At 30.9% G+C, this 143,923-nt stretch overlaps 3 protein-coding genes across 3 annotated transcripts in view; 1 reads left to right on the top strand and 2 right to left on the bottom strand.

The window, feature by feature from the left end:
* Nucleotides 1-43,994: 43,994 nt before the first annotated feature.
* On the bottom strand, nucleotides 43,995-86,396 carry LOC148307956 (corticotropin-releasing hormone-binding protein). Its single transcript, XM_088262546.1, has 7 exons — nucleotides 85,368-86,396; nucleotides 64,901-65,018; nucleotides 61,740-61,900; nucleotides 52,894-53,104; nucleotides 48,815-48,990; nucleotides 46,614-46,722; nucleotides 43,995-44,553 (listed from the first exon to the last, which is right to left on the bottom strand). The coding sequence occupies exons 1-7, from the start codon at nucleotides 85,440-85,442 to the stop codon at nucleotides 44,411-44,413; spliced, it is 993 nt and encodes a 330-aa protein (XP_088118672.1). The 5' UTR covers nucleotides 85,443-86,396; the 3' UTR covers nucleotides 43,995-44,410.
* A 7,145-nt stretch (nucleotides 86,397-93,541) lies between these two features.
* Nucleotides 93,542-102,235, bottom strand: LOC148307955 (uncharacterized). Its single transcript, XM_088262541.1, has 5 exons — nucleotides 102,077-102,235; nucleotides 98,485-98,672; nucleotides 97,782-97,915; nucleotides 94,779-94,954; nucleotides 93,542-94,003 (listed from the first exon to the last, which is right to left on the bottom strand). Exons 1-5 carry the CDS (start codon nucleotides 102,233-102,235, stop codon nucleotides 93,542-93,544), a joined length of 1,119 nt encoding a protein of 372 aa, XP_088118667.1.
* Nucleotides 102,236-121,040: 18,805 nt separating this feature from the next.
* The window catches only part of ndl (serine protease nudel), a 38,710-nt gene continuing 15,827 nt past the window's right edge, over nucleotides 121,041-143,923 (top strand). Inside the window, exons 1-15 of the mRNA XM_088262540.1 lie at nucleotides 121,041-121,089; nucleotides 121,288-122,601; nucleotides 123,543-123,636; nucleotides 123,727-123,960; nucleotides 124,721-124,968; nucleotides 127,690-127,850; nucleotides 132,261-132,388; nucleotides 135,051-135,668; nucleotides 136,401-136,699; nucleotides 139,187-139,302; nucleotides 140,966-141,125; nucleotides 141,202-141,450; nucleotides 142,909-143,428; nucleotides 143,510-143,679; nucleotides 143,761-143,874. Coding sequence (XP_088118666.1) covers nucleotides 121,041-121,089; nucleotides 121,288-122,601; nucleotides 123,543-123,636; nucleotides 123,727-123,960; nucleotides 124,721-124,968; nucleotides 127,690-127,850; nucleotides 132,261-132,388; nucleotides 135,051-135,668; nucleotides 136,401-136,699; nucleotides 139,187-139,302; nucleotides 140,966-141,125; nucleotides 141,202-141,450; nucleotides 142,909-143,428; nucleotides 143,510-143,679; nucleotides 143,761-143,874 — 4,474 coding nt within the window. The remainder of the gene's footprint in view (nucleotides 121,090-121,287; nucleotides 122,602-123,542; nucleotides 123,637-123,726; nucleotides 123,961-124,720; nucleotides 124,969-127,689; nucleotides 127,851-132,260; nucleotides 132,389-135,050; nucleotides 135,669-136,400; nucleotides 136,700-139,186; nucleotides 139,303-140,965; nucleotides 141,126-141,201; nucleotides 141,451-142,908; nucleotides 143,429-143,509; nucleotides 143,680-143,760; nucleotides 143,875-143,923) is intronic.

Raw genomic sequence — 143,923 nt, 5'->3', positions numbered from 1 at the left:
AAAGAAGCTTTTTATTAAGCAGAAACTCTTATATTAGTATGTGAGATCCGAATACATCTTAAGTCAGAGTTTCTCTGTTCGAATCCACTCTACCACAATTTGATACATATTTCGAATAATGAGCTTAGGCTCACAGAAATAGTGTGAAATTGAAATATTTGTGTCAATACTAAAAAAACTAATATTTCTTTAAAAAAAAAGTAAAAGTAAAAAGATGTCAAATGTAAAAATCGCTCCTAACCAATTTCGGGTGCGTCTATATACTATCAATTATTAAGACGCATCCAAAATGTTTGGATTGTAAGCCCGAAATTGAATAATTAATCGTCTCGTGATTTTCTCAACCCTGACAGCCGCGGGGGGTATGGGTGTCGCGGGCGGCGGTGGGGTCCGGGCGGCCCCCTCCCCGCCACACGGTCTGGAAGCGTGCAGCGCCGATCGATCATCCCGCGGGCTCCACAGTGCCTGGATATCAACAGGATGAACTTGATCCTCCTCGCCAAGACGACCTTCAGCGCGAGTGCATCTGCTCGGGGTGCCGGGTTCGGCTTCCGCCCCTGCCCTCGCGGGGATTCCCGACATTGGCACCCTGCCGGAAAAGGAAGCGACGGGAACATTGAAAACTTTCGACTTACCTATTATTACCATTCGACTTGTAATCGTATTTTGTGAGCTCGTACAAAGGTGTTTGGAGTTGGGTTTGGTCGTTTTAAATAAAAATTTCAATGCGAAAAAATAATGATTCGGACTAAATAAATAAATAAATATAAATAATAAATAATAATATAAATTAGAGTATATTCATATATATTTACAATATATATATATATATATATATATATATATATATATATATATATAGGTATATATATATGTATATAAGTATATATATATATAAATATATATATATATATATATATATATTATATATATATATATATATATATATATATATATATATATATATATATATATATATATATATATATATATATATATATATATATATATGTAAATAAATTGAATTAAAGTTGATGTTTTTTATTATATATCTTTATCAATCAAATTGGACTCACAATTTGATATTTTTAAAGTCATAATAAAAATGTCTGTCACCGTAATTTGATATATTTCTTGTGGGCTATTATGCAGTTTTTAAAGATAAAACAATGCAACATATATTGCTGATAACATTTCGCAACCTCGTGTTCAATTGGACTTCATAATCATATTGAAAATTGATACGTACATAAAATATATTTCAAAAAAATTACGAATCTCTCACATGAATTCTTTATGGAATGAACTCATGAGTAAAAATACACGTTTTATTTTGTTACAAAAAACGAAAGCTATTTAACAACTTTTTTTTAATCAACACCGGTTGACGAAGAAGAATATGTAAGTCTAGACATTTACAGGGCTTACGATGTGTCATTGGTTGATTAAAGTTGTCATTTTTTACCATGCCTAAGGGATTTCAGGGCATGGTATTTATTGGCTGATCACTGTGAAAGTATGATGAGATGCATGAATGTGGAAGAGGCGAAAAATGTTTGCAAAGACAGACTGGTGTGGCATTCTATTCTATTTTCTATTCTCTAGTTTTTGTTAAATAAAAACACTTTGGGGTAGTTTATTATGAATATATTGCTTCGTAAATACTTAAAATAATTACTCATAAACATCCAGACTTCCATTGAAATACTTACAACAATCTTATTTCGCAAGAATTTGTAAAAAAGGGTGTTTTTTTAATATCAAGGGAAAAATAATATTTACCTCATATTTATTTAAAATAAAAAGAAGCATACCCGTACCTTTCCACAATCCCATACTCCGTTTCCATTATTCTAGATCACTGCCTTTGAATTCATCTTATAAATCAAATAATATTTCTAAGTTGTTCTTAAGAGCTCGGTGATCTGAAAAGGTCAATGCTTTCACAGACATACATATTACAGGAAAATAAACATACGATCATGGAAAATGTGCATTGAATAAAATATGAAATCAAACATGGGTCAAGTTTTATGGAGGTGTTGTTCACCGAAAAAACATTAGTGATTTTATCAAAAGGTAGGTTACCTTTAGTCTTTATTTCAGTCTTGCTTACTCAATACCACTTATTCTAGTAATAGTGGTATTTACTCAGTAAAATTTAAAATGAAAATAGAGAGGTTGTACCAAACAGTGACAGCCGAATCAATCAATGTCACCTTTATTTTTCATATTATAGAAGACATTGAAAAAACATATAATAATAATAATAATAATAAAACCCTTACCGCACCCCAATGGTGCATAAGGCACTGCTTCATATAAACGCAGTGTTATCTCGATCGATTACACATGAAGGAAAGGTGATCAGCCCTCCACTTCAGGTACAAGTCCAGTAAAATATTGAATAAATATTAGAGTAAAAAAATCACTTTTATTTATTAAACCCCCCTGGGAATCGAGCCCAGGACCTCCAGAACGGTAGCCGAGCATGCTGACCATTACACTACGGAGGCGGACAAAAACTTTTTTTGCTTAATATTAACACTGACACGGGATTTTCACCGTACTGATGATATATCAATAAACTATTGTTTATATTAGTCCGCCTTTATAGAGTGATGGTTAGCACGCTTGGCTACTGTTTTGGAGGTCCCGGGCTCGATTCCTAGGGGGGTCAAATAAATATTAAGTGATTTTTTACTCTTATATTTATTCAATATTACCCTGGACTGGTACCTGAAGCGGATGGCTGATCACCTTTCTTTCATGTGTTTACGATCAAGGTAACACTGCGTTTATGTGATGCAGTGCCCTATGCACCACTGAGTGCGGATAATAGTTTTATCTATTATTGGTATCCTAACTTGAGACGAAATCTCTATTGTTCTTTATTTATTTAGTCATATTTCATCATACACGTAATTAAAATTTACAAATAACTGTTATGTGGCCTTACTGAGTTTTTCCTTATCACCATGAAAAGACTGAACGATTATTATGCTCGTCGTAGGTTCGGTGAATGGGCTGAAAACCCTATTCAGCTTGATTGATCCTCTTTTTCAATCCAAAATTTTGTTCAACGACGAGGCACACTTTTGCTTAAATGGCTACGTCAATAAGCAGAGTTGCCATATTTGGAGTGGAGAGAACCCAATAACCTTTGTTAAGACGCCCTTACATCTATGAAAAGTCACTGTTTGGTGTGCGTTATGGGTAGGTGGAAACGTTCGCCAATATTGTTTTAAAGACAATGCCGGCCAGAATGTTACGGTCAGTGAGGAGCGCTATAGAACCATAACTACTGACTTCTTCGTACCTCAGTTGAATGATGTTGATGTGACGGAGCTGTAGTTTCAACAAGATGGCGCAACATGCCACACGGCGGGTGCCACCGTCAATTTATTGGGGGAAATTTTAATTTGATTACCTGTTAAAAAACACCATTTACTTTGTATGATTAGGCAAACTGTTTTATTTTATTTAATATTATTTCAGAAGAGTATGGGATTAAACCATTATCCTTAGGATCGGCGGTTTGCGATATTACCGCAAAGTATCATTATCATTAGGTATTAAATATTAACCTTTTTACCTTGACATTTAAACGTTATTGATTCACAATAATACAAGCTTTCCGTAATTGTATATTGGTAATGTATTAAAGGTTATCAGTAAAATCTTGTAGGCGAACATTGATCAAACCTTATCTTTTTTAGAGTCCATTTAAAGCCAATTGTTTTATATTTTTATTTTTATATTTCTCCTAGTCACGTGGGGGTACACAAATTCAGTTTCGTATTGCGTATACCATGTATTTGCTGATATATTTGACATTTATATTTTACTTGATTTCTCATAAAAGATGCAGAAAAGTTTATAAGTCTGGCTGTTTACAGGGCTTACGACATGTCATAGGCTGGTTAAAATATTCACTGTATGCAATGAAACATTCGCCATTCTACAAATTGGATGGTATACTGTATTTTTTTAAGTTTTATAATTAAAATAATCATATTTGTCCTACATATACCGTCAGTGGAAAAACCTGCCCATATATTTTATTCTGAAAACTAACAAGTGTATTAGTCGTCAAGTTGGCAAATCTGCGTGGCGCGCTGTCATAAGGCGTTTGTGCACTACATGGAATTCCACAGAATTTTACCGTCCGGCACGTCAGTTAGCATATAAAACGAATGATTGGCTTGTGCTTTTGTACATCTTTCTTCGGATCGGTTTGCGAATACGTTGAATCGATCACGCTCAACTGTCGTAGTAGTTTTAATTTTATAAAACCGGACTACCGGACTGTAAAATTCCTTGTAGTGCACAAGCCGGTTTAGTCTGTGCGAGTGGTGTATACTGAAATTTTCAGACAGATTTTTTTTTACTTTCTTTCAATCATGAGTACTACATTGCATATACATATTTTTTTTAATATAAAATACAATATAACGTCCAACTTGTTTTTTAAAACGTCCAATTCGATTTGTAAGGCGTCCAATTAGTTGTGTAAAAGGTCCAATTCGAAGTGAAAAACCTGTACATAGTATATTGAGTAGTAGCGTAGCGTAGTATTGATTACGGTGGAGTTTTAATTAAAATGTATCCCTTACCGAATTTACTATGCAAAGGTAATGAGTATGGCCACCGAGTCTGTTTGGTAATCACAGCCAAAAAGCAATTATGTTCTGACTTACAAAACAAGTCGCGAATGATCTTAGGTCTTAATTACTAAATTAGTTCTACATCAAACTTAAGTTCATGAATAAAAGGTTTCAACTGAAGTTTGCGGTCATTCTGTGGGGGTGGCTACACTTCCTCCCTTCTCTCACCCTTTTGCTCCCTTGGTTCAGAAACGGCCAATCTTTTGATTGGAGGGTCGCGACCCTAGTATTTGTATGCCATAGTGTACAAACATCATTGCAGTGATGTTTTTTTGTGTTTCTGTATTTTTTACCAATAGTTTTACTTAGATAACAGGCAAGTGATTTTCGCCCATAGGTTCTAGATACTAGCATTTATTGTTTTTTTTGTGCATAACGTATATCTATATGTTTTTCTCGATGTTGTAGATATATGAATATTGAAGACATACGTGTATAGAAAATATATTTATATTATAGACATGCATACACATATCGAGAATTTATTATGTAACCAACTAACTCTATAAAACTTGCTTTTTATATTGTGTTTAAATTACATTATAATTCTTACATTAGATGGCAAAATGAAGCAAGCGAAACAATGAAATAAATGCATATTCCTACTTGCATAATTTCTTTGAAATATAAAAATAACTTACTTACCCTCACGGTGCTTCTCCGCAGGGGTAAGCAGAGGTAATCTATCACCACTCCAATCTGCCTTTGGAATCAATCTTCGTTTATTCCACATTCATCCATCTAGTCATATATACCCGCCAATTATTCCTTCACTTCACCTCTCCAGTTTCAAATATTTGACATACTTGACTGAGCCAAGTTCTCATCCTTACCTAACTCCTAAACATTGTAACTCATCAAAACCTAGCATATAGTTCTTTTGGTATTTTTTTATTACGTGCTACCTGCTTTAATTATCCGTAAACTCATTAAAATAGATTCATTCGAATCCTTATCCAGAACTCCAATGGTGCATAGGGCACTGCATCATATAAACGCGGTGTTATCTTGATTGTTAACACATGACGGAAAGGTGATCAGCCCTCCGCTTCAGGTACCAGTCCAGGGTAATATTGAATAATATTAGAGTGAAAAAATCACTTTTATTTGTTAGACCCCCCTCTGGGAATCGAACCCGGGGCCTCCAGAACGGTAGCCGAGCGCGCTGACCATTACACTACGGAGGCGGACAAAATACTTTATATTAAAGAGCTATTTATAAATGCAAAATGAAATCAGGTAGATTTGATATAGATACCATTATTCGGTCGTGATTATTTGATTTTATAAAAAAAAATATTTCATTATAATTTTGAAAACTCATATCGCTCACTCCTTTCAACAACGTCATATATCAAAAATCGTCAATTTTTAGTTGTACTTTTTTTAGGAATGCCCAGAAAACGTACTACATCCCAGTAAGAGCGGCATATTTTTTTTAACTAAATATTTACCCGCTACAGAGCAGAAAGTGTTGTTTTTGTTTTTCGAAGAAAAGGTTTTGTTTAATTATTTTTTTAAGTATACTTAATATTTTTCAAGTGGAAAAAAAAACCTTCAGGTTTTACTTAAAAAGATCTGTTGCACAGTAAAAAGTTCAAAAGGTGGCTTGATATTACTTTTTAATACATTTCATTATATTCTTAAACTTTCAAAACGATATCCTGAAAAATAGAGTTTTTTTTTATATATGACGTTGTAGAGGAGTGAGCGATATTGTAAAATGTGCCCTCTGTACGGGAAAACTCAGTGAAGGTATATTATTGTAATTTATAATTACATGTGGGATGAAAAAAAACTTAATAATATGTAAATGGTGACCTCATCATGTCCGCGGGCCTTACTTTGACCTGCCCTGCCCTTCTCCAATTATCGTGATAATTGGTGTCGTTTCGTATTCGTGAACAAATGCCTAATAAATTAAAAAGAAGTAAATGTTAATCTTATTCAAAGACTAACACTTTTATTCAAATAATTACAGTTCTTAGTTGACAATTTATTTCATATAATTTATTATAAGTACATATAACACCTTCTACCCTCATTTTTTTATCAAAATATTAATCTTTTATCCACTAAAAGTATTTTATAATGTTGGTAAAAAAACTTTTGTTTTTGAAGGCGAAATTTTTTTCTGAGAAGAAAGAAGTTACTTTCTTCGAAAAAAAGGAATTGAAATGAAATAATGTCCAGAAATTCAATCAATTGATTTAGGCAAATGTAGGTGGAAATTGAGCAGAGGAAGACCGAAGAAAATGTGACATAATTAAGTTTATCAAATACTTGAAATTGATCAGGCTAGGAGTCGTTATAATCGGCGAATATGTATGAGAGATGCATGAATGTAGAAGTGGCAAAGACTGTTTGCAAACAGTAATATAGTACTCGATTCTCTCTACCTATTTTGTATTAGTTTGATAGTAACTATTACTACTTGATAGTACTACTACAAAAAAACTATCAAACTAATACAAAATAGTTTTGTAGTTTTTATTCAAATTTTACTTTGTAAAATACCACATTTTCTTAAAATCTATCGTGACTCGTGTTTCGATGCATTCCCCATAATTTTCAAATGCTGTATAGTGGTATTTACCAAGTAAAACTTAAATATTAATTGACATTTTTTATATATATTTACTTCATTGATACAAACATTTTTTATACTTACATGTTTTTTATTATTATTTGCTTTTTTTTAATTAGTAGATTATATATATTACATATAATAGATACAATAACAATGTACAGTATAAAGGTTTTATATTAAAATAATTACACCTGGACTTAAATTAATTCACTTTCTACCTTGTCCCTTCCAACATTACAGCTAAGTGACTGGCAAATCAATTAATGTAAGTTTTCTTTTTATTTAAATTTTTTTACTGAACTTGGTCTTTTCCGTTTCTTTCAATTGGGACATATATGTATGTATATGTAATTCAAATTGATACCAAGATCGCAACTAAGCATTTATGTACGTTCGTTTCACGAATGCATCAGTTACACAGCTCTTGCATAAATGGATAATAAAGCCATATAATTTAACAATTGACGCCGCACAACGTGTCTTTTGTAGGCTTGTTAAGCGACCTTGGACTTCCCAGATGACATTGTATTGAAATATTGACGAGGCTTATTTCATACATTATACAATATGCAAAACACCATATCGATCGCATATGTTAAAAGACGCCAACCTATCTACATTGATGATATAAGTGCGTAACATATTATTTTTATTTTTTTTTTTTATTTTAGGTACATAGATACTTTTTTTTTTCATTTTATTTATTACAGCTTTTTAGACGTAACCTGTGTTGAGCCGAAATACTTACATGTTAATACAATAAAGATTTTTTTAATTACTAGATATTATACATTACATACAAGATACAATAACAATTTACAATAGAAAGAATAAAATAATAAACACTTCCGGTTGATATAAATCATTTGTTTGAAAAAAAAAAACTGTAAATCAAATACTACGGATCTAAACGGATCTACGAATCAAATAATTAAATAATCTTATAATAAGGGAGTTTTTTTAAATCTAATTTTACTTCTCATAATATCTATTATATCCTTGCCAGTGCCCTTTTTTATGACCTAAATATGATGTATGCCTACACATAGCCGTGCCTTTGTGGAATCTTTTTTGTATCTATATTTTTTGTACTTGTTATATTATGTTGTGAAATGCAAAAGACTTTAAAATAAAGAAAAACAATACCACAAAGCTTTATTTTTTAAAATTTTTATTTTATTTCTTTTATTTTACTTATTCACTTAACATCACGCTGCTTTCCCGCATTGGTAGGGAGAGAGGATAGAATGCAAAACCAATCTGTCCTTAAAAACAATCTTAGCCAAGTCACATTCAAGCATCTCCTCATACATATCCGCTATACTATTATTTTTTCTACGTTTTTACGTACCTACTATAGTAAAATGCGTATTTTTAATGCTAAGTAATACTTCCTCGCAATCAGGTGTTAAAATTAAAATATTTAAAAAAATTAACAACGTATAAAAACATCATAAATATATTTTTTCTTTATTTTAATATTTGTTTGATTATTCTACACTTCTGTAGTTTAGTTGTTACCGCATTTGGCGACCGTGCATGAGGTCCTGGTTTCGACTTCTAGGAGCATCAGAATAAATATAAGAGATTTTTCACCCTAAAATTTAATTAACGTTACCTTCGACTGGTGCCCGAGGTCCAGGGCTGGTTGCCTTGCTTTTATGTAATCATCAATCAATTTAACACTGCTTTAACTCGATCTAGTGCCCTATGTACCTTGGATGTGATAAGGGTAAGAAGGAATGTATTTATTTTTAAAAAATCTGAAAATTAAAATGAAATGAATAATGTTTTTTGAACACCCAGTACATAACTGTCATTCGCCTTGCGAGTGTCAGGGTCAATCGATCGCTTCTCCACTGTAAAAAGAAAATACACTACCCTCCTTTAAAATCAAATGTCTCTTAACATACCGAAGTGAGGAATTTCAAAGTTTATAATATACCATGTGATAGGTTTTTTTCTACTTGTATTGAATTTGTATCATAGGAGGACATATAAAAGTTTATAACTTAAAAAATACTATTTTTTACATTTAATCAATGATAAAGAAGAATATGGAAGACTGTGCATTTGGAGAAATGCAGAAATAATAAATATGAAAAATAACTATAATTTGGAGACACTCAAAATGTTGTAAATAAAAAAATACGTTAAATATATTTTTTTTTAATACGGAGATTTTTATCTGTTTTTTTTTTAAATTAAATAATCACTTGACAATTAAAAAAAAACCGTTGTAATATAATTTTTAAAAGCCATGTCTACAATTTCTTAACACCAGATACACAAAAAATATTAAAGAAATCATTGACATTTTTCAAAAGTAAATACAATTTAGAAGCTCGTGTGAATGTTGTTACATTATTTGAAGGTTAAATAAATATACCAGTAATTGTATGTTCGCCCTTGAGTATAAAATTTCAGGTATTTAACTGAATGTTTTTAGAGTCGAAGTAAATTGAAAACCTACTGAAAGATAATATAACGTTTCTTATCATTCCATTCGTCTGTAGTATCTTCTTTCTAGAAACGAATAAAATAAACGAATGAAAATAAAACATCGCGGGTTTTTTTGTATATAAAATTTGTTGACTTAACTAAGTAAAATGTGTTAACAGTAAAATAAAACAATATTTTTTGTCTATTCTACTCTCTAATATAAAACTTGTACATTTTAACAATCACGCAAATACCGTTTGGCATATTTTATAAAGAAAATATATTTTTTTAAATACTCGTATATGTATGTAGATATCTTGTACGACTAAGTTTGCGAAGAAAGTTTCAGAGTGTACGATAAATTATTAGCTTTAAAAATAAATAAAATTAGTACCATTTTGGCCTTACTTTGACTGGAAGAAGAAGGATTGACTGGTCAAACCTCGAAGCATCTGAGCTTTGGTCCAGTACTACAAAAACATTTTTTACGTAGGTATTAGGCTCTCATTATGAGATAAGAAAAATCAGCCGAAACTGAAGTAATCAAATACATATATACGGAGTTGCATACGTTCGCATTTATTGCATATTTATTTACCTTCTATTGGAACGTATTCTTCTCTCACATATTTAAATATCTTTCACTTCATTTCGTCAGGAGTATATTCGTCATGAGTTACAGCTAAACGCACCAACGAGTCCATTCGCCAGGAACTACGCTTGCTTAACTTTGGCAAATGCATGAACATGACGGATTCTCCAGTTCATTGGACACGTTGCGCTTGGCAATGAGGATAGTCTGGAACGACTGGTTATGATCGATAGCCTGAAGGAGAAGAGAGGAAGAAAAAGATCCCCATACGATGGACCGATCAAGTTAAGACAGCAGCAGGCACCTCGGTGGTTGGAGCGCTACGTGCAGCGCAGTCAAGGGATAACTGGAGAAGAGTGATTGTTTCGACAAGGGTCACAACCCTCAGTAATGAGGACTATGACCGAGAAAAAAAAGAATCTTCACTTCATGTTACTGTCAGTATACTGTAATTTCTTTTAAATGTTTATATTTTGTTTTTTAATTATTGTATTTTATATATTGTACACATCATCTAAATGTTAAACCTGCATTATAATAAATATAAATAAATAATAAATTAATAAAACCTCGGTATTTTATGGTATTATTTTTATTAGAAAAATAGCTTATTGTTATTACAAATAAAAGTAAATTTCCGTCAGTGTTCGTTTCTCAGTTCGTCTACCAAAAAAGTAAACCTTCATAAAAAGTAAATTACGTTTTCATTAGCTCATTTTTTTAAACTTTATAACGATCGTAACTTTTTGTTTTTTGCCTTGATTATTTTACCGAGATGATGAATTTTAATATTTGAATATAAATTATGGGTTTCCAGAAAGGTATGAATTATCCGCTATGTATTTTATTTTGTTTTCAAAGTTATTAAGTAACAGGTTTTCTCATTTAAGTCTCATTTTCATTATTTGGTTTTCGGTAAAAACTGACCTTCAATCTACATCCACCGCTAACTAGAACATTTTGGAATAAAACAAAATCTGTAATAAAATATTTCTACTAACGTATACTTTGAACGTTTTTCATTTGATTTTATCACAAACTGGATAAAGTTATATGACATTATGTACCTATATAAAAGTATTTTTTTAACTAAATTTTCAAGAAGAAAGGGATTGACTTCTCTTTCTGGGTAGAAATATTTAAAAAAAAAACACACAAAGGTTTTAATGTCAATTATTTACATTTCAGATGACGCTTTAAACTCGTTTATAAATAAGGGCTTGAATATTACTTCTGTATTTTATTTATTTATATTTCATCATTAAAAAAAATACAAATTAAAATAATGTGCCTTCGCTGAGTTTTCCCGTGTTGAGGGTACATTTTACAATACTTTATTTCGAATTTTAAATTAAAATTGATTTGTCATGAGTTGAAGTACGACATGGTCGAACGGTGCAATCTTTTTGAGATTTATTTACCATATTATCCAAAGCTTTTTTTATACATGATTTATTTTTTAACGACTTTATGGATACTGGAAGCAGGTTGTACATTTTTATTGAATAATAATCAAAATTCTTTGGATCAAAAGCAGTATGTAGTTGGTTTTGATTGATACGTTTTAGATCTTGTAGTTCTATGTACGTTCCCACAAAGGGTGAAAATTGTGATTTTTGAGCTTTGCTGGAAGGTGCTTTCTTGTGTAACGTAATGTGCGTCTCAAATGCACATTTTGATTCATATATACTTGTCTTATACAGTAACGACGTATAATTTCATCAGAATTTGGTACTTTGACACAGAATTTAAAAAAAGTTGCATTTCAATAGGAGACCATAGCAATTTCCACCATAGAAATGATTATTCGGAAACCAGTTATCGTGAAGTAAAGCTTTAAAATGGTATTACACAGAGTGAACAATGAATGATAAGGAGGGTGTTATATTACTAAGCCAAAAAGTTGAAAATGATTTTAATATACAAAATATATGTACGATATATTTTTTAATTATTATAGTTTGAATTTGCCGCTGACAACCCCTATCATTACAAAAGTCTCAGTTCCGTGAAATTCTTGGTATATATCGACGTGCCCTACGTAAAGTGCTCTTACTACATTTTCGTCAATTTTGAGATATTTGGTTTACGTACGTTATCAACTGACCGTAATCTACAAATGGAAACAAACAAAAAAATATTAAATAAATTACGCCTAGTTTTCAGGCGTATAAGACGCTATCTATATCGATTTTTTTAAATGAAATGAACTAAAACACTACTTAATTTTGACAAAACATAAAGTTTTTAAACGATTTATTATATTATTTTACCGTGTTTTGAATGTATAATACTAGTTTAGAATTTCAGATAAAACCAATACTTAATAAAAAAAAATACGTTGAAAAAATCTTCTAAGCTCTCTCCTGTAAAGTATCAGATTTGCAGATAGAGAACTTTACGTAGGGGCCGTCGATATGTACCGGGTCTGTCACCGTAGACATCATTAAGAGCTCAGCCACTCAAACCTCTGAACGGTACAAAATAAAAGTGAGCGGCCATTTTACGAACGTGCTGAAAACAAATGTCTGCCAAACATGCTTCAAATGGCGGGAAAATTTTAACGAATTGACTTTTCGCGCCATTATTTCGAGAGCAGTAAAAAAATTGGGTCTTTACATTTCGAGTGCATCCAAGTCCTTGTTCACAAATCTAGTTAAGCCGTTTTCAAATTATTCACATCTCAACATAGATAAGGAAGAATATAAAAGTCTGCTTACGAGCTGTCATATGCTGGTTTAAGTGGTCACATTATAAGCAATGTTAGTGCGGTTATCTATCATGGTTAGAATAGTGAATGTTGAATACACGTGTGCAAAGTTATCAATTAAACCAGCTTGTGTCAGGTCGTAAGCCCTGAAAATACCCAGACTTCCATATTCTTCTTCATCTGTATTGAGTTGTTATAAATGTTATTTGCGTTTTCAATTGATTTGTTGATTTGAGCGTATAATTCACATAACATTTTGAGTGTGTCCAAATACTTGTTCACAAAATCTGGATTATCTCCAATTACAGGAGTCATTTTCATATTATTTTTGACATCTCATCAAAGATGAAGAAGAATATGGAAGTCTGATAATAATAATGGGTAGAATTGGTGAATGTTACACGTGTGTAAAGTGATCACTTAAACCAGCCTATGACGGTCGTCAGCCCCGTAAATGCCCAGACTTCCATATTCTTCTTCATCTTTGATGAGATGTCAAAAATAATATAATTCACACATTACATAATTTTCGACTAGACAATGTGCTTGATTTACTAAACTGCTTTGATTATAATTTGAATAATATGTGTGAGAATTAAATTCATATGTAATTAGTGTTCACATTGATAACTACATTTTACTTCTGAACCAACTCTAGCTTCGTTTTGCCTTATTGAGTATTTAATTTACTTACTAACCAACCATCACGCCGCTTCTACAGGTGTAGGCAGAGAGAATAAAGCTCTACATCAATCTATCTCTGCAAAAATTCTTAGCCTCTTCCACATTATCGCATCTTTTCATACATACCCAGTGATTATTTAAGCTCCTGACCTGAACACATTCAAGTATTTAAAATATTTTATCTTGTCAAGTTCTTCACTCATGCGATAATAATTTACTAATAATTTACGTAACCAGTAAACGTTGAGTAAGCAGCTCATCGAAACGGTCGAATGTTTCAAGTACTTGAGAGTATACAAAACTGAAAATGGTTGTTTTCAAAAGGAACTGGTATTGCGATTAGGACTCACAGGATCTGCATTCAACAGTATGAAGGCTGTCTAGAGATCGGTGAAGACCAAATGCCTCCTCTACAATGCCTGCATTCCTCCTGTTCTCTTATATGGCTGTGAAACATGGCATCTTGCAAGGGCCCAGAGCAACCGTGTACTAAGCTTTGAGAATAGGTGTCTGCGATTTTTTTAGGTGTGTGGTGGTTTGACTTTGTGAGGAATGAAGAGATAATGCGTAGGACGCAGCAAATCTTGGTCACAACTGTCGTCAAGAAAAGGTGATCCAGTTGGCTTGGCCATGTACCCCGCATGCCTCCCGAGAGCCACCATCAAGCTTGCCTCTTTTAAAAGGCATCAGGTTCACGCCGCCCAGGCTGACACTTCGTCCACAGGGATATGGATCTGACTTGGGAGGATGCAAAACAGCTGACAGCCGACAGAGAAGCCTGAAAACAGTTTGTGGACTTCATATGCTCCACATAGGGAGCGGATATGGTTTAATATGGTTTTTGGTTTGATTGTTGCGCGGTATGATCGATGATCCTGAAATTATCCGGAACATTGGTCTGTATGTTCCCGATAGTTACCTAAGACAGCGTCGACATAGATTGTTTCACATTCCATACACAAGACCAACCTGCCGATGGTTATGCCTGTAGGAAGAGCTACCGCTATGTTGAATCATTGGATATTGATCTGTTCCATGTGTCTGAAGGAGTGGGATTCTTCTACACCTTAAGCAATAGTATTCTTGCTTATTTTCTATTTTTGTTAATGCATACGATTTTAATTTAAGTTTGTAATGTGTATATTATTTATAAATAAATTAATTAAAATTGAAATTGAAAATAATAATTTACAAAGTAAATTATCACAAAATATTTACAATTTGAATTTATGTATGTATTTAATCCGCCTTTAGTTAGTGGGTCACAGATTCCTAGCAATATTTGATGAGTATTTGAAAGTGTTTTCTGATCCAAACTGAATAAAATATTGTATTTCCTTATCAAACCGCTGGAAGGTCACTGTTGAATATTTCAGATTTCACTGAACACGTACTTTAATTCTGAATAAATTTGCTGTCCATCCTTCATTATTCAACAATATACCAAGCTCTGTCATACGAACAATAATTTCAATTTATCAGGCGGTACCGTACAAACAGAAAGTATGTCACAATTTGACATCTCTACACAAATGAAAAAGAATGTGCAACTCTTTATATTTACAGGACTTATGACCTGTGGTTGGCTAGTTAAATGATTACTTTACACACGTATAACATTCACCATTCTATCTATGAGTGACAACCACACTTCTCGTTTTTTTGGAACTCCTACATATGTCATCATAAGTTTCATGACGTTGTATGTGTGAGTTCACTAGAGCCATCTATGGTTGCTTTGAGAAATAATTTATTTAACAGAGACTAGTTATTTTTTTTTAGATATTTTTACGATTTTAACCATATTATTTTACATACTGAGAGGCGCCAGAAAACATGATTAAAATTTTTAACGTAACGTTTAATTTGATCAGATTCACAGCATGATTGACAAACACACTAATATTTTTTTTGGAACTGTAACATATATCTTATTTCAACACATATATCTCATGTCACTTTGTGTGTGAGTTTACTGGAGCTATCTATGGCTAGTTTGAAAAACTTTTATTTAGCGGAGACTATTTTTTTATTATTAGATGTATGCAAGATTCTAACCGGATTATTTTACATTTTGGGATACGCCTGAAAACATGATTTTACATTTTGTTATACAGCTTATAATTTGACTAGATTATTTTATTCACAATATTTTTGATCACTTAGCCTATGACAGGTTGTAAGCCCTGTAAATACGCAGACTTTTATACTCTTCTTTACATAAATAGGTTGAGATGTCAAAAAATTATTTGGTTGATTTATGTTTTATATGCTTCAGTTGGAATTTTCCTCATAGGAGTAATTTTTACATGTTGACATCTCAATATGAAAAAGAAGAATATTTATATTTACAATACGCAAAGTACCCAAAATTGAGTGAAACATGCCACAAACAACTGGTATTCTTTTGTAATGCTGTAAATTAAGACTTTTTATAGTGATTACTAATACTTAATCAATTTGCATTATTGATTTTTGGAGAATTTCCCCATATGATGCGTTATTGATAAACAAATAATTTAAAATTACATTGATAACTACATATATAAATTCTTTAAAATAGTTAATAATAATATATACATTTATGTTTTTATAAATCCTGATAATACTTAAGTCATGTATTGGAGTCAAATATCAATAACCTATTATAATATTACCAACAGTTGTATTTAGCTTTAAAACATTAATTCTCTCACGATTGCCACGTCAATAGATTCTTCCTTACCCAGAATTAACGTGTACGTAATTTAAGTGTACGTACCTACATGCCTCATTGACTATTGTTGTCTCCCGTAAATTATTACCGCACATATTCAAACTAATACTTAAGTACCTCAAATTGTATAGCTATATAAGGACCGTCAGTCCATTTAATCTTTACATTAGTTAAAAATGCCATAACTAGGTGAAACAATTGTCACAATATTTACGTTCATGTGTTTTTTTAACAGTAAAATACAACTTAGGAGACTGAAAAAATCAGTGATTGATATAACAATTAAAACATAAAACAAATGAAACTGTTCATATCTTAAATTTTCATTTTCCTTCCAACCAGTATTTTCCAGTTAAGCTAAGCTTTGGAGGTGTATTGCATGGAAACTTGGCTTTGAAACTCGGTCGCGAATTCGTTTGAACGTTTTGATATATGCATGTTTTCATAACTTCCTTCCAACTCTGTGCTTTCCGAAAAGCCTCGAAAATTTAGTTTTGAAACGATATATTATTTTAGAAAACTCTCTAACCAACTTCTTTCCTTCAATGAAAAATACTTTGTTTATTCTCTTTTCATTCTTCACATTCTACGAAATATAAACTGATAGACAGAATGTAAATACAACTTCCTTTTGTTTTATTTCACTCAATTTATAACAATGAGGGTATTTTTTTATTATTAATGAAAATATTTAAATTAAACCATAATAATTTATATTAATTTATAATTAAAATGAAACTTTGTTTTAAAATCACTATAAATATTTTATTATAACTTAATTACAATGTCTACCGGTTTCGAAGCTAAACGCTTCTTTATCAAGACTGGTATTAATCAATATTGATAAAGAAGCGGTTAGCTTCAAAACCGGTAGACATTAAAGTTATAATAAAATATTTATAGTGATTTGAAAACAAAGTTACATTTTAATTATATAATGGAAAATCACAAAGCTAGTGCCTCAAATATAATTTATATACTTTTTAATTTGTTTTGGATTTTTTGTTAAAAGTCTCATTATTTTGAGTGTGTCCAAATCTTTGTACATAAAATTGGATTTGTCTACGTAGGAGTTTTTAATATTGGCATCTCAACAAAGGCGAAATATTATATGGATATCAAATGGGTATTTATAGGGCTCATGAACTGTCGTACGCTGGATAATTATTCATTTTATACGTGTATTATATTTATTATTCTACCCATGATTGAAAAATTGTATTTGTTCTTTAATTGACATATTTATTGACATGTGAACTAAGGCACAAACAATAATTTCATGTATATATGTGTTTTAGTAATAATAATAATTTTGGATAATTTATGTAGCGCCATTTTTGTAAAATAGTACCTGAAGGGTGCTTATGTGTGTGTGTTATGTGTGTTGTATGTGAAAGTCCTGTGTTATATTTGAGAGAACACAGGACTTTCCTATACAAATATGCAGTAGAACGAGTCTTTAACCAACGGTTCCAGATTTTTCCATATATTTTTGTAACTTTATTATTTGTGTTCCAGTCTTCTTAACCTTTATCCCATGTCCCAAAAAGATAAATAGACATAACTCATCGAGAATATTATTTATATGACATGTATGTAATATGTTTAAAAAAATAAATAAATGATTTATATTTGGAAACAAAAAAACGATTTCTGTAATACGTATCAAAAAAATATTAAATCCTACTTAAAATACGTACACTAACCTAATTGTAATTTAAATAATAAAATACAACATATATTATTTTAAATTCATTTCATTAAAATTGGTCAAAAAAATCAAATTATGGTTTTCAATCCTTGCCTTGTTGTGTGTATAAAGTAGAAATTTGTCTAGCCTCCCACCAGTTTGATGATGTCAGTAACGACAAAACCCGATCACTGGTCAAGCAAAATAAAAAGTGGAAAAAACTTTATAGTTGTTTTTGTATTACTTTCTATGTTCTTCTTCAACTTTGCTGAGATTTTTTTCTATCATTTTGTCAATTACTTTTTATCATTCCTGTTCCATATTGCCCGCTTAACAGTTTCATCCTGTCAGCATCAATGCTTACTGCTAAAGGTACACGCACACAAACAGACATTGACTGACACGGGTTTAGTATAATCCTAATACTTGTTTGAGTGAAGTACCCATATCTTTATATTTATTTATTTATTCACACAAACTCCCAAAGGCCTATTAAAAATTCAAGTTACAAAAAAATGTAGAGTTGTTGTAAGTATAAGTTACAAAAAATATACAATTGTTTTAAGTATACAACATTTTGAGAGTGTCCAAATACTTGTTCACAAAACCTGGATTATCTCCAATTACAGGAGTTATTTTCATATTATTTTTTAACATTTCATCAAAGATGAAGAAGAATATGGAAGTCTGGGCATTTACGGGGCTGACGACCGTCATAGGCTGGTTTAAGTGATCACTTTACACACATGTAACATTCACCAATTCTACCCATTATTGACAACCACACTACTCAAATTCTTGGAAGTTCTATATATATGAACCAATTTAGAAACCTTGTTCTTGAATCACTAGAACTTCACTAGAGACATCTATTGGTGAGATGTAAAGAAACTTTTTACTAAGCAGAAACTCTTATATTAGTATGTGAGGTCTGAATTAAAATTATAATTATTGTGAGGTCAAATTATAAGCTTAATAATAAAAATGAAAATGGTATTTTCTGGCGTTTCTCATATGTGTGATTATAATCCAGGATTTGGACCTCACCAATAGATGTCTCTAGTGAAGTTCTAGTGATTCAAGAACAAGGTTTCTAAATTGGTTTATATTGGTTCATATATATAGAACTTCCAAGAATTTGAGTAGTGTGGTTGTCAATAATGGGTAGAATTGGTGAATGTTACATGTGTGTAAAGTGATCACTTAAACCAGCCTATGACGGTCGTCAGCCCCATAAATGCCCAGACTTCCATATTCTTCTTCATCTTAGATGAAATGTTAAAAAATAATATGTTTTAAGTATCAGTTACAAAAAAAATAGATTTGTTATAAGTATAAGTCAGAAAACAATATTCAGTTGTAATAAGTATAAGACAAGAACATTCCGATACATAAAATAACAAGAAAGTATGATCGTCATTACAAAAATTACATAGGCAGATAGGGAGTTAGAAAAAATGTATTTGGATCATAATTTTAAGCAAACGAAGTTTTTTCGAAGAGTTCTACAGTTTTTTTAACTGTCAAAATAGGGGAATATTAAAAAGGTGGTGAAAGTATTTACTAAGGGAAAATAGAAAATAAAATGTGCAATTATTTTTAGGAAAATAAATGTGATTCTTAGCTAAATGAGAAATATGTGTTTCTTAAATGTTTTTCGCAGTACCTGCACATTTCATAAACTTTATAAAATTAAATACCTGTGTTTATAAACACTTTTTTTTTGGTACGTTTTTTCTTACATGTTAAATCCTGATTTCATCATCAGGGTTTAACATGTACTTAGCGTATGTCAAACCCTGATATGACGACGTTTTTGTCGAAACCGGCTGGAGAAGAAATGTACCAATAAAAAAGTGGTTGAATACAAAGTTGTTTTATTTTTTGAAGATAATTGTGTGCTTTATATTGTTTTCTTTTCTATTTAACCAGACTGAGCCACATCAACGCGTGGCCGGATATAGCTTATCGAGAAATACACAGTGGAAGCTTGTTTTTCTCGCCTCTCATCCATCGCATATTCGCCAATCGATCGCCAAAAAAGACAAACAAAAGTACTTACCGGCTTACAACTTTTCTGTTACATTTAATTCTCTTGTGAGATTAGTCGTGTTACTATAGCAACCATCGGGAAAAAGATGACCATTTCGTGAACCTTTCTACACATTTATTTATACAATTTACCATACACAAACACAAATTATAATATCGCGCCCTCACTACGTTTTCCCATACTAAGAATACATTTACATATAATAAAACCCTTATCCGCACCCAAATAGTGCAAAGGGCACTGTGTCATATAAACGCAGTGTTATCTTGATAGTTTATACATGAAGGAAAGGTGATCAGCCCTCCGCTTCAGGTTTTTCACTGTAATATTTATTCAAAATTACCAGTCCATGGTAATTTTGAATAAATATTACAGTGAAAAAAATCACTAATATTTATTTTACCCCCCTTGGGAATCGAAACCGGGACCTCCAGAACGGTAGCCGAGCATGCTGACCATTACACTACGGAGGCGGACAAAAGAATACATTTTACAATACATATTTATAAAAAAACATTAAAGGATTGACAAGTAATTCAAGGTACAAATAACTTAAAAATCAATACCAAAAAAGTGTCATGATTATTTGAAATACAAAGTTTGAAAACTAATATGATGTACTATGACGACCAGATTTAAAAATCTAGAAGCATTATTTTTGTGAAAACGTGGTTTTTCATGCTGTTATTTCGTGGATTTTCTTAGTGAAATTTCGGTTTTTAAATCCAAATCAGGTATTTAATAAAGAAATAAGGGTAGCCGACTCGATCCCATGATGCTAATAAGGGGCTGGCGTCGTTTGGGACTTCATTACTCTGAAAGTAGTGAGATTGGGTAATTTTCCATCTCTTGAACGCCTGACCTGAAAACTAATTGTGATTATATTCGTTGTTAAAAAATATATACAAAATCTGTTGTAGGTAATAGTTAATTCTATTGAATCTCAAATAATAATATGTAATAATGATAATTTTGGATACAACATTTTGAGTGTGTCCAAATACTTGTTCACAAACCTGCATTATTTCCAATTATGGGAGTTATTTTTTGACATCTCAACATTAATGAGGAAGAATATGGAAGTCTCGGCATTTAATACCGAGATTTTTGAAACATTATTCTTGAATCACTAGAACTTCATTAGAGACATATATTGGTGAGATGAAAATAATAACACGTATGTAAAGTAATCGCTTAAACCAGCCTATGGAATTGATATTCAGCGACTTTTATATGCCACTACTAATTAGTAATAAATACTTCTTTTTCGTTTGTTGCAACCTTTGTGATGATTGATTTGCTTCTTTCACGGTCAGTCTCCACCTGTTCCTATCCTCCGCTCGTCTCTTCGGCTCGGCGTATCCGCTACATCGTATGTCGGAGATAATTTAATCCATGTATGTTAAGTGGGTCGTCCTCTGTAGTTTGTGCCTTCGCACATGCCTTCAGAAATCGTAAGAAGCAGGCCTGGGTGTCTTATATTATGGCCTATCCATTTGGCTCGCTATTACTTTATGGTTACTTTATTTAGTAAGCAACTAAACTCACCAGCCCTGCTTGATACCTTCTTGTTGCTTACATGTTCCGACCAATGATTCCTTAACATGCGCCTGTAGCACCATGTATGTCCGCCTCCGTGGTGTAATGGTTAGCGTGTTTAGCTACCGTGCTATACAGTGAGGTCCCGGGTTCGATTCCCAGGGGGGTTAAAAATAAATATGAATGATTTTACATTCTAGTATTTATTTAATATTACCCTGGACTGGTCCCTGAAGCGCAGGAGTGATCACCTTGCCTTCATGTAAATAACAATCAAGAAAAACTGCGTCAATATGATGCAGTGCCCTATGCACCATTGGGTGCGGATAAAGGTTAAAAGTAGAAGAAGTAGCACCATATCTCAAACGCTTCCAGGCGCCCCCATTCTGCCTGCCATAAAACGAAAACAAAACTTTTAAAAGCTGCTTCTAGATTATTATTTTTCAACAAAGCGATCAATCCTTATTTTTCAATAATCAATGAATTAAATATTTATTTGCGTTCTAGAAAACGTACAAATTTATGAATAATTTATAAGTAAGGTTCAGGTATAGTTCGGTTTCCCGTCAAATTTTCTAGTTGTTGTAAGTTTTTAAGCTACAAAAAATGCCGGCAATCTCTCGTCGCTGAAACTCTAGGGAAATTAATAGTTGAATCGCTTATGAAATATTTAAAATCGAATCTACAAGACGCCTTTGTTGGGAAACTTGAGGAAAATGTTATTGTATACACGTTTTCTTAAAGGAAATTATTTAGAATATCAAAATTAACATTTTATTACCTTAAATATGAATATTCAAAACTTCTTTCACTGCTTTCAATAAAGTTATTACAATTTTCAGCAATATTAATAAATCTCTCTGATTTATGGTTAATTTTACCAGCCGTTGACATAAAAAGACTTTTGTATAGTTATATTACAATTTTTTTGAGAAAAAATCTTTTAACTTTTCATTGTTTTTTCTTGTTGATTATGTAGTTTATTAAAGATGATCATTACTGTAGTCAATTCAATTCAAATTGTATTACATCAAAAAAAGATAATAAATATATATATATATATATATATATATATATATATATATATATATATATATATATATATATATATATATATATATATATATATATATATATATATATATATATATATATATATATATATATATATATATATATATATATATATATATATATATATATATATATATATATAACGTGGTAATATTTTTCTTTTGTAAATTGGGTATAAATAATATGTAAAGTGGGTGTATAATAATAAAATAAACAATGTGTTGCTTTGTAATTAAAGAAACGACAATAAAAGTTTATTCTTAATTAATCTTTATAATAATTTTTATATCTATCTATCTATCTATCTGATTCTGACAGTTAATAATATTATCGGAAGTCTTTTGTTTTATTCTGAGCGACGCATGCGGCATCTGGTGGTAGAACTGTTTTATGTAGGTACTTTTTGTAAGTACTTAATAAAATGTATAGGTAGGTACCTAGTTATTTTATTACATATATATGTATATATATATATATATATATATATATATATATATATATATATATATATATATATATATATATATATATATATATATATATATATATATATATATCGGATTATTTTTATACTTTATAACTCCCAAAACTAAGATTTTGTTTGTCGATGGTACGGCAGGGATAAAGAAGGATTATCTCATATGAAAAATAACTCCTATAATTAGTTAAAATCCAGATTTGTGAGCAAGTATTTGGACACAATCAAAATGCTCTAAAGAAGGATTATATAAAAAATACATATCCAGACCAAATTATAGCAACACACTATTTTTAATTTAATTGACAATGCTTATTTCAGCCTTGCATTTTTTCTTATTTCACCATTTGAATATCCATTAACATCTTCCCCTTCTTGTATTTTCAACTTTATTCACCCCATTTATTTGTTTCGCTGTTCTTTTCTCACTCAATTCGGCAATTAACACAAACTATCTCAATACACTGTTCTTGATCTATCGATTCTTTCGTTGTTGCATTGCATTTTTTCCGTATTTTATTTTATCATACTTATTTTTTCTGCACATTTATCTCAGAGATGTTTTCATTTTAAATTAAGTTTTACTTAAAAATGACTACTTTTGTGGTATTAACAAAGTAAAACTTTAATTCAAATGGATGGATTACACCAAAAATGGACTGCCGAATCAATTAATGAAAATATTGTATTCTGTCATCCTCTACCCTCCTATAAAAGTCTCATATTTTCTTTTTTCACTAAGCTTATTCAGATTTTTAAAAAGAAAAACTTCGTTGTGGTACGTTAAATAGAAAATCTCATAAAACAAAGAGGTTTAACCCCTTTTTCAAAGCATTATGTTTCATAAAGGTCAGCTCCCTTCAATTCCGTGTGATCTTTCATGATATTTCAAAAAGCATCATCCGCCATTTAATTTGAGTCTCACGGGTTGATTAGCAATTCTTATTCGAGCATAAAATATGACACCTTCATATTCGTAGGGGATGCTTGCTCCCCTAACTTGACCTAGGGGAGAAATATATTGTAAACGTGTTTATGCAATATTGACATAAAATTAGTAGTATCTCAAAAGAGATCGAGAAAGCTTTTGAGACGTAAATATGGAAGTCAGATCTTACAACCTCCCAACGGATGGTTTTAGTGATCATTCTCAAACATTCACCATTCTGTTCGTGATTAAGCATCCATAGTTTTCATTCCACAATTTTATTATAATCGGTGGATAAATTATACAATTTAGATAAGAATATAAAAGCGATATAAAAAAGGATAACAGGGCGATTTCATGTCATGGCGTTAGCTGTTTCAAATGATAACTTTATACACTGTGTAACATTTACTATTCTATACATTATTGTTAACCACATTACTCAAATTTTGGAAAGTTATATGCTGCGATTAAAAATATGAATCCCAATCATATTGTCGAATTTCGTATGTGATATTCCAATCTATAATCATTAGTTCATGTAAGTTCTCGGGTCCACCAAAAACGAATGTGATTATTTATTTTTTATAGTTGCGTGTTAAAATTGCTTTGATAGCGACGTGTGGCATTGTTTGCATGTTGGTGTAGTGATTGTCCTGACGAAAAGACGGGTACGTCTTGAAACCGGTAAACTAAAACCTTACTGAATAGTTGTATGCTAACATTTCTAACATTATTGTAAAAAAAAAGTTAAAAAAGTAAATATTAAATGAGAAAAAATCAATAATAAAATTAAACTCACTTCAAAGAGTTAAAACTTTATTAATTAATTGATTTGACAACCACTCTTAGGTAAAATCTTTTAATTTAAATTTTATCCGGAAATAACACAATTTCTTAAAACGTATAATGACACGTGTCTCGGTACATCCAGCATCATTATACAATGTTTGATAGTGATACAAAACATATCGAAATCATGTCATTTTTTTTTTTAAATTTGTAAAATTACGTTTGAACTTTAATATTTTTTTCCGGCATCAATATACTCACTCGTACGTTGTAATTGTTATCCAGATAAACATATTCACGTCAGTTGGTTTACTAAGGTTATATACGAAGCAGATCGCGTATTCAACATGTGGTAAATAAGTAAATAATGTGTACTTAATGTACCTACTACGCGTAGTAACTAAGCGAATTGGATTGTAGCGATGGTAGACCTTCGACCTTGACCCATATTTCGTACTTGGCCTGAAAGCTTAACAGGTAGACAAGCCCGTTTCACACGGTCGTAAGAAAATCATTATTTCTAAGATAGTTTTCCATTTCGGAAAATGAAAAAAAAATATGTGTACAAACAAACATTAGTGTTTTTTTACCAGTATGCATTTCAGTTTTGTCCGCCTCCGTAGTGTAATAGTCAGCATGCTCGGATACCATTCTGGTGGTCCTGGGTTCATTTCCTAGGGGGGTCAAATAAATATAAGAGATTTTTTCACTCTAATGTTTATTCAATTTTACCCTAGACTGGTACCCAATGCGGAAGACTGATCTCCTTTCCTTCAAGGTACCGATCAAGATAACACTGCATTTATATGATGCAGTGCCCTATGCACCATTGGGGTGCAGATAAGGGTTTTGAATGAAAAAATGAAATGTATTTCAGTTTAGTATTAACTAGATCATCAAATGAGATTTAGAGGTTGGCAGTCCAAATTTTAAGACTAAAGTGTACTATGTTTTATGGAATACGGATAATGTAAACAAGGAGCTCAAATTAAAAGACAAATTTGCAAATGTTCATGAAAAAGGGACTAACGGATAAATAGAAATTACTGTATGAGAGAAAAACGAGAATACCAAAATAAAGATACTTCAAGTTTCATATATTTATATGTTATTCGTAAAAGGTAAGGTGGAATTATACCCTTTTATCTTAAACGAATTAAATTATTTCCTCGTTTATTTCATCTTCTTCTTATTCTTCTTTGGATGAAGATGTAGTGAGGTGGGGAAAGCAACGAATGAGACACTGGTATGCTCATGTGAGGAGAATGGAACCATCCAGACTGCCCCACATTGCACTGCACGGCAAACCCCATGGTAGTTGACTTCCGAGCAGACCACCAAAGAGATGGATCGACAACTGGAAATCAACATCGCAGGAGACTAATCCCTTGTAAAAAGAGACCATAAGGCCTACAACCGTTTAACCTCGGCTCGTAACGCATGTCTGTATTGAAAACTATAGTGCATGTTGGTCTTCGGGTCGACCCATCGCATGTGTTAGACATTTTGCGTAGTTTTGAGTGTGTAAATGGTGCTATGGTGGTGAAAGGTAGTATTGTTTGCATGCTGTGTTAGTGATTGTCCTGACGAAGAGACGGGTACGTCTCGAAACCGGTAGACGTGAAAATCTCGGTGAGTGGTTATATACTAATTTTATTAATATTTTTGTAAAAAAGTAAATAAGTAAAAATGACTAACCACAAAGTAAATGCTTTAAATATATGTAAATAATATTGAGAATAAGAAGTATGTGTTTATATTTCAGTTTAATTTTCTCGTCTTTTCTTGTGTAACAGGCTTTAGTACAGAGCGATAATGTTTCCCTCTCTGTTTCGCGTGCGAATCAATACGGTAATAAAAAAGTTTCTTCAAGCCAACACAACACGCTTCTCCTTCACTGAGTTAACTCCGTAAACTTAAAGGCACCTGCTTCTCTTAAATGAAAACATTTTACAAACAGAGATCAATTTTCCAGTAGACTTATTCCTTTCGTTAAATTTTCTCAATCATTATTCCTGAAAAAAAAACTAATCATTTCATTAACTTTAAAAAAAAAATTAAATAAAAAATTATATTTATTGTTTCGGCATTAACTTTGTGGTAAGACATGTTACAATGATTAAAGAAAACACTTGTTTTATACCACTTGAGTTTTATTAAAGACTACATGTTTCAGTTAAACTTCCATCATTCAGGTCTGTATGGTAACTAAAATATAAAATTTTTCTATAAATAAGATATTTGTTCTGAAACATGTAGTCTTTAATAAACCTGAAGTGGTATAAAACAAGTGTTTTCTCTAATCATTGTAAAAAATATTTCAATAAATTTTCTTAAAAAACTCTATCGACATTTATAATACAATCTCTCGATAGTAAATTATCATATATCCAATTACATTGTAAATATTTTAGTTATGGGTGATTGAAATTCACAACAATAAAAAAAAACAATGTTACGAATCACAACATTTGTAGTGTGTCCAAATACTTGTTCACAAATCTGGATTATCTCCAATTATAGGAGTTATTTTTCATATTATTTATCCATATTATTATACGAAAAATAGCTCCTATAATTGGAAATAATCCAAATTTGTGAACAAGTATTTGGACACACTCATAATGTTGTAAATAAATGAACTGGTCAAATTATAAGCTATATATAGTTAACTAAATTATAATTTATATTTTATATTAAAATACACTAAATTATAATTGATATTTTCCGGCGTTTCTCATGTATATAATTATAATCCAGGATTCGGACCTCAAATACTAATATAAGAGTTTCTGTTTAGTAAAAAGCTTATTTATAATATATATATATATATATATATATATATATATATATATATATATATATATATATATATATATATATATATATATAAATTTATATTTATATATATATATATAAATATATATATATATATATATATATATATATATATATATATATATATATATATATATATATATATATATATATATATATATATATATATATATATATATATATATATATATATATATATATATACACATATATAGAACCTCTAAGAATTTGAGTAGTGTGGTTGTCAACAACGGGTTGAATTGATGAATATTACACGTGTGTAAAGTGATCACTCGAACCAGCCTATGACGGTCGTCAGACCCGTAAATGCCCACACTTCCATATTCTTATTCATCTTTGATAAGATGTCAAAAAATAATATGTGACGACTTATTCCAAATAAGACTTTACTTTATTCGGTTTTTAGATCCGATCATATAAAATTGATCATGCCAATCAGTGTAGATTTGAGTTTAGCATTGCATATTTTCAAATTTTAATATATTTTATGTAAAACTATTTCAATTAAGTAATATTAATAGAGGGAACTATTTTATTTATATTAATATATAAAGTAACTAGCGGACATTGGTAAAATATATTTTGTAGGTTATAGTTAAATTTTTTTCTACAAAATTTGCAAGAACTCATAAAGCCATACTATGAAATATGAAATAAATAATTGTATGTTTCCGAATGAATAGGTATTAATAGGTAAAAGGGATTCTTGCATATATACTACTACTGCTACTACTACCATCACGCCGTGTCTCTGCAGGGGTAGGCAGAGAGGATGGAACGTCACACACTTCTGTCCTGACATACACTCCTCGTCTCCTTCACATCCATACATCTAGTCATACGTGCTCTCCGATTACGCTGACTCTTGACACCGCCATATTTTAGATTCTGATTGATATATACATACACATATACAAGATCTAAAAATACAATAATTACAATAAAATAATAATATGTATGTTTAGTAATGGGCAGAATTGAGAACGTTTCACAACTATGTATGTATATATAAAGTGCTAGTGCAGATGTATCTAACTTAAAAAATTCAGATACCAGGTTGTAAGTCCTGAAATGCTCTGATCTTCTCTCAAATAAACGATAGATATTTCATTTCAACTTAATACACCTATAAAAAAAATATTCTTCTCATTGGTATGACTTATATACAAACGTTTTTATTATAGGCACTTTTTATGATAGAATAAAATATCGCAACTTTCATTTTATTTTCCAAACAACATTCGTTTTTTCACTGAAATATAAACGTTGCCTTGCGTATCATGCATGCTTTGTCTTTTAATTGAAACTCGATTTTATTTTCTCTAACTACCAAGAAATGACAGCGTTTCTCCCTCTAAACCAGTGATTCCCAAAGTGGTCTATATCGACCCCCAGGGATCTACGACGACTTGGAAGGGGTATATGTCAGCGAAAAAAAATTGGGGGTCCATGGAAAAGAAATGGAGGTCAACGATATCAGGTTTATTCCTAAGACTAAAAGTATTTATTTTTCGCTTATTTATTTAATTTAACAGAGAGTAATTTTAATTTTAATTAACCTAAGATGTGTGTATTTTTTTTAAATTTTCATTACACTTTATAAATTATCATACATGTTATAAATTTCAATCTTTCAATGTGCACTTCATACATCGAGAAGATACTGAATTAGCTGAAAAGCAATATCAGGTAAGGAGGGATCTACCAAAAATCGAAAAACATGGCAAGGGGTCTACGAGACAAAAAAAGTTTGGGAACCTCTGCTCTAAACTATCAACATGCTATAAAGAAAACTGTTTCGCTATCATTGACACGCATACAAAAAATAAATTATTTACGATGATTGATTTCATTAAATTGTAAAATGATAAACGTTCCTCGTTTTACATGAGTTAAAAAATATTAAGGTAATTTAAACTAATTAATAATTAATAAGGATTGTCGGAAACTTAACGTAACTTCACGTTATATACATATGTTGGTTTACGTATAAATTATAAGTAATCGAAATACGCAAATTTTAATAATTCAATGTTCATTTCGAAGGAATAAGATTACCTTTGAAAATAATTAGTAAATTCATACATCGCCACAAAAAACGCGCTTAGAGTGTCAGAAATGAAGACTCTGAGAAACATAACAGGCAAGAATCTTCGAGATAGATTGAGAAATGCCAAGATTAGGGAAATATGCGAGATCGAAGATGTCGTTAGGTGGGGAAGGCAACGAAGAAGACAATGGTATGCGCATGTGAGGAGAATGGAACCACCCAGACTCCCCCACATCGCACTGTACGGCCAACCCCATGGTAGACGACTCCCGGACAGACCACCAAAGAGATGGGCCGATAGCTGGGAATCGACGTCGCCCTAGGCTAATCCCTCTTAAAAACAGGCCGCAAGGCCTATAATAATAATAAGAAGAAGAAGATACATCGCTAAAGATATTTGCATATTTCATACAACCATCAATACATGGAATAATATGAAATATTCACATTGTTTTAAGAACAAGAAAAAAAAGAAGAAGAAGTGTCCATTTTTTTTTCATAAATTTTGGATTTAGTTCCACTAAACTGTTATTTATATCTTATTGTTGTTTCAATAAAGACGACTATGAATATGGAATTCTCGACATTTACAAGGCTTACGACCTAGGCTTAAATGTTCAACTTAAACCAGCCTAAGTCTATAAAAAGTCGTAAGTTCTAAAAATTCATAGATTTGTTTATTTCTTTTGTATATTAAAATCGTTTTTAACTTTGTAAATTGGTAATATAATATTATCTTTATCATTCACAGTTCATTTTGTAGTTTTTAAATATCATTCAAACTCTGCTTCATGATTACATTATATAAGTACATGCCAGTTTCCAGGGGCGTGCATTCCATATAAGCAGAAAAACAGTGCTTACCCGCGTGACATAAAAAAACGCAAACAGTACCGATCCTACATTACAAAGCAGTACCAGCTTACCTTACTACCTATCTCTACTACCAACCCTAGTAACTAGTACCTAGCGAACCTTACTATCTACCTCTACTCCCGACCCTTATTGATTATCTGTGCACGCCACTGCCAGTTTCGGAACAATTATTTCATCATCAGATCAACAGAGTGTAGTTGTTAGAGATTTAAAGGTAGAAAAATGAATGTTTCACTTGTATAGAGTGCCTTATACCAGCCCATGACAAGTCGTAAGCCCTGTAAATACCCGAACATCGAAATCCTTCGTCATCTTTGTTGAAATGTTAACATGTAAATCAAGAAGTTGGTCATTTTATTCATTGATTGCATTTACAATTGCATTTACTTTGTGGTAAGACATGTTGAAATTATTAATGAAAACACTTGGTTTTAATTATTAATAAATTAAAAACAAGTGATAATTATCAAAAATTGAATAATAATAATATTCGCTCATGTTTTTCTCATTTACTTTTTTTAAATATGCTTTTTATGCCTATTTATTATACCTGCATATTGTTTTAATATTTTGTCATATATTAGTTTTGATTATTTAAAAAAAAAACTTTTTTGTAACTTTATTATTTGTGTTCCAGTCTTGTTAACCTTAATCCCATGTCCCAAAATGAGAAATAGAAATTACTCATCGGGAATATTATATACATGACTTATGTATATAATGTGTTTAAAAAAATTGTGTCTTAGTTTACATTTAGACCTGAAGATGGAAGCTTAGCTTCCGAAACATGTTGTCATATATTAACTCAAGTGGTAAAAAGACAAATATTTTCAAGTTAGTCATATTAAATATTCGCAATTTTACAAATCATTTCTATTGCCACGTAATAAAACATCATTAATTCGCGTAATAATGCATCGGCGCTGTCAGAAAAGCTCTCAGAGATGAAAAGTTTATGGAAGAACATCTGGTATAGTTCTCACGAAATTTGATTAGCATTTCGAGTACACAGCAAAGATACTTTATCTTTCTTTTGTTGTGGAAATAAGTATAATAAAATACCCAACATCGTACACTGAAACTTTGGAAGACCTTGGAGTAACGTAGAATTTGCGATACCTACTAAGCATCATATTATTATCTACTTACTAGTCTCTGAAATAATAACGCATAAAATAGAATATATCTACATTTTGACATCATATTGGGACCAATATTTATTTACTTTGGTTACCGAAATCCTATATCGGCTTTCGGTACTCTTGCGAAAAATACCGTATCCTTCGGACGTACCATGATTTATAAAAATTTCAGAGAAATTTTGAACAGTATGTTAGGAATTCGTTCAGGGTTGTGCAAAACACAAATGGACACCCCAAAAAAAGTGTTTTGTGCGTTTCAAAAGAACATACGATTACTTAAAAATAATATTTTAAGAAACCCTCTTTGTGAAAGATATGTTTTTATTATAAGTGTATCTACTGATTGTTTTTATACGAAAGAAGATGGGATATTCAGAATTCCAGGGCTTATAACCTGGCATTTACTAGCTTTAGTACCTTGGCGAAGTTGGCTACGCTAGACTGTAAAACTTTTTTAAATTCTTCTGGGTGGTAGTGATGTATTTTTCGCATTTACCAATTCTATCCTTACTATCCAACATGTAGCATCCTTCATACATACAAGCCTGTTAGGCTTTGCAGGTAATTTCTAAAAAAAGGGATCGCTTTGTAAACTTGTGTTTTACTCACTATTCTGCCCACTAATGAACATTCATATATTATATCATTGATTTTATTAATTTTTAAAGAAGTTATAAAATTATTTTAGTATATTAGTTATTATTTTAATTGGTACAGAATTTTGACAGATAGCGCTGCCATAAGTGGGAACATATGACGAACATAGCCTTCTCCAATTCCTTTAATAAATACCCAAAAAAGTCCTCCTTCTTTGTTGAGATACTAATACTAATGGTAATAATAAAGCTCTTTAAAAGAGGGTTAAAATCAATTTTTAGTATAGGAGGATTTAAATATAGTATACAAAGATATTACGCCTAGAAATTTTAACACAGTGCTTAGTTATTTATTTATTTTGTATACAAAGTAGCATATTCACTTTCAAATAAAATTAAAATTCTAGCTTTCAGTTGCGAGTATATACACATCACAATTGTTCCAGGGTGAAAAATATATGGAGAGGCTTTGTTGTTTGTGACCATGAGAATAACTTCATGGTAAGGCTGGAGGCGCAAGGGGCTGTATTCTGACAGCTTTCGTTACTCAAATTTGTTTTATTTAATTTGAATATTTTTTTGAAATTCCCTCTAAAATTTGACTTGTTTTACTATAATCATATTATTAAGTGTTTTTTAATATGGAAATCCAACTCGCAATACTCATGTTTAAAGATGAAGTGTACATATATCCGTATTATTGATATTTTAACAGGGGAGAAGAAGTGTGTATATTGGATAACTAATATCGTTCACTCCTTTTAACAGCGTCATATATCAAAAATCGTCAATTTTCAGTCGTGCATGTTTTCGGAATGTCCAAAAATGTACTTTATACCAGCAAAAGCGGCATATTTTTAATTTGATATTTACCCGCTATATGGTATAAAGTGTTGTTTTAGCGTTTTGAAGAAAATGTGTTCTGTTAATTATTTTTTTAAAAATACTAAATATTTTTCAAACGGAGAAAAAACAAAAAACCTAAAAAGATATGTTGCACAGTAAAAAGTTCAAAAAGTGGCTTGATATTTATTTTTAATACATTATATTATATTTTTAAAAATTTGAAACGATCTCCTGAAAAATCTTTTTTTTTTATATTTGACGTTGTTGAAAGGAGTGAGCGATATGTAATAAATGAAAACAGGAAACCATAAGAAATAACTTAATTATTAACATATTCTCATAGTTGACGAAGAATATGGATGCACAGGCATTTACTGAGCTTACAACCTATCATTGGCTGGTTTAAGCGATCATTTATATACAGTGTAACACTCACCATTCACCGTACTCAAATTTCGAAAGTCGTATTTATGATAAATATTTTTAATTCGTCAAACAAAATCTTAAACGATATTAATAATTTCTTAGAGGAGCAAAGCAAGAGTTTGTTGACTAAAATTCGGATATATAATTTGATATAAAAATTTAAGGATTCTTTAATAAATAAAAATAAAAAAATGACCCCAAAACACGGGCTTGGCCAGGTAAATACACTAGTATAGTAATTAATAAATGATTCGTATTCTGTGTTATCCTAGAAGATAGATAAATAATTATAAAGAAACCAGAAAACAACGTTATCGGAATAAGACCATAAAAATGTCACGTGGCAAAGAGAGATGGGTGAAATGGAGGGCGTATCAAGGCTCTACGACGCAATGAAGTCATGCTCTATTTAAATACAGGGTTAGTAAAAACAAAAGTTCACTTTTTCTACAACAAAAAAATCGTCAAGATTAATTCCAAATATTAACACTAAAAAGCATCCAAATTCTGTTCACAAAATCTAGATTTAAAATTACTTACTATCTAAATAATTACCCACGCCGCCATCACGCCGCTTCGCCGCAGGGGAAGGCAGAGAGAATATAATGGCACATCACTATGTCTTTGAAAACAATCCTTACCTTTCAACATTGATATCGCCTTACATATCGCTCACTCCTTTCAACAACGTCATATATTAAAAAACTTGATTTTTCAGGAGATCGTTTTTAAAGCCACTTATTGAACTTTTTACTGTGCAACAGATGTTTTTAGGTAAACCCTGAATGTTTTTTCTCCATTTGAAAAATATTTTGTAAATTTAATTAAACAATACTTTTTCTTCAAAATGCAAAAACAACACTTTCTGTCCTGTAGCGCATAAATATTAATTTAAAATTATGCCGCTTTTGCTGGAATATAGTACATTTTCTGGGCATTCCGAAAATATGCACAACTAAAAATTGACGATTATTGATATATGACGTTGTTGAAATGAGTGAGCGATCTGCTATGTTTTGTATTTTATGGAGAAAAAATTTTCTAGGTAACCTGTAGTTGTGAATATATGTTACCCATATTCACACATGGTGAGAACGTGATAATATAATATGTACTTCATATCGCTCCAGAGGTCGCGTGTTTTTATCATTTTGATTTCTCAAATCACTAATGAGATTACTATCTTTGTCACATTTTCACGTAGGGAAGCTCAATAGTTAGAACTTTTCTTGTTATGCTTAAAAACGTTAAATTATGTATTCAAAATTAAAACAAAATGGTTAAGTTGGGTTAAATTTTTGAGGTAGCGCTTTGTGAATTTTTTAAAAACTAAATAACAATATTTAATCAACTAATTATATTTGCCATTATTTACGAATCTTTTATGATAATATTTTTATTAAATGTTTGTTTATGCTAGCTATGCATGGTCGTGCGTTTTTGTGGCTTTTAAGATCTGGTTAAATGGGAAGTAAATAAAATATAAAGAACAAAATTTTTATATGTTACATTTCATAATACATGTGAGGGAATGAAAATATTGAAAATCTTTGAGATGACAGTGCAATGGAGATCATTAAAAATACTGAAAATCTATACCTGTCAAGAAGCACGCTGTCCGTCATAAGAAATGTTTAGTATTGCGTATGTTGCTATTAGTTTTAACAGATGGTACCGCCATTGCTGTAAAAAATGATTTTACCCGTCGCTTTTATTGGAAAGACTAACGACGAACTTTGTGCCAAAATTTCAAACCAAGTTGCACATACACAAAATATTTTGTACTAATTTTTATGTTTCTGTGGTTAACTATGATTGGTTTGTGTTATGTATATATTTCAATATTTTGTTTTACATATGTTGCTGTTGTTAACTCTAATAAAAAATAATAAAAAATCGTTGTAAAACAAATGTAGATTTTAGATTTAATATAGGTATATATAGGTAACAAAAGAGGCGTTGGAAGACCTTAAAAAAGATGGTCTAACGACGCAGCAGTGTGGGGTAAAAACTGACTGCAAACAGCAACTGACCGAAAAAAATGGAAGGATATATAGAAGAGGCCCATGTCCATCAGTGGAGGATAGAAGGCAAAAGAAGAAGAAGAAGAAGAAGGAGAAGAGATGTACGTTTATTTATTTAGCAATTATAAAAAAAAAACAAACTTGAAAGCACAGAAATAAATATAGATGTAAACTAATATTTTGTAATTAATTGTTTTAGCAGATTTAAGTGGCTGTCTGCTTGCAGTCGGAATTCCAAATTTCGCAATCCAAATTGCATAAACTGTATTTAGTATCTAATGTTTTTGGTATTCAAAACATCCGCAAAATAATTATCGTAACATGTGTTTGCCAGCGTAACATGTGTTTGTAATATTATCATACCATGATAACGTTACCCATTTTCTCATCATTACAGGGGAGAAAAGGTAAACATTAGTTGGCACAACACGCTACAGGGGTTACAAAGGACGTGCAAATAAGGGGTTGAACAACCCTCAACCTCATTTTTCTAACCGAGCTTAACTATACACCGCCAGTTACGCTGCTTAATTTCTCGACCCTAATCCACGTCGAAAGCTCACTACGTGTAAACCTTGTACATTCTGGATTCTCGTTTAACTAAAAACCATCAAAGGAGCAAAATTCTTTGATCTGAATAATCTTTATGTTACATTTAACTATTTGTTTAACAAAATTGTCACATAAAATACGAAATGAGACCTTCAACTCGGTTATGGTCAAGGCTGTTCAGTTAAATAACAAACCTTTTCACGTACGTAATATATAAAACGTATATAAACGCGTCAAGGGGATGTATTCTGCAATACTCAACGTGTCTGTGAAAAAACGTATTGTGTAATCAAATATTTACATAATAAAATGTACTCGGTAAAACGGCGGAGGTTTTTTAATGGGTTTTCATTTTCACGGAAAATAAAAACGAATTTAATATATATTTTTTTCAAATATAATATTACGATGTTTGTAAAACGCTAGGATTTTTGTTGTTGTTGCTTTTGTGACTAAATGTGGCAAAAAATTCACTTATTAAACAATAAATTAATATAAAATATATATTCTTCTTTATATTTATGTCCGTATAATATTGATTTATTAGTAATTAACGGTACAAAAATACCGTTACTCAATATTAATAATTGCTGAAAACCGACAACAGTGATAATAAAAAGTAATAATAATGATTTTAACAATAATAATAATAAAATAATATATTTATATATATATATAAAATTATTTATCGTTAAATAATACTGGTCGACAGAAATTTTTGTTTATGTACTTTGCTTCGATAAAGTCGATATAACCACAAAAGATGTTCACTCATGTCAGATTTCATTTTTTTATGTTACATATTTTTTTTAAATAATGCATTATATTTCACAGCGAGGACTAATTGATAAAATTTGACGTTTTGTCTGTTAAAATAATTTGTGTTTGTTGAAAACTATGACGTTTTTTATCTTTTTGTAATATTTATCATCTCATATTCTTTTACGAATTAATGTATGTATCTATTTCATCTTAAACATAATTACAAATGAATAAAAAAAATAAAATAAAAATGCAATCTCATGTTTTTACTGAAGATGAATGACCAGACGCATTATAAAATGCTTTTATATTGCCAAACACATTCTAAAATGCATTTATATTCAAAACATATTCTAAAATGCTTGATTGTTATTGTAAATTTATAAATATTTTTTGCTTTCTCATGTTTCGACTTAAAATATGTACATGACCAAATATTTTAATATTTGTAATATTTAAAGTATGTATAAAGTACATACTTATATGTTACATGTAAAAAGGTTGTAAATGAATTAACTGGTCAAATTATGCTCTAAAATAAATGGAAAATCACGTTTCAAGCGTTTCTCAAGTATGTGAATATAACCCAGGATTCGGACGTCACATACAAATGGAAAGAGTCTTTCCTTGATAATACTGTGCATACTGTGCTACAAGTTTGATCAATATATCTAGAAGATTAAAAAGGAGAGAAGTGTGGTTGTCAATCATGGGTTGAATTGGTAAATGTTTTTTAATTACTTTATTTTTTTAAGGAATAACCCGCAAAGCGTCTAGTTTAGATGCTTGTCAGCAGGTAGGATATTAAGGATAGGGAAGGTCAATGTGAAAAATACATCACAAACATCCAGAACAATTGAAAATAAATCTTTCTTGAATTTATTTTGCAATTGGCGGGAATCGAACCCGCGACGCCAGTTTCGCAGTCGAGCGTCTACCCAACTACGCCACGGCGCCTGTCAAACACGAGTCACACGAGTAAGTGATCACTTACCCAAGCTTATGATGGTCGTAACCCCTGTTAATGCCCAGACCTCAATATTCTTCTTCATCTATGTTGAAATGCCAAAAATACTGTAAAAAAAAACATTCTAACATGCTTGAAATCCAGATAACCACCTCTATATCCCACACACTGCTTCATCTCGCAACGTGCTCTGCCGTACATCAGGTGTTCTTGGATTCTTCCACTCTATTCTCTCCCCCTTGCTCTCGAGCTCCCTGCTCCCACCCCTAACACCGCCAACCCCCCGCGACCCGGACGGCCTTCGTACCGTAATGAAGTTATAAACTTACGGCAAACGTCGCTACGAAGAACTGAGGCATGGAGTAGATGGTCACATAAACTCGAGTAGGGTGGCAACACCGAGCATGGCCAATTAAAAAGCCATCTACATGTGCATTAACCGTTTATTACATGAAATATGATTCTTGTTCGCCATGCTTCCCGATATTCACACATTGTGGTCGTACAATGCAATTATACAATATATCATGTCATATCTTTATATTTTTTATTTATTTATTTATTAATTTATTTTATTTTCATAATACATAGATACATTCAATATACATATTCATTTCATATATACATTTATTATACGTATTACGGCTCTTTAGGCATGGCCTGTGTTGAGCTGAATACTAACATGGTAATACAAATTTTTTTTTAATGATTAGATTATAAACATAACATACAGGAGATACAAAAATAATTTATAGTTTAAGGTTTTTCAATGTGATAATTACACCTGTACTTTAATTAATTCACTTTTTACCTTGTCCCTTCCAATGTTAAGCAACCATCGACGGACACTGTTCTTAAAGACCTAATTTATTTATTTATTTATTGATTAGGCATTTAACTTGTAGAACTCCATTTTAATTTTTGTTTTAATTTAAAATCAAACACTGATTTTTTGAGTCTACTAATTTGTATTTTATTAATAAAAACACATAAAAAATTAATATTGTGACAATTGTTTCACCTTGCTAGGGCATTCGTTTGATAATGCCCTAGCAAGGCGAAACAATTGTCACAATATTAATTATTTATGTGTTTTTGTTAGTAAAATTCAACTTAGTAGACTCAAAAAATCTGTGTTTTATTTAAAATTAAAACATAAAAAAATATTTCTTTGTTTATTTATTCAATATTACCTGAAGTGGAGGGCTGTTTAATTTTCCTTCGTGTGTTAACGATCAAGATAACGCTGCGTCTATATGATGTGGTGCCCTATGTACCATCGGGTACGGATGAGGGGTTATAGTAAAAGAAAGTTCATATCTTCTATTTCTCATTAATTGAAATTTTACATAATTACTTTACTTTGTCGGGTTGTGGTCCCGTGGTTAGTGTCGCGGACTCTTGAGTCAGAGTTTCTTATAATTACCACTTAATGAGTTTTATTTCATATGCTTTATTTTTCACCTGTAGGTGAAAACATCTTTTAGTTTTCGAAACTAGTCGTGTGTAATAAAATAAAACTGATTAAGTGTATTATACAAGTGTTTTTTTAAGTATTAGGAACTGTGTCATTCCTTTCTGTAGCTTAAAGTATTATTTTGGCATGTATAATGTTTATTATTTCTTAAAACGGTTGAATTAATTGAGCCCCCGGGATACAATTTTCTGCATATTACTCTCTAGCAGCGACGTATGTAAACACATCATGCGTATCCCTGTAGCACGGTACACATATCTCTCGGGAAATAAAGGAATTAATTGTATTTTTAAGCGATAGCATCAGTAACAAATGATAAAAGAGATGATTCATCTATAATGTTATCAACTTTGACTATACGAATTAAATGTATGAATTTTGTAACTGGCTTAATAGTAAAGTGACCCATTCCAAAAATTGCGTATGCAATATTATTATTTGGTATATATACTATATAATCAACGTTAAAATGATCGAAATCAATTTAACAAAAAAAATTGACAATGTCGTTCGAAGACATTAACATTAGATAAATAAAAAATACTGTTCTAAATATTTTTTTCCTTATTTCACCATTCTAACATGTATCGAACGTTGTTTTTTTCCGCACATTTATCTGAAAGACCGCATTTCCTCTGCATTCAGTCAACATACTTTCATTTTTCTTTTGCTGGAAGTTTTAATTGTATAATGTATGTATCATATCGCTCACTCCTTTCAACAACTTCATAAATCAAAAAAATTGATTTTTTAGGAGATCGTTTTTAAAGTTTAAAAATATAATAAAATGTATTAAATATAAATATCAAGCCACTTATTGAACTTTTTACTGTGCCACAGATATTTTTAGGTTAAACCTGAAAGTTTTTTCTCCATTTGAAAAATATTTAGTGTATTAAAAAAATAAACAATACCTTTTCTATAAAATGCAAAAACAACACTTTCTGCCCCATAGCAGGTAAACATTAAGTTTAAAATATGCCGCTTTTGCTGGGATAAAGGACATTTTCTGGGCATTCCGAAAACATGCACAACTAAAAATTCTCGATTTTTGATTGATGACGTTCTTGAAAGGAGTGAGCGATATGTGAACTTTTATAAGAATAAGTTAGTTAGTTAGTTTTATGGTCAGTTAGTTAGCTAGTTTTATAAGAATTACTGACATCTATGGATAACTGCCAAAACCTTTAAAATATCTATACCTAAAATTTGCTTACCTTACACTGAAATGTTGTACCATATTTTTTTTAATATAGGGTAAACATAAATGTAATTGACAAATGCTTCAATTTGACTCTAATTTAGAACTTTAAACGTTTAGTAAAATATTTTTTTTATTTTGCGAGTAAGCATTAAAAAAATCTTGGCCACCTGTTGGAAAATTTTAAAAAGAATAACATAGACGCAAACCTAAATTTTGAAAACTTTAAGACTTTTGACTTTTACGTACGATTCATAAGATGGCAGTAATAAAGTAAAATCGATATTAATTTTTTTTTATCGTTTTATAATATTTATAAAATTGTAAATTCATCTCACAGTTTTAATTAAAGTAGATAAATTAAATTAATTCAAACACCGTGAAAATTATGCGGAATGCATTGAAACACGTGTCACAGTAGATTTTAAGAAATAAGTAGTGGTATTAACTAAGTAAAGCATTAATTAAGAATGAATAGATTTTACCACAAAGTGACTACCGAATCATTTAATGAAATTATCCATTTTTAATTTAAGTTTGACTTTGTAAATACAACTATTTCTTAAAATATATCGTGACACAGTGTTTGAAAATGATACGTGCCCCAATAGAATTTAAAGATAGTGGAATTTACCAAGAAAAACTTAAATTGAAATTAATAATCTTTTATATCTCCCTCATTTCATTATAGATTACAGTAATATTGGAAAATGCCATAACAAGTCGAATTGATTATCAAAAAAAAATATTTTTACGTGTTTTTAACCATAAAGTACAATTTAGTATACTATAAATATCAATGTTTGATTTTAATATTCAATATATCACCATTAATATTGTCGGATGAGTTTTTACTTTTTTATAATAAATAATAAATCCCTTACCGCACCCCAATGGTGCATAGGGCACTGCTTCATATAAACGCAGTGTTATCTCGATCGATTACACATGAAGGAAAGGTGATCAGCCCTCCACTTCAGGTACCAGTCCAGTGTAATATTGAATAAATATTAGAGTGAAAAAATCACTTATATTTATTAAACCCCCCTGGGAATCGAACCCGGGACCTCCAGAACGGTAGCCGAGCATGCTGACCATTACACTACGGAGGCGGACAAAATATAGTATAATATTTATAAAATAATAATAAAATAAAACCCTTATCCGCACCCCAATGATGCATAGGGCACTGCGTCATATAAACGCAGTGTTATCTTGATCGTTTACACATGAAGGAAAGGTGATCAGCCCTCCGCTTCAGGTACCAATCCAGGGTAATAATATTGAATAAATATTACAGTGAAAAAATCACTTATATTTATTTTACCCCCCTGGGAATCGAACCCTGGACCTCCAGAACGGTAGCCGAGCATGCTGACCATTACACTACGGAGGCGGACAAAATATAGTATAATATTTATGGTAATTAAAAATACTGTTGAAAAAACTCCATTGATGAATGACATTGGACCTGTCGAAAAATATAAACAAGGGATTTATATTAGGGATCTTGAATAATTGAAATGCATTGATGCAAGTGTTTATTATAATTAATATTTATTCCACAATAATACAGTTCAAAAATAATTATATTACATTGACCACAAACTAATTATTTGGGAGAAGTAGTCCTGACAAGGAGACTCACGGAAGTTGTTTATTAGAAAAGGAAATGAAGCTCGTATCTCGAATATATTTGCAAAATAATATTTATCAATATCAGGTACTTTAAGCGGAATATAACTTATTAAATAATAATAATAAAAACATTAAATTCTATTTCTTACAATGACATGAAACTATACGAATTTTAATGCAATTCATAGCCAAACTGCTCTATTCAAAATCAAATTCATAATTAAATTTAGCTACAGGATCTCGATAGCAAAATATACAAGTGATTGGCAACCATTTTTCGTGTATTTTGAATATTTTATTTTCTTCTGTTAACAAAAACAGTTTTCAATTATTTTGAGTTTATTTTTTTATACTGACGTCTGTAATAAGATACTTATGTAATAAAACATTTTCGAAAATGCCTTTCAAATAATCTTACACTTTTCATTAAAAACAAAAATATAAACAAAAAACGAGAATGATTACAAAAAAAAACACATTTTCTTTTTAAAATATATGATTGGAATAATGTTTTTTTTTATATTTGAAAATACCGCGTATTTTCAATTGAAATTGAATTATTGATTAATTTTTTTATGCTTTGTCGGAAGATATTACTTCAGAGTAATAGATCAGCCCCAAAACATCCGCTATAGATTTTGAATATGTACAAATTTAAAACAATTTGACCAAAATTTAAAAAAAAAGTTCAATGTTCAGAGACCCGACCAATATTGATCTAAAGGGCAAGTCTAGCATACGCTAGCAACTGAAGAGTAGGACTTATCCCCTTGTTTTCACAAAATTACCTTTTTAGATCGCACTACATTAATCAAATACAGCGCCCTATGAAATATTTGAGGTGAAAAAGAATTATTAATGAAATTTACTGCAAACACATTATCAACTAATGTTTACATAGTAGGGTTTGAAAACCTTGGATATTGTTTTAAATGGTTTATCTGATTTTTATTTAGAATTAACCCGCAAAGCCTCAACTTAAAAGGTAGGAAAGTAAAGATAAGGAAGTTAAATATGAAAAATACATTCAAAAGACAGACTATGAAAAAATGAGTATTTCATTAATTTTGCAATTTACGGGGATCGAATCCGCCGCGCCAATTTTGCAGTCAACCGTCTACTCAACTATGCCACGGCGCATGTAATGAATTTTTAAATATATTTTTAATCATATATCTGGGAAAAAACAGATATATCACGCAGAAAAAAGTCTATTGGGAAATAAATTTAAAAAAAAAAATCAGCAAATACTTTAATTCATGATACCTAAAGTAATATCCGTATTTTGTCCGCCTCCGTAGTGTAATGGTCAGCACGCTCGGCTACCGTTCTGGAGGTCCCAGGTTCGATTCCCAAGGGGGGTAAAATAAATATAAGTGATTTTTTCACTGTCATATTTATTCAATATTACCCTGGACTGGTACCTGAAGCGGAGGGCTGATCACCTTTCCTTCATGTGTAAACGATCAAGATAACACTGCGTTTACATGACGCAGTGCCCTATGCACCATTGGGGTGCGGATAAGGGTTTTTATTTTATTATTATTAAAGTAATATTATATATAATATTTATATACTTTATTCAATGATAAATTGTTATAATAAATTGTGAAACAGTTGAAGTGAGTGTCTTTTATGTTTTTATTTTTAAATCAAACACAGATTTTTTATCAACTAAGTTTTAAAAATTAGTACATTAATTAAAATGGAGTTCTACAAATTAAACTCTAAATCAAAAAATAAATGAAGTGTTTGTAAATAATCAATGGTTCGAGGGTTGCCTATCACTTATTTAAAGTATTAAACTACGTATGGATTTACCATAAGATTCAATCGAATATAATTTTGTCCTCCTATTGTTGCATTACGCTTAATTACATAAATATACATATATTTCACTAGGATAAGATATATTTTAAGTTTTATACTGAAACCGCTAGGGGTTGTTGCATTTCCATTCTCATTTTTTGACTGCAAATAATCACGAATATGTTGAATTGACTACACATAATTTACTATAAGCTGATATATCGTGGCGTCTACATTCCGCACAAGAGGGTGGCGTCCATTACGTCTTCCATTCCGAGCTTCTTGACAGCGACGGTGACAGAGTTCTCGAATCGTCCACCGGACACTAGACGGACCGTTGTCACCTCGCAGAAGATCGATGCTGCAGACCTAGCTGAAAACGAAAATAAAGTCAATAATTTTCAATTGATAACACTCCAACACCGGAAAACACTCCCTGAGTCTTATTAATTATCTTATTTACTAACAACAACACTAACACTACAGTCCTCCTCAGGGGTAGGCAGAGAGAATAGAACGCTACGCCACTCTGACATTGCAAACAATTTTTGCATCTTCCACATTTACGTATCTCCTCATACATACCCGCCGATTATTCCACTCCTGACCTAACCGCTTTCAAATATTTGAAATACTTGGTAATACCAAGTTTTATTTGGTCTTCTTATGCTCCTACTTTAAACTACATTCACCTCATAAATTAGTTTTACCGTACATATTTCATTAATTTCCTTAATTTTATCGATAGTGCTCATTTCACCCTTGCATTTTTTCCTTATTTCAATATTCGAACATCTGTCCTACGTTCTTTTGCCGCACATGTGTCTGAAAGATCGTATTCTCACTGCATTCAGTCTACTTTCATTTTTCTTTTTCTGGACGAAGTATTTTTATGTGTTGCTACTTGGATTGATTTGTAAAATTTTACTTGCTTTTCCAAGTAAAAGTTCTAAGTCATGTTTATTGATATATGATAATATAAGTCAATTGTTAATTTTCAATTGTTTTCGTTTAAAAAAAATAAGGTGAAAAAAGACCACTTAAATCCATCTTGTTATGTGATTTGTTATTTCTAGATTATAAGTTATAATTCAGCCCTAACAATTTTTGTTTGTACGAGTACGCCAAAGATATATTTTCAAGAAAAAACCTTGCCTTCTCTTATACACCGCATCTGAGGACTAAAGTTTCTTTGGTGATGCCCACGTTCACTTATGAAATACGTGATAACTGAAAAATAAATTAGAAAACTGTCCAAAAGATTTTTTTGCAAAAAGAAAATAAAAAAGCCTTTTCACTGATCTAATGGCTTGATTTGTAATATATATTTCTTAAGACTCAAAACGAAGAGGTCATTTAAAATAAGTATGAATTGGCTTTATTTTTTAGGAATGGAAAAGATCGACAAGCATTACTTGTTCAGCATCGTATGTTTGTACCTACACATATGTACGTTTATTTGAATATAAGGCACTATTTACGTACAATTATATGGCTCGCCTAATGGGTACATTTCTGTGAAATTACATGACATTTGTGGAACTGTGATACCATGATACGTGAAGCGTATGACTGCTTCATGCAATCATCGATTAAGTTAACTCACCGTCATTACAATCCAGTACCATATACGTCATTTTCACAAACGCCATTCATACATTTTGAAGCATAATAATAATGAAATAAATCATAAATATGAGAAGCAGTTCCGTTATGATTTTTCTTTAATATCTAAAATAATAACTCTCTGTTAAAATCATAACATAATGAATACAATAAAATTAAAACATAAATTTACTAAAGAATACTTTATTTACCATGTAAGATTTTTTTTCTCAATTCTAGGACGAAGTTAGATGAAATATATTTAATAATTTATTGTTTCGAACACTAGATAACATGTTTTTACCCTACTGAAGATATATCAAAATAAATTTATTTTGTCTCATCTGACGCGAATCATCTATCGATTTTATTTAGAAAAATATGGCAGCTAAGAATCTTAAAGCTTTCAGATTGGCATTAAGCTGGCTCCAACTGTATTGCACACATTGATAGTACATCTCAAATTAAGACACCATGATTTATAATTAATAAAAATATAAATAAATTCCAGAACAAAATCGATGTTAAAAGCTTTTGCAAGATTGACGTCATCTTTTTATAAAAATGTTCATCTTTTCTCGAAAACATTACTTTACCAAGTGATTCGTTCGCTAGCAAGCTTTATTGGTAAAAATGTATTTTATTAAAATAAATAAAAGTGATGTTAATTCTACGACGGTTTTATTTCACAAAAATACGACCACACAAATTCGCCGATTATTTATTATTATGTTGTGCTGTCCTGCGCGCTGAGAATCTTGTATGCACGTAGCAAATGTTCACATGTACGTGTTACATATTCGTAACATACATAGAACCTTCACTTACCAGGTGTAGAGTCTAGACCACAAACGGAGTCCACCTTTTCCAAGTTGGCACTGTCAAAGCCTGCCGATCCTCCAATCTCCACGTAGTCTGGTAAACCGCGCTTCTGACACTGTAACGGAAGGGTGTTCAACAATTTATTTACCTATGTTTGTTCCACATGAAACGGTTTGGTATGATACAAAGTAAAACCACTTTTACGTTTGTCAATGTAAACACGACTAGTTTAGAAAACCACAGATTTTCTCATGGGCAGGTGGAAATACAAAGTATATAAGATAAACAAAAGTTTATTTTTAATTTATTATTAGATTAAAACCAACATTTTTAGCTTTTCCACTTTTTTTATTTGACCAGCGACTGGGTTTCGTCGTTACCGACATCATCAGACTGGACCAGTCTGATGATGTCGGTAACGACGAAACCCGGTCGCTGGTCAAATAAAAAAAAAGTGGAAAAGCTAAAAATATTGGTTTTAATCTAATAATAAATTAAAAATGCAATTCCATCATGAAGTGTCAGTGGATAATATAAATCTATTAAAAAGTTTATTTTGTATTTTTGCATGAAAAAGCATTCCAATCACAAGTTTTATACCCTGTAAATATATCTTTCAATACACCTTATAAATGCCCAGACATTTTTTAATTTATATATATATATATATATATATATATATATATATATATATATATATATATATATACGCATTCATTTGAGCATCTGTTAAACTAGTGAAAATATTTTTAAATTAACATAAAAATACAAGTTATCCTCCAATTGAAAATATTGTCTCATTAATTGATTTGGCAGTCACTTTGTGGTAAAATCTATCCATTTTTAATTAATGTTTTACTAAGTAAATACCTTAGTTACGGTGTTTGAAAATGATGCGGAATGCATCGAAACACGTGTCATAGTAGATTTTAAGAAATAGTGGTATTTACTAAGTAAAACATTAATTAAAAATGAAAATATTGTCATTTTATTCGTACTGAATGAAACGGTTCGCTTTGTAGATTTCCGACTCTGAAAATATCGTTTAGCTAATGTTTATTCTACAATGTAATGATAATGATACTGTGTATTTCGTGCCTACTTCCCTCAGACAACTGAATGACCAGCCTTCATTATTCAGGTAAAAGGCTAGACTCTAGGGGTAGGTAATATCTCTTTGTACGGGAGTTAATTTATTCCATTAGGCCTGAGTTGATTTTTACAGAATAAACAGTGCGAGTGAACGATGACTTGAAAGAAAGTAAAATGTGGAAAACTCTAAAAATACAAACGCGAAACTGATGTAAAGGTATGGAAATTTCCCATTACAATATATTTTGTCCGCCTCCGTAGTGTAATGGTCAGCACGCTCGGCTACCGTTCTGGAGGTCCCGGGTTCGATTTCCAGGGGGGGTGAAATAAATATAAGTGATTTTTTCAGTCTTAGATTTATTTAATAATACCCTGGACTGGTACCTGAAGCGGAGGGCTGATCACCTTTCCTTCATATGTAAACGATCAAGATAACACTGCGTTTTCATGAAGCAGTGCCCTATGCACCATATGAGATCTCAAATGTAACTTCTGTTAAAATTATTGTCTTAAAAATACCTTTTCTCTTTTATTGGTGTTTAATAAATCATGTATTGTATATAAGGCTTTTCTTATTTAATCAACCCTCATTAAACTTTAAGCAGCTGATGGAGATCTTTTTTTGAAAAATTCGTTCATGTGGGTAGGGAAAACCTGATAAGTGTAGTTTATGCGGTTTTTGTATATTTTATTATTTAATGTAATAATTGTTTCGGTATTATTTTTGTTGTACGAAAGGATTTTATTATCAATAAAAGACTCGAAGCTCAAGATGTTTCCATCTACAGATGAAAATATTAACTCTTAAATAGGTAGGTAAAAATAAATCCAAAACGAATGCAATACAGTTTATATTTAAACATGTAGAGGGCGGCAACTATAGTTTACAAAAGCGGTTTAAGCGGCAAAAAATAAGTAATTTATTTTCAATAATTTGACATTATCTTTTTGGTATCCCATGATGTTTTGAATATCAACATAAACCACATTTATAATATCACTTATAATGTTAACACGGCTAGTTTCGAAAACTACAGATGTTCTCATCAACGGGTGAAAATACAAATGGTTTTAAAAAATAAAAGTACTATTTTGTACATAAATACTTAACCAACCTTGTGAATGGTTCCAGTTTCAACTTCCCGGCTGTTCCTAGCGGAAGCGACGCCAACACTGAGAGCCACAACCTTCACAGATGCAGGGAACACAGTAGAAAGGGAACAGTTGGATGCTTTGCCGTAGTTGCGCAGGGTATAGATGTCTTCTACATCATAGAGAAGGACGTTGCAGGCTGTGGGGAAAAAAACAAGTAATTTGTGACAAATTCAAGTACAAAAAAATATTCACAATATTTGGAAACTTTCTATATCTATGTTTACAAATCTGGGTATGGCCAATTAGGGGATATTTTTATATTTATAACTCAACATTGATGAAGAGGAATATGGATGTCTGTGTTTTAACAGGGTCTGGTTTTCTTATCAGATTACAGGCCAAGATTAGTCAGATTTACATGGTCAAGAATATGGAAGTTTGGGTTTTTCATGAAAGTCAATTCTTCATTAAAATATCTCAACTTTACCATAGATGGTTCTGAGAATTCGCATGTGAAATAAGGTGTCAATTGAAGGATAAATACTAAATTTGAGGAGTATGATTGACAAGCATGGGTAGAATGGTGAATGTTATAAATGTATAAAGCGATGGCTAAAACCAGCCTAAGATAGGTCATAAGCCCTTTAAATATTCAGACCATATTCATATTATTGATTGATTCGGCAGTCACTTTATGGTAATATGTATCTGTTTTAAATTTGAGTTTCACTTGGTGAATACCACTATTTATTAAAATCAATTTTGACATGTGTTTTATGCATTCCGCACCAGATACGGTGTTCAAAAATTCATCAAACACAGTGGATTTTACATAAGAAAAAGTCATATTTACCAAGTAATACTTATAAAATTTTCAGTATGTTCAAATATTTTTTCACAAAATCTGGATTATCTTCATTTATAAGAGTTATTTTTCGGATATGTTTTTTTTATCTAGCTTTAGACATGAAAAAAAATTGAATTATCCATGTTCTTGTTCCTGTATGTTGAGATATCATTATTAAAAAGTATAAAAGTACATTATCTCATCTCCCAACTTTGAGAGTTGAAAGTAATTCTTCCGATTTCTTAATCCGGACATCCGTTCTTTCGCCACGTAATATCCACCCAACCATTTAAAAGTATCGTTTACTTTGTACCAGAAATACAAAACAGCAATATTTCAAATTGATAAATCTGTTGATATAAGATAAAACAAAAATAATACGGAATGAAACGTTTGGTCGTGAATTATTTAAATTTTGTTTACCAAACATTTTAGTGACGACATTTACATATATCTAAGCTTTAGAAGGTAAATCATCAAAATGAAAAAGAGCAAAGCTTTGTGTTTTTTTAAGTTGATTTATAGCATTTCATAATAGGATTTTCAATATTACTAACGTTATAACTCAAAGCAGTTTTCGGCTATTATCATTTTCACAATTCACTAGAATTTTTTTTGTATACACATTTAAAGAAAAGTCTACTTGATTCATTATGCGTTTTTCGACATTTCGAATTAATATCCCTAATCAGGTTTACAAAAATAATAATTTTTCGTGTTCTTCTATGAAATATATACTATTTATCAAGAGGATATGTCGAGTTCAGCCGTATTCTCATAGTTTGTGTAAGTTGTTTATTTTCTTCAAATTAGCCTACGAGTAAGTAGGTGGTAGGTACCACTAATTTCTATAAATTTAGTACTTTATTTCGTTTGTATGAATTTAGGTGTTTTTTCTTTATTTATAATCACACTAGTGTGTATTCCATTCGAAACTGGATTATAAATAATAATTTTTAAAAAATTATCGCACCAATATATATATATCAAACGGGTAGGTACTCCCATCTTAATAGCTCATTAGTAACAATTTTACAACTTACATATTAAATAAAAAATAATTTAATAAAAATACGTTTCATAATATAATACTTTGAATCTTTGAAAAACCAAAGAAACAACACTTTACGTCTTTTTTCATCCGGACCTGATGGTACATGAAGGCACCTGAGGACACTGCATCACATAAACGCTGTTTTTATCTTGATCGTTAACACATGAAAGAGTGAGATATTAGAGTGAAAAAATACTTAAACCACCCTGGGAACCTAACCCGGGACCTCCAGTACGGTAGCCGAGTGTGCTGACCATTACACACTCTTTAATCTAAAAAATATATATTTATTATACTTCACATGGTCCCTACAAATAAAAATATAATTGTATTTATTTTATTACGAGTATTATTTTGGTGATCTCTCATAACTTTGAGGTTTTTCCCTTTAAATCGTGGCATAGTAAGGGAGAATGAAAACTTTCTTTTGTCATCTTTTTATAAACGTTGGCTTTTAGGGTCATACATCTGGCACTTATTGCGAAACTTAACAGGGGTTGACACGCTGTACGTTATTACTAAAAGATATCGCTTGATATATTGAGACGGGTGCCAACCCTTTGTGTTAATAACGTAACACACTCTCTTTATTAATTTGTTTTGTTTGGCTACATAGATTAATTTTAGAATCTTTATTTTTTTACAAAATACATATTTAAATAATACAAAATTGTTAGTAAATATACATACAATACATTTCTAATATAACGTTTGTACCTCTCTAATAAAGTAGATACTTGTGTTTAGAGAGGGAGTTCGTATTACAATAAAAAAACAATATAAACATAGTAAAGTGTAAAGTAAGTATTTGAGCGAATAACATGAAATAAAAAATTAATAAATCTGTTTTTTTTTCTTCTCACACTGTGAATACGTTTCTCACATTAAAATATCTGTCGTGCGAACAATTTTATATTTAAATATTTAAAATTGATTAAAAGTGATACGCTTACTTTGCTTAAAATAATTCAGCTTAAAATATTAATTTAAGCGAAATTTCGGACAGAGTGGTTTGGTTTCCTATTCTCTCTGCCTACCCATGCGGGAGGGCGGCGTAATGGTCAGTTAGTTTTGATTGTTTTACCAGGTAGCAATATCCTGTGTAAGCTTACAAATTGAGGTTACTGACCATTTAAATTGTATGTTTTTTGATATCTTAACATAACGCTCACTCCTTTCAACAAAGTCATATTATTAATCAAAAAACTTGATTTTTCAGGAGACAATTTTCAATGTTAAAAAAATTAATAAAATGTATTAAATATAAATATCTAGCCAGTTCTTGAACTTTTTACTGTGAAACAGATCTTTTTAGGTAAAACCTGAAAGTTTTTTCTCCGTTTGAAAAATATTTCGTATATTTAGTAAAATAATTAAACAAAAGCATTTCTTCAAAATGCAAAAACAACACTTTTTACCCTGTAGCGGGTAAATATTAAGTAAAAAATATACCGCTTTTGCTGGGACATTACGTTTTCTGGGCATCCCGAATAAATGCACAATTGAAAATTTACGATTTTTGATATTTGACGTTGTTGAAAGGAGTGAGCGATGTGTAGATAAAGGAGAATGTGGAAGTCTCGGTATTTACAGAGCTTATGACCTATTGTAGGCTTGTTAAGTGATCACATTACACACGTGTAGCATTCACCAATTCTACAACAACCACATAACTCAATTTTTTTATCTCCTAGATGTATGGATCAGTCTCTCGACCTAGTACATGTGAGTTCAGTTATGATTGTTGTGAACTCAAATGTAGTGTGTCACGAGATTAGTCAAAATATCTAGGAATTCCAAAATTTGAGTAGTGTGGTTGCAATCATGAGTAGAATTGGTGAATGTTACACGTGTGTAAAGTGCTTACTTAACCAGTACATTACAGGTCGTAAACCATGTAAATGTTAAAACTTCCATATTCTTCTTCATCTGTTAAAATGTCATAATTGCAAAGCAGTTAGTCAATCAAGATAAGTACAATATTTAAGTTTTTGCAAATGTTTGTAAAGTGATAATTTAAAAACTTTAAAAACTAAAACATCTTTGTTTTAATTACTTTTTATTGGAACACTTTATCCAACCGGTTTCGACGAGAACATTGCCATCAACAGGGTTTATGTACTAAATTCTAAAACATGTTTTTGAATTTAGTACATAAACCCTGATGATAACAAAGTAGGCGATACATGTGTACTTACGTGCTGGGTTTTTGACATGGCGGACCGTTATGGAGAAGCCCTTCCCCTTGGCTGGTACGCGGTATTGGAGGAGAGCCACGTTCTGGTTGCTGATGAAGACCTGCTTCACTCGCCTCGTGCCGCAGAACTCGGCGAAGCGGTCGTCCATGGGGCGAGGATGATCCCCGGCGGGAGGGAAGTATTCCCCGTTCAACTCCCAGCCATCAATCCACTGAGGAAGAAAATATGCCAAAATTATTCAAACCGAGATATCATTTTAATATTTGATATTCATTAATTTATTTTATTTGCTTGCGAATTATACAGATTGTACATAAAAATAGTTATATTGGAAATAATAAAGCCAATTAAATAATACCAAATTTATGGTATAATTATGTACTGTTGAACATTAACCCTTTCCGGTCCATATTTTTTTTTAATTCCACAGGTCCACAAAAGATAAACAGCATTACAGGGTTAAACAATACATCCAAGTTTTTCATTAATAAAACTACACTTGTGTTTAAAAATTATTTTTGTTTTGAATGTGTACAGTCTTGTCTCTTATTATTACATTGTAGGTACAGTAAATACGAGTGAGAAAAAAATATGTTTGCTTGTATTTCAACACCAAACTGAAGAAGAAAAAAATGTCGAATGACATTCGACATAGGACTCACCGGAATAAAGTCGATGCCGAATGACATTCGACATAGGACCGGAAAGGGTTAAGAGATACAAAAAAAGAGACAAGAGGGTATTTGTCTATGTGTGTGTGTGTGTGTGTGTGTGTGTGTGTGTGTGTGTGTGTGTGTGTGTGTGTGTGTGTGTGCGTGCGTGTGCGTGTGCGTGTGCGCGTGTGTGTGTGTGTGTGCGAATGTTCTCATGTACCCGATTTTCACGAAATTTCAGGAACTCAAATAGGTTTAATTATTTAGTTATTTTTAGTTATTTACAAATTACAAATTGTAACCCTCACTAGATCAAAATGTTATTTTTCAAAAATTTTATTTTTAAAAATTTAATTTAATAAATTGTCCAATTTGATTTCTAAAACGTCCTATTGGAAGTGAAAAACTTGTTACAACAAGTATACTTATTAACAGAATGATTTTCATAACCATGGCGTTGAAATTGAATAAAACGTGCTAGAAATTTTCAGTCAAAGGGCTTAAAATTCAGTCCAGTGAAAAATTAATTATTCGTGTCATGTTGAACTTCATGTTTATCATAAAAGAGACGAATAATTTCTACAGCTAAATCACGTACGCTTCGAATTTATGGTGATAATAATTAAAACCTTAGATTTTTGCAAGTGAAAATAGATTCAATTATACAGTGACTAAATTGGGATGCGTATATTTTACATAAAAATGAAAAATTCACAACATATGTAGATTAAACTTTAATGGATAAAATGATGGCTCTAATGTTTTTTCTAGAGTTTTTTTGTACCAATTGAAAACATGACGCATCAAAGTTGAACGTAGGATGTTTTCGAAACAACAGCTCGTTAAAAATAACATTGATTTTAATTGCCAAAAAAATTGCAAAAAATTGTGTTCCAATTATATATACACATATATGGTTTTATGATACAGTTTGTCAAAACAATACACTTTTTCGTAGAAGATGTCTAGAGATATCGTCGTGTTATTTATTTATTTACTTTTTAAACGAAATAAATTGGTGCATTGGTGGGATTAATAAAAAAAACATTATCTTCCAACAAAACAAAATGACTAGTGAAACTGGTCATCGTTTGCAATTAAAGGACAGACGAATTAGGGTATCAACGAAAAAAATATACATTTTTTTATTACCTAACGTCCAAGTGACTGTGAAATCTAGCTACGGCTTATGCAACAAAATGACCCTACTCAGACTTCAACTTTTGAAGTTTTATAGCGTATGCCTTCTCGTGATTGGATTTACTCTTTATGTTTAAAGTTACTTTAATTTCATGTAATTCATGAGCGAAAATTCTAGGCAAAAACACTTGCTACAAATATACATATTATATTTTATTTGAACTATAAATTGATGAAAAAAAGAATGGCAAAGGAACAAGGATAAAAATGAAGGTGAGAGGGAAGAGGTTAAGGAAACCAAAGAAAAATGATGCCATAGATAGTTATGGTTCTAATGATAAAAGTTAGTTCATACTCTCTTAAGATATAATATTTTTGAAGTAATTCTTGTGTACATTCGAGGTAGTTTAAACAAGTACGAGTATGCAACCGTAGTGTCCAGATATTGCTGTTATTTTCCTTTTCTTACTTATAAAATACCTGAATCCGATAAGAGCATTTGGTTAGCATGCCAGAGGCAACGGGTTCGATTTCCAGGGGGTTTAAAATAAACATGGACGATTTTTCGCTCTTATGTTTATTTAATACCTAGGACTGATACCAGATATGCAAGACTTATCACATTGTTTTCGAATGTTTAACAATCAAGATACACTGCGTCAACGCGATTCAGTGCCCTATGCACCATTTGGTGTGGATAATGGTTGGGAGAAGAAGAAAAAAAGTCCACAAAAATATTTAAATTCTTTCCACCCTCAGAAAAATAAGAAATCAACGTAAATTTCACAATAACTCAACCGACGTCACAAGCTTATTTTCACACTTTACAAACGGAATTCTGATAAATAACCTGTAATATATATTGAATTTGTTGATTCAACTATTCCATCACGGGAAAATAACTGTCAACTTTTCTACGAAATAAATTATGATAAATTAAGATGCTTTTTAAATGAGGCATAAAATTTTCTAATTCAATAATTTTGACAACTTTTAGAGATTTTGCGAGCAAGATTCTTCGTGCCACGTAAACTTTATTACTGATAAATGAAATTTGCTGATTTAACCCCTACGAATTTCGTATAAAGCACGCCATCTTTAGGCCCAAACCCTGATGCTTTAAGTTACGATTTAGATAATAAATTGATTTTATATTGACATCTCGAGATAGATGACAAAGTATACAAAAATATCAGGGCATTTATAGAGCTGACAAACTGTCATAAACTGGTTTAAGTGATCATTTTATACAGGCGTAACATTCACCATTCTACGCATAATTAAGAACCAAAGTAGTGTTACTTAAATTTCGGAAGATGTAAATATCCTATAATTGTCACCTTTTTTGTATGTGAGTTCTCGGCACCATCTTTGGTTAAATTGGATAAGTTTTTATTTGTCAGAGACCTTCGCGAATATTATGTTAGATTCTTCCAAACGTATTTGTAAGGTAAAATAACTCCTACGTGATCAAGCATTTTAAATATTTGAGCGAGGTTAGGTCAGGAGTCGGAATAATCGGTGGGCATGTATGAGGAAATGCATGAATGTGGAAGAGGCGAGGATTTGAAAATAGAAGCAGAGAAAGACTGAAAAAATCTTGGGATGATTACGTATTTCAATTACTTGAAAGTGGTTAAGTCAGCAGGCGGATTGATGTATGATGGGATACATGAATGCGGAAAAGGCGACAATTTTTTGCTTAGACAGATAAATCTGGTGTTTTATTCGTCCTGCCTACCCATGTAGAGAAGCAGCGTGATGGTGAGTAGGTTATTTTTTTTAAAAATCGATACTATTTCATTGTAATGAAGCACCCTTTTTCTGAAATTTCTGAATTTTATAAACCCCCAATTTGAAAGCCATTACTTCAATTCAACACTTCAGTACATTACACCACTAATGGAGTGCTCGATCATTTTGTAACTTTTGAACTTAATTACTCTACGTTAATACATAACTTGGGCAAACGCTAATTTCAGAGTCCAAGGGAAACTTTTGTGTTTATAAAACTGTATATTTTCATCCAATTCAATCACACAACACACAAATTTCATTTAGACCGAAAAAAAATGGTAGATAAATGATTTTTTTTGTATCGATCTTTATTTTAAATTTGCTTCATGTTATAAAAGCTTTGTCACGAAAAAGCACCAGCAGTACGTGATAGAAGTGAAATTGCTAAATACAATAAATAATCAATTCGAGATCCAGAAAAAAATACAGAAATGAAAAATAATAAAGAACTTGCATTTAAAATATCCTGTTATTTCAATATTTATTCTATCATTGATTTTGGTTTCAATTAGTAGAACTGACATGAATGGTTTATGATACCTAAAATATGAGAAATTTGTCCGTGATTTGATATTTTAGAAATAACCAGATTTTGATATTGATTTACAAAATATTACTTACAAAATGGCCCAGTATCTCAGCTGTTCATATATAGTGCCTGATCTGTACATCTACAACTCGCGCATGTACGATACTATCTCATACTATCATTTTGTATCGTTGTGTATACGTCACTCTCTTTTACTCCACTTCCGTGGCGTCAGAAAGTATAGCTCTCTTTCTCATTCTTTATACGTTATATCCTCTTTTCTCTCACGTTACAAATGTTCCTAATAAACGTAATACGTCCTTGAAATTTAACTCTCGATTCTCGTTTAATTATTGACTATTGAATCGCCGGATAATGTGCTTCATTTCAAAGTTATATTACAGTATACATATATGAATCAGTTAAATAAGTCCATGTCTCAGTTCATTAATGTAGGCACAACTAATTTCATAATTTCAAGAATATCTGTAGTTCTCGAAACCAATCGTGTGTGCATTAATAATCTCAAAAGTGGTGATATAAATCATGTTACAATAGTCACCGTATTATTCCAAAAATGTAATACCAAATTGATAAATAATACAACTGTTTTAGTCAATTGTGGTTCCAAGGACTTCTATGAATCTGAGTTTCGGGTTGCAACCTCATTTGTCTAATGACCGCCTCTACATCAAATACAAGACACTTGAAGCAAGCTACTCACAAACGAACTGTCAGAGTGATGTATGCTTACCAAGTCGAAAGGTATACCGCAGGCTTAATAATACACTGACGTAATCCAAATATTGAGAAAATACACTAACGTGTATAGAGTAGTGTCTTGTTACGCCCTTTATATGTATATGTATATTTATATTCGTCCACCTCCGTAGTGTAATGGTCAGCGCGCTCCGCTACCGTTCTGGTGGTCCCGGGTTCAATTCCCAGGGGGGTCAAATAAATATAAGTGATTTTTTCACTGTAATATTTATTCAATATTACCCTGGACTGGTACCTGAAGCGGACGGCTGATCACCTTTCCTTCATCTGTTAACGATCAAGATAACACTGCGTTTATACGACACAGTGCCCTATGCACCATTGGGGTGCGGACAGGGGGTTTATTATTATATTTGTATTATATTTGGAATACATAAGTATATGTTTCATTAAATTTGATGTTTAAAAGTCTATAGTTGACAGTACCAAGTCTATTTCATACATATCGCATCTAGCATTTTTATCGTGGGTCCGTTAGGGTCGCATAGCGATCAAACGCACTTTAAACACATTTATGATAAGTATATGGTATCTTTGTTCACCTCCGTAGTGCAGTGGTCAGCGCGTTTGGCTACCGTGCTGGAGGTCCCGGGTTCGATTCCCAGGAGGGTCAAAATAAATATGGCCGATTTTCACTCTCATATTTATTTAATATCACCCTGGACTGGTACAAGAAGCGCAGGGCTGATCACCTTGCCTTCATGCAATTTACGATCAAGATAACACTGCGTCACTACGATGCAGTGCCCTATGCACCATTGGGTGCGGATAAGGGTAAGAGATATGGTAATGAAGAAAATTATATATAACAATATTTCAAGTTTGGAGACAAACTCCCACAGTGAAAATATTCAATAAATACAGCTTATGACAGTCAAATAACTATAATATGTATGTAATAAAACAATCATCATATATTCACGAAGAGAAGCTCGAATAAGTCGAGATGGGAAGAACGTTTGCAAAGACAGAGTGGCTTGGCATTTTATCTACGCTGTTAACAAAAAAAAGTTCAGAAAGTTTTCTCAAATGATGAATGAGAATTGAAGTATTAAAAATTGTTTCATATATTGATTCGGCAGTCACTTCGCGGTAATATCGATTTTAAATTCTTTTACTTTGTATATACCTCTATATCTTAAAATTTATTTCGACGTGTTTTGATGCATTCCGTATTATTCGGTGTTTGAAAATGATGCAAAATGCATCAAAACACGATTTAAAGCAATCAATGGTGGTATTTACCATGTAGAACTTAGAAATAAAATTTGAAATTATCTTATTTCTACTATAAAAGGAAATTTCCACACTAAATAAAGAAGATGATTAACAATTGTAGACTTAGTTTAACCAAATAACGTACTAACTCCACAGCTGTCACCTGGTTTGAACGAGAATGAGGTTGACACTCCATTAAAAATCCCTCTCAACTATTTACCCGCAAGATCTCAACTGTAATGTCAACTCTGTTCTCGAGTTAACCATTAACTACCGATGCTGTTTTTATTCAAATGCCAGCAACGAATGTGAATGGGGTCTTATAGAACTTAAGTTAACGTGAGGGTAATGTAAATAGGTTTTCTTTTTTTTTCAGATAAAGATAATTAAATTTATTTCAAATGTCACAACTGACTGTGTATGGGGTATTATAGACTTTAAGTTAACGTGAAAGTTTTATTTAAAAAAAATAAAAATAAAATGAGATAAAGATAATTAAATTTTTATACGATTCACAATTGATAAAAATGGCGTAACGTGTGATTAAAATTTTATTTGATGTTCATTTTAAAATGAATGGTAAATATCCATTTATGACATAAGAGTATAATAAAGAATAAAACAATAGATCACCAGAAAATGGATTTATTGGATTAATTTATAAATTTTGTGTTGCATCAATTACAAACTAGAAATTTATTCTACTTACCTGATTAGAAAGCGCATTTTATTAAAAAAAATTAAACACAAAACCTCAAAATTAAAAGTTAAATCCCAAATTTGCTAACATAAGGGCATCTCAGACCAACTAAATATTTTAACTTGGCCTAACTTACTAAATTAACACGCATGACATGAAAAACTCATCCATAGCATAAGAAAAAACATAACTCCATTATATATTGTTTCGATATATTTACAATTATTTAATAAAATCTTATCACAAAGAACAAATAATATAATTTCATTTATTGATTCGGCAGTCACTTTGTGGTAAAATCATCCATTTTTAATTGATGTTTTACTTAGTAAATACCACTTTTTACGGTGTTTAAAAATGATGTGGAACGCATCGAAACATATGTCACAGTAGATTTTAAGAAATAGTGGTATTTACGTAGTAAAACATTAATTAAAAACAAATAATATAACTACAACCTAATGAATTCCTCTCCTCTCCTTTTCTATCCACCATAATCTATTTTATTCCATACTTTCACCCTTTAACTCTCACTCTTATACACACACACACTTACACACACTCGCACTCTCACACACACATCGTCCTAATTTAAAAATACATTTTCTCCCTTACTATACAATAAAGTATTTTAATATGTGAAATTTATTTAATTGGCTTTTGTTATTGTTAGATCTGACTATTTTTATAATTCTTTCATGTTTATGCTGTATAATTCTCAAATCAATAAAAATAAATTATTTCAAGATCTCGTAAAGAGAAAAATGGGTTAACTCGGTTTTGTTGAATAGCTCGAAACCTGAGTGGCCCCTTCGTCAACTTCGCGCGTCGGTGGTTAAAGGTTAAGTACGAAGCTCAAGTACAAGCAAATATTATGTCGGTACTGTAAGTGCGTATTCCAATCATTTTGCTGTCACCCAAGATCCGAGATTCATTTATAAACGTTTATTGTAGCAATGATGAGTTCGGGTATAAGGAGATGACGGTGATTGTTAACGTAAATTGGGGTTAATTGAGTGACGGATTATATTGAAAATATAAATTATTCAATTTGACGGAAATCAAAGTTTATCTGAGTTCAAGATTTTGTACTTCAGTCAAAGAAAAAAAGAAAAAACTGGAATTTTATCTTTCGTTTTTATGAAAATAAATATTTATCTCTCAGTAATAGGAAAAATGCCTCTTTTTTAAAGTCAATATAATTAATAAATGGTACCTATAGCGAAGCGTTGGTAGGTGCAAAATAAAACAACAATTTTTTTTTTCATAGTGACTGCAAATATTTATATTTAAAAAAATTGTCATCGCACATTTCCTGTTATTTTCAATTACTCACTTCCATTAAGTGTGTTACAGTAAAGAGTGGAGCTTCAAAATGTTATTCAATCTACAAAAGATGGTAATTAAATAATGGGAAAAGAGTTTCGTTTTTTTTATAATTTACACCCCAGTCTTCATTTTTTTAAAGCTCATACTTTTATCGGAGCACCTTCATTAAAAAAAATTAAATAAAGCTTGTAAAATTTATAATTAATTATTTTTCTGACTCATATCCATATCCGATGGTGCACGATGTAACATTGGATGGATGGAGTGCTATCATAATTGTAAAACATTACATTATGAGAGAAGTCATAATCAAGTATAACGGGATCCCAACATAGCCTTAGCATCTTTTATACAAAGAAATTATTGAAATTTTGGTATTTACTGCGCCTAAAATCTTGCGTTGCCTGACTTAAGTGATCACTTTATGCACTTATATCGCTCACTATTCTCTTCCCTCAAGAGAAGAATCATATCGCCTAAATTGTTAAATGTTGTATTTATGCATTATTTTAACAACCGTGTATGTGTCTAGGTCCGAAACTGCCATCTGTTGAGAACTTAACCAAACAGATTTCCCCAACATTGCTGAGAACCCTTTCTATTTTTTTTTTCATCTTCTAGGAGAAGCCTGAATTATTGCTTTAATTCATTTGGTTCTTATTTGACCAGTTGAGTATTTTCGTATTTTTTTGGTACTTACCGCAACTAGTCCTTCAGCCTCGCAAGGAATATCGAGGAACGTGATTATCATCTCAACCCTCTTATTCGGGTCCGTGATCATGTAGATCCCGCAAACCGTTGGCTCATCAGTTACAGACTTGTAGAAGAAGTGTCCCTCATCTGACGTCACCAGCATGCAGTCTGAAACAAAGGTGCATCATTAAGTATATTTAAAATACAAAATAAAACGCAAGTATAAGACCAGTTTTTGTTTATTAATAAAAACACGACTAGTTTCGAGAACTATAAAATATAATATTATCTACTCGTATTTTAAATATAACTATTAGCTTCATTTTTTATAATACATAGAGACATTCAAATACACATATTCATTTCATATATACATACATTTATTATACGTATTAAGGCTCTTTAGGCATGGCCTGTGTTGAGCCGAAAACTAACATGTTAATACAACATAATAATTATTAAGCGATATATATGTCTAATTTTAAACTTTAAATGAACAGATAATTTTGTGTATTCAAAATATAACTGTTAGTTAAGTACTGTTTTTACATGTCTTAAATTATTAAATTATATATAAAACATTTAAAAATCTAACTATCTATCACGCCGATTATCCGCAGTGGTAGGCAGATAAAATAAAACGCCACACCGATCTGACTTGGCAAACAATATTCGTTTATTTCACGTTCATGCATCTCCTCATACATACCCGCCGATTATTCCGACTACTTTCCAGTATATAAAAGAAATTTATTTTATTTTTTAATATTTCATATATGTTTTTTTGTATTCTTTATAATGCTGTGATTTTAAATGATATTTTTATTAGTCTAAAATAAATAAAAGATATGAATGTCAATACTTTTCATTTAAATAAAAAGTAAAATATATTTTTGTGTATTCAAAATTGTACTCTAAGTTAAAATTATATTTATGTAAGTCATAAATTATTTATGATACAAATCGCTCACTCCTTTCAACAACGTCATATATAAAAAATCGTTAATTTTCAGTTGTGTATATTTTCGGAATGTCCAGAAAATGCGCTATGGCGCCGATAAAATATGCCGCTTTTGCTGGAATATATTCCAGCAAAAGCGGCATATTTTAAACTTAATATTTACCCCCTACAGGGCAGAAAGTGTTGTTTTTGCATTTGAAGAAAATGTATAGTTCAATTATTTTTTTTAAATATACTAAATATTTTTCTAACGGAGAAAAAACCTTCAGGTTTTACCTAAAAAGATCTGTTGCACAGTAAAAAGTTCAATAAGTGGCTTGATATTTATTATAAATACATTGTGTAATATTTTTCAACTTTAAAAACGATCTCCTGAAAAATCAAGTTTCTTGATATATGACGTTGTTGAAAAGAGCGAGTTAAATGTCTTTATCCAATGGTGTGGAAATAAATAGTATTAATGTATGATTTATTTTGATCGCATTAAATGTCATAAAAGTCCCACACGTGAGTGGTTTAAAATGAGTGTTTAATGGCTTTTGATTACATTTCATACTATTTTATTACCTCTCGTTAAATAAATGGACCCATTAAATAAAGTGTCGAATCAGGGTATTCCAATTCAAATTGTATTTTCATTAAAATGAATACCCACCCCTCCGAGTACAACTGGTTAAATATTAATTCTGCTGGCTACCAAAGTTCCGTTCGCGGAAACGATATCTAGGCTACGAAATGCAAAGCTGAAAAGCATCCAAGGGGAGGAAAAACAATAAGGCATGATATTATTTTCTTAGGGCAACCCTTAAAAATAATGAAATGAAAATGTAACCTTCCTACGATTCGTATTATGCTTCAACAATCGTCTCAAATCCACGATTCAATAATCTCAAGAAAATTCCTTTTAGATTTCTATTTTCATATTCTCCCTGACAAAATGTCAGACGATACGGAGTATTTAAGTGCTTTTGAGATGGATATTGACGTTTTTGTTCATATCTTGATTGTATAATACGGTTTGTCGGTTATTGACACTCTTATATAGCTCTGAATACAAGTGGATCATGTTTAAATCAATTGGTAACTTATCAAATGATTCAATTATTTTTTGACAAGAAGCTTTATTGAAATAATCGCATATTTTTTTACTGGAATTACTTTCTTGAATTAAATTCAGTATTTAAGATCGAATTCATTATTTTAAAGTGTATAATGTCGTCTCTCTTAGGGCATAAAAGATATTAATTAATCATTTTAAAACAGAAGCGTGATTGACTTTTCGAGTATCATAGATTCACAAACATATTTGACTCGACGTCCATTTTTCAACGTACATATTTTACATCGCCCAATTTTTGAAAACTGTATGTCTATTACGGATAAAGCTAAATATTAAGTTAATCTATAGGTACGTACATTTTTTTGTTTACACCAATATATTGAAACAAAATGTGAATTATATAATTGAAAGTACGATGTTTGGGGAAAAAAATCATTTCAATTAAATTTTTAAAGATATATAGTTTATAAAGTCGAGATGAAGAGATCAATATGAAGATATTACTTAAGGGCGCTTGTCCACTGCCCGGAATTTTACCGTCCGGCAGTCCAGTTTTGAAAAATAAAAGCGACTACGACAGTTTAGCATGATCGAATTTACACGCAACGTGTTCACGCACCGATCAAGAGCTCTGATCCGAAGAAAGATGGACAAAAGCACAAGCCAATCCAAGACAAACACTGCAATATATCGTTCCGAACATTTTTTATTTGTTGCCGACGGATGTTAGAGGTCAAAATAAAAGATGGAACAAAGGCAAAATAAAGGAATGGGTAAATGATCAAGAGTTAACTTTATGAACATTGTAAAAAAGATTATATTGTTAATTTTTCTCCTTTTTTGTGTGTATATATTAGGTTAAAATGGTTAAAAAACAATAAAAAAAATAATAATAAATAAATAAATAAAAAAAAAAAAAAAAAAAAAAAAAAAAAAAGAAAATGATCCTTTTTAAAAGCTAACTTACGTGCCGGATGGTAAAATTCCGTGTAATTCCTTGTAGCGGACAAACACCCTATGTATACGAAACGATTTATGAATAAGAACACAATTAAATATAAGATAATCCATTAATATGTGTTTGGTGCAAAAAAGAGTGTTGTGAAAATCTCCACATTTGTGTGTGGTGAAAATAGGGTTATGTTACCTTTAGCGGAGTCGATAACGTGATGTTCAGCAGCGTCGCTTGCCCTTCTCGCTCTGAATATGGCGTTATTGCCATATGTGTAGGCCCCTATTAGCCTCGATCCCGTTGGCGAAGTGTTCTGCAACAAAACATATCATCAATACCCCAGAGTAAATGTGCATACTAAATATGTAAATGTCCAGGCCTCGATATTCTTACTTCTTAATTTAACGTATCCTAACTTGAGATGGAAGATCTACGTTTCATACGAAAGAAGATGGAAGTCTGAGTAGGTATTAGGCCTGGCCGTTTTACTTTTTTCTATTTCTTAATGGGATCAAAAGGTGCCAAATGGTTCTTAAATAACATGTGTGAAATATCAATTTATTATGATAACTCTCTCTGTCTCCGGATTGATGTCGAAAATTCATTTTTTCGTGATTTTCGAGGTCAATTACAGTTTGGATTCCAACCAATATATATTTATATATATTTGTTTTAAATACAAACGTCATGATTTCAGACCAGTATTACAAGCATTGTCGAAAAAAATTGAAAAAAGATATGTTGTAATGGTTTGGGCATGTGGAACAAATAAGTGAAGAAGAACAATAAAACAAATTTATGAGGCAAATGTAATTTTAAATAGAAGTAGAAGAACACCGAGGGAAAAAAATTACATGATCAGCTATTTCAAATACTTAAATGTCGTCAGATCAGGGGTCGGAATATCGGCGTGTATGTATGAGGACATGCATGAATGTGGGAGAGGCGAAGATTGTTCCCAAAGGCAGATGTTAGTTTGTGATGGCGTTCTTTTCTCTTGGTCTACCCTTCGGGAAGTTAGTTATTTATGTTATCTTAAAATTAGGTACTTGTGATACATACATCAAATCATTCATGTTTTATTTTATGATATTTGACGTACTTTTAGGGAATTTATATTTATGTTCCCAAATTTCGTCACATACGGTAATCCAGTTTGGATAAAAATATCGGAAAAGTCGTACCATTTATGTATGTCGCCCCACACGTTCGAAACGAAGCGAAATAATCATCAAGCCATTGTGCGATACTCCCCTCATCACACGGAACTCGATTTAGTATTCTACCCTACTTCCATATTGGCCAGACTTCATTTCCAACTTCTAATCAACCCCGCGGGGTTTCCCGCATTACGAGACACACAAATATCCACAAAACAAAAAATAATGTTAGCAAAACTAAGGCACCACGTAATGCTTGATATCCGAATTCGTTTTGACGTTTGCCGAAAAAATATTCAAATGGAAACTTTTTTCAAAGAGCGCCAGTCTTTGGGCGAAATGAATATTCACCCTAATTCTCTCATTCCCGATGATTTTCAGATTAATCCGACCAATCTCACTTACCGAAATAACCACTGAGTATCTATTTACCATGTAGTAATGACTTGTGTGAATTTCTCCGATATTAATGTGCCTTTTCAACGTTTGCACATGGGGATATGAAAAATGAGTGTTTTTCATATGTCGTTCTATTAGAGGCAAAAATATGTTTTCTTTATAAAAATGGGCAAGAGCACATCTTACGATATTATTGGAACCTGATTCGATTTTTTTCTGCATTGATATCTCAACGTAAATGAAGAAAAATATGAATGTCTGGGTATTTACGGGGTTTACGACGCTTAGGAGATACATGAATGTGGAAGAGGTGAAGACTGTTTGCGAAGACAGATTCGTATGGCGTTTAATTCTCTCTGCTTACCCAAACAGGGAATCAGCGAGACGGTAAGTAAGTTGAATCAGTTATATCATAATATTTTGGTTGGTTGGAAGATATTGCTTTTTGGTAATAAGCCTACCAATGTACGTATTTATTTTCTTTACATGAAGTTTAAATAAATAAATAAAATATATTTTATCTTTCTTTTGTTTGGTATTCATAATTTTAACGAAATAAGTATGTAATAGGCTGTTTATTTAAACTATTTTTTATTATATTGGTTTCATTTCTTGGATAAAAAATTAAACTTTTATTTTTTTACGTGTGTGAATAAAATAACTGGTCGAAATAAGAATGAAATATAGAAAATCATGTTTTTATGCGTCTCCTAGTAGGTTTAAGATGGATAGTCTCTAATTTTTAATAAAATACACAATTCATGAACCATAGATGGCGCTGAAAGCACGTATGTGAAAGGATGTGTCAATTGCAGACCAAATACAACATTCAAAATTTGAGTTCTATGGTTGTCAATCATGGGTAGAATGGTGAATGTTACACGTTGTAAATGATCAATTAAACCAGCCTGTGACAAGTTGTAATCTCTATTAGTACTCAGACTTCCATACTCTTCTTTATCATAAGATCTTCTTTTTAAATATGAAATACGATTGTTTAAAAATAACTAATTTTACACACAAAAACATTCATGAAATTTCATCAGGAATGATTTATTACCAAACTTATCTGCAACAAGACTTATTCAATTAAAAATATCCAGCGTATTTTTAGACAATGAGAGTGACAAGATAATTAGATTTTCCCCTTTATGTGGAAATGGATCGTTCTTTAATTCTTAAAAAATAAAACAACTTTGTTTTAACCACTTTTGGTTGGTACACTTTATCCAACCAGTTTCGACAAGAACCTTGTCATCATCAGGGTTTATGTACTAAATTCTAAAACATTGAAATACTCATTATAAAAACTCCTAAATTTATGTTATGAGTCATGTGTCATATTTTTATATGGTGTACGGAGTGCGTGGAAGTTTTTGGTAAGGGAAGGGTAATTAACTACGAGTATTTCAATGTTTTAGAATTTTGTACATCAACCCTGGTGATGACAAGGTTCTTGTCGAAACCGGTTGGATAAAGTGTACAAGTAAAAAGTGATAGGAATATAGTTGTTTTATTTTTTTAATTGTGCCACAAAGTATCTGGAAAAAACATTCAAGAAACGTTTTTTAATAATTCAGTAAAAATATAGGAACAAGTATCAATGTATATCAATGTACATATTTTGTATTTAAATTTGAGTCTGCATGAATTCTCCTTGTGAAACATTGTGTCAATGTCTCGGTGATGATATTGGTATTATACTTGTACCGGCACCATTTCATAAGAAAACAAAAAAAAGGAAGTTTAAAATTTCGTAAAAAAAACTGTCTAAAATTGTTTACTCTAAACTACTATAATGGGTAGAATTGGTGAATGTTACACGTGTGTAAAGTGATCACTCAAACCAGCCTATGACGGTCGTAAGCCCCGTAAATGCCCAGACTTCCATATTCTTCTTCATCTTTGATGAAATATCAAAAAATAATATGAAAATAACTCCTGTAATTGGAGATAATCCAGATTTTGTGAACAAGTATTTGGACACACTCAAAATGTTACTATAAAGAGCATTTTTTATTTGTAAGCATTTTCGCAATATTAACATAATTATTAATTGATATAATACTAAAAAATAGTTGAAAAATAGAAGTAAATATAATATGATTTTTTTTATAAATTGATGATAAGGAGGGTTGAAATGAGATATATCGCATCATTGGAATGCACCTTATTTCGTTGCATGTCTTTTAAAAAACCATATAGCTTTTAAAAAAGTATTTTGTGCCAAAAAAAGTATTTTGTGTAAAAAAGTGCCATCGGCATAGGAGACTCAGTAAGGGGAAAATTATTGTAATTTGTAATTATGTGTATGATATATGATGAAATAATAATAAATAAATATATTTAAAGCTGTTTATACCTTAAAGTGAAATCCATTATCATACGTAACTTTTTCCCTCAGCATGTCAACAGTTTAAACACTGATGCATTGAAAATAATGAAATGTAAATATTGACAAGACCCATCTATGTATAATCAACTAATTGCCTGCCTTCGTTTTGTAGTGGTTGACACATTTTGCTATCATGCTGGAGATCCCGTTTTCAATTCCCAGGTGGGTCAAAATAAATATGACTTTTTATTTTGATGCTCACACTACTTTCTCATTTCAAACAATCTTCGCCTCTTCTGTATTCATGCATCTCATCAAACTTATCCACCATTATTCCGACTCCTGACCTGATCACTTTTAATTACCCAATTGAAAAACTTTATCAAGCCAAGTGTTTTTTGATCTTCCTGCTTCTATAACCAACTACTTTCGCCTCATAAATTGGTTTTGAAAGCTGTCCACCATGTTCAGATCTGGTACAGAAGAATCTAGGCTTCCTGACAGATCTGCTCTTGCAAAACAATTTTTTTTTAAACTATGTTGCGAAATTTATTGAAATGTGAAACAACACAAAGTTGCATCTCGATTTAACCGTGAATTTACAATTTAAAGCTTTCAATATACCTGTCACTACCAATCTAAATAAATACAAGTTTGTAAATCCATCAAGAAATTTTCATCATGAATAAGTTTTACTTTTCTTCCTTCACTCATTCAATTCACATACCCAAACCATCTCAATACATCTTTCTTAATTTTATCGATAATGCTTATCTCAGCCATGCATTATTTCCTCATTCGACCATTCAAACAATTATCATACATCGTTTTGACGCACATTCGTCTGAGGGGTAGTATAAAATAATTCTCGTTATGAAAAAAGTCTAATTTGTAATTTTACACTATCCTTATCATTCATCGTTCACTTTGTGTAATACCACTTTAATTAATACTAATTCGTGACTACCGGTTTCGAAATAATCCTTCCATAATCAAGTCATTTAAATTGAACTATTACGGTCTGACATATATGTAAAAATTATATTTGAAAGAGAGAAAGAAGACAAATGAATCACAGTGGGAATATTTTTAAAAGTTGTCTCGAAGTTAAATTTAGTTGGTTATTTATTATGGGTAAGTCTTTATTGCTTTCTTTATTTATTATGTTTCTTTTTAAATGTCAATTTGTAATTTATGTTTTTTTTTTTAAATGTTCAAGTACTATCTGCCCACTGATTGCAAACGGCTATATATGGTATCAAACGTTTTGATCAATATCACTAGTCCGTCTTTGGTCGGTTGGAAGATATTGCTTTTTAGCAATAAGCCCGCCAATGTACTTTTTTTTATTTTCTGTACATGAAGTTTAAATAAATAAATAAATAAATAAATATTATTTTTGGCAGTCACAAATTCGTGTATATTGAAGTGGTATTACACAAAGTGAACGATGAATGATAAGGAGAGTGTTATATTACCATACCACAGAGTCAACAATGCTTTCAATATGAAAAAACTATTTTAAGTAACAACATTAAACTATTTATCTTGTTAATTTCATCTAAATCCATATGATATTTCTATTATAGTCCAACTTTCAGCATAACATAACTTAACATAATGTTCTGAGTCATGTGCCCAAAATACAAAATCACTAATTACAGCCCCCAGCTGTTTTAAATCTATATAGCACAAAAGTTTGCAGATGGCTCTGAAAGGGATTTTATCAAACCCAAATCGATTATCCAAATTTTAATAACACCAATTAGAGCCAAATTACATCCCCGAAATTCTAATTTTGTTTTCTATAGATTATTTGGTCGGTTCGGACGGTAATACAAAATAATCCCTTTATATTTTAGTATATTAATAATGTAACTAACGTTAATAAATTAAGTAAACTAATTTTTATATTATTTATTGATTCGGTTTTAACTTTGTGGAATGATATGTTTGTTCAAAAAAATAAACACATATATAATTATCGAATTGATTATTGATCCTGTTGGGGACGACAAAAATGCATTTGATTTAAAAAAAAATTATTTAGTGTATAAATAGTACTATATTAATAATGTATAGTATTGTTTGCACGCTGGTTTAGATATTGTCCCGACGAAGAGACGGGTACGTCTTGTAACCGGTAGTTTAAAATCTTTTCATTAATCGAATCAGCAGCCACTTTATGGTATTATCTTTCCATTTTGAATTTCAGTTTCACTTGATCAATACCACTATTTATAAATATCTGTTGTTATACGTGTTTTGATGCGTTTTGCATAATTTTGAAAATAATTAAAAATGATGCAAAATGTATCAGAAACACGTGTCACAATGGATTTAGAAATAGTGGTATTTACCAAGTAAAATTTAAAATGAAAATAGACTCAATAAATTTAATTAAAATCTCATTTAGTAGGTACATACTTACATTACTAATATTTTGTAAAAATGACACACCACAAAGTTTGTGCTACCAATTTAGAAATATTTACAAATAATTACCGTGTGGTAAAATCTATCCAGTTCAATTTTAGTTTTACTCAGTAAATACCACTTTTTCGTAAAATAATGCAGAATGCATCCTAACACGTGTCACAATTTTTTTTCAATACTGGTATTTACTATGTAAAAAAATAATTACTGGTTAAGAGTGATAAATGTTATTTTCCTATTAAAGTAAATTAAAAATTTATTTAGTAAGCGCTGCTTCATTAAGTTTCTGTTTGCATCATTGTATTCGTAGTTCAATTAGAGTACTTAGAATTGCAAGTGAGATTATTTATCAGTCTTGTGAAAATACACGACAAATGGGAAATTTGAAATTTGTTCATGCTTTGCTGCAGAAATATCCGTTAGAAAATAATATCCGTGGGAAGATAGTAGGGTGAACTTTATATATTTCTGGAAGAAAGCTCTTAATAAATAAATTTTATGCCGTCATAACCCATTTTATTGCGGCTATCAGTTACGAACATTTCTTATAACTTACCTTTGATACCAAGTAAATAAGATATTTTATACCTGGTAAACACGATATTTGTTATTTGTTTATTTATAATTGTAATTTACTTAATATATATAAGAAACTTGATTATTTCCAATTTTTTATCCATTTTCTTTAAATTTTGTTGGAAAAAATAAACATCGTATAAAATCTAATTTGTAAAACACTTGTAACATATAGTAATCGTACACGAGAAAATGACCAACTACCAAAACGTAAAATGCTCAGGAGGGCCATTTAAGTCAGTTTTACTTGGCAACAAAATAAACATCAATGCAGTTAGTCATTTTTACCAGGTCAATATATTATACTTACAAGTTTAAAATCCTTTGGGACGTTTTTCAGGGCATATTAAGCTAGTAGGGTATCAAATAATCAATGATCACTGTTTGGTAAAAAAAATGCACTTGGTCACTTTCTCTTGTATGACTACGATATAATGAGTTTGGAGTTTTTCAATTAATACACGACTAGTTTTGAGAACGACCGATTTGTATTATTTTTGTATTGTAAGTATTTTTAAATTATTTTTCTCACATGTGCTACAAATTAAAACATACAATAATGAGCCTTTTTTTAATTTTCCCTGGTCAAGTGCACATTTAACAATACTTATTTATAAAACTAAATGTGGATGTTAAAATTATATGACAAAATAGGATATAATTAACAAATACGTTAGTACCGTAAAACTCATTGATTTTTCTGGAAACTTTTGTTTTTCTTTATTTTTACTAAAATTCAACATATTATTTTTTACTTTATGTTAACTCCATACAGCAAAATATTTTTTCTCAAATATTTTGTTTATTTCACACTTTTTATTTTATTTGGAAAAGCGTAGCTGTAATCAGATATTGTAGTGACATTTTACGTACCTTTAAGGGTGTGTAAACATAATTATTAGTTTTTAACGGTGTTTTTGTACTCGTATGTTCTTTTATGGTGGTCTAATGCAAACATAAAAATAACAACACACATAAACTTAACACTGAAGTATATTTTATTAACTTGTTGATATCGTAGAGTGAATGATAAAAAAAGCTTTTTATGAAGAATATACACATTATATTAAAATAAATACAAACCTTTTTAATATTATTGCTACTCTTTTATCCGAGGTTTTTTTAATGTATATGTACTAGTTATATAAAACCACACATTACTGTGGTTCAGTCTGGTTGAATGAAAAAGAAAAATAAAATTAATCACGCTCTTTCGTGTTTCATTTTACAATGGCTGTGAAGCAGTGAAAATATAAAAATCTGTCAAACAACAATGCAATCGAAATCATTGAAAAGGCTAAGTAACAGCAAATGTCAAGAATTACACTGTTGACCATGTTCATAAGCAATGTTTCGTTAAGTGTGTTTCGTTCTTACTATCGCGTATAAAAACAGTTTAAAAAAATACGAGACACAGATTTTATATACAACATTTTCGTATTGACATAAATGCAACGTTGAGTCGAAATTTCAAAACAATCGTTCAATAAATGTAAAATACTTAATTATCGTATATTAAAACTTTATTTATTTAGATTTTTGTATTTCTTTTAAGAAATGTATTTTCGATGAAGCTTCATCGAGTTATATCTATGAAAAATAAACATTCATAATATATTTTTTTAAACTGTCAAAGGAATATTGAACTGTCAAGTATTTTTTTTTTAATTTAAAAGTCAATAATATCTAACCATTCCGCAAAAAAGACTTCAAATATTTATTTTTAAGCACAATTTGTTTGAAAAATGAAAATAACACATTATTTAAATTACATACCAAAACGTCTTTACTATCGCTTACATTCATCCTATAAAAGGACTACAAAGTTTCATATTAGAGAATTTCATTTCCTGTGAAACGAACGGGAAAATCTTTCATCAAGGATGTATTTATTTCCTGAATATGGTTTTTGAAGTAGGAAGTTAATTTTATACGCTGCCTTTTAATAAACGTTCTTCATTCGCCAAGAGCTTTAATATATGAGTTTATATATGTACCCATACTTGAAACGTTTAAACCGCAATGAATAGCGTATTACTGCTCATTAAATTCCTACTTTGATAAGTGATATATTCAATTACATTTTTTAATAAACGTTACAAAACATGTCTCATACTTCATATTAATGAAATTTGTAAAAAAATATTTTAAAAAAATTAACTTTCAATTAATAATTTAAATTTCTACCTGTATATTTTTGAAGCAAAGTCTTCTATGGTCTGTTTTAAACTTTAATTGGTTATAATTTGTTCAAAGAGTTAGAAAAGCACTTTCCAGCTTTCTCAAATCCCTCGAAGCTTTCCCTGGTACCTATTTGAAGTTTATTAAATTTATTTATCAACTTGATTTAAGAACTTTACGATATTTTATGTTTCATTTTAATATTTTAGTGCATATTGTAACTTCAGACAGAGCTTTCACAATTATTTTGTGTTTTTCAAGCAATGCGATATTTGCTATTTATTTTTTTCAGAAAATACTTTTTTTTATACATAAAAACCAAATCAATTTAAATATAAAAAAAATGCAACCGCTAAATATTATGTTTTTTTTTTATTTCAATTACATTAAATTATTCATTCAATCAAATTTCAAACTATGGATGGGTTTTTTGTGAGTGATAACTGATTCCAAATTAATCAAGATATCAATATTTAAAAATGTAATAAAAATTACCATTATCTTCCATTATACAGACAGAAATTTTTAGTCAATTTTTTTCTTCAAAAAAAGGTTTGAACATAATATTCATTAATTTTATTACTTATGAAATGTTTTTGCGAGATAGGTTGAATGAAAAAAGCTTTGTTAAGATTCATAAATATATGTATATTTAGTTGAAAATTCAGTGTGTTATTATTAGAGGTACATTTGTATTGAGTGATAGTAATTGACTTGCCATAAGACCAGGGACTATGAAGTTGGAACACAGAACAATACTTGTCTAGATAATCTTGAGCCGATATATTGTGTATCCTGTACCTATCAAGGTTCACGTTACCCAAGTATAGATCCAATTTTGGGTCGATCCTTTGTTCTCCTGAACTATGGACTTCTAATCTTACCTTTCTGCTTCTCTCCCATCTCTTCCACTCCTCATGTCTCACGTCTCAGAATCTACGTACCTAGTTTAAAAGTATCCACTGTCGGTGCACACAAATAAGCTTTTGTCTATTAAAGGTCTTTTCAAACTGTCAGCTTAGTTCTCTCGCTAGCTTTTACTTTGCAGATTACTGAGCTGAATGTGGAACAGATTCCCACTCCTTTCATCTAGAATACTTGCTGCAATTTAACTATCTTTCTACCATATTCTCATAATTTATAAATTAAGGATTTTCATACATAAATAATCACCTCTTTTTTGTATTTTTTTACAAATACAAAGGATTTACTAATCTTTTTTTTATTCATCCTTTGGTACCTTTTTAATTAATAAAGGCTGGCTTTTTTTCTGGAATATTTGGAAAAATCTAATACGAGTGCAGCTCTGTGAAATTACATGAATATTTGAATGTAAAAAGCAGCAGCAGGGCCAGTTTTTAATTTTTTTTAAGTTAACACGACTAGTTCGAAAATTACAGATGGTTCGTTGCAAGTGAAAATACAACTCACATGCAATACATTATTTAGTTACATATAATGTTAGTTTATCATTTTACCTGATGATGCAGATTTTGAATCTTATTTTTTTTACGACAAATATTTAAAAAAGCTATTTAAATGATCTTACAGACTAGCCCATAGTAAAAAAACAATTAAATCTTTATTTAAAATGTAGCTTTGTTTTAAAATCACTATAATATATAATATAGTGATTTTAAAACAAAGTTTTAATTTGTGAAATTATAAAATGGAAAATCACATAGTTAATGCTTCAAATATAAATTAGAATTAAGTAACTAAGTCCGCTTTCAAAAATATTACCATTCTTATTCCTTTATTTTTTTCCTCTCTCAGTCAAAGAATGATAATTATAGTAAAAATATTTTTTTTTGTATTATACAAATAGGAGACCGTAGAAATTTCACATAAGTCTACATTTGACTTCATGATTGAATAGATTTTCTAAACCGGTAGTCATGAAGTAGTATTATTAAATGGTATTACACAAAGTGACCGATGAATGATACGAAGAGTGTTATTTTACCACAACACAAAGTTTACAATGCTTTTTAAATACAAAATACTTTTGATAATATTTATGACGAAGGTAAGTCGATGTGACGTATTTGAGCATTTACCTAGGTCTTTACAATTTTATATTTTATCTCATGAAAGCTGACATACGTTTCACGTGACAAGCGAAATTGAGCTAGTATTTAAAAGAGACAGGTTTGTGGTATTCTACTACATTCCTACTTCTATAATAATATTTTTCTGTTATCTCTGATTTTTCGTCTTACTCATGTCACATTGTAAATACTCATATGTTTAAATAAATAACTGTAGATTTCATTGAAAAATGTGTTAGTATGTACAGTCTGTTCACAGTTATTTTACATCTAGTTTTTTTTTTATTATTTATTTAGCAACTTTAAAATAAATAAAAAAACTAGAGGTAAAAAAACTGTGAACGTTTTTTAAAATTATTTATTTGGTAGTATAAATAATTAAAAAAAACTAGAGGTAAAATGTCTGTGAACAGACTGTACATGTACATACCCAGGGGCGTGCCTTCCATATAGGTAGAAAAGCAGTGTGTATCCTAACTTACCCGCGTGATAAAGAAAAACGCAACCAGTACCTACCCTACCTTACTAGGTAGTACCAAGCTTACCCAACTACCTACCTCAACTGCCAACTATTAAGTGGTATCAGCTTACCTTAGCACCTACCTCTACTGGCTACCCTGATTAATTATCTGTGCACGCCACTGCATACAACGTATATATGTAATGTTTTAAGATAATACTCTAATAACATGATGGAAAGGTATCAGACATACACTTTAGGTACCAGTCCAAGGTAACTTAATAATATATTTTTTTAAACTATATATTTTCATTCATCGGATACTGGATAATTCACCCTATGGATGATATGTCAATATAGGAGATGTCTCAACTTGAGATAAAACGATTATATTTTTTTTGTTGCTGAAAGAAGATTCAAGTCTGAACGTCTCGAGGCTTAAAAAAAGTGTGTTGAGATGGTTTGGACATGTGAACGAATGAGAGAGGAAAAAATGGTTAAACAAATTGATCAGGCAAAAGTTGTTGGAAATAGGAACGAAGGAAGACCGAGGAAAACTAGGCATGATCAGGTATGTCAAATCCTTGAAAGCGATAATGTGGAATTACATGAATGTAGAAGAGGCGAAGAATGTTTGCAAAGACAGATAAGTGTGGCATTCTCTCTACGTACCCCTGCGGGAAATGGCGTTATAGTTATTTAGTTACATTTCATTTTTTTATCTTTTTTTTGCGCATTCACTTATCTAAGATCTTTTTGTTCTTATCTCTACTTCTGTTGAACAATTTTATTATTAAATTAAGTACCTACTACAACTGATTCAGTTCTGTCACGCACAAGATATACCATATTTATATTTATATAGTGTGTGTGTGTGTTTGTGTGTGTGTGTGTGTGTGTGTTTGTGTGTGTGTGTGTGTGTGTGTGTGTGTGTGTGTGTGTGTGTGTGTGTTTGTGTGTGTGTGTGTGTGTGTGTGTGTGTGTGTGTGTGTGTGTGTGTGTGTGTGTGTGTGTGTGTGTGTGTGTGTGTGTGTGTGTGTGTGTGTGTGTGTGTGTGTGTGTGTGTGTGTGTGTGTGTGTGAAAGGGTATTATTTTTTTACGTCACAATAATGGGATGATAAGATATTGTAAAAAATCTTTATTTACAACATTTTTTCATCTCACTAATAGATGTCTCTAGTGTAACACTACTAATGTTTCAAAATTCGTTCATATATATAGAACTACCAAGAATTTGAGAAGTGTGGTTGTCGGTAATGGGTAGAATTGCTGAATTTTACACGTGTGTAAAGTGATCACTTAAACCAGCCTATGACGGTCGTCAGCCCCGTAAATGCCCAGACTTCCATATTCTTCTTCATCAAAGATGAGATGTCAAAAAATAATATGAAAAATCATTATGTTTAAAAATATTTATACGTATTAATTTAAATTCTGATAAAATATTGATTAAAAATATACTTTTCCGAAATACATCACCATTATTGTCTTTATTTCTGTTGAACAATTTCCCACCCCTTAACCCCCCCCCCCTCTAGTTATAACCCCCCCCCACCCACATCTAAATTTACAATTTTTTTTTTGCTCGTTAGTTTTTGTAATCACCTGTTGAAGAAAACATCTGTAGTTTTAGAAACTTCTCGTGTGTAACGAAATAAAACTCAATAAGTGATATTATACTAGTGTTACTAGCTAATAATCAAATATATTAATGGTTTTAAATAGATTCCAACTTTAGGACATACGTTACTCCAAAAAGGAAAAAATTAAAAATAAAGTTACCCTTTGAGGAAACCAAAGCATTATTTAAATAAAAAATACAACGATTTAATTAACTACCGCTTTGTTCACTATCTAACGTACATTATAATAAAAATTACTGAAAACTTACTTCGAAATGAAATTTGTGATACAAAAACGTTTCGTGTAACTTTACGCCCCAATTAAACTTCATGTTTGCTATACAAATGCACAAAGAAAGCCTTAAAAATCTCAAAGGGTTAACTCTTTACCCTCTCTGATTAACTTTACGACGAAACAACATTGTTTGTTCAGTTTAAATTATAAATCGCTTTTAAAGCTCAAGTTTTACCGTCACGTAGCTCCACGTGCAGTCTTTAATTTCCACACCAGGCGAGAAATCACTATAATTATGATTATCATATTTCACGCGAATATCAACTCATCCGGATACGGATGTGCGTGTTTTCTTGTCATTAGATTAGCGGAATGTGCGGAAATTAATCAAGCACTTGTGCGCATAGTTGATTGCGATGGTTACAAAATGAAATTATGGGGTGAATTTGGAGACAGCGATGGTGAGGTAACTTTTTAATCGACCCAAATATAGTGATGGAAATGGAACACTAACGTCAGAAAAATACTTTTAAAGAAGCAGTACAACAAATATTACTATAGTGTTTAGTCTATAGTACAGTAGAGTCTCGATTTTCTGACCTAAAACGGCCGCGGCAAGGTCGGATAACACGGAAAATGATAAAATCAACATTGAAATTTTTGATGATTTTATTTGCACATCGAAAACTTTTTAAATATAACGAACTAAAATATCAAAATGCACTTACGGCACGGTAATAAAACATGAGGATTGTCGCTTGGCGCGCGAATATAATGCGTGCAGTTGGGTAAAAGAAATGAGAATTGCCCCGGTAGGTCGGATAACTCGAAAGATCTGAAAACCGAAGGTCGGATAACCAAGACTCTACTGTACTTCAGCTCAATTCAGAGCAGTGGTTCCCAAAGTGGTCCTTATGGACTCAGGGATCCCTGGGATATTTCTGAGTATCCGTGCAAGGTTTAGTATATAATAATAAATAGTTTTGACATATTTTTATTAAAAAAGAATTTATAATAAATAACAATGAATAAGTTATTAGCTAATTTTTTAACGAATTTCATCAACGATAATAATGCCATATTCTTTATTATTCATATTATTTTAAATCTGGAGTAAGACGCCGAACAGGCAGTAAATACTTCATGAACAAATTTTTTTATTCATATTTTACTTTAACGACACCATTTACCTACCATTCAAGACATAAAGTTTAGTTTGTATTTTAAGTAATATGCATTTATGTAGTTTTTCACCCAGTGTTCGTAGGCAAGATTTGAATCCTTGATTCATGCATCCTGTTTCGTAGTCTTTCCAAAATCTGATATTTTTTCTACCCCATCGTATGACATCATCGGTCTCACTGGTTCGCTTAGTATCTTTGTTTCGAATTCTGTCTCTGAGCTTCCTAATTGTGATGGCTCATGTCTCCACCGCATGCGTCATGATTGGTCTTATTCATATCTTGTATATTATATAGCGCCGTTTTCGTTAAAATCACCTCAAGGGTTTTTGGTATTTTGGCAGTTTAAATCCCTACTAACAGTAGGGCTGTATATTGAGATTAGATCTAAACTCAGCAGTATTTTAGATAGATCCACGCCAACGGACTTGAGAAAACGTTTCGGCCGCGATGGTTTACGAAGTGATCATTTAACCATCCAATGATATGACGTAAGCCCTGTAAATACCCATACTTCGATAATCTTCTAAAAAACAAAACTGTTAAAATAACTCCTAAACTAAGTGGACAGGACACTGCAGACTGAGGAAACACATGACAAAAATCTCACTTCATAACACTCCAGTATTCAGATTTTGTATGGAGGATGACGAAACGCCAATCCACATTCTTTACAATTGTGATGCACTTGCTCACAAACGAAGTCACATCCTTGGAGGACCTCTACTGGACTCCGAGAAGGTGAAACTCCTACCACCAAGACAGGTCGTGAGTTAAATGACCCATGTAGGTCTTGGCAGTGAGCTGACCCTTGAACCCAAAAAAAATTGGAGAAACACAAAATTCAACACACTCATAATTTTGTGAGTATATTATACCTATCTGCTCAGATATGCATTTTTTAAAGCTTAAAAAACTCCAAAATTATTTTAATCTATATACTTACTTATATACATATATTTATTTCTAATAGTGAAGTTTTTACTTGAAAAATAAGTGAGTGGATAGATTTTTGATCCACTGCAAGAAAATAAAATAAGCATTTAAATTTCAATCAAAGGAACTCTCAGAAAATTCTCAAGTTGGATTAATTAAGGCATTTAATTAAGTGTTGAAATGGGCATTTACTAGACAAAGTTTCGTGAGGAGTTACTGGGAGTATAAATACGTCTGTCAAGATAACTATCGTACCAGACATTCAATTCATGAATCTAAAAGGGGGTTACCTAAACTCTATTGAAGCAATTTATCGATCGCAGAATGAACGTTTCTTAAGAAATCTGATGAATGAAAAGAAAACACAATATTCATAGTAATATTACATTCTTGAACATCTGATAAAATAAATATTGGAGTAAATATCTTCAATTAGAAAAATAATAATAACCCGCAAAGCTTCTACTTTTAGAGGCTTGTCTGCAGGTTAGGATAGTAAAGATAGGAAATGTAAGTATAAAAATGCATTACAAATACTTAGACCAATTAAAAATAAACCTATCTTGGATTTACTTTGCGATTGGCGGGAATCGAATCCGGGACGCTAATTTTGCAGTCTAACGTCTACCCATCGACGCCACGGCGCCTGCATGCATAAAACTTCTGTTTTTTTTTGTTAAGAAAAAACCCTTAAGCCCTGTTATATAAGAGGCTTGTATATACATAGGTAAGACAGTAAGGATAAAGTCGAAAGTGCTCAGTGGTCATTTAAAAAAATGTTTGATACGATGTATTTCATTTTTAATTTTTAATTTCACTTAGTAAATACTAATTTTTGTATAGTGAAGTATTTATTTATCAAGTAAATACCGCCATTTAAGAAAAATTATATTTTTTAAGTAAATTTAAATTCAAAGTAGACAAGTGACTGCCGAATCAAATAATGAAATCATCACATTTCTATTTGCTCCATTTTGTCTTAATATGTTACAGAATTCCTTTGTATAAAATTTATCGGTTAATCATTTAATTCATTTCAATAATATTTTTTCATTTTGTAAAGGATTATAAGAATAAAGTCCTCGCTTAAGGATAAAAGCTTTGAACGAGGTATCAATGCAGAATGTTATAGAAGATGAAAGAACAAAGGCTGTCCACAATAGAAAGTACTTTCGTAAAATGTAAAACTTTTGTTTGTTGACAATGACAAATTTTTAATCCTTTGATGCCTCACTTGGTCAACAGAGAAGTTTTAAAATATTTGTGAGATGCAAGTTCTCGCGCTGACAATTTTAATTATTATATTGTACTTTTATATTTTGATTAATTAAGGATAATTTCTGGTAGAGTTCATAAATCTGGCATATATGATCTTTTAAATACATGCATTTATATATGGGTACCAGCTACCTCACAAGATTCATGTATGATGTTAATCAGTTTGCTAGTTTTATTATCAAACTGGTTCCCTCACTCATTCTCATCCTCACCCATCACTCACTCCTTTCAAGAAAGTCATAAATCAAAAATCGTCTATTTTCAGTTATGCATGTTTTTGGAATGCCCAGAAAATGTGCTATATTCCAGCAAAAGAGGCATATTTTAAACTTAATATTTACCAGAAACAAGGCAGACAAATGTTGTTTTTGCATTTTGAAGAAAAGGTATTGTTTAATTATTTTTTTGAATATACTAAATATTAAAAAAAAAATCCTGCAAGCTTTACCTTAAAATATCTCTTACACAGTAAAAAGTTCAATAAGTGGCTAGATAATTATTTTTAATGCATTGTATTGTTTTTTTTTAAACTTTAAAAACGATGTCCTGAAAAATCAAGTTTTTCGATAAATGACGTCGTTGAAAGGAGTAAGGTATGTTGAGATATTACGCATTCAACCAGATAGCATACTATCAAATAACTGTAGCTTTTGAAAAATTATTATAATTCACAATTTTATTACATTTTTTGTAGTACCATATGGCGCCACAAGTTGTCGTTCAAACACAGTTTCATAACATAAAAGTTTGGAAAACCCTATTTTTTCCCCTTTGCTCTTTACAAAAAAATTCTCCATATGTATTTCATAAATCATACTAATATATAGTATATAGAAGTGCAGTAAAAAGTATGAGATTGTGTAATAAATCGTAACAAATCCAGAGTAAAAGTTTATTTTTTCTGAAAACAATATCGTTTTCCAATTGGAGTTATGAGTAAAAGCTAGGGTTATCGGTTAGTTTTAGCTAGAAAACCTTTTCTTCGCCAGCATTCGCCGTAATAATATCCGTTCGCTTTCAACTCAATTTGCAGATTAACTACATTATAGCTCCATTTATTTAGAGAGCTTTCAGCTTATACGGCTATGGAAAAATCGGAAAGACCATAACTGGTGTTTGTGCTTTGTTAACATTACTAGTCACTTTTTCCTATTTGAAAAATAAACTAAATATATTTTTTTAAAAATCATGAGTCAATGCAAGGTTTTTTTTTAATGAAATACACCGTCATCTTAAAAGCATTAAATATTAAAATTAAAATGTAACTTTGTTTTTAAATCACCATAAATATTTTACTATAACTATGGTATATTATAATGTCCACAGGTTTCGAAGCCAACCGCTGATTCGAGTGATGTTGAGTGATTGGAAACATTAAATGGAAGATAACTAAGTTAGTGGTTCAAATATAAATTACATGCATATAATATTGTGTTTATAACTTTGTTTGGCGATTTTTAAATGGTTTAATGGTTCAAATACGAGTACTCAATCTTCTAATTTATATTTTTTAACACTCATGTGAAAAAGGCATTTTTTTAAAACCTTTCAGCTTTAAAATGATATGCGTACATCCTTAACCATTTAATTCATGGTAAATACCCTTAACATAATGTTTTTTTGTATATATATATATTGCTTTTTTAATGTGTTATTTTACTTTTTTTCTATAGGATATTTCTAAATGTATACATATGTATTTCTTTTCATGTGAGATTGCACGATGCCGATCTTTAAAATTTTAAAATATTTCCATTTGTTCTTTAATATTTTGGATTCATTTAGTTAATTTTTTTTAATCATCACCACTTTAATTGGTTAAATATTACCACTGTGTCGATTGTGAGTATCAATTCAATCAACGAAGAAATTTTACTGAATTTAAAAAAAAAATGTAATAATTAAAAGCAATTTTTTTTAAGAAAAGCACATTTTTTTGAAGAAAAATAAAAGGGTAGATGAGCGTTTAAATTTTCAAATAAATATGACATCAAACGTTTACTAAGTATTCCTCAAATTAAAAATAGATCTTACTTTGAAAAAATATTAATAATTAAAATAAAAAATTTATATTGCAAAAGTTTAATTTTTTTTAATGAAAACATAATTTTGTTAAATTCGAGAGCGAAAAAAAATATTTTTTGTCTCAAATGTCATAATTTGGAATGGAAAATATTTGGTGCTTGACTCTTCAAATAAATCAGGGGGCATATCAAATAAATCATGATATGCCCCCTAATAACGACACTTATCATCCCCCGAGACATATTAATAATATTCAGTGGCCCAATTTATTTTATATCGCATCTTTATGTCCTTATCCATACCCAACGGTCCTTTAAGGGGCATTGCAAAGGTATTAAAGATAAGACCGTATTAATTAATCGTCAATTACTACATAAAGGCAAGGCAATCAGCCCTGTGCTCCTGATTCATGGATCTACATTAAAATATAATTAATAAGATTCCAAAGCATCCAAAGTCATGGTTTTTGAAAGAGATTGTCCTGGTTCTAACCATAATGTATGGAAATGAAGCACGAAATTGGCAAAATAAGGATCAAAGTAGACTGAATGCAGTCGGAATGAGATCTCACAGACAAATATGTAGCATTACGATGTATCTATATGATAGATTTTTAATGGTGATGTATGTTAAAAACAGAAGTCTGAGGATAAGCATTTACGATCAAATTTAAAAAAGCGTGTTTAAATGGTTTAGGCATGTGAATCGAATGAGTGGTTGTTTAGTTAGTTCAGAAGGAGTTTATCAGTAAGAAGTTCAGGGCGGCCCGGCGGACATTACAAATATTTCAACGGCATTTTTACAAAAAATATGTCGAAGGTAATTGTTTAAATGTATAAAGTATAAAAATATTGAATTCTAGTATACCTACGATGACCTTTAACCGATGATTTTTAAGGGAAGCCTTCCGGTGATATTTAAAACTCAATAAGATGTTTGTAATAAATTAAAGATATCAATTACAAACATGAAAAAATTCTGTTCATACTTAGAATTGTCGTAAACTTTTATTCAATCAAATTGACTTTTAATATTCGATGAAGATTTTTATGTTTAATTTAATATAAAATAAATCGAAAACAGTTAAACAATATTCGAGATATGATTTTATATAAACAAAATTTAAAAAAATAAATAAAAAACATTTTTACATAATAATATGATAAATTAATAAAGGCAAAATAATTGAGTGATTCAATTTTTATTTGAAATTGATTTAATACTTTTCAGCTTGAAACAAATAAATAAATATTTTTATCTTAAAAAAATACTGAATACAATTCATTGAAGGAGATATTTAAAATATGTCATAATATAATTTTTTTAATGTGATATTTACCAAGTGAAAATTAAATTAAAATCCGAAGGGAGGCAATTTTTTGACCATTTGACATAAAAATATTACGTTTATTATTTTGAATCCGACGTTTTAGCTTATTTAAATCGAATGGTATTTTTCCTTTATCTGCTGTAAAAACATTTTATCAAATATTTAATTCAATTTGAAAATAACTAGTTGAAAACCATTTTTTCGAGATTCCCCGTGGTAAGCATTTTACAACTTCTGTTGAATGTATGTACATATTATTGTTTAAACAAGGGATATAACTTTCATCTTGGTACGGTAACATTTATCTACAGAAAGACAAAACCAGTTTTATAGTATCATATAGATAAAAAGATACGATTTATCTGTGTCTGCGAACACAGACCATCGTCAGTTTTATCTAATTGAGAAATCGGAAACAAAATTAATTTCAAAGTTAACAAGCTATTGTAAACTTACCTGATAAGCAGTCTGGCCTGTTGTAAAGTAAAAAGCGATGTTGAGGTTGAGGATAAACGCGACGGAAGCACGCATTTTGACACGAAACTTTTTGATTTTTTAAGTTAATATTTTCAGCACGGATTTCACGCGACGAAAAGCTTGCTAGCACTTACGTGCTTACTTACAACGACATTTTGTCATTTTTAATCGAAGTAAATTGTGTGTTTTGGAATGTTTGTATTGAACCTTGTATTGGAGCTTTTATGTTCGCGGCAAAAAGCTTATTGCGATCGGGGCGTCGCGACGTCAGCTCTTATAGCGTCGGCTCTACCAGGGCGCAACTCGTACGCGTTTCATCACCCTAACAACCTTTATATAGTCGTACAACCCTCATACACTTCTCGGCTGTAGAGTATTTCCGTCAGCGAGCGAATAGTAATAAAAACCACAGGTATTATGCAACTTATATCCTTCGAGAATAGTTCTTACTGCTCCATCCAATTTTATTTTCTTTCTTTTGATAATATGATAATACGATACATTAAAAGTATATTTGTCGTTTTAATAGTCACTTTGTATTATAAACCACTTTTAACTTAAAGTAAATTGCGTATTTTTCTGATTTTATAAACTTCCATGAAGATTCCGTCATTGGACTTTAAGGAATTTAAGTTTTTATTCATTATATTATTGTACATATTTAGACTTGATTTACGCATTTTTATAATATTGTATTTAATTTCGTCCTGCATCGTTTTTAATATGTTATACGTACTAGTTTATTAAATAACCACTTAATCACTTCACTTCACAATGAAAATAATGATACTTCCTCACATTTTTGATAAAGGTTGTGATAAAATGTTCAGTATTAGTATCGTCCCAATTAGTACGAATTTAAATTGCCTGCTCTTTTTTTGTATTTGTGTATTTTAAAATACTTTCTTTATTTTCAAGAAATCGATAGGAATAATTGCATCGCATTACCGAGCACAAAAAGGCACGGACGCTTTAAATAATGATGTCTTTCTCATTCCACATAGAAACAAAGACTTATGCGAAGAGATCTCTTTTATATGAACACAGTCATGTTTTCCGTGTTACGTGTGCACTAACACCAGTTCGCAGGCACACATATCGGGAGTACAAATTTACTTTGGCGTTATAAAGGCATTAGCGAGTAAATAGGTATCGCCGTGTCTTTTCTTGATACCAACACGCTACAGCAACGCATATGTGTTGTTGTAATTTCTGCAGATCGGTATTAGGCAACTCTTTTATGATAATTAATTTTATATTATTTCTTGACATCTCAACATAGATAAAAAAGAATATAGAATTCTGAGCCTTTACGGGGCTTACTACCGTCATAGGCTGGTTTGAGTGATCATTTTACAGACGTGTAACATTCACCAATTCTACCCATGATTGACAACCCCACTACTAAAATTCTTAGAACTTCCATATATATGATCCAATTTCGTAACATAGTACTTGAATCACTAGAATATCACTAGACATCTGTTGGTGAGATGAATAAGCTTTTTTTATTGAGCAGAAACTCTTTCATTTCATTTGTGAAAAAGTATTGGGATACACTCAACATGTTGTAAATCATTACAAACATATACAACAAATATAAGTATATTTATATACATACTCATATATCCAGTTGACATCTACTTATCCAAACGAAATACAGTGCCGGCATTAGCATATAGGCGAACACACGATCTATTTTGTAATCTATTTTGTAAATTAAAAGTATTGTTTTAAATTTAAAAAGTTTTGATTGAAGTAAAACCTCAGCAGAATAAAGATAATTCATTACTTCATCACTTTATAAAACAAAATAATTGAAACAATGAAAGTACTTAAGATAAACTTAAAACATCAACACGAAATTAAATCGACAGTAAATTTTGTGACTAAGACGAAAGTATCTGTACAAATAAATAAAAAATACTTTGAAACCGTATAAAATGGGTATAACAATGACAACATTATTTAAAATCCGTTTAAAACTTCATTAATATACCTGAGAATATTATTATAAAAATTAAATTAAATTACAAATTATTTTTAATGGATATTAACGAAGCCTTTCAAAGGTCAATGATAAGTACTCCCACGTGTTAACAATGACAGTATAAAAGACAATGTATACATCTATTTAAGTACTTACCAGATCATATTCTGGCAACACCAATAAAAGTGCAAGAAACCTCCTACAGATGTCTCCGTATAAAAAAAATATATTCTGCCACTCTTTCCGGTCCAACACTCAATACTATGTCAACATTTCCTCATCATTTGAATTGATTTCCACAACTATATAATAACAAATTCAAAAATAAATAAATGACAATATTTTTATTAATATTTATCCTTCTGATCTTAAGGTACGATTCCCTATCTCTAGCATAGTATTTTTTCAAAAAGACACCACATTTAACATTTTTAAATAACAACGTTTTGAAAGTCTTTTGAAAAGTGACTTTTGTTTTATTTTAGTTGTTATATTCTCATAACAATCTTTAATTTTTCTCCGCACATGTTTTTGTATTTTTTTTTAATAACACATCATTTTCTTGAATGTTACTCGCAGATTTTTTGTAGCACATTTTATAAACTTTATAAAATAAAACAACTTTGTTTTTACCATTTTTATTGGTACACTTTTTTAACTTTAACCTAACCATGAGTATTTCAATGTTTTAGAATTAGTACATAAACCCTGATGATGACAAGGTTCTTGTCGAAAGCGGTTGGAAAAAGTGTACCAATAAAAGTGGTTAAAACAAAGTTATTTTATTTTATAATTTTAATAACATATCATTTTAACAATCTTTTTACAACTTAATTTTGTGATTGTAAAGTAACGATCTCTTCAATTACGTTTCAGAAACTAGGATATTACTATCTTCGTTTGAGCCCTGGCGTTAATTTGCCTTTATCGTAAATTAGATGAAGCCCAGGTGATCAGTCCAATGCTTCGGATAATTGGATCTTAGAATGGGATAACATAAGTGAACGAACTCATAGTGGAGTAAATTAATGCTATAAGAGCAAAGAAATTATAATGATCTTGTAACCCCTGTAAATACCTAGACTTCCATATTCTTCTTAATTTTTGTAGAGACATTAAAATGTATCTTAGGGTTCTTTCATCACAAAAGCTATTAGGGAAAATTTTCATTGATAAGGATGAAAAAAAAGATGCTTACACATATTTCAATAATGATCAAAAATTCCAATACAATTATACGGTGACATCTCAACACAGATGAAGAAAAATATTGAAGACAGGGTATTGGACACATCCGAAATGCGTTGAATATAAACATCCCCTAGACTAACGAAGTTAAAATGTGGGCGATAGTATAACGCCTACACGAGAAAAAAAATGTTCAATGGAGCTAAACTAAACGTTCATTAGTGGCTATTGATAAAATATCTGTTTTTCTCTGTGTAAGCGCTTCGAGCTTTAGTCAATATTGAAGTAGGAAATGTAAATGAAATTGTTCGCGAAACTCCCACAAGCAGTAGGCAGTTCTTGCAAATTCTGGGCATTTGTTAAGTACATAGTTTTAATTTAGCGCGCAGCGAATGCATTGTTTGAAGATTATGTAGGTACACATTAAGTCACGTGTGAATATTTACTTGTGTAATTTTTTCAAGTTACTAGATATGTTCCATTCTAGGACAGCGGCATACAGTCTGGAACCTTTATCTGTGATATTAAGCCTTGGTACATATTTCGCATCAAGTACAAATGGTTTTTGCAGGACAAGCTTGTAAAACTTCAGAGAGATTTTTATTTTTTAATCAAAGTATAACTTTGTTTTAAAATCACTATAAATAACTTATTATAACTTAATTACAATGTCCTCCGATTTCCAAACTAGCCACTTATTTCCGCTTTGAAATCGGTAGACATTAAAATTGAGTTATAATAAAATAGTTATACTGATTTTAAAACAAAGTAATATTTTAATTTTAAAAATAGTGAACCACAAAGTTATTGCTTCAATTTTTGCTTAAAGTTTTCGTAAAAGACAACATAAAAAAACAACTTTTTTTCTCAAATTAAAAATATAACACTCTTCCAATCATTCATCGTTCACTTTGCGTAATACCACTTTTAAAAAAAGTAGTATTATACGTTTTTAAAGTAAAATATTTAGTTCAATAATTATTTTTAACATACGTACATAGTCTTCAACATCGACATCAGATTTATCAAAAGTATGACGACAATTTTTTGATTATTTTAATCGGTAAAAAAAATACCTTTTGCTAAATATTTCTTTCGTACTTTCTACGCCAACGGAAAATATAAATCTTTGTTTTTGGAGATTATCTTGAAAAATAATAAACTATTTTTTTCAGATTACAGTAAATGTTTATTAATGAAAGTAAAAATACTTTCATTTAATGTTTTACATTTTATGAGTGATAAATCCGTCTTTGCAGGTTAAAAATAGCCTGATTAATTATTCATGCAGACGAGGAATAATTATTTATACCGAAAGTCTCGAGTTGAAGTGTACGTGATCTGTCATTAAGCTGAGCTTACGTATTAAAGCTTAAGCATTCAGTACCTCGTTTTCTTCAACGATACTTAAAAATAAAAGTGGCGCTTATTCTTCTCTTAGTAAACAATACGAGTACTTGTAATTGGAATACGCTACAAAAAATCCAAGTTTGTCCCGGTTACGCGTTGTTGTGGCTCAGTTTTGTTAAATGTAAATGAAAGAAAAGAGAGGACTTATTTATATTATGTTTGATTTCACAATACTTGTTGGTACCTTAGAAAAATTTAAGACGCTATGAAAAACACAATTTCTGCCAAGAGCAATATTATAGCGTGTTTTGTTGTTTTCTCCAATAGATGGCGTTGTCATTGCATTAAGAAAACTAAAAAAAACTATTTTTGCCTGTCACTATTAAAAACATTGTCCGCCTCCGTAGTGTAATGGTCAGCACGCTCGGCTACCGTTCTGGAGGTCCCGTGTTCGATTCCCAAGGGGGGTAAAATAAATATAAGTGATTTTTTCACTGATACATATATTCAATACTACCCTGGGCTGGTACCTGAAGCGGAGGGCTGATCACCTTTCCTTCATGTGTAAACGATCAAGATAACACTGCGTTTATATAACGCAGTGCCCTATGCACCATTGGGGTGCGGATAAGGGTTTTACTTACTTTTAAAAACAACTCACAGAAATATGGACATTTTAAGGAAAATAATAAATATGTTAATATTTTCACTTTTATAATATAATATTTACAGAGATAAATTTAAATACGCGCGGTTTCATTTACTGCGTTGTGTAAAAAATTCTAAGTAGTTGTCGAATGACTAGGAGATTTTAAATTTTTAAAGAATCAACAATAATATTTTTATTTATACAGATTAAAAAATACATTTTTAACGTTCCCTATGATTGTTTAGTGGATATTATCATAAACTTTACCAACACGTACGAATTTTTTAGCAAAAATTTCATTGAATTAATTTTTGTGTGACGATATTTTAGAACCTTAAACTTCTACGATTCTTAAATTTTTTGAGTTGAATCATCATTCTTTTATAACGAAAGAACATATTTAGATATCTATGATTTCCAGGGAACATGACCGGATATTTGGATTGCATATATAACATTTTATAACATTTTATATCCCCATCGTCACCGCGTTTTCCCGAAGCGTTAAACTGATCGACTCAATTTGGTACCTTATGCACCAATTTGTTGCAGTTTTGGACAGAAATGTAACCTCTTATTGCTTTTTATCTGATATAGTTTTTATTAATATATTAACTTCTTACATTAGAGATATTTTATTTGTAAATAATCGTGAATTAAAAAGAGTTTTGTAATTGAGATGATTTTAAGATGTGGATATTGTTTTCCTATAAATTTTGTTTGAGAAAGCGAACTAATTTAAGTTTTACGAGTATCAAACCATGCATGGAGTTCACATCCTTTGTACTTTTCGAATAAATTAATGTGTAATGAAGATTCCATTAGACTTAAAATACCCCCTCGCCGTACATTGCGCTTATCACAGGGGAAATAAACCCTTATCTTATCGTGGGAAGTACTCAGATAGCTCTTTATAGCTTTTAACATACAGTTTCTATCAAAATGCTTATTCTTAATTAAAAATTATTTCATTAAAATTTTCTTATGAAATTAGTCAAAAAGCATAATAAAATACCACGTACATACACAAACGTATATTCATTTACAACATTTTTGATGTGTCCAGAGGCGTGCATTCTATATAGGCAGAAAGCAGTGCTTACCTTGGATTACTCGCTTTCCATAAAGACACACGTCCAGTGCCCACTACGCCTAATCCTTACCCAACCCTGGGTTTCTCCAATTAGGAGTTATATTTTCATTGTGACATCTCAACATGATGAAGAAGAATAAAGATTTCTGGGTGTTTACAGGGCTTACGACCTGTTGCAGGCTGGCTTAAGTGATCACGTGCAACATTTACGATTCTACTTATGATTGACAACCACACTACATGAGTTTTTGTAACTCATATATATATATATATATATATATATATATATATATATATATATATATATATATATATATATATATATATATATATATATATATATATATATATATATATATATATATATATATATATATATATATATATATATATATATATATATATATATATATATATATATATATATATATATATATATATATATATATATATATATATATATATATATATATATATATATATATATATATATATATATATATATATATATATATATGATATAATTCATACGTCTCTTCATGTGCGAGTTTGTGGGAGTATCTATGGTTTATTTAAATAAACCTTTTATTTAACAGAGACTTAAAATATATCAATGTAAATATGTATATTTATACATACATATATACACACACATAGAATGTTGAAGAGGTGCCACAGAGCTTAATCAGAATACTTAGTAGTCTACCATCTCTGCCTACCCAGCAGATAAGCTGCGTCATATTTAGTTACTTACTGAGAAAGGTTATTTTTTTCTCATGCAAAATACATATTTATAAAAATAAATAATGATCGAACCGATTTCGTTAAAAACTTTCGTTCGCTTTGCCAAATCAGCTCCTCAAACCATTTCATCTTCATCCACATCGTGTTTACATACTCGTAGTTAGAATCTGAGGGAAAACTTTCATACTTCCACATGTAGGATGTGGAATAAAGTTTGAGCATCATCAAATATGTAGGCAAATCTGAATACTGAGTAGACTCTCAAGGGATAAACAAAATGATGAATTATATTCACGGATTTTATTCATTTCCAATATTACAAATTTTCAAGTTTTCTTATATAAATCATATTAAACTATTTTCAATGTAAATATTTATAAATATTCATAAATAGTGACAACAAGACATGGTTTTTATTATAACTATGGATGCCCTAAAAATAAATAAGTGTTTATTTCAAATCAAATAAATCAACATATTATACAAAATCATACATTTAATAAATAAATAAATGTTTGAGTCAGATATGATATTAAAAAAAAAAACTAACAAACTCTTACACAATTTTAAGAAAACCGAGAGTATTTTTTTTTAATTTTCCATTTTCGTGTTATGGTAAAAGGCAATTGACCACTTAGGAAATTCTGTTTGAATTTATTTATGTTTTGTATTAAACCATATATTGTTTAATAATATTGTTAATTTATTAATATCTATATTTTTTTACCATTTCAGTTATATTTATTTTAACGGCTAGTTTTTGATTTCTTTTCATTTACAATTTCATCATGTCGTACCACAAAATAAATGCCGAAACAATAATATAAAAATATGTTTTTGTGAAAGCCGTATTAATTTTGAGAAAATCAGAATTAATAAATTGATGAATTAAAATAAACACCGTAGCCTGATAATGGCCTTACGAGGCAAAATAATTGTCATGAAACTTATTTTTATGTGTTTTATAAAATAAACATAAAATGCAACCTAGTAGACCCTAAAAATCAGTGTTTGATTTATTTAAATATTTTTTTTTAAATTTCATGTTAATACTTACGTAACCTTCACTTTTTCTTTTCTTATAAATATAAAGCTTAATAATAAATAAACATTATCAGTATCTAAAAACTAACGACATATTACGGATTGATAAAAGGTGACGAGCTTTTAAGTTGCACTTTATTGACCGGCAAATCTATCGTGTATTCCGTTAGAACCTCTTGTTGGGGAGGAACACCCCCAAAATGATCCCCCGGCGCTGACAGGGTTGGCATAAGTCCCGGATATAGCTGGGGCTGAGGATATGCATCACTCGGCGACACGCTGTATACGGGGTACACACTCTGAGGGTTGGCGACGTTGTAGACAGACCTCTTCATCTGCTTACCACTGTCAGATACCCAGGACTTCGAGTTGCCATCAAACCGGTATTTTATAAAGTCGCTGCTTGGTTTTTCTTCAAAAGGTGGAACCCATTCCTCTAATTTGAAAGTTACAGGCGGTTGGAGTGGGCGATCGTAGCCGCGTTTCTCGAATGTCGTGTCAAAAGATGTGGGCGGAAATGAATGGTACAAGCCGTAATTCACCGGACTAGTAGCGATCTAGAACAAAATATCTGTTCATCTTTATTATTACAAGGGCACGGACCTGTGAAAATATGGGCAAAATTGAAAAAAAAATTTTTCTCATGTAATTAAATTGAATGAAGGTTCAACCTGCAATTAAAAAAATATGAGCAATTTTTAAATTTTTTGAAAAAGTGCCCAAAATTTGTTAAGTTATTATGCTATGGTAAAAAACTCATTCATGTCCTTTAGAATGGGGATATTCCCATGAACTTAAAAAGAAAAGTATTTGAAACATGTATCCTCTCTGTATCTGAAAACTATTACTGTAACCACGAGGACCATACATAAATTAAAATTTACACAGCTATCTTCGGAGAGATAAATGCTAGGCATAAGTCTGAGAAATTAAAAAAAAACGAGGAAACTAGACGCCGAACAAAAGTTATTGATAATGTAGATCGTATTGCCAGACTAAAATTGCAATGGGCAAGTCATATTGCGAACAGAGAATGGACAAATGGACATCTAGAATTCTGCAATGGAGACCATGGGATATGAAAAAATTAATAACCCGTCCTTAGAAAATATAGGCCAATTACACTGTCCCCATAGTAAGTGCATTAAAAAAGGCCCAATCAAGAGAAGTCTAGAAAAATAGAAAAGGCCTACACCTAGCAGTGGAGAGATGACTGATAAAGAAGATAGTTATTAGCAATAAAACAAAAATTAATATTAAAAATTAGAGGGTGAAAATCATATAAACATAATTTATTTGAATGAAATATGACGATACCTAAATAAATCCTACCTTCTTCAGTCCTTGGATAGAAGATAGTATTAATGCGAGCTTTGCGAGGAGAAGAGCTTTTCCTCCGAGAACTGCTAGGAACTGGAACCCCATTGGAACCAGAATCATTCCCATCGACATAATGCCAAACATCATCATCTGTACCATCTGATGACGTCTCCGGTGACGGAACTCAGCTGTAAAAATATCAGTTAAGTATTATGACTTGTTAAAACCGAGTACTTAATTACAAAGTAAGGTAGATTAATAACTGAATTTCTTTATTTTTTAAGAGATCCACTAAATCAGTAATCAATGATTTTTTTAGAAAAAATCAGTAATCAATATTTTTTTTAGAAAAGGGTCGGATCGATATTTTATATTTTATAAGAGTCGGATGAAAAATAAGATCTTATTCTGAATACCCATGTTTTTGCTTTAGATCAACTACGTTATCAAATTCTGATTCATGGATATCATTTTTTTTTAAATCTGATACAGCTGCCGTGAATTCACAATGGTGCCCGTGTAGTAAACTTCTATGAAATTTATAAATCGTAGTCGCACAGGAGAAAGTGACCAACTAACAAAACGTAAAATGTTCAGGGGGGTTATTTAACCGTTTTTACACATTTGTCATTAAAGTAGTTAGTATCATTTTTTGACATCTCATCAAAGATGAAGAAGAATATAGAAGTCTGGGTATTTACGGGGCTTACGACCGTCATAGGCTGGTTTAAGTGATCACTTAAAACACGTGTAACATTCACCAATTCTTTAATTCTTCTTCATCTTTGATGAGATGTCAAAAAATGATATGAAAATAACTCCTGCAATTGGAGATAATCCAGATTTTGTCAACAAGTATTTGGACACACTCAAAATGTTGTAAAGTAGTTAGTCATTTTAACAAGTCAATATGTTATATGTACTTTAAAGTTTAAAATAGCCATGGAATTTTTTCCAGGTCAACATTAAGGTAGTAAGACGTCGAATAATCAAAAAACCCATTTTTGTAAAAAAAATACACTTGGTCATTTTATCCTGTATAAGGATGATATATTGTATAAATTATTTATACGCAAATATCAAGATTTTTTCAACTGCTGGATAAAAGTCTTTGCCTTGCCGGATTCAGTCTACGGGCTTTTTGTTCATGACCACTGGTTTTAATGATAAATGTTTTTCCATTTTTTGAATCAGCTATATCTACGCATCTATTATTTAAAGTTTACTTAGTAAATACCTATATTTATTACAATTAATCGTTATTAGTGTTTCGATACATAACACCGTTTGATAATCACGCTGAATACATAGACACATACAATAGATTTGAATAAATAATGGTATTTAACTTGTAAAATTCAATTGAAATATGTATGTTTGTCAAATAATGTTTTCGTTGTTTTAAAGGAATAACAATCAAAGCCTTTTTTTCAATTTAAAGGCTTATGTGCGGTTGGGACAGAAATGTACATCGAAACGCCCAAACCAATTAAAAATAATTGTTTCTTTTTATTTTGCAGTAACAACGCCTGTATAACTACGTGCAAAAATACTTTTTAGATAAAGAACTTCATCACTCAACAAGAGCAGTTCTTTCTTTTAGAATATTAAATTACTTATTTTATTTTTTTTTTAATATTGCATAACTAAAAACTTAGGGTTTTCTATAAATTCATAAATGTATCAAATTATATGCTATTTTTTGTGATAAAGAATGTACAAGAGTTTGACCAGTTATTAATTTATTTTTCTGAATCGTAAATATTTTTAAAAAAATGCGCCATATATTTTAATTAATCCTGTTTTCTATCGATTCGTTGGACGTAAAAAAGGATAAAAACAGTGTGTGGAAATAAAAACTTTCTCAAGAAGTTGAGACAGTTAATTAAAAGTTACGCTACTAAACATTGTTAGTAAGTGTTAAGAAAGTACATAACCAATAGTGTATATCTTTTTAACTAGATACGTAATAACTTTTCACATATTCTCAACAATGGGATAAAGAAAAACTTCAAAACTAAGGGAAAGTTTGAAAATACATTTCTATCTATCGTCATTTCTTTTGTCACGAATCTGAGGGTTCTTTTATAAAGTATTTCTAGAAGGTAGAGGACTCGTTTTTTTCTGTAGCGATAACTTTCTCAAACAATAATTTTTAACAGAAATATGTCTATTTTTAAGTAAAAACTTCTTTATATTTGAATAACACATTGAAAGATGAGACATAAGGTATGTTTGAAATCTTTTTTTGAAATGATTTTTGAGGAAGATATGCATTTGGTAAAGCTACATTTGATCGATAGTTACAAAAAATCAATGATTAATGATCAATGATCAATGTTTAAGATATTCTGTAATCAAAAGAGAATATTTCAAATCACTCAATATTTGCGAAAGTTGACATTGTAATTCATCGGTTTCTAGTATTTATTGACCCATTTTATTGTGACTCTGATATGAAAAAATAGAGTTTTGACGCCACAACTGTTCGAAGAAAGAGCAAAGAAAATCTCGGAAAAGTTTCCTCCCTTATGCCAAACTTTTCATTCTAGACTCATAGACGAACCGGTGAAATATTCCATTACATATCTTTCCTCATGGGAGAAGCCTTCTGAAAATACAATTGAGATAATAAATACAGTTGAGATATAACGAAGTAAAAAATGCTTGAAAGTCTGTGGAACAGACTAAAATCATCATAAATCTCATGACGATTTATGTGGAATTCACTGGAGCTTAATTTACTTAGTTGAGAGCTTAAGCATTACCTTTTATTCATACTGGAAGACGCCTGGAAACATGATTTTCAATTTTTATGCAACTTATAATTTGACCAGAATATTTTGGTATTTCAAAACCTAGTTCGCAAATCTGGATTCATCCACTAAGTGGATAGACCAAGATTTGTCAGCAAGGATTTGAACCCACCCAAAAATGCTGTGAATATTTTTAAATCATTTACATCTCCAGATTTCACAATATTTCACAAGTAATGCAAGGCTGCAATAAGTATACCTATTTCTTGCTTCTCATCAGAATGAAGAAGATCGACTTTGAGTACGTGTGTATTGAATACTCTAGCCATTCTCTCCAAAACTAAGTATCTCCAGTCTCCCTTCTCAATGTTATCATCAGTTATCTTCGTTTGAGTCATATTTCTAAAAAGAAAAAATGTAATTGTAGATTACAACTAAACCTGAAACCTTTTATAACCATCCACTTAAAACAATAGCCATTGAGATAGTACATTCTAATTTTATACTTACATTATATTTATATGATTTGTGTAAGGTTTTTATGACGTTTATATGTCTATAACATTTATGGAAATGCCTCAAAAGAAGCGTATGATTTAAAATGACGTCAAGATACCTAATTAAATTATCATTTATATTTAAGGTAAATTAAAGTACCCTTGTGGTACTATGCATTTTCCAAAAAATATTAAAATGTATTATAATTTTAAAAAATATATACTTCATTTTATTTTACAGTGGCAAAAAAAACGCACATGACTAGATCAGTCTAATGATGTCGATACCTGCAAAACCCGGTCTCTGCGCCAAAATATTCATGCACCAAAACAGTCTAGCGCCAAAACGGTCTTGCGCCAAAACGTCCTAGATTGGTATTATAGTATTTAAAGGAAGAAAAATTACTAAACTTATATTGTACAAATGTTATTCTCAATGTTTCTTACAAATTCCTTTGTTGTGATTCTGGAGAGATTGGCTGCCCTTGCTTGTTGACCTTTTCATATCTCACAAGTTGGAAACCTTGAACCAGAGGGATGACGTCAGAGCTAAGGGTCCGGTCCAGGGCCACCAATGTTTTCTTCTTCACACACTTCATCATCGTAGGAATGAATTCGTTCTTCACACTGGCGCCCAAGTCACTCTGCATTATCTATACAGACAAGTTAACTTAATAGAGGAAAACCGAGAAAATCTTAGCATTACCAATTATTTCAATTATTTTAATGTGATCAGGTCAGGATTCGGAATAATTGACGGGTGTGTATAAGGAGATGCGTGAATGTGGAAGCGGCGAAAATTGTTGGCAAAGACAGATTGGTGTGGCGCTGTATTCTCTCTGCCCACCCCTGCGGTGAAGTGGGGTAGTGATTAGGTAGCTAGTTAGTTTACAAATAAACAATCTATGTGTTTTCAGGAATAATAAAAAAACAGTATCAAAAATGTACGAACAGTTTTTAAAAAATTCTAGACTTATTGGCAAAACTCCATGTTTTAAACGAATAGCGTTTATGTATTTCATATAAACTGAATTGAACATTCTTTGTATTTTGTAATAGTCCGCATGCTGAGCTACCGTACAGGAGGTCCCAGGTTCGATTCCCAGGGGGGGTCAAATAAATATAAGTGATTTTTTCAGTATAATATTTATTCAATATTACCCTGGCCTGGTACCTGAAGCGGAGGGCTGATCACCTTGCCTTCATGGGTTAGGGATTAAGATAACACTGCGTTTATATGATGCAGTGCCCTATGCACCATTGGGTGCGGATAAGGGTTAGAAAAATAAAAATCGAGCATTGAAAACAAACATTCTTCATTAAATTTCATGTTTCGAAGTCTCTAATAAGCAGTGGCAAATCAGACTAAAAAATCCTTTCATTGACTGTGTTTACACTGGGAGCAGAGTGGCAGCGGTAGCGAACATGTAATATCAAACACTAATGCTTCTATGGATGTGTATATGGGGTAAGATTTCTTCTTATTGGTAATACATATGTAACGTTAAAAGAAAGCAAATGCAAAAATGCCCCCTTTGATATTGCGTTAGAGTTCGCTGTCGCTGCCATTTTTGCTCGTACTATAAACATGAAATCCCTGAAATCTTTCTCTCTGAAATTCCTTTTTTAATATGCGTATTTTCAGGATTAGATTTAAAACTGTTCTTGCTTCCATTTTAATTTTTAATTAAATCTATCGAATTCTAGACATATCACGTATTTTATAGCATATATCTGAAACAGGATTTTTTCATTTATATTTGAGTTAAGTGTCAGACAGTCTGAGCTATTTTTTTAAATCACTTTTTTTTAAATATCTCTGTACCATACTTCACACATTAAGAGTTTGGTAAAATTCATCTGAGGGATTGCATTTTGACTGCATTTAGTCTACTTTCGTTGTTAAATAATTTTTTTACCAACTTCATGGTTCACTTCCATATATTAGAGTTGGAACAAGAACTCCGTTTTGTACTGCCAGTTTATTTCTGTAATAGGTTTTTATTTGCTATTACCGGTTTTACTGCACCATTTATTCTGTTTCCAGCATTCACTCTCCTTTCTTTATCATTATCAATCTTTCCATCCCTATAAAACATACTTCCCAAATATACGAAATCATGTACCATACATTTTTATTTAAATTTACACTATGTATAAGTAAATACCACCATTTCTTTAAACCTTTTCATATTTTTGAATTTTTGCAAATAAATAATACATCTGAAGCAATAATTGAGCGTTCTTTGACATTACACCTAGTTTTAAAGGTTCACGACCGTTACTCTTCGTGAAAAAGGATGAATGGAAGTGTAACATATAAGAGTAAGATAATATGACATAAATCCTGAATGTATCTGATATCGCTGTGGGAAGATGATAAAACGCCGATAAGTCACGTTTCGCAGAAGATAATAATCAAAGATTGTGAGGAACTAGAAACTGGTCTTGATATGGTTCTGTAGAAAATCCCTGCCAACAAGTTTACTAATTACCCAGAAAAATTATATATTAATACAAATTATCACTGCTTTTTACTCCTAATAAACCGGGGTCTAAAGTTACATTTGTTCAAAATAATAACTCCGTAGATGCACTTAACTTTACTAGAAAGATCTTTGCAGATTGAAGAGTACTTAATGGCCCTTTTTTAATTACCTAACGTCCAAGTGACTCAAAAATCTAGCTACGGCTTATGCAACACCGCTTATTGTGACCCTACTTAGGATTCAAATGTTTCATAGCCTACTCGCGAGTGGATTTACTCATTCTTAAGTTACTATAATTTTTAATTTATATTAAATATACTTAAATATTATATATGTCACTGGTTAGCGTTACTGACCGCTCACTAATATCACTCAAATGGCAATGGGCAGGACATATTGCAAGACAGGACCCCACAAGATAAACCCTAAAATTTTAAGATTAAGAGAGACCTTCGGAGAACAAAAGAGGCGTCGGAAGACCCCAAAAGAGATGGTCTGATGACATAGTCGGTGTGGGTGGTAGAAACTGGCTGCAAGCAGTAACTGATCGAAAGAAACGGAAAGATATGGTAGAGGCCTATATCCAGTAGTGGAGGACAGAGGGCTCATGAAGAATAAGAAAGAAGGAGAAGAAGATACATTGCCATTTACAAAAGAAAACTGTACACAAGAAAAATTGAAAAGATTTTGTTTTCAGCTTTTTGATTTGGAATCATCTTAATGTTTTTTTGTTTTTTGTTAAAATCATATATTTGTAGTTTATATTAGCACTTTTCATCTAATTTTATTTCTGATATCTATTGTATTCTTGCCAATGCCCTTTTATTATAACCTTAAATAAAATGTAAACTCACCCAAAGGCATGGCCTTTGTGGGATGTTTTTATGTTGTTTTAATATTTTATATTTTTTTGTATTTGTATATTGTAAAATGCGTTAAAAAAAAGGAATGATTCGAAAAATACTTGATGTTAAAAAAAGCAATGATGAGGACAAATCGATTCGATCGATTCGAGTTCGAAAATCGATCGAACTGTTGAGAATCGAGTGAGTACCTACGCTTTTAAAGATATTTTCTTTAAATTTAAGTACTGTCAACAACGTTGAGATAGATACCGTGTCTTCATAGGAAATGAGTAATTCAAAATTAAAATATAATAGAAAAAACATTAACACCCTATAAAATTTCCTCCGATAAAGCGGAACTTATCTTACGTAGGGAGTTTACTGTTTATTTTAAGGTAAGGTAAGATTATTTTAAGATTAATTTAAGTAACGTCCTTATGATATACCTTTTTTGAGCAACAACAATGCAATCGAAAACATTAAAAATTCTAAGGTGTAGTTTTATTACTTTTAACAGAGGACTCTGTTATCGTCTTCAATAAAGCCCTTATTAAAAAATAGTTTGTATTTCTGTGTCACACATGTTTTTGTTTATATAGGGTTATAAAAAAAGCGTAAATTAAAATGCAACGATGTTAAAATTTCCAAGAAATTGGCAAATGACTATAGGAGATTTAATATTTTAAACAAACAAACGTTTTATTTTTAATAAATATTATATACCTTTTTTGAGCAATCTTTCCATAGAACTCGAACCACTTCAGCCCCGTCAAGCCACAAATCTGCCATGAAACTGTTGATGTGGTCTGAAATTGGAGCGGGCTGAGAAGTGCTCCGCTGAACATTTTCAGTTTCGGCATTTATCAGACCACAGACTGCCATGAAGACAATCGATGAAAGAGGAATCGTAATTTTCATTTCAAGCTTTTTAAAATACGTTTTGCTGAAATCACAATGATGATACTTAGAAAATATGTAAATGTGCAGTATTATTTGTAGATAAATAACCTTTAAGAGTTTACATAAACAGTTGACATAAATAATATTTTAAAAATTAAATTAACTCAGACATGTTTTAGTGTTGTACTGGCATATTATTTAGTAAAATAACAACTGTTTAGTTTTTCCATTTCAATTTTATTTGACCAGTGACCAGGTTTTGTCGTAACCGATATCATCAGACTGGTGGTAGGCTAGATAAAATTATATATTATATTTACAACAAGGCAGGGGTTAAAAACTTTGATTTTATATAATTTTTTAGGAAAATCTTATTCTAATTTTATTTTTTAAGAAAAATACTATGAAATCTAAAATAAAAACCTTCATGTATTTAAGGATCAAGATGACAAGACTTTGATATAATTCAGTGCCCTATGCACCAATAAGTGTGAATGGGGATGAGAAGAATATGTACGTTCTTATTTTTTAAGAAACATTTCGGATAAAATATTTTTCATGATTCTATATTTTTCTAGAAAAGTGATTAATGTTTACTGAGAAAACCCTGATTTACAATGAACAACAGATACTTTTTGAAACTTTTAAACTTCTCGAATAAACGAATTTATAATATATCAGTATTCTACCGGTTCAGATTTTTATTCAAAATCACAAATATAAAATGTTGGTATCAAACACAAAAGGCTTCAATGGGATAAGAATATTCTTAAAGATAAGTATCTTTGGGATTTTCTCTCATACGTATTTCGGCAAGAATAATCGAGGGTTGAAGAATGGGATTCGAATGATCCTTTAACAAATATATTTATCTATCTCTTTTCAGTGAATTTCCTCTCTAAACGCACGAACAATGCGACTAACATGTAAGTTAAGATTTGTCGAAAATATCTGCCTAAATTGAATGATCATTCCACATGCTTGATTTCCAAGTTGCGTAGAGAAAATATTTTTCTGATTTGATAGAAAGCTCCCATCATAATAAGCTTTTATTATATGATGTTCTTTCAAATTCGTGTACTTTTATGTCTGAATAAGCCCCTAGGGTAAATATAATTCCTTTGAAACTTGTTCAATGACAGAGATTTTCGACATAAATATTGAATATTTATTCAATTGAAATAACCAATTTTGTCGATTTTGTAGTATTATTAGAATGAAAACCTAGAACTGGCAGATATTATGACAAAACATTCAACCTCTTCCAAAATAAAATAAAAAAATATCCTTTTAAATCTGTTTATACCAAAAATATATTTCCAATATATTTTTTTGCGTGAATCAGAAATAGGAAAATCTTTAACAATTAATCTTTTTATGAAATTAATATGAAAATGAAATGCACTATTCTGAACCAAATATTTTGATTTTAATAAAAAGCACGCTTATTTATGTAAAATTTATTATACTTTTGTTTCTTAAAGTGCAGAACCTTGGCTTCGAATAATTAATGATCGATTTGATGCAGTGCCCTTTGAACCATTATATGCTGATAAGGCTCAGTGTTATTCAATGTTATTCTGTGTTATTCTGTGCTTATTCAAAATTAAATTAAATTAAAAATTAAAACACTTTTTTGGAGAAAAAACCTCGATACCATGGTAAGGCGTAAAAATAATAATAAATATATACCATAAATCACAATACAGTGATAAAATGATGGACTATCGTTTTCAGTCACCCTTTTCATGAAAATGTGGGCAAAAGGGTTGATTGTCCACCCACGTCCTTTAGAAAATATAAATTGCTATCAGTATCAATAGAGGCGTCGCTGATCGAATATTATGAACGATTTTACACACTGTTGCCCTCTTTTGATATTTATTTATTTTATAATTCAGTACTTTTAAGTATTTTGCGAATATTTTTCAGTGATCCGCATAAATGTTATTTTTTTAATTTACTGAAAACTGAAAAAAACGTATGTACGTCAACTGAACGATATTTGATAGATATTCAAACGATGAAATAGGGAAATAATGAAAAGCTAAGGTAAGTTTAATTTCAAAATGCTTGTGAAGTAATACAATTATTAAAAACCTGTGGAACAACAATGCAATCGAAAATATTAAAAATTCTAAGTGACGGCAGTGTCAAGGAGAATGCCGTCTACCATGAAAATATTGTGTAGGGTGTAGTTTTATTACTTTTAACAGAGGACGCTGCTATTGTCTTCAATAAAGCTCTTTAAAAAAAAAGTTTGTGTTTCTGTGTCAGAAGTGTTTTTATTTATATATGGTCAGAAAAAAAACGTTAATTAAAATGCAACGATGTTAAAATTTCCAAGAAATTGGCAAATGACTATAGGAGATTTAAGATTTTAAACAAACAAACGTTTTGTTTTTACTATAGATTTCCGAATAAGAAAAAAATGTTTCATTTAAGCAAGTATTCTCACGTTAAAATAAAAATATTCATGTTTTAAATATTGACAATATTTTCTTTGTGGATCATATTAATATATTATTTTGAGAAATAAAAGGATTTGTTTTTTAATCCACTCACATTTTTATTAACAACCAACTAGTTTCGGCAAAAACCTGTTGCCCTCTTCAGGATTTAATTTATGTTTTCAATTATAAATCATAAATTAAACCCTGAAGCGACAGGTTGTTGCCGAAACTAGTTGGTTGTTAGTAAAAATGTGAGTGGATTAAAAAACAAGGTCTTTTAATTTCTCAAAATAATACAAAAATATTCAATTTGATAATACAAAATTATTTTAAAATTTACATGTTTAGCTTTGGTTTAACTCTGTATAGTGACACTCAACTCTCAGGTTTATGAAACTCAAACTTTTGGAATAATTATGGGAACTTTTACTACGTGAGTTGACTCCAGAATGCAAAGTTCCGTAGGAAAATTATTGTCTGTAGCGGTAATTGAAAATTTTCCCCATCGAAGAACTCATATTTAGTAAAAAATATTTTTAGGTTTGGTTAATCTCTATACAGTAATACTCGGCTACAGAGTCCGTAAAAGGCAAACTTTTGCAATAATTATGAAAACTTTTACAACGTGTAGTGACTTCGTGAAGCGTTTTGAAGTTCCGTAGGAAAATTATTATCTGTAAAGCGTGAAGCGGTAAATGCAAATTTCCCCGTCCGACTCATAATCAAAACCGGAATATATATATATATATATATATATATATATATATATATATATATATATATATATATATATATATATATATATATATATATATATATATATATATTTATATATATAAATATATATATATATATATATATATATATATATATATATATATATATATATATATATATATATATATATATATATATATATATATATATATATATATATATATATATATATATATATATATATATATATATATATATATATATATATATATATATATATATATATATATATATATATATATATATATATATATATATATTTATATATATATATATATGTATATATATATATATATATATATATATATATATATATGTATATTTATATATATATATATATATATATATATATATATATATATATATATATATATATATATATATATATATATATATATGCAATAATTATGAAAACTTTTACAACGTGTAGTGACTTCGTGAAGCGTTTTGAAGTTCCGTAGGAAAATTATTATCTGTAAAGCGTGAAGCGGTAAATGCAAATTTCCCCGTCCGACTCATAATCAAAACCGGAATATATATATATATATATATATATATATATATATTATATATATAAATATATATATATATATATATATATATATATATATATATATATATATATATATATATATATATATATATATATATATATATATATATATATATATATATATATATATATATATATATATATATATATATATATATATATATATATATATATATATATATATATATATATATATATATATATATATATATATATTTATATATATATATATATGTATATATATATATATATATATATATATATATATATATATATGTATATTATATATATATATATATATATATATATATATATATATATATATATATATATATATATATATATATATATATATATATATATATATATATATATATATATATAAATGTATATATATATATATATATATATATATATATATATATATATATATATATATATATATATATATATATATATATATATATATATATATATATATATATATATATATATATATATATATATATATATATATATATATATATATATATATATATATATATATATATATATATATATGTATATATATGTATATATATATATATATATATATATATATATATATATATATATATATATATATATATATAAATATATATATATATATATATATATATATATATATATATATATATATATATATATTTATATATACTGTACAATATTTAATGATTTAATCTAATCATTTCATACCACAAAATCTAAGCCGAAACAAAAATTAACATATTATAAATCTTCCTATAACATTTTAAAAAATAAATTATCACTAGTCTAGTAATGTTGGTAATGTCGAAACCCGGTCCTGATCAAATATGATAAAATAGGAAAACTGATAAGTAGTTGTTTTATTACAAAAATGCAGTTCCACCAAGATATGTCAGTACAAAACTATCTGAGATAAAATTTTATTTATTTGTCTTTTTTTTAAATTTTGTATATTTTAAATAGACGACTAATAACGGAAGAAAAAAATTCTCAATGCTGTTAATATTTAAACCATGTACTTTGTAGTTTTTGTTTTAACTTATTTATTTTTTCACAAAAATGTACTTTGTTGATAAAATTACTAAATAAGACATTTTTGTAAAAAAATAAATAAGTAAAAATAAAATATATTTACCAGTAAAATTATCAATAAACGCACAGACACATTATAACGATACACATCAAAAAGTAAACTGATACATGAAATTTCTTGAAGGCTTTTATATATAAATGTTCTCGAAATTGTTCAAGCGTGCTGTGTCATACTAACCTAATGATCTAGAAATACTTTATAAAAATGCAATAAATTTCTGCAAAGGGCAAATGGGTTACCTTTTCTAACTTATGACTACGATTAGACCTAACGCATGCCAATTATTGATTATTGACGGATTCTACGCCCTAGGGATGGATACGACGCGATGTTTGGTTACGCTTAGTGATTTTTTGCATTTAATAAAATAGCTTCGGAATGTATGGTATGTAATTATCGATCTGAAACGCGAGTTGTCGCTTTCTTTACAAATGCATTTTAAAATATGTATATTTTAAATGTACTTCTAATATAAACATTTAATATGAAATCTCTTAATCTATTTTTGGATTGTAAAAAAAAATATACCGTTGCATTTTAATATGTACGTCCTTATATCTTTCTACAAATGCATATAAATAAAAATGTGAATATTCTTTTGTCCAAAATCTTTTATATTCTTTTTGATCAATTGGTGTGGCGTTTTAGTTTCACTGCCTACCCCTACGGAGAAGCAATGTGATAGTTGGTCGACGGTTATTAATCCGCATTTTGATAAACTGTTTCTTGTTTCAAAATATTTTATCAGAAGATATAATGAAAAATATATTTTTTTAGATGTAACGAAATGACACTATTTCACACGATATATCTCTCACTCCTTTCAAGAACGTCATAAATAAAAAATCGACAATTTTCAGTTGTGCATGTTTTCGGAATGCTCATAAAATGTACTATATCCCAGCAAAAGCGGCATATTTTTACTTAATATTTACCCGCTACAGCGCAAAAAGTGATGTTTTTGCATTTTGAAGAAAAGGTATTGTTTATTTATTTTTTTAAATAAACTAAATATTTTCAAATGGAGAAAAAACATTCAGGTTTTACCTTAAAAGGTATTTATTTTAACTTTAAAAATGCTCTTCTAAAAAATCAAGTTATTTGATTTTTGACGTTGTTGAAAGAAGTGAGCGATATGTACAGCTTACTTTGGAAAATATTCCTTGAATTTTCTTAGTTTTCGTGATTCGCGATAAACACTACACTGCAATATCCTTAAAGGTCTAAATAGACATGCTTTTATAATTATAATGCTTATTATAAATATAATGCTTATGCACAAAACAATGCTATTATTGGTTAATTTATACTTACATAGTAGTATGTGTGTCCATGCTTTGATAGAAAAAAATATGTTTAAAAATCGTCAGTCATTCGATTTTCGAGCAAACTACGTTTGGATTAACACGTTTGCTTGTGAGCATACTAGTATCGATGTTTGTAAACGAGCATGCTTATTTTAAGCAAACGTACAAAACTAGAGAACATGCTTGCCTTAAGCTTGCTCATAAGCATGTTTAATTAGTGGCATGTGTATCTGTACCTTAAGTAAGGTATTACCATGGAAAGTCCCGGTGAAATCAGATATAGTCAGAAACGAATGGGCGAACCAGTTGCCCGGAATATTTCATTACATAAAAACCTTTTAGCGAAACCCTTCCCTGTACTTGATATTATGTTGCGACTAACGGGGAACGAAAATGTCGCTTCAGAAAATGTCGTTACCAGAACGTAGCATAATTAATTCAATTAAAAATACATTTGCCCAAAATATGTACGTACATAAGATATTTTTCATTCTATTTATTTCTATTTCTGACTTCCATTCTCTCTACCTACGCCTGTGGGGAAGCAGCGTGAGAGTTTGTAAATCACATTTTATTTTTATGCTATTTTGAGTATTTACTTATCAAATATATTTTGATTGTTATTTTAACTTCTGTTTCACGATTGAATTATGACATGACTTTTATATGTGTATATATATACACAATGTATATAATATATCGTAGTCGTACAGGAGAAAGTGACCAAGTGCATTTGTTTACAAAAACGTGATCTAATTGATACCTTACTAGCTTAATATTGCCCTAAAAAAATCCCAAAGCGATTATAAACTTGGAAGTATAATATATTGACTTGTTAAAAATGACAAACTGCGTTGATGTTTTTTTTTCTTACCAAACAAAAGTGACTTAAATGGCCCTCCTGATTTTTTTAAATATTTTGTTAGTTGGTTGCTTTCTCCTGTACGACTACGATATATATAGTACTATACCTGATATAAAGTGTAGTTTTTTTTTCAATAATTTTATACATTTATGTTATTACTTTAAAAGCAACATATTTTTTTAAACGCAACTTAAATAAATAAAAAATAACCTTATTGTTTTTTAATACATATAATGACGTATTGTGTGATTAATGGTAAACATATATAATAAAAAATATGTAAACTGAATGGAAACCCTTTTTTCTAAATGACAATAATATTAGTACGTTAATTTTTGAGCCATATTTTTTGATACGGTACATTTTTATCGTTGAGTATTAATAACGTGGAATTTTACAAAGGTTTTTGTAAAGCCCACGCATTTTCTTTTCCCTCCTTGATCTAAAATTAGATTCGCATGAAGTGAAATCATTTGAACAATGTTTATTCTCATATACAAATATTACATTATGTGCTCATTTTTTTACGAAATTATTGTTTTCGGACCTACATACTTGTGAGAGGGTAGTTAAATTCGAATATTAAAAATTCCACCCTAAAATTGACAGTATTTTTGCACTGAATTTTTCCCTCAACAATTACATAAAAGTATAGTTCCTTTAAACATGATGAGCAAACCCACTTACAAGATATTAAACTTATAAAGTTGGAGCTCAAGTGGGAACATGAAAAGCACTTGCATAAGTAATAACTAGATTTCAGAGTCACTTGGAAGTTAGATAATTCTTTCTAAGAAGCACTTCTTCAAATTTTGACGAGATGAAATTACAACACATATATTTTGGTACCAAAAACGATATGTTTCAACTTATTTTTTTTTTACAAAAATGTTAATAATATTAGTATATAACCACTCACCGAGATTTTTATGTCTACCGGTTTCGATAATAACTAGATTTCAGAGTCACTTGGATGTTAGATAATTCTTTCTAAGAAGCACTTCTTCAAATTTTGACGAGATGAAATTACAATACATATATTTTTGTATCAAAAATGATATGTTTCTACTTATTTTTTTTACAAAAATGTTAATAATATAAGTATATAACCACTTACCGAGATTTCTATGTCTACCGGATTCGAGACGTACCCGTCTCTTCGTCAGGACAATCTCTATTACAGCATGCAAACAATACCACCCTTCACCACCATAGCACCATTTACACAAAATGTTTAACATGTGTTTAACATATGTTTCCCTTTATTTGCTGGGAATCTATCAAAAATAAAATAAAATATATTTTTATTTTCTATATAATAATGCACCCACGGCAACTGCTGCATGTTAAATTGACACTTTACATACAAATTAAATAAAAATACATTTTTATACGCTGTGTATTATAAGTTATTTTAACATATTTTGTTGCAAATAAATTTCAAAATATACACCTGTCGTGATAATGTTATGAGCCAAGGAGATGGCACGTAACAGAGTGACTTGAAGACTATATTATTTATATTTGAAGCACTAACTCTGTTATTTTCCATTTTATAGTTAAAATGTTTCAATTAAATAAAATGTAAATTATTAAAATGTTTTATTAAAATGTTGGCCATATGCTCCACCTATGGGGCGACCATGGAAAATAAAAAGAGGAAGAATGTTTTTCACGATTGGCGAACTAACAAAGTGCAATCGTTGTCACACAAAACAAAAGAGTTATCGTCATAATGATCATTAATTCAATGGCAATTGAATATCCATTATTTATAAATATATCTACATTTCATTTATTTGAAACGAATATAGTATATTTAGTAAACGTGGGACAGTATTTTTTTCGAAGTTCATTGCGTTGGTTTCGTAATTCGTTATTCGCCCGGGCAAAGTCCCATTTTGCATTAAAATAAAAGCGTTTGATGACAGAGCTAAATAAATTCAACATAGTCGGCATTTTTTTATTATTTCACAAAATGATGGATTGTGCGTGCCTTAAATTCCAATCAAACTCGACTAGGTTCAACGGTTAAAAAATACAAAACCTCGCGACACAAATTAATAAAAAATCAATGACGCATATACAAATACATATCGCTCACTCCTTTCAACAACGCCATAAATCAAAAAACTAGATTTTTCAGGGGATCTTTTTTAAAGTTTAAAAATATAATGAAATATATTAAAAATAAATATCAAGCCACTTTTAGAACTTTTTACTGTGCAACAGATCTTTTTAGGTAAAACCTAAATGTTTTTTCTTCATTTGAAAATTATTTAGTATATTTAAAAAAATATTTTCTTCAAAAAGCAAAAACAACACTATCTTTCCTGTAGCGGGTAAATATTAAGTTAAAAATATGCCGCTTTTGCTGGGATATAGTACAGTTGTTTTTGCATTTTTAAGAAAAGGTGTTTAATTATTTTTTTAAATATACTAAATATTTGAATGGTTAAAAAGGCCTTCAGGTTTTACCTTAAAAGATCTGTTGCATACTAAAATGTTCAATAAGTGGCTTTATATTTATTTTCAATATATTTGATTATATTCTTAAACTTAAAAAACGATCTCATGAAAAATCTATTTTTTTTTAATATATATAACGTTGTTGAAAGGAGTGAGCTACATATACAAAGCATATAGAGATGCATGAATGTAGAAGAGGCGAGGAACGTTTGGAAATTACAGAATGATGTTGTGTTATATCCTCTCTGATTACACCTTAGGAGAAGCGGCAAAATGGGTATTTTTTATGCATTATTTATTGCACAATATTAAATACACAATATTAAATAGACCAGTGATGAAATTCTATCCTCAATTTCTCACAGAAATACGACACCTGAAGTCTCTTCGTATTATGCATGTATATGTATTGTACTATGAAAATATTATCATCAACAATTTCAAGCGAATTTCGTTCGCCGCCTGGTGGCTAAGTTTCTCATAGAAAACGCGCAAAATAAGCATTTTCGGAAATCGTGCATTGCGAAATTCGTCAAAAATCAACTCGACTACGCCACGGGACTACACCAGTTGGCGTTTGTGGCTAGTGATGTGAAGTGCTCTTTGAAGAAGAAAATCAGGAACAATGTAAGTACAATTATTGAATACTTTCTATCATATTTGAGGGTTACTTTGACCGTCCAGGATTCAAATAATTGTTGAATTAACATCAATATTAAAATTTATATTTATATTTTGATTTTTTTTCTCCTCTCATCCCTCATTTAGACCGATTGGTCTGTTACGTCATCAATCTGTACCTTCTGCTAGTAAACTCCCATACGAGTACACCTGTCTCTTGGCTGTCCATTATTTTTTATGTTAGCTTATATTACAACTAATATAAACTATTATTTACACTTAATTTACATCATCATATATATATTTACAATGATTAAAGAAAACACTTGTTTTTTACCACTTGAGTTTTATTATAGACTACATGTTTCAGAAGTTAAACTTCCATCATTCAGGTCTGTATAATAACTAAAAAATTAAATAATAAAATTGTTCTACAAATAAGGAGAGGGGAAAGTAAGGGGAAGGGGTTAGTCAAGGGGCGGAGTTTGAAAACAAATGAAAATGGAAAGCAAAGGTGAAGAATTTTGAAACAATATATTATTTAATAAATTATTATTACAATTTAGGTTTTTTTGGATTTCTAAATTTTCAAGATAATTCATAATTTGGCCTTTATATGGAACAAGGTGTAATAATTTTAATTTATGAGAGTGAAATGAGTGATAAGTATCTATTATGCTTTGCTTTTGTTTATTCTTCAAACCCGTATGTGCACACAATAGTTGATAGGGCACTGCATCGCATTAACGCGATGTTATCTTCATCGTTACTTACATGGAGGCAAGGTGATTAGTCCTCCGCTTCGGGTACCAGTCCACGGTAATATAAAATAAATATTAGAGTAAAAAACACCAATATTTATTTTCACCCCTACTCCCCGGGAATCGAATTCAGGACCTCCAGCACGGTAGTTAATCACGCTTACCATTACACCACGGAGGCGGACAATTTTTTGTTTATATGTATGTACGGAATATTATTTTTGCAACTTTATGAATGTAATATGTTTTAAATATGTAAAAAAAATAGCATTGATGTAATAATTAGTTTAACGATACTTACTATTTTTTTGAATTGCGCAATATGATTAATTTAGCATAGATACACGATTCCTTGGCCACAGTTATATACTTTTAGGGTTATTGACTGCACGTGTACATAGTGTGTCGAAAGAAATAATGTAATATGCACTCAAAGGAAAATTGATTACAATATGATTTCCGAGAAATTCTTTGTCAAACTGTATGCACAAAATGAAAAAAATATATATTTGAAGCACTAACTTTGTGATTCTCCATTTTATAATTAAAATGTCTCTTTGTTTTAAAATATTTTTATCTGACATCTCATCAAAGATGAAGAGGAATATGGAAGTCTGGGCATTTACGGGGCTGACGACCGACATAGGCTCCCGTTAATGCCCAGACTTCGATATCCTTCTTCATCTTCGATGAGATGTCAAAAAATAATATGATAAATAACTCTTATAATAAGGAGATAATCCAGATTTGTGAACAAGTATTTGGACACACTCAAAATGTTGTTTTTAAATTACTATAAATATTTAATTGTAATTTAATTATTATGTCTACCGATTTACAAGCTAACCGCTTCTTTATTAAAACTTTAGTATTAATCAGTCTTTATAAAGAAGCGGTTAGATTCGAATTCAGTGGACAATATAATTAAGTTATAATAAAATATTTATAGTGATTTTAAAACAAAGTTACATTGTAATTATGAAAATAAACACATCGCGTTGATTAATACAAATTTATTAATAAGACCACTTTTTGAGATTATTATTGCATACACGACGAGTTTCGAGAATAATAGATGTTCTTATCAACAGGTGAAAATAGAAACATTGTATTTTGTGTTTGTGTTTTGATAGTTTGTATTTTTAATTGTAGTTTAAGTTAAGTATATTGTTTCATATTATGTGTCTAAACTGAGACAAGCATTTTTTACACGAAGGGATGATGCAGTAATGTAAGAAAATATTAAAAAGAGTTACTTAAGGTGGTATGGATACTTGGAGCAAATGGATAACTAGAGAATGACTAAGAAAATATATGTGACGAATATGAGTGGGAGAACAGAACGAGGATGACCGAAAAAGACTTGGCACGATCAGATCAATCAGAACCTAAAATCTGGTGGTGTCAAAAATATGCGTAATCGGAGGGCATGTATGATTAGATGTATGGATATGAAAGAAGCGAGGAGTGTATGTCAGGACAGAAGAGTGTGGCGTTCCATCCTCTATGCTTACCCCTGTAGGGAAACGGCGTGATGGTAGTAGGAGTAGTAGTAATAATAAGAGATAATGTAATAAGAGATAATGAAAGTCTGACATTCTAGAGCTTAACTACCTATCACTTGGATGGCTTAAGTGTTCACTTTACGCTGTTGTGTAATGGTCATTATTCCGACAATTATTGAATTTCCAGATTATATAAAAGGACAGAAAAATAAATTACAAAGGCGTGTTGAGATGGTTTGGGCATGTGAATAGAATGAGTGAAGAAAGGATAGTTAAACAAATGAGAAAAGAAAGAATAGTTATGAGGCGAATGTGACTGGTAATAGAAGCAGAGGAAGACTTGGCAATATAAAGTATTTCAAAAACTTGAATGTGGTCAGGTCAGGAGTCGAAATAATCGGCGTGTATGTATGAATCAGGAAGAGGCGAACATTATGTGCAAAGACAGATCGGCTGTCCAAACTTAAAACACAATAAGGGTAATTTTTTTGTTGTACGTTTTTTTTTGCATTTTTTGACTTAGAATCTACTTATTCCAAAAATGCAAAAAAATGTACTGCAAAAAAATGTTCCTCACTGTGTTTTGAGTTTGGACAGCCGAGATTGGTTTGGCTTTCTATTCTCTTTGCTTACCCCGCAGAGAAACGGTTTATTTATGTTAGGTTGAATGTTATATACGCAGTATTGTGCGATTCCTTTCATATAATGGTTGTAATTATGTATGAATGGGGAAGAGGCGAACATTGTGTGCAAAGACAGATTGGTTTGGCTTTCTTTTCTCTCTGCCTTGCCTTACTGCGCAGAGAAACGTCTTATTAATGTTAGGTTGAATGTTATATACACAGTGTTGTGTGATTCCTTTCATATTATGGTTGTAATGTTGATAGATGGTGCTACCATCAGTTGAAAACTAGTGAAGTATTTTGATTTATCATTCGTAGGGTGAAAAATCAAGTGTCGTATAGAATATTTTTTGAAAAATGATATATTGCTAAGGTGTTAGAAAATTCGCTTCTCGGTAAGGCCATATGATAAAGAATAACATATAACCCTGTCTCTGAAAAATTGACATACTTATTTTGAAAAATATTACTCCTTAGTAATCTTCCCCTCTCCGACCCCGAAATCTGTAACAGCAGTTTTCGTAGACTCGATAAATTGGGGTAGGTAGCAAAACATTCAATTTTATTCTGCACATCGTTTAATACATAAATTTATGTATTAATTTTAAATCAAACACAGATTTTTTGAGTCTACTAACTTAGTAGACTCAAAAAATCTGTGTTTCATTTAAAATTAATACATTAATTGAAATGGAGTTCTACAAATTAAACGCCAAATCAATAAATAATACATAAATTGTTGATCCAGCCCTTAATGAAAATTATTCAGTCCTGGGTTTAAAAAAGATCGAGTGAAAAATTCAGCTAGAAACATCAGTAGGTCCATAGTGAGATTTCAACATAAATTTTAGAAATTATAAAAGAAAAACTCTTACAATTTATATTTGAAGCACTAACTTTGTCATTTTCCATGTTTTAATTTAAATGTAACTTTGTTTTAAAATCACTTTAAATATTTTGTTATAACTTCATTATAATGTCTACCGGTTTCGAACCTACCGCTTCTTTATCAAGACAACAACATTTTATCATTAATTTATTCGGCCGTCACTTTGTGGTAAAATCTATCCATTTTTAATTAATGTGTTACTTAGTTACCACTATTTCTTCAAATCCACTGTGACACGCTTTGTGTTTGAAAATGATGCGGAATGAGTTTATAAAAGAAGAATGAAAGTAGACTGTATGCAGTCGAAATGCGATCCCTTAGACGAATGTGCGGCAAAACGATGTATCATAGATGTTTGAATGGTGAAATAGGGAAAGAATGTGAGGCTAAGTTAAACATTATCGATGAAAAATAAAAAAAAGTGTGTTGAGATTTGGTTTGGAGATGTAGTATGTATGAGTGAGGAAAGAACGGTAAAACAAATTTATGGGGTGAGTGAAGTTGGAAAAAGAAGCAGAGGAAGATCGAGGAACACTTGGCACGATCAAGTATGTCAAATACCTGAAAGCGACCGGGACAGGAGTCGAAATAATGGGTGAATATGTTTGACGAGATGCATGAATGTGGAAGAGGCGAAAATTTTTTGCAAAGACAGAGTGGTATGGCATGTTTTATTCTCTTTACCTACCCCTGCGGGGAAGAGGCTTGATGGTTAGTTAGTTTGTATGTTACAAAATAAATTTTGGGGTTTAAAATATTCAACGTAAAAATATGGCAGTTTATAATCGTTTGATTATTAATTGAAATACGAATCGCGTAACCCTTTTATATAGCCTTATTTGTTTTCTCTTATTAATTCAATTTTTGCTACCCACTTTCCGCGATACTCAACAGAAGTAGGTTTGTATAAACCTGGTATGACAACTCGTTGAAAATCTGAGATGAAACTCAAATTTCCGAGATTGGTATACTGAAATAATAATATGTTTATATTTATATATGTGAATCAGTGGCAAGTCGTGGTTGTTTTAATGGTTGTTTTTAACTCCTATCTGCACCTAATTATGCAAAAGGCTCTACGTCGGATCAACGCAGCGTCATATAGATCGTCAGTTAAATGAAGGCTGGATGATCAGTTTTGCGTTCCAGATTCACAATAAATCGAGCAAAAAAATCTTCTCCGTCTTATTCCTCATTACTGAGGGTTGAGACCCTAGTGGAACCAATGATTATCCAAGTTATCCAACCACTTAGATGCCTGCTGCTGCCTTAACTTGATCGGTCCATCGTGTGGGGATCTTCCTCTCCCTCTCTTACCCTCCGGGCTAACTATCACAACCAGTCGTTCTAGGCCAGAGGTGTCAAACTCAAAAGGCACCAAAGGCCGCATAAATGTCATTTTCATTTTTATCTAACTTATTATCTCAAAGACAGTCACATGAAATAAAGTAGATCCAACTAAATGATTTTGTAAAGAATATTATAATAATGTAATCCCGTACAAAAAAATATTCCAATGAAGAATCAAAATAAATGATAAATATAACCGCGGGGATCCGCGGGCCGCAAAAAAAATACTCGCGGGCCGCGAGTTTGACATGCCTGTTCTAGGCTATCTTCATTGCCATGCGCGACGTGTCCAAAGAACTGGAGAATCCGTCGTGTACAGACATTGGCCATAGTCAAGCCACCCAAGAGTAAAAGGATAGAAATCTGAAAATAATACTTTTTCGCTACACGCCACTGACGTACATAGACACAGAGGTAGAATTGTATGTTTGATAGTTGTACTGAAAACCTACGTCGACAGAATCTCATATTCAATATCAAAAGGAATACTTTCTTTGATGAGCGAGATTATTTTAATACGGAAATGTAAATTATGAAAGAGACGCGTGACGTAATCGTATTGCGGAACACGCCCTGCGATAATGTGATTTCTACAAAAACTGCCACATCCCACGACTGTGACTTGACTTGGATTGGTATTCATTTCGATACATCGGGACGTGTCGTTATTGAGAAAGGTGACTTTATTTTATGGCTGGAGCAATAAAAAAATCCTCTTGATATTCTAGTAAATAAATTTAAAGTATTAAAAAAAGAAAAACATATTTACATAGACTTATAATAATAACACAATTCCGTCATTGCAAACAATCTTCACCTCATCTGCATTCATGGATCCCTTCGTACATACCCGCCGATTATTCCAACTTGAAATATTCATTCGCCAAATACTTTTCAATAACTTTTTTCTTATTAAGAAAAACTTATTTTTCCAAACAAAAACGGCGTTTCAAGCGAAAATTGCAATCATGTAAAATTTTACCTAAGTTTAAAGAAAATAGGGTTGGTGGCCCGCCTCAATCATATCTTGATCTGTACGAATAATGAATTATAATTTATTTGACACTCTCCTTATCGTTCATCGTTCACTTTGTGTAATACCACTTTAAAAAACACTACTTCGTGACTAGGTACCGGTTTCAGAATAATCATTCCATCATTAGCTCAAATGAAGACTGATGATGGAATGATTGTTCCAAAACCGGTTCACGAAGTAGTATTTTTAAAAGTGGTATTATACAAAGTGAACGACGAACGATAAGGAGAGTATTATATTAAGTTAACAATGCTTTTAATATAAAAAATGTATTTATTTTCAGTTGAGAATGAGACCCCCAGATCCAGAGAACCCCTTGCAAAGCAGGAATGAGACCCCACGACGCTCAGGATGGAGTCAGTGATTTTTTTAATTTATTTATTTTATTTTGTAATTATATTAAATACTGAGTTCACCCTGCATACAACGCATCAATAAATAACACATTCTCCATGTTATCCATTGTTCACTTTGTGTAATACGATTTTTATGAACACTTATTCGTGACTACCGGTTTCGGAAAATCATACCAACGTCAGGTCATCAGAATAAAATTATTACGATTGGACATTTGTATAAAAATAAAATTTTGTATTTATTTTTTATTTTTATACAAATGCCAAATCGTAATTATTTTATTTTATTGACCTGATGATAGAATGATTTTCCGAAACCGGTTGTCACGAATAAGTGTTTATAAAAGTGATATTACACAAAGTGAACAATGGACGATGAAGAGAGTGTTTTACTACCAAAGCACAAAGTATCTATGGTTTTAATATACAAAATACATCAATAAATATATTATACTTATGTGTTTTCAAACGAAAGAAGATCTGAGCATCTCGGGGATTACGACCTGGCATCTGGCTGGCTTAAGTGATCCTTTTATGCACTTGTGAAACCTTCACCATTTGTCGCATTGTTGAACGTCCATATTGTATTATATCTCCTAAAAAATATGAATATTAAAAAAAAATCTAAATGAATCTCTATGTTTTCTTTGAGTGGTAGTTCAAGGGGATAAAAAATCGTTACATTGAGGAATTCGTTATATTGAGATCCTACTTTTTTATTTTTTTATAAAATGATCTTATTTCATAGATGTCTCTAGTTTAGTCTATCGAGTGCAAGAACTGTGTATTGAGTTTAATCAATACACATTACTTTAATAATTAATTTTAGTGGTGTGGTTGTCAATAATGGGTACAATTGGTGAATGTTACACGTGTATAAAGTGATAACTTAAACCAATCTATGATTGTCGTAAGCCCTGTAAATGCCTAGACTTCCATATTTTTTATCATCTTTGTTGCGATGTCAAAAAAATAATGCAATTCAATTTTAATTAACCGGTTTTAATTATTGTTTTAGGACTGCTAATAATGTGCGCACTTATGATTACCTTTCTGGTTATGGCAGCGTGTTATTGTAAGTTTAAAGTTGATTTTTTTTTTTTCATTTTAACTAACCATTTTTTTTACGTATTACAATCTTTTTTATTCTAGTGCGTTGGGAGGAACGAAACAATATGAAGCATAAAACTTTTAAAATCGATTCCGTGTTGATGAATGAAGATGTTAAAATAACTCGTCGTAAGAGAAGCCCATCCCCTATCCCAGAATTGACATATGAGTATAATCAAAAATGCAAAGTCAATTCGAATTCCGAGTACTGTATTTCAATATTGGAACATTTGAAAGTTCTCCACAACGAAGTGCGCAAAAGCGTAGACGATGTTTTTCGCAAAGTCAAAGAAGAACCGGATAAATATTTCACCAAAATTCGTACGGGTGATGACAAATTGAATCCTCAAAATGAATCAAACATAAGAAAATTTAACGATTCTTTTGAAAATGTCGTTAATCGTATGCACATTGATGTAAAATCAAACAGTAAAAATCTTTCTGATCCGTTATTAGAAGAGCTTTACCTAGAAAATCATGCAAACGAAGATTTATCCGTGACAACCAGCGCAATTAATAAGGATTTTCTTACTAAAGGTAATCTTTTAATAACTCAAGAGACCCAAGAATTTCTAGGTAACGATATGTCTGAAGGTAAAAACACCAGAGTCGTGATTGAAACTCAAACAGACCAGCAATCAAATCCTTCAAATAACTCTTCTGCGACAGCTCATGTACAAGAATCAATCCGAAAAATTCCGTTGGACAAAAATGAATCATTACATACAAATATGACAGCATCGCTTACTGTAGACCAAGCGCTTGATGATAGTTCGAAGGTAAAAATTAGACTTGCTTCTCCTGATCACGAAAACTCAAACTCAGTGAACGAGTCACCAGAATCAATTTCCGATAAAAAATCCAACGAAGAAATGTTACTTGAACTTCATAAAATGAATGGGCTACCTCTCAAACAATCCAATTTAACAATAATACGCTTCATACCCCATGAGCCGCTGGATAAATTTCCGGAGGAAAATTCTAATGTCACGATGATGATGAAATCCGTTATCTCGCCTGGACCTCACTATGAATTTCCGGGTGAGAGTGTGAATGCGACAATGATAATACATTCTCTCAACTCACTCGAACCTCTCAATGAGTTACCAGATGAAAGCTCAGACCTAGCTAGAATGAATTCGGATTTATCGCATAAACTAGTAAGCATATTTCCAAATGAGAGTTCAAATGTATCAATTATAAGGTTTATTTCGCATGAGCCTCTTTCTCAATTTCCAGAAGAAAATGAAAATGTTTCTTTAGAAATGAAGCCTGTTGTTTTGCAAGTACCTCTTCACGAGTTTCCGCAAAAAAATAACAGTCTTACAAATATTCCTCGTATAGTTTTATCATCTAAACCATCGGATACATTTCCAGAAGAGAAAAATGAAGTATCATCCCTCCCGTTGCCGACGTTCGACAAACCGAATAGCGATGTCACTGAATCGCCACTAATAATTAAAAGTGAGAATATTCAAAATTTTAGAGAAAGCTCTTCAACTGACGTACCTTTGTTGTTTATTACTGAAACAAATTCAAAACAGTTTGTGCATATTGATGATAGTTTCACGGGTACTCCAGATGTTGATGCCTCAAGCTCCACTTCTCAAAGTAATGGTGAAAAGCAAGCTCCAATATCCATTTCGAGAAATGTACATAATACATCTAATGAGCTAAACTCAGGAGAAAACAGCACTTTAATTGTCGAAAATAATGTATCAGTACCAAACAATACTTCGAATGTTCATAGTATCGATGACAGCCACAATTTTACCGGTGAAAATCTTGATCTTCATCAAAGAATGCCTTTAAAGCATAAAATAACTTTCGGTGACATATTATTGAATAGTAAACGTAAACCAGGCAACAGTCCTGTATTTAGCACAGTAAAACCACCCGAAAATATTGAATCCGTTACTTTACTTGGGGGTGATTTTATTTTACAAAAAGGAAATTTCACTAGTGATGGCATTGACCAAAAACGTAGTTTTAATGATAAAAACGACAATCAACTAGAACGAAATAGGATTTCTGACAATGCAAGTAACGAAAAAGGAACTTCTCAAATCAAATCTCCAGTTAATATCGAACGAGTTGCCTTACTAGACGGTGATATAATTCTACAACACGGGAACTTTACTAATGATGAAGATGACCAAAAACTTACTTTTAATGATAAAGACGATAATAATCGTGAAAACGCTAGGATATCTAAGAATGATGACGAAAAAAATGCTCAAATTAGTCATGATTCCATTCCTCTCCCAGTTATCAAAACAATCAATGACTCATCTCAGCTCGTTGACCAAAACGATAGCCATGGATTTAAGATCGCCAGCGGTCAAACTATTACGCCTAATCCAATAAATGCACTGAGTAGGAACAGTGGCGCATTTCCTTTCTCTAACAATGGAGATTTTCCTTCACCAAGTACTGAAGAAAGCACTGGAGCAATTACATCAGAAAAAATCAAATTCGGCCATCAAGTTGTAAATCAACCACGAATGCCAGTTTCGTTACCTTGGTGTTACTACCCGTACAAAATCCAACAAGGTGAGTTACCTTCCATTATATATAAGGCATTTCTTTTAATTATTGGACTAATTTATTTATTTTATTAAAATTAAACACTTGAATAAACCACTTTAATGGGTTTTATAAAAAATAACAATATGATTTAACGTTAATAAATAAAATGTTAAAAAAGAAAATAAAAAACAATTTGACTAAGAAATACTTATACTCAGCATGCAACAAAGAATCAAAAAATAAATGTTGGTAGAAAATCCTCTATACTGGATTAATAACTAAACAGGTTTCTAAACTATTACCCTCTCATATCCAACCTGCGTATTATACGAGTAACATCTTGGGTCAAATTCTTGGAAACTCAAAATCAAAAGTAAACGTATTAGATAGAAGCGGTATAATTGAAATTTCTTGCGGTGACTGCGATAAAAAATATACTGGCCAAACTGTGAGACGTCTAAGAATTAGAATAAGAGAACATCGCCGTGGACTAAGAAGTAATTATTTTTCGGATTTTGCAAATCATATCATCGAAAATAACCACTCATTTGACTCTCATACACTTAAATTATTACACTCTGTTACAAATAAAGGCCAAGTCATGAATAATTTAGAAAATTTAGAAATACATAAAAATTTTAATTCAAATAAAACATTAATTAATAATTTACTGTTTCAAAATACGTCACCATTATTATCAATATTTCCTTTTACAAAAAATCTTGTTCCTTAACCCCCCTCCCTTTATTTATTAACCGATATATACACCTAAATATACTTTTGTTCGTTAGTTTTAATTTGTACCAGAAGATGAAAACATCTCTCGTTTTCGAAACTAGTCGTAAATATAAATAAAACTCATTAAAGTGGTTTGTTCATGTGTTTAATTTTAATAAAATAATCATATCATTCCACAAAGTTAATGCCGAATCAATAAATACTTTTATTTTTATTTATTATTTAAGATTTCGGTGCCTATCCAGCGTTTGCGATGGTCCCTGGTCAGGCGTATCCAATAAACAATCGTTTCAACCCACAGCAGAACATACCTCACACTGGGTAATTTACAATTGATTCATGTTTATGTAATAAAAACAGTTTATTTTCTTCTTATTTTACTTCATGATATATACTTCATTATATTTTTAGAGCAAAAGCGTCTTTTATGGTTCCGCCCGGAGCTCAGATGCCGCCCCAAGTTCAGCCCTACATCTGCACATACATGTCCAATAACAACCCTTCCTCGCAAAATCCTTTCAGTTCCGGGGTCACTGATTTCCGCACGGTGCCGAGTACACAACTAGACGGGGTGAACTTAGAAGGGGAAGACGGAAGGGATGAAGACGATGACGAAACGTTATCAACTCAGTATAAAGATATGCCGTAAGTATTATTTACTACTTTTAACCAGTTCAATTCCGTGCTCGCCAGGCCGGACATACAAAATGAGCGCGCAAACGCGCTATCCTTTGAGCTTGTCGCAAGCCAATATCAAATCAAATAGAAATATTTATTTTTTAATTAGAATAAATAGAGACATTTATTAGGAAGATCAAGAAATGCAAAAAAATCGATTTACCGATCGTATCCAAGTTACAGTCCTTTTTCTATTTTTTTTCTAAGTATTTTTCTAAACTTTCACTGACAGTCAATATGTGTTTCTGATACAGGGTTATCGACTGTATTTTTTTTAAATGACTTCATATTTACGTGCAACATTATTATTTATTTTAACCCTTTTTTAATCATTGTTTACATAAATAAATAATGAATAAACATATTTTAAAAGTGAATGTATTTTCTGTATCAAGTTTTGACCCTGACATTTTGTGAATATTTAAACTGTGTTTTTCTGAGAAAACGGCAACTCAAACGCCACACGGTGTTTAAATTTGGTAAGTTTTAATAGTATCCTATACATCTGTAGGTATACAAAAATAAAACCTAAAAAAAGTTTGAAAGTTTGAAAAAATCACGGCCTGCTGCGTACGGCTATATTAATACCTTCCGGCATTAAAAGCGTGTCGATATGGATAACACTCCATCCGTATAAGACTGTACCAACATCACTGGGGTTGGTCTCTTTCATGAAGCGTAAATAATACAACTCTTTTTTTAAATGTAGTTTTTTTCTGTTTTCCAGTGAAATGGCAAGCAAAATATATGGAAATCACTCGCAAGCTTCATCCAGGAAAGTAGCTTGCCCGCTGGGCTTCAAGAGCTGCACTGACGGATTGTGTTACCCTGAGGCCAAGTGGTGCAACGGGATAGTGGACTGCCTGGACGCGTCCGACGAGACCCACTGCCCGTGCAGGGAGAGGATTGCCAAGAGCAGGCTCTGCGATGGCTTCTACGACTGTCCCTTGGGCGAAGACGAACTCGGCTGCTTTGGTTTGTAAAATATTTATACGTTATCATTTTTACCGCCTAATCAATCATACAAGATTCGACAGCATTGGTTAAGCAAGATTTCAATTCAATTCAATTTATGTATTTCAATTAATATATACATAACAAACTTTAATCAATTTAAATCGTATACATTAAAAATACATTAAAATAAAATATATGCAAGAACTATTGCTAAAGGTGTAGAAGAATCCCGCTTCGGAAAACTCTTTCAGACACATGGAACCGATCAATATCCAATGAGGTATTATTCAACATAGCGGTAGCTCTTCCTACAGGCATAACCATCGGCAGGTTGGTCTTGTGTATAGGGATGTGAAACAATCTATGTCGACGCTGTCTTAGGTAACTATCGGGAACATACAGACCAATGCTCCGGATAATTTCAGGATTATCGATCATACCGCGCAACAATCGATAAAAATGCGTAATCAAATACACATTCTTTCTAGTCTCTAAACTATTGTAGCCAAGCATACCCTGGAGAAACTCGGTCGGGTAGAGCCAAGGATAATAGCCGTACTTTCTCATGCAGGGGGATCTCATTAGTTACAACCCACTTTAGACCCCGCCAATCAACCAATAGAATCTTTTCTTATTATTTTTCTGCTTGGTATAGCCCTTGTGCCCTGTTTTTAATAGGGATGAAACTCCTGCGATTTCGATTCTCAGCTGTCGATCCAAATGTAATCGTGACCTTTTTTGAGAAATATTCTTAGTGCATGTCAGACCTCGGCCTTTAGTGCACGTTGTTCTTCAATCCTTAGTTGGTCCTCGGGTCGACCAAAAACGCATGTGATTAATATTTTGTGCAGTTGCAAGTGTGTGATTGGTGCTATGGTAGTGACGCATAGTATAGTTTTCAAGCTGGAGTAATGATATTAGCAATTAAAAAGCCTATAGGAGATCGTAAACCCTGTTAATACACACGTTGCCATATTTTTTTTACTGTCTTGAAATATCAATAAAAAATTACATGTTATTTATTAAACAGCATATACAATGCAAAACTACATTTTTAATCAAAATTTAATTTAACTATAATTTAAAATGTAAATGTACAATAAAATTCCATTTTTAAATTATTAAACCATGAATCTACTCTAACACCTCGTGGGCATACTGGCAAAAAACGTTAACTCGAAAATATGCAATTTTGACTTAATGATGCATATTATAAAGTTTTCGACGGTTTATAAACTGGCAAAATACACTGAGTAGTTTGAAATGTCACATTTATGTAGTTTTAAAGGTTATTTTAACTTTTAGTTTAATAGCGGGAATTTTATTTAGCCCAAAAGCTTTAAATAACAGGGATTATTCAAACAGGGATTTAAGAATCAACGTTTTTTGCCTGTATACATATGATGTATAGTGAATGGATAAACTTTCGTAACATATGTAAGGTTCCATGCATCAGTTTCCAAAGAGAAACTCCAGTAGAGATACGAATTTCCCAATATATGGTACGAATTTCCCACCCTAAGGGTTGAAATGTGAGATGTCGGCCAATGGTCCAATTAGGAACGAGCTCCAATCTAATTTGACTAGCCAACTGGACCATCCAATCAATCTTTAATTGGATTTTTAATTGAACTTCGCTTCGTACTTTATTTAATTTTAAGATCGTAGTCTAATATGATCATATCTAACAAGATTCTACGTCAATTCTCAATTATTTTATTTTAATTATTTAAAAAAAATAATTGAACACTTGTTTAATACCAATTATTGAGTTTTATTATTTTTTTTACATTAAATACATGTTTAATACATCTTAATGATTTTTATTTCATTACACACGACTAGTTTAAAAAAAACTGACAGATGTTTTCATCTACATCTGAAAAGTAAAACTATTTATTATTTTTGTAGTTTCGAAAACTACAGACGTTTTCATCGACAGGTGATTACAAAAACTCACGAGCAAATAAATTATTAAGGTAAATTTAGAGGCCGCCTCCGTAGTGTAATGGTCAGCACGCTCGGCCACCGTTCTGGAGGTCCCGGGTTCGATCCCCAAGGGGGGTAAAATAAATATAAGTGATTCTTTCACTGTCATATTTATTCAATATTATCCTGGACTGGTACCTGAAGCGGAGGGCTGATCACCTTTCCTTCATGTGTAAACGATCAAGATAACACTGCGTTTATATGACGCAGTGCCCTATGCACCATTGGTGTGCGGATAAGGGTTTATTATTAAATTTAGAGGTGAGAGGGGTAATAAATAGAGATGATCATTATCATGCTTTTCTAAAATACGTCACCATTGTGACGTATTTTAGAAAAGCATATTATTAATTAATGTTTTATCAAAAAAAAATTGTATATCTAATTTTTCTAAATAGTTCATGACTTGACCTCTGTATGTAATAATTTAAGTGTATGTGAGCAAATGAGTGGTCAGTTTCAATTTTGTGATTTGCGAACTCACAATTGCTAGCAAGTCCACGACAATGTTCTTTGATTCTAACTTCTAGATTTATCGCAGTTTGGCCAATATAACTCTTATAGCAGTCTCCACAAGAAATTTTATATACACCGCCTTTGTTCAATACATTCACTTTTGATTTTGAGTTGCCGACAATTTTAGTATTATTAAAAAAGTGTTTAATTTTTTAAATAATCAACTTGTCATTCCACAAAGTTAATAAATAATAATTTATAGCCAAATCAAAAAATGACATTTTTTTCTTTTAGATTGTAACCCACTTTCATTCAGCTGTAATTCCAACCAGGGACGCGATTCGACCAACGTCTGTTTTACCATCAAGCAACGCTGTGACGGTGTCGATGATTGTCCAAATAAGATCGATGAACACGAATGTACCATGTTACACAACAGTCTGGAACATCACGCAGTAAGTATTCCCGTATTACCACATCAATAACGTTTAAAAAAAATTATGAGTGTAGAAAGAATAGTAAAAAATGAGGCGAATGTGATAGATAATAGAAGCAGAAGAAAACCGGGGAAAACATGGCATTATCAAGAATTTTATACATTTGAAAGTGGTCAGGTCAAGATTGTGAGTAATCAGCGGGCATGTATGAGGAAACGCATGAATGTGCAAGAGGCGAAGATTTTCTGCGAAAACAGATTAGTGTGGCGTGCTCTTCTCTCTGCCTAAACCTGCGGGGAAGCGACGTGATGGTTAGTCAGTGACTTAATTACGTTTAATTTTGACCAAATCAAAACAAAAGCTAATTATTTATGTATAAATTTTAAATCAAACACAGATTTTTTGAGTCTACTAAGTTGTATTTTATTAACAAAAAACACATGAAAAATTATATTGTGACAATTGTTTCGCCTTGTTAAGGCATTATCAAACGAACATTCGTTTGATAATGCCCTAACAAGGCGAAACAATTGTCACTATATAATTTTTTATGTGTTTTTTGTTAATAAAATACAACTTAGTAGACTCAAAAAATCTGTGTTTGATTTAAAATTAATACATAAATTAAAATGGAGTTCTACAAATTAAACGCCAAGTCAATAAATAAGCTAATTATTTATTTTATCCACCCCCAAAGAGTAGTATTTAGCGCGTTTGATTATTGTGCTAGAGATCACGGGTTCGATTTCCAGGGGAGATCTAAATAAAGATTAATGATTTATTTTATGCTTTTCGCTAATGGCTCATGGCACATATTTTAAACTTACCAAAATAATTAAAAGACAATTATTCTTTTTAACTACCTACTTTTACTTTTGGTATAATTTTTCCAACCGTTCGTGTTCGACAAGCACCTTCTCTCCTTCACGGATGAATACGTTTTACGTAGGAAGTGGTTAATTAAGTGATATATGAAATGAGAAGGGTTATTATTTCTAGGAAAAGGGAAAGTATCTAACATAGAGCTTTTATCTTAATTAACTTGGTTATTAATAGCGTCAATATTGAATTTAAATATGATAATATCAAGCCATTCGTACAATTTTAAATGTATTCCACTCCTCACTTGAATGTATGCAAGAAAGCCCAGATATCTATCAAATATCGTGTTGCACACGCATATAAATACATATATATATATATATATATATATATATATATATATATATATATATATATATATATATATATATATATATATATATATATATATATATATATATATATATATATATATATATATATATATATATATATATATATATATATTTATATATATATACATATATAAATAAATATATGTATATATATATATATATATGTATATATATATATATATATATATATATATATACATATATACATATATATATATATATATATATATATATATATATATATATATATATATATATATATATATATAAATATATACATAATTTTTTTCAATATTTATATTAAATGACAATTTAAATCCTAACATAATTACAGAAATACCGCGTTACTTCTTAGTTTGATTGGTTAAATCTTAATCCAAAACCGTATTTGGGAATCAATATGGATAACTGATAACTTCGTTTAATCAATTTCACTTAGTATTTGAATTGGAAACCTTCAAAGTATTATTAATCTGCGAGTAAAATAAATTAGTCGAGCAATATGAAACCGTTGCGGAAATCGATTGGTTGGAAAAGTAGAGAAAGCTCTTTTGGGGGAAAATTGTGTTGGCGGTGATCTTTTGGCTGCTAGCTTTAAGTAAGTCTAAGCGTATTATGAAAAGCTTAACATGAGAATTCTTTAAGTGCCACTCAACCAAAATTTAAAACTTTTAGGAGAAACTCCAATTTAAAAATCTTACACCATTGGCTTCAATGGACTTAGTATTTTTTATAAATGTAATTTCAAAAGGAAATGGTAGATTTACAGCAGCTGTAATTTTTTTCAAATAATCTTTTATAATATGTATAATACACGAAATCACTAGGCATTCGTGAGTGGTAATATATAGGAAACAAACTGTTTATTGTAAATAAAGAGGTTTATACTCATTTTTTTCCTAAGAACAAAAAATCCATACAATATCAATATGAATAATAATGTTAGTTTGTTCAAAATCTAAAATATTATAAAATAAATATTTTCACCAATTGCTTTGAAATTTTAGGACAGTTTTTTGGCGGCAATGACGCAACCATCTTTTGTACGTAACAGATATATGCACATGTAATACTAAACATTTCTCATGACAGACAGCGCCACATATTAGGATTTGCGTTCACTTTTCTGTCTTTTTCATTTAAACTGACTAAGCCGTAGTAACCCATGGCCGGATAGCTAGTTTTTTTTTTCTAATAGGATCTTGAACGTATATATACTCCTCAAAATCTCTATCAAATCATTTCCTCACACAAATGTATGTAAGATCGTAGTTTTCTTTATTTCACGCAAAAATTGTAAGAAATACGAAAAACTATTAATCCTTTAAGTTAAAATCATCAAAAAAGATTGTTAAAAGTCTACCCAAATCGCTTGAAAAAATGCTTGAAAAGTGCTTGAAAACAAGATGTGAAGAAATGTGAAAGAAAAATTATAATTAAATAAATTTTACATTGAAATCACATAAAAAACAGATATTTTAATCGGTTAACGATATAAGTTATTATTATTTTTCTTATTCATACACAAATATAATTCCATAATCTTCATCTACCTTGAAATCTTGACAAAGATTTATACAAAATCTATATTTAAACTTCATAAAGTAATTCTTCTTATTCGTGATCTATTGGTGACAATCATTATACCACCACAAGAAAGGTATCCCCACATCTGTCAATGTAAACAGATTATGTAATTTCTTTTAGTACGATTTGCATCAATCACCCAAACGTCCTTTTTCACCCTTTTGTGGGATTTCGCATTAAACGTTCTAAAAATACACTAAGATGAACAGATCTCGATTCCCTCATATTTCATAAATATTTCTCCTATATTGTGACCCCTAAATGGTTCAGAATAACCTACAGATTTTTTGAAACGCGGTCAAGTACTGTTACGAGTATATTTCCGATTTACAAAGCATTCAGCAGTGAAATTCAATGTTTGCTAAAGTTTAATACATGTTGTATTACACTTGAAAATGATAAGGTTATTTTTGGGTAGACGCTGCTGTAATACCCAAGTTGGAATTCGAATTCAAGCAAAAAGCGAAAGATGAATATATTTTTCATTTATTTAATATACATAGTCACAAGAGTTTTTTTTAAACATTTAATTAATTTTCTAGACGTTTGTACCTTATAATTTAGATTCTTTAAATTAATTACACAGTTCTCCCCAATAAAGAGACTTAGCTCTTGCGTTGAGAGGGACTAACACGTATTATTTCGACGGCCCCTACGTAAAGTACTCTATCTGCAAATCTATTACTTTACAGGAGAGCGTATAAGATTTTTTCAACGTATTATTTTTTATTAAATAACGGTTTTATCTGAAATTCTAAACTAGTATTATTCATTCAAAAACATGATAAAATAATGTATTAAATCGTTTTAAAACTTTATGCTTTGTCAAAATTAAGTAGTTAGGAATTTAGGAGTTCAGTTCATTTCGAAAATTCGATGTAGATAGCGTCTTATACGCCTGAAAACTAGGCTTATTTTTTTTTGTTTGTTTATATTTGTAGATAACGGTCAGTTGATAACGTACACCAAATATCTTAGTCATACAGGAGAAAGTGACCAACTAACAAAGCGTAAAATGTTCAGGAGAGCCATTTAAGTCACTTTTGCACTTTTGGCAACAAAATAAACATCAATGCAGTTAGTCATTTTTACCAAGTCATTATACTATATTTCCAAGTTTAAAATCATTTGGGATGTTTTCAGGGCAATATTAAGCTAGTAAGATATCAAATAGTCAATGATCACGTTTTTGTAAAAGCATGCACTTGGTCACTTTCTCCTGTACGACTACGATTTCTCAAAATTGACAAAAATGTGGTTAGAGCACTTTACATAGGGCACGTCGATTTATTATTTATGTATGTGGGTGATATGATTTATTTTTCTTTGATGTGTTTTTGTATTCTTTTGAATGGGTTTAGTTTATACATTTAATGATACCAGTGATATTTTTTCATATAATTTTTCCCACCCTTTACTCCGTCTCTCCATATGAAAGCAACAACTTTGCAGGCAACTTTAAAAAAATGGTATTCATTTATATATGTGAACACCAAGAAGGCTTTTACAGTACGTCTAGCATAAGCTATTATACTCGACGTACTGTAAGGTCTATACTGTCGATATTCCTCGATAGTCATGTAACGTGATATTCTATTGACAACGTATTATTACATTTTTCCAGACGTATGCCATTTCACATTCAAGAGGCTATCTCCACAGGAATTACAAAGGGAAATGGTATCCCGTGTGTAATAATCCCTATAGATGGGCGGCCGACGCTTGCGCTATTGAAATTCATGAATTCGAAGAGTATGTTAAAAATATTTAAATGTTTTTACAAGATCTAAAAGTTCTCTTAAAATTTCTTGGTGAAATAACAATAAGTATTTAGTTTTTTAAGCATATATTTTATTTGGCCAGTGACCAGGTTTCGTCGTTACCGACATCATAAGACTGGTGGGAGCCTAGACAATTTTTTATACACATATTTTCTATGTTATATACACGACAAAGCAGGGGTTGAGCCCCATGATTTTATATGTGTCGGGTTGTGGTCCCGTGGTTAGTGTCACGGACTTTTGAGTCAGAGTTTCTCGGATAGAACCCACTTTACCACAATTCGATACCTTTTCTAATAATGAGCGGCTTAGGCTCAGAGAAATAGTATGAAATTGATATTTTTTTGTAAATAATAAAAACAAAAATATTCTCTTTTTAAAGATATAAATTTCTTAAATATATAATGTGAGGAGAATGGAACCATTCAGACTCCCCCACATCGCACTGTACGGCCAACGCCTCCCGACGGTAGACGACTCCCGGGCAGACCACCGAAGAGATGAGTCGATAGCTGGGAATCGACATCGCAGGATGCTAATTCCTCTTAAAAAACAGGCCACAAGGCTTACAACAAGAAGATGAAGAAGAAGAAGAACATATACAAATTCTCTTTTTTTTTTTAATACATAAATTTAAAAAAAAATAATATTCATTTGATTTTTTTTTTTTTTTTACAAAATACAATATGACGGCCAATAAGTTTTGTAAAACGTCCAATTTGATTTTTTAAACATCTTATTTGATTTGTAACGAGTCCAAATTGGTTTGTAAAACGTCCAATTTAATTATGCATCAAAATCTTACTAATATCGTAGTCATACAGGAGAAAATGACCAAGTGCATTTTGTACAAAAACGTGATCATTGACTATTTGATATCTTACTAGCTTAATGTTGCTCTGGAAAAAATCCCAAAGGATTTTTAACTTGAAAGTATAATATATTAACTTGTTAAAAATTACTAAATGCACTGATGTTTATTTTCTTGCTAAGCAAAAGTGACTTAAATGGCCCTCCTGAACATTTTACGTTTTGTTAGTTGGTCACTTTCTCCTGTACGACTACGATATGCTAATTAATATTTGCAGAGCACCCTTCATCCAACTTCGGCCAAAACCAAGTGATTTCAGGGGATACTTCATCCAACAATCTGATGCTAAGAGAATGACATTTTGGAAGGACTGTTTAAATGGATCTTCCGTCTATGTCACGTGCCCTAATCCCAAATGCGGAATCAGCTCTGAAATTGTCACTCAAACGCTAAAAAAGGTATGATTAATCAAATTAAAACACTCTAAGCCTTTTCTGCCAGCATCCCATATACATACGAATTACCATATCACCACAAATTATCATAGAGTCGAATGCCTAACTGGTAAGCTGAAATTAATAAAATACGTATAAAATATTTTTTTATTCATTTTTTTCATTCACTTTTTTAAAATTGACTCTGAAATCTAGCTACGGCTTATGCAACACCGCTCATCATAGCCGTACTACTACTATCATCTACTCCAAAAAAAATTACCTTAAGACGTGGGCCAGAATCATAACGTCATTCCTTTCCCAACAAAACACTTAACAGATATTTTTTTTCACTCGATTTAAGGAATTCGAATGCATTATTTTTTAATTATTCAAAGCATTCTTGTTGTGATCAGAGATCAAACTTAATGTTTGTTTTGTTTATATATAACTACTCACCAAAATTTTAGTTTAACGGTTTTGAGACATATCCGTCTCTTCGTCAGGACGATTACTACACTAGCACGCAAAGCAACACTTTTTACTACTATAACATAGAATATATGCACATACTCAACATATTCATCATATTCGTATTTAGTTATACCGAATACCTGCATTTTCTAAGGGTGTTTTCTACTAATAGTGCATACGATTAATATTTTGTGTAGGTGTAATAAGTATGTGAAAAGAGCTATGGTGGTGGTGGATATGATTACCCTGACGAAGAGACAGGTACGTCTCAAAACTGGTAACAAAACATTATCATGTCGTTCGTTAACAATAGGCATGTTTTATATTTATGATAAAATATCACTCTCTCTCAAGTTGTGATCAAATTTGTGACAATATATCAAAAAAGGCTCATATTTGAGGAACGGTAGCTCTTCTCATAAAAATATGTACTTATAGCGTTCTAATAGCTTTCTTTAAAACCTCTTTAGGCTTGACATTGAAATACAAAACTGTCTGTGTAATAAATACGTTGTGATTTAATTTTTTTTTCAGATGAATTATGATGCCGATATTTATGATAGACGAAGACGCCAAACCCTTTATGATTCTTTCGTTGATGTCGACCACTTTACGGATGATGTGAATCTCAACACTTATATAACCTTCGACCAATTAGACATGAACAGCGAGATATACAGTCCACCTTATGACCCAAATTACCTTGGGCAAAACTTAATTAGCAATTATAACAGTATGCCAAATGCTGAATACGAAATCATCCAGTATGAAGTACCAAATGACAACGTACGCAGCGATTATAATTACAATATTCCACCTAATGCTCAATCTAATTACGGTTCTGATTCACGGTACAATAATATACAATCAGAATCTCAGTATATACCATACAATTACGCACATATGTACCCTAGTTATGGTAACGTTCCTCCACAGCAACAAAACATCCCCATACCATACGAATATCCAAATATATACCAACATAGTGATATTTCAGACAATTTTGATCATCAGTCAGGTAATTTTCAACATGAAAACATCGTAGAAAGGTCAACGATCAAGTTTGGTTACGATGATTACGCTTACGATCTCCACAAGAATGAACCACCTTCCGCACTTGGAAATAATGGATGGAAAGAACAAGATCAAGTTGCGTTAGATACCTTGCATGAAAAAAATCAAAATTATTCTATGATTCCCACTTATATTGCATTCTACGATCGCCACGCTGAAGATAAATCTGCCGATTCTAAAAGATCTTCAGATCCAAAAGCGACACATTCGGCAGATGATAAATTGGACCAAAAACCTCGCAATTTCGAGACCATAACAGACACATCGCAATTCATGAAGAACCAAAATACAGAAAAGAAGACAGAGGATGAAGTATTTACACGCGTTGTCGGAGGGAAACTATGTGAACCAGCCGCTTGGCCATGGATGATAGGAGTCTACCGGAATGGAATTTTCACATGTGGAGGAGTTCTAATTAGTGATTCTTGGTCACTGTCGGCAGCTCATTGCTTTGACAAGTAAGTACAAACTCATATTCTATCTTCTCTTCATCATCCACTAAGGAAAACTTTACAAAAATATTATGGAACAAGAAAAAACTGGCTCAATGTATATTGAAAGATCGTTCTTTCATAGCTTCAATCAATCAATATTTTTTATGATCTCTTTTTATCTGATACTCTCATTATTATTACTTTGTGACCTCCTATTATTTGCTTAGTAGCAAAAGTGTCTGAGTCTTGCAGTTCTGAAGACCCATTCATTTTAAGGGATATTAGTTTTACTTATTTTTAAATAAATGGAATACAAAGTTTCATTAATTGATTCAGATGTCACTTTGTGGTAATATCTATCAATTTGTTATTTCAAATTTTCGTTGGTAAATACTGCTGTTTCTTAAAAGCATACGGTATTTAAAAATGATGCGAAATACACGTGTCAAAATATATTTTAAGAAATAGCGATATTTACCAAGTGAAACATAAATTAAAAACTCAAAATTGTCTTTATTCTATTGTAAGAGGAAGATGATCCTAAACAAAGGTACTAAATGAAGACGACGATTAACAGTTCTAAACTTTGTTTAACCAAATACCGTATTAACTCCACAGCTATCTCCTGGTATGAACAAGAATGAGGTTGATACTTCATTAAAAATCCCTTGCAACTATGTATTTGCCATGTGTATGTCAGAATAGATTTTAAGAAATCGTAGTTTTTACCATTTGATTTTTTTCTTGTTGCTTCAGGTACTGGAAGTATTACTACGAGGTCCAAGCCGGCATGCTCCGTCGCATGTCTTACTCGCCCCAGGAGCAGGCGGTGGCGGTGTCGCACGTGATAGTCCACGAGCTCTACGACAAGGAGAGCATGCAAAACGATCTGGCAATGCTGAGGCTGCGCCACCCTGTGACGCTGAACCGCTGGGTGCGGCCGGCCTGCCTGCCCACCGAGGCGTCCGCCGGACACAACTGGCGTTGGGGCCCTGCCCCGGGAACTATGTGCACCGTCCTGGGATGGGGGGCGACCGTCGAGCGAGGACCGGATCGTTAGTAGACTTGTCAATAATCATATTATTTTTTGAATCTCTCTTTTTATCTCATCAAAGATGAAGAAGAATATGGAAGCCTGGGCATTTACGGGGCTGACGATCGTCATAGGCTGGTTTAAGTGATCACTTTACACACGTGTAACATTCACCAATTCTCCCCATTATTGACAACCACACTACTCAAATTCTTAATATAAGAGTTTCTACTTAATAAAAAGCTTCTTTACATCTCACCAATAGATGTCTCTAGTGAAGTTCTAGTGATTCAAGAACAAGGTTTCTAAATTGTTTCATCTATTATATATAGAACTTCCAAGTATTCCCAGACTTCCATATTCTTCTTCATTTTTGATGAGATGTCAAAAAATAATATGAAAATAACTCCTGTAATCGGAGATAATCCGGATTTTGTGAACAAGTATTTGGACACACTCAAAATGTTGTCAATAATCATTATGTTCTACTTATCACTTTCTCTCTTTTATATTATTGGATTTTTAAAGTAATTGTTCTGGCTTGTTGACTACTTGCTGATTTTGTATAAGTGGGGTTTTTGAAAAACACTCATTCCGGCCAATTGACTTCTTTCTATATTAGTGGGGTTTTTAACAAGTAATCGTTCTGGATTATTGGTTACTTTCTGTCTTTTGTAATAGTGGGGGTTTAACTAGTAATCGTTCTGTTGGCTACTTTCAGTAATTTGTATTAGTGGGGTTTTTGACAAGTAATCATTCTAGCTTATTGGTTACTATCTGTCTTTTATAAAAGTGGGGTTTTTAACAAGTAATCTTTCTGGCTTATTGGTTACTTTCTGTTTTTTTTTAAAGTGAGGTTTTTGAAAAATACTTATTTCGGCCAATTGCTGTATTAGAGGGTTTATTGAAAAATACTCATTCCGGCCAATTGACTACTTTTTTGTATTTTGTATTAATGAGGTTTTTGAAAAAAAAATGATTACGACCAATTGAATACTTTCTGTATTTTGTATTAGTGGAGTTTTGCAAAAATACTTATTCTGGCTTATTTGCTACATTTTGTCGTTTGTATATGTTTCCATAATTTATTTATTTTATTATTTATATGTTTCCATTCTCTTTCTGGTCATTTTTATCAAGATTTTTGATAAATAACTCAACATCTTGACTCAATTTTGGGATTTCTGAGGGCTTACGACCTGACAACTTGCTAGTTCAAGTGATCACTTTATAAACCTATAACACTTAACATTCTAACCATGATTGACAACCACACTACTCGATGTTTTCTGTCAATAAAAACTGACTAATTTTAATCATAATTGTTGCTGAAGAAGAAGCATCCGGAAGATGCTTTCAATTAAACCATAAATATAACTTCCAAAATTTGAGTAGTGTGGTTCTCAAACATGGGCAGAATTGTGAATGTTATACGTGTATAAAGCGATCACTCAAACCAGCCACAGGTATCACACCTATCACAGGTCGTCATCCCTGTAAATGCCCAGATATCTACATATTCTTATTGTATTTTAATATATCAGTAAAAAAGACTGTTGATATTACATGAATTTATTATCAATGTTAATTTTTTGTAGACCATATCGCTCATTTAGTGCAACAATGGCGTAATTACACTTTTAGAAACATTACAAGAGATGCCATTCAGACGTTGTAGCAACAGAAATGGCGCCATTTTACTCAATTCTACAATGACGCTCGCGCCATCTCGCAGCATTTCACCACAAAATCAATTCTGTAGATATTTTATTTATTGTTTCGGCATTAACTTTGTGGTAAGACATGTTACAATGATTAAAGAAAACACTTCGTTTTTTACCACTTAAGTTTTATTATAGACTACATGTTTCAGAAGTTAATCTTACATCATTCAGGTCTGTATAGTTATTACATATACAGACCTGAATGATGGAAGTTTAACTTCTGAAACATGTAGTCTATACTCAAGTGGTAAAAAACGAAGTGTTTTCTTTAATCATTGTAATTCTGTCGATGTTTCTTGTTTTATAAATCTAATTACGTCTTTATTGCACCAAATAAGCGATATGTGGTTTTCCAAGACTTATTCGCTGCGATCGCTAAGATTTTGTACTTATTAAAACCTTCTGCGTAGTTAGTTCATAGATTGGAATAATCTTTTAATAATTCAAAGATTTCAAGTAAGGCAATTTTGTCCCGTGTTAAATAAACACCAGATAGACTTATCTTCTGATAAGATTTTTTATTGTTTAATTCTGAAAGTACACCAATACTCATTATTGGTGTTCAAATATAGTTATCGCAATAAAATTTGTATAGCACATTCATGGGATTCATATTACATGAAAAGAAAAATCGATGCATTAATTTTTAACACGTGTTACTTTTTACCACGATCTTTTATTTTCCTTAAAGTTTGAAACTTTCAATGGTCATAACAGTCGTCATAAAGGAGATTACAATTTTTATGTTGCTTTCCTTAATTTATTTGGAATAATTGATCTTTTAGCCGACCACCTTCGTGAAGTCCAGATACCAATTCTGGATCATTGTAAAAGCCATGATGATAACGAGGGGGATGAAATATGCGCCGGATATCCTGAAGGTGGCAAAGACGCCTGCCAGGTTTGTATTTTCGTCATTTTTGTTCATTTTTGCGCTCCTTTTACAATTGATGTGAGATGATATCAATGATTCATTTTTTGACACATCAATATAGATGAAGAAGACTTGATTTGTGAATAAGTATTTAAACACACTCAAAATGTTGATAAAAATAACTGGTCAAGGTATAAGCTGCATAAAAATTTCAAATCAAGTTTTCAGACGTTTTCTAATTTGAAAAATAATCCGGCTTCGGATCTTGCGTGAAAATAAAAGGTACTAATTTTTCAAGGCCGTTTTTTTCTTATAAATGTTTGAGACATCAATATTAATTAAGCGGAAAGGCAGTTAAAAAGGTATGGGCACACATCACTCACTCCTTTCAACAACATCATAAGTACGAGTATATAAAAAATCTTGATTTTTCAGGAGATCGTTTTTAAAGTTTAAAAATATAATAAAATGTATTAAAAATAAATATCATGCCACTTATTGAACTTTTTACCGTGCAACACATTTTTTTAGGTGAAACCAGAAGGGTTTTTCTCCATTTGAAAAATATTTGGTTTATTTAAAAAAATAATTAAACAATACCTTTTCTTCGAAATGCAAAAACAATACTTTCTGCCCTGTAACGGGTTGATATTAAGTTTAAAATATGACGCTTTTGCTGGGATATAGTACATTTTCTGCGCATTCCAAAAACATGCACAGCTGAATATTTACGATTTTTGATATATGACGTTATTGAAAGGAGTGAGCGATATGATGTAGAGAACCTGTAAATCGACTGTCACGGATCTAGAGGAAGAACAAACAATTCATAAATGCTACAGAAAGATAACATGATTCGAAGGCATGGCCTAGATGACGTTGTCTATGATAGAAGAACCTACAACCCGAGGACGAGGAGCGTTGACCCCAACAGTCTACCAAGACGATAAGTTGGGATGGAGCCGGGAAGAAGAAGAAGTTACATGATCTAAAAATCATTCTTCGTGTCTTTTGTTAAAATATATATAATTTGTGAATAACTATCTCTACGGACATATAATCCAGAATTCTTTCAAAGGAAATAACAATTTCTCGTGATAAATATCAATCAACTTTAGTTCCATCATTATTTCATTAAATAGACAGCTACTTCGTCGTTGTTAAATCAGAACTTTGTCTTAGTTACGACTTCCAGACGAAGAATCTTTGATTCAATTAACAGTGGAATTAACAGTATAATAATTGAACTACGTGACTTTGCCATTAGTGATATACATTAATTGAGCCTTGGATATTTTCAGCGGAGCTAAATGGCAACATCTAAACGATTTTCCGCTCCCTTGATATTCATCTTGAATTCGAACAAGAAAATGGAAATTTTAATGAAAGAATGTCGTTTAAAAATTCAGAATTATTTTTTTTTTATTTGTTTTATTTATTCGGGAACTGTACAGCTTTACATTTAGTAAAAGTATATGATAAAAAATAGTTACATTCATAAAAAAGCCAATTACACAATTCCACATCTATGTTATAATAACGATCTAAAACAACACTAGATAAAAAATAAAATAAAAAAGAGTAGGAGTGTGTGTGTGTAAGGAAGGGAGTAAAAGGGATTAATTAATTGATACTTATTTAAATAAGCATTGTTTTTCGGCATTGCCTAGAGTTTTTTTCTATTTCTTAGGGTGACAGTGGCGGTCCCTTCATGTGCAAGAATCCAAACAACCCTAAACAGACGTATATTGCAGCAATTGTCAGCCATGGAGAAGGATGTGCCAGGCCTGGTGAACCAGGAGCGTATACCAGAGTCAGTAAATATCTCAACTGGATACGGAATAGTATGGGTAAGGAATAAATTAACTTTATATGATTTATCGTGGTAACGCGTAGTTTTACAAAAATGTTTTATTTTTATTGCAGTTGAGGACAACTTTCCAAGTCGAAAACCAAGACAGACCTGTCCAGGATTTAGCTGCATTTGGGGTATCCGGAGATGTCTACCAAAGAAGAAACGCTGTAATAAAATAGTCGATTGCCTGGGAGCTGAAGATGAAGTGCACTGTTCAATTTTTGAGAGAAATAATAGTAACCAAAACTCGAGCGAAGAGACAGATGATGATGATATAGAGCTAACCAAAAATCAAACAAGATCCAATGATGAACCTAAAAGTACCACAACTCTAGAAGATTATATTGAAAAGATTCATCAGAATATAGCAACAATGAAAATCAGAATGGCTACTCTTCCTCCACTTCCAAAAGAATATGATGATATTATCCTTGCTAATATCTCTGATAATAATATTTCAAATAAAAATATGACCAATCGTGAGCATTTCAAAACCATATTCGAAGGAAAAATTAATAAAAGCGATGAATCATCTAGTGAATCAGAAGAACATACATTAAGGAAAAATAATAACAGTTATGACAAATTTGGTGACTTTGAAGAAAATGTAATAATAACAAAAACACACAGTACTGATCTACAGGATAATAATGCTCTTTTCTTTAGTAAAGCTTTGAGAGAACTCAACAAAAAAATGGATAAAAATTCTTCAAATTTATCAGATGACCTCGAAGATCAGACAAACACCAATGTAATTACTACCAAAAATTTATCAAGACAATTTCTATTCAGAAATAGTCCATCATTTGAAAATCGAAACGTAAATAACAATTCTAAGCAGTCGAAAAACTCTTCTACAACTCCACAACCATCCAAACAAAGACAATCGTTTTTTGAAGGTTTTTATGATGAAGAAAGTGTCTTAACTAATGTAGAAGAAAATAACGACAAATTGCAAAACGTAGGACAAAAAATGAAAGAAAGAAACAAAATAGATTTGGAAAAGATAGAACTAAATGACACACATGTAACCCTCGACGATATCAATGATTTATCGGTCAACGTAATTACAACAAAACCAGAAAAATCTTTTGGGACAAATTTACAAACTCATACATTAGAAGAAATGCAAAAATCAGGCATAAATAACCATTTTAATTCTACCAACAAGGTCATAAATACTACATCTACATTGACTGAAGACATTTATAAAGGAAATACCAAATTGAGAAGTAATATTAACCAAACTGAAGATCAATTTGAAAGGATTTTCAATCAAGCAAATGAAGAGATTCATGTTTCTTCTAAATTACAAGGTGAAACTAATATAGAAGGCACTACCTTAAATATGCAAAATAAAAATAATATGGAATCGACTAAGGAATTCGTAACAACTTCTTCAAGAATTCAAGTTCCGTTAGAAGTCCAAAGTCTTATAATACCTCAATCTTTTACACAAGATAATGTATCAAATATTCAGAAACCTGAATTTAAAAAATCAAATAGTTTTCCTGAAGTGATAAATAAATTTGATAATGAAGAGGTTACAACTGAAGGTCCGATATTCAACGTAACCCTTGAAATTACGACAGTTAAAAACGTGAATGCGACCAGGGAACCTAAAAGTTTATCGGAATCAGGCAATTTTACAAAGAATATTTTTAACTCAAATAATACCAGTCAACGAAACGAAACATCAACAACTTTTCTCCCGACCACTTCATTGATGGCTGAAGAAAAACAGTTTACAACAACAACAATACCGGTGATAACAGCAGATCAAACGGTTTCCTCCGACATATCATCAACCATCCCGTCAAGATTAGGAAAAGAATTAAATTCTTTTATTAATCTTACCGAGACCGATGAACTTGCCGCGGAAAGAGACTTAATGGATAAATCTGAAAACAATTTTACCGACGGATTTTCTACCAACATCTCCATCGAAAACCAAACTGATGTTCCGTTCGATCTATGGCCTGATAAACCGCTCATAGTCGGTCCAATAAAACCGCACATTCCGCACGTATCAAATACGAATACATCAAACGAAGATCTTGAAGTCAAAGCGGGAAATTTCGAAATCGGTCTTCCGGAAAATATAAAAGACAATTCTGATGTTAATCCTCATAACCAATCGCATATAAGTAAAAAGGAATTAGCGCTCGATCCTGTTGCTGGTGAAGAAACGAAACTTTTCTCAGTTTTTGCGGATAATTTTACGAATTTTGATAATCCGCTGATATCCGCCCACTCGAATCCACGGCCATCTGTATCATCGATCTTCAAGTGTAAAATGTAAGAGCAAATTTTAATTTGACTTCATTTTTAATGAATAACTTGGTAAACACTTTAAGTAATTTTGTTTATAACTTCCAGACTGAATCATACTATCCCAATGTGGAAGAAATGTAACAGGAAGCCAGACTGTGAAGATGGTAGCGATGAATGGAACTGTTCCTGCACTGACTTCCTTACAAATAGTAATCCCAGCGTCATATGTGACGGTTACGTAGACTGTGCAAACGGGGAAGACGAAGCCAATTGCTGTGAGTTATAAACAAATTAAACTTTTTCAATTGAAAAAACACAATTTTATCTAAATATTTATAATTTTTTATTTGTTTCAGTTTCTTGTCCTGAAAATTACAATCATTGTACTATAAGTAAAAAATGTGTTCCTCAAATTAAGGTTTGCGATCGAGTCAAAGATTGCATATTTGGTGAAGACGAAACCGATTGCTGTAAGTTGTTATCATTGAATTCATAACAGTTTTCCATTATATTCAAAAT

The sequence above is a fragment of the Brachycentrus maculatus genome, unplaced genomic scaffold, assembly GCF_059751285.1.
Source record: "Brachycentrus maculatus isolate JH-2025_06_01 unplaced genomic scaffold, ASM5975128v1 h1tg000183l, whole genome shotgun sequence".
NCBI classification, from domain to species: Eukaryota; Metazoa; Arthropoda; class Insecta; order Trichoptera; family Brachycentridae; genus Brachycentrus; species Brachycentrus maculatus.
This window is presented reverse-complemented; position numbering and strand designations above follow the sequence as displayed.

Coding starts and splice junctions, on each gene's coding strand:
- LOC148307956 (XM_088262546.1), bottom strand. CDS start 85,442: ATGCGTGCTTCCGTCGCGTTTATCCTCAACCTCAACATCGCTTTTTAC. Junction 48,991..52,893: donor CCATGTCAAAAACCCAGCAC/GTAAGTACACAT, acceptor TTTTCCCCACAG/CCTGCAACGTCCTTCTCTAT. Junction 46,723..48,814: donor AAACTGGAACCATTCACAAG/GTTGGTTAAGTA, acceptor CTTCCGTTACAG/TGTCAGAAGCGCGGTTTACC.
- LOC148307955 (XM_088262541.1), bottom strand. CDS start 102,235: ATGGCAGTCTGTGGTCTGATAAATGCCGAAACTGAAAATGTTCAGCGG. Junction 97,916..98,484: donor GGGCAGCCAATCTCTCCAGA/ATCACAACAAAG, acceptor TAGAAATATGAC/TCAAACGAAGATAACTGATG. Junction 94,004..94,778: donor CTATCCAAGGACTGAAGAAG/GTAGGATTTATT, acceptor ATTTTGTTCTAG/ATCGCTACTAGTCCGGTGAA.